This window comes from Gorilla gorilla, chromosome 4 (assembly GCF_029281585.2).
Source record: "Gorilla gorilla gorilla isolate KB3781 chromosome 4, NHGRI_mGorGor1-v2.1_pri, whole genome shotgun sequence".
NCBI classification, from domain to species: Eukaryota; Metazoa; Chordata; class Mammalia; order Primates; family Hominidae; genus Gorilla; species Gorilla gorilla.
Window position 1 is genome coordinate 135,853,157 of NC_073228.2, and position 142,891 is coordinate 135,996,047.

A 142,891-nucleotide genomic window follows, 5' to 3' on the forward strand; every position below is an offset into this window, starting at 1 on the left:
CTATACTGAATTACATTCACTGATGTGTCATCAAGTAATTCCCATAGGTTTGTGGGAATTCATGTATCAGGTTTCAAACCAGAAATAAACTTTGATATGATTTCTTTAGCCAAAAGGGTCCTTAGAGATGATCTAGATGCCCCCTCATTTTGCCACTGAGGAAACCAGAGTGTAGGGAAGCTATTTAAAACAGATGATTGGCATAGGGAACATGGTTCTCCTGGCATCTGACTGCTGCACTTGTCATACTCCCATTCTTCCTAACACATGGCTGGGAGAAAAGTAGGGGGAGCAAAGAGAGGAGCTTGAATTCCTTGGTAGCAAGGGGAAGTGAAGGAACTAGAGACAGACTTGGTCTCTTTGATACTTCACCTGGAGTCAACCTATAAAGGAGGAAAGAAACGTGTCTCCTAAAAAGGATGAGACAGGGCAGAGATATCTCAAATTCAGTCATCTATCTCCCCCTACTCCACTTCCAAATCTGCAAACACCAGTGCAAGTGTTCAATCATGAGTGTTCAAACTTCTTCCATTTCCCCATTGCGCTGCTTCCATACCTAGACCCAGAACTCAGTAATCAGCATTTCATTTCAACACATGGTGGATTTGACTAGGCTTGGAACAGTCATGGAGATATTAACTTCCATGGGAAAACAAATGTCAAAGAGATTTCTGAATAAATCTTTTGGGAAAACAGCCAGTTTGTGGGTTTGAGATTCACTGGAGCCCAAAGTAAATCTTTTTGAATGATGTTTTCTTATGGAGTAACCCACTGAGCATCTTTGTGGTGCTATCCGTGAACTACGGGAATCCAACCGCAAACCAGTTTATTTTTGCTCGGATGACAAGAATGGAATAAATTACAGTGAGAGAGGAAATATACCTTCAGGTATTGCAGTCTTAATGCTATGCAACATAAGAAAAAGGACCAAGGGGATTTTCCTTAATAGGCATTTCTTTAGCATCTGCTATCAGCCAGAGCCGCACTGGGCATAAAACTTCAAGCAACTCAGTCTACGTGGGGGTGGGGCAAAAGGACCATCAACCAATCAACCACGTGGGAAGCTTCTCAGAGAAAAGGATGCTGGAATCTGAGTTTTAAAAGATGAGTGGTTGGAGTTAGGGGAATTAGAGGAAAGGGCATTCTAGGAGAAAGGGACTATATGTGTAAAGGCATGTAGGCACAAGAAAGTATGATGCTTTTAGGGAACTACAAAAGTAAGGATTGGAGCCGAGGCTCCATGGAGGAGGGAGTAGAAGAAATGCTAGTCCCTGTGTGCTGAACCAGCGAGTTTGAAGTTTATCCTGGAAACTATGGGAAGTCACTGAAGGACTATTAAGCAGGAAAGTGGCATTTTCAATCTACATTTTCAATTTAGAAAGATTGCCCTGGCTGAAATGTGGATGGCAAAATTTGAGGATGCTGGAATGGAAACATGAAGGCTAGTTAAGAAAGCACTGTAATATTCCAGACAAGAGATAAGGGTGGCACAAACTACACTAATAGCTGTGACAATAGGAAGGAATGGATGATAGCAAACATATGGAGAAGGCAGAATCTGCATATCTTGGACACAGCAGAATTCATTATTTTAAGAAATTGTATCCATTATTCTGAATATGAGTAAAAGACATGGAAATGATATTTTAAAGGCCACCATCATGGAAAATTTGAAGACAGTTATTTGTTATGTATTCATAAAAATGATTTAAATCCAGGAGATATCTGACAATAGCAAAAATTCCAACAGAGGCTTGGGCAAAGGAGCTTTTCTCTGGATGGACCATAATTCCTTGGAGTTTGTGGAACTTTAACAGAGGACGTAGAGTACGGATGTAAAGTATACTTATTGGTAATGCAGCTTGATACTATGTTTATCACAAGCAGTAACTGTGATTGATAATTACCAAATATACTCACATGAGGGTATTATATTATGCAAATATATAAAATAGTAATTATAAGCAACTTTGATAAATGAAAAATCTTTTATTTTTTACAAAAATTTTCATAAATGCATTTTATATTTAATATGCATGCTCTTATAACAAAGCAACTGAAAATGTAATTACAGTTAAGATACTTTTATGCATATTTAAAAAGTAATATTTTAATCCCCTCGATTTTTAAAAATTGAAAGTGGAATAAGCAATTCTTCAAAAAATATCCATTCTCCCCCATGCAACTGTTGTAATGATTTAACAAGGAAAATTAGAATAATCAGTCAAATGAATGTTTAAAAGCCACTGTCACCTCATGAAACCCTTTCCATTTGGTACCAAGTTTAGAAATGCTCACATTTCAAATATTTATCTACTGCCTCTGTGTTACAACCATTAATGTGTTCTAACTGAAGAGTTTCTCATTTGGGGTATTGACCTTACTTGAATGCTAACCCACTTCTTATTGCGGTTAATTGTAAATTCATAGCAAGTATTTTACTTGAGAGGAAATTCAGACTACTAGGATCCTTTTTTCTTTTCATGTAAATGCTTCCTTAAAATTAAAACCGGCAAGGAAATACAGCCAATTTATAGTTTACCAATTTTATATACGGTTATTCATTCTTTTTTTCCTGAGATATTAAGCACATTTGTAAGTAGTCTGTTTTCATGCAAAAATATATTTTCCCATTCTTCACATTCATTTTAAAGTATTTTATATTTTAAATAACTATATCGCATTTGTGCTTCATACATTTGGAAAATAAAGGATATTTCATTTTCTTTACTGCAGAAAAAGGAAAGGTTATTGGTTCTTTGATAGGTAATACAATCAAATTAAGTGCTGATTTCAAGTTGCTAAAACATTACCTGATTGGAAAAAAATCCAATGGAAAGTTCTATTTTTTCTCATACTTGTAGTTTTAACTACATGTAGAATGAAAGCATAACTTGCATAAATGAAGGAGACATAAAATGTTTAATCCTTGGATTTCTGAGTTTATGAGTTCCTAATACATGGGGCTAGGCCTACACACTATACCTGACCAGAGTCTCGTCTCCCATTTGCAAGGGAAGTCTCAATATTATATAAAGACATCTTCCACAGCAAAAGGAAAAACAGATTTGGTATATATTTTATAATATACACAAAAGGATCTGTTTGCAAAATATGAGAATTACTAATACATTTGAATAACAGATAAAAAGGCCAAACATTTAAGAACATATTTACACTTAAGGAAGTGATTATCTGTTATACTTCTAGGCTTAAATAGATCCAATGCCCAATATGAATGTGACCATCATAAGTACATCACCTTTTTCTATCTCTGTTAATGAGAAATACAGATTTTTTTCTCCTCCAGAATAAAGTTGGGAAATCTGAAGCAAGAAGGATTTTTCCACCAATACATAGGGTTTCATTTCTCATTTCTTACAAAATTAAGTGGCATTAAACAGAGAAATGGATAAATGTACATGCAAGATATTTAGGGTACACTATTTACTTTTCTCAGCACATCTGAACTAACCCGTTTATTGGCCCAAGTGTGATGATTTCCACATAGACCTGGAAATCTAGAAATATAAGATCTTTTAAGTGGCAAAAAGAAGAAACCTTGTTTGTTGCTTTTTTTTTTTTTCTTTTTTTTTGAGACGGAGTCTCGTTCTGTTGCCCAGGCTGGAGTACAGTGGCAGGATCTCGGCTCACTGCAAGCTCCGCCTCCCAGGTTCATGCCATTCTCCTGCCTCAGCCTCCCGAGACGCTGGGACTACAGGCGCCCGCCACAACGCCCGGCTAATTTTTTGTATTTTTTTAGTAGAGACAGGGTTTCACTGTGTTAGCCAGGATGGTCTCGATCTCCTGACCTTGTGATCTGCCCGCCTCGGCCTCTCAAAGTGCTGGGATTACAGGCATGAGCCACCGCGCCCAGCCAAAAAGAAGAAATATTAAGTTGTCCATAATCTGTTATATCTAACTATTATAAAGTATAAATAAAACAAAATAAGTTTTACATTACTTGTTTATGTCACATTGTTCAAAATTCTTTTGGGCTTAAAGCCAACTATGAATTTTAGTTGAGTAGGAGGACAATGGGAAACAGATTCTTTTTTTGTTGTTATTGAAATGTAAGCAACTTGCCCTTAAAATAGTATGAATATCCAGTTCAGGTAACAATTTTCACTTTTAATTCGTCAAATATATATTAAATATAAAAATCTAATGCTGTACAGATGTGACTTTGGACATTTTAAGTATTAGTTTTTTCATAAACGCCTTTAAAAATCAGTGTGTATAGAACTAGCTCATTTCTTAACTGTCAAATTTAGAAGTGCAACAGTGGGTCTTCAGAGAGAATATGCCCAAGAAAAACTGGATAAAAAGACTGGGTAAATACATCAAATGAAACAGTGATTCACTTTTGACAAGACTGAAATATAAGTATATAATCACTGATGCATATTTATTCAGTAGGCCCATGTGATTATGTGGTTTTTAACTAACAGCATTTATTTTTGCAAACTGCTTGGCATTCCTCCAAGGGAAAGGAGCTTCTAGACTACAAACACTGAGCACATACATTTTAAATTGACACACGAATTGCATATGGATTGTTGATATGCTTTTAGAGTCTTGTCTCTACAGAAGAAAAACACCTTCCTGGGGTCCATGCCTTTTTCAGAGGCACAATCTATAGCTTGGAACTTAATTGCTGTCCATGGTATCTGGACTTTAATTATAAGAAATTGTTGACACCCCAATACAGGGTGCATCTAAATACATAATGCAAGAAAGGAGGTTTTAGTGGTTAAACTTCGGCACACTTAAAGATTTTAGGAATGGAATTATGCCATTAGGCAGTATTTCTTTGTCTATGGACTTAAAAAGTTTTCTTGGGGCATTTTAAAGAGGTTTATCAAAGTTATATTGTTGAAAAACTATTTTCCCTAGAAATAATGTCCCCTCCTTCCCACCTTCTGCCTTGATATTCTTACTGGAAAAAAAGTGAAATTGTTCAGAATTACAACCATATAGGGTTTCCAGGCATAGCATGGGCACATTGGGAATGGAAGACTAGAAGACCCCAGCAAGGAATGTAGGTACATTAATAGCTGCCTACCCTGAGAAATAACTCTGAGTTTCTTCTCCCAAGTCTTCCTCAAGGATCCATTCATTGTAGAGTCAACAGATGTCTTTTAGAATTCATTATAATAAGAAGTCCATGAACATACACACACTATCCTTGAATAGTTTTACATTATATTTTTTCTAGGTAGTTCCTGAATACTTTAATGAGCTTAATAAATGATAAAATGTATTGAAAGGTCTTTGTAAGTTACTATATAAATATGACATGTGTTTTAATAATGTCTGAATTTGGCTGGGAACAATGGCTCATGCCTGTAATCCTAGCACTTAGGGAGGCCAAGGCGGGAGGATCCCTTGAGCTCAGGAGTTTGAGACCAGCCTGAGCAAAATCTCTAAAAAAAAAAATTTCTATTAGCCAGGTGTGGTGGCATGTGCCTGTAGTCTCAGCTACTTGGGAGGTGAGACAGGAGGATCACTCGAGCCCAGGAAATGGAGACTGCAATGAGCCATGATTGAGCCACTGCACTCCAGCCTAGGTGACAGAGCAGACCCTGTCTCAAAACAAAAAGGAAAAAAAGAATTTCTGAATTTTCATTTTTCATGAATGAAAGTAAAAATCAGAGAGAAAATTTTCACATGTGACAATATGGATTGTCATGTTTAAAGACTCTGAAGTTACGTAGACTATGAGTTATCATGTTTTGTTTTAGCATGATTTTATACACCTAGCTTTAATTTTTGAAGTCTGATTTAATTGTGATTTTGACAATCAGTTACTGAATGAGGTAGTCCACATTGCCTAGATATTTGCTGCATCTGGTTACTGATTCACAAATAATTAAGTAGAATATATCACTTATGTTTTTCCTTTATGTTTAATAGTTCTGTGAACATTGACAATATATTACTTTTAGTGGTACACAGTTCTTGAGAAAATGTCTTGATTTTTACATTGCCATTTGTGATATTTTTAGCAGCCCACCACAATATCATTTTAATAATAAAAATAAAGTATACTCATTGATGATAGAGAAAATATTGTTAAAGACCTCTTGGGACAGGAAAAGGCTCAGTCATAAAATCAGATGCTTATTCATTTTCAGCTGTGTCATTTTGACTCATTACTTTCAAGAATAACTATAATATTGCTACACAGTTCATTACACTGAGAAGAACTTTCCTTGAACTTCACATGGAGATTGAGTAAAGCTCTTCTATTTGTTTTTTGAAGTACTCTCTCAGCTCAGGTCTCTTAGCTTTTAGTGTTGGTGTCAGCAAGCCATTTTGAACTGAGAACATGTCAGAATGGATGTGAATGGCTTTAACCTAAAAACCAAATGCAGAATACATCTTTAACAGGAATAGAACACAGTATTTATAGTATACATGGTAAAAAGCAAACAGGCACATGAGAGTAGATATATTGACATACAGACATTATGCTAAGTCAAAATTATGTTGAGAACATTTCAGCCTATTTTACGTATCTAAAAGCCAACTTTTTTCCTTCCTATTCATTCATTTAGCCAGTCAACAGAAATGAATTAGTTGCTTACTCTATGCCAGGCACTGAGGATACAAAGGAATCATGAACGCCTCTGCCCTTAGGGAGCACACATTCATGTCCAGTAGTGGAGACAGAGAAACACGGGGCAATTATCAGTATGGTATGCATGAGATAAAGGGCACCCATCTCAGGCATAGGAGGGCAGAGGGAGAGACAGTCAGGGAAGACTTCCCAAATCAGACGGATGTTAAACAATGGGTTATAGTTAACCAGCAAACGGGGAAAAGTGGGTGGAGAAGGGCATTATAGGCAGAGGCAACACCAAAACAAAGCCATGGGAGTGAGAAATGTCAGAGTGTGAAAAGGGAACTCTAAGTGGTTTCTTGTTACATAAAGTAAGAGGCAAAGAGTGTGAGGGATGAAGCTAAAGTGGTAGATGAGCCAGTTTATGGAGGAGCTCAAATTTTATTCCAAATACAATAGTAAGATACTGAAGGTTTTTAGTTAGGGCAATGGCATGGCTGAATACACATTTTGGAAAAATCTCTCCAAGAGAAATGGGAAGATTGTTTTTGAGGGGATTTCTAGGATATCCAATTTAAATAGCTAGAAATCTTGCCTAAAGATGGGCATCATCTTTATGGTATCATCTATGGCTAAAGATAGGTATCATCTTAAATAGCTGGAAATTTTGGCTAAAGATGTGTATGATCAAGTGTTTCAAAATCAGATATGGTTATTGTAAAAAGGGTTTTGTTTGAAAACTCTCTCAGTATGCTTGACATTCAAAGAAGCACAGATTCAATAAGGAATAGGGCTGCTGTTCTTTGTACCCTATAGAATATACATTTTTCCTAATTTGTTGTTACAAAACATAAACCATCCTAGGAGACCCAATATTTATTGGAAACAGGTCCCAAGGGAGACGTTTTTAAACCATAGTGCACTGAGAACTAGGTGATCTGCAGAGGCCACTGCTGGGGATGGTATAGAAGTGGGCTTTAGATAGGTAAGGGTAGAAAGGAAATGGAGAAGGGTGGGAAGATGAGGTGAGGTGCTTAGGAGGAAAAGTGTGTGTGTAGAAGCTCTGGCTCAAGCCCTAAACCAACCTGAGTAGCACTGCTCTTATGTTTTGTGCATGCTCAATTTTTATATAAGATGTCATCTAAGTTCTACTTAAATAAGTTTGGAAATCACCATTTGATGACAAAATTAATTAGCTTAAAGAAAACATTAACACAATCAAAATAAAATTTAATCTTAGTTACAGGGATTTAATGCAGTAGTAACTAACCTTTACTGTCAAAATGAAAAACTAAAAAATTGACAGTACTAATATCCTTAACTTTTCAAAAAAAAATTCTTTCTGTAGAAGCACTATCACATGAAGACTTCTGGTAAGTGCAAACCATCTATCCACTTTCTTTTGTTATTAAAATTAATAATATGCTTTTAAAAAGGAGATACAAATGCCAAGATATAATTTCTCAGTGTTGTAGCCTGGGTTTCGGCTTGTCTGCATTCCTAACAGCATGTGGAGAACATTGTATAATTGGGACAAGAGTCTATGTTCAGTATGGGAACTTGGGGTGAGTATCTTTGAAAAGCCAGCAGTGACAAGCAGAAACTACTAAAAAATACAGTACTGGAAATATAGATTTCATAAGGAGAGGTATATAATGTCATTTATATGGTTAAGTAGAAATGTAAAAGAAAACATTATGATCTTAGGAAGAAAGAACAGCATCAACAGGTAGATTTGGAATATTGCCAATCCAGCTACCTCCCCAAACCTAAATGGCTGAGTGGGACATCTGCAGCTCTATGTGGCTGTCTACAAAATAGTTCTGCCTGAGAAGAGGCTATATCATTAAATGCAGCCTTGCAGAAGCCCAAGCAATATGACAGCCTGCTCTGGGCTCACCTTTCAGTCCCTCAGTGAGCAGGTTGGAGCGGCACTGCTGCTAGGCTGCCAGTCCCTGGTCTGGTCTGACCTACGGCCCTTGGACTATTTAAATCCTTCTATGAAAATACCTATACAACCTGCTTGAGTGACTAAAAATTATAGGCAGTAAGTGGAAAAAAATGAGTCAGCCAGTTGTTTAACTGACACTGACTTTAACTATGGGCCGCAAACCTATAGTATTTTTTAGAAGTGAATCAATGATAAAAGCACATGTTCATTTTTTATAATAATTATTTTCTCCTAAAGCCAAACTGTCCAATTGTGAACTTTTTTAAAAAGGGTATGAGAGTCCTTATTCTCTCTTTATGCCACACACTTCATGAAACTGGAATTTCCATTTTTTAATTAGCAAAGTTTTTGTTGGGAAAAGAAAAAGGGAGATGCCTAATGTTAGCTTCCCTTCCTGAAACCATACTCTTTTCACTGAAAAGAGATGCTATAGGATTTTTAAAAATAATTCAGAAATACTATAACATTTAAATATGGCCTTGGAATAAAATTCCTCAACATTGTCCATTTATGCCAACTCATAAAAGCACAAACTTCATAATTTTAGAGACATAGTATTTTAAGTTTTTCAGTAGTCTTAATGAAATCCTTTAACACAATATTGCTTGTAGATAATAAACACAGAGTGAATAATTTAGAACAGGAGAGATAAAGTAAAAAAAAAAACAATTACATGAGTTAGGGAAATGCTCATTTTCTTATTTAAAGGCAAATTGGTTAGGTAAGTATTCATTTCAATGACAGGAAATACAATAAAATATTTTTAGTAAGTGCTTAATTAGTCAGAAATTGAAAAATCTATCAAGTGTCAAAGTTCACATTGTATTGCCTATGCAAATTAATAAGGCATATAAATGTCAAACAAATGGTTAAATCATGGTTAAGTATGCTCAAATACTGCCCAGCCATCTACTCATTAAAATATATCTTCCAAAGATCTCCATAAATTAATAATGGTTGGCCTAGTTCTAGGAATTGTCTGTTCTTGGAAATTAAATTACATCATTTGTTTTTCTAATTCAAGGTTTAATTCAGATCAACCAAGTCCAGTAAGTCTGAACTCCTAAAGCTTTTGTTGAATGACTTAAACTTTGGATATTGAACTTGAATTCGTTATTTGTGTGTGTATGTGTGTGTTTAATTAGAGTTATGCCTTAATTGGCCATTATTTTTGAGGAAGAGGGAAAAGGACAAGCTGACAATGGATTATGGATTAACTGAAATAATTTATGTTGAGCTTTGGATCACAACTGAGAGCACACCTTCCTCAGGCATGAGGCCTGGTTTTTGCTTTCCTGTGGTCAGCTGAGGGCACACACTGGCTATGGTAGGGAGGATGTCATAGACCAACAAAGAGGAGCATCAGAACAGAGAAAATCAAAAGGCGACAGCCTTGGCAATAAAACTAAAGGCCTCTGAGATCCCACATGACTTCTCTGTATTTGAGGTTACCATGGTGAGGGCAGATTATTAGAGCAGAAACTCTGCGAAAGGCATGTGGAAAGTCAAGAACTCGTCTCCTCTCAGTGAAAGCTCTAACCAGAGCAATGGTTAACACTGGAAACTTAACTAAAGGTCTCTTTTAAGCATAATCTTAAGAGTTGGTATTTTTTTCCATGAAGAGGAATCTGGGTGTCATGATACTCTGTGTGCCCTGGTACAGGTCCCGCATCCAAACACCAGCAGGGGGCGTGAAGGCCTTGTGAATGCACCAGGATGTCTGCGGGAACTGCAGCTTAGGCTGCAGCCAGCCCTTCAAATCCACGTAGGCCCAGACCAGCCAGGCCTACGACCACTCATTTGTGGTCTCTGGTCTACATGATCACAGAGGATCCCATCACACAACTCCCCACTGAGGAAGGGCAATGAAGTCAGTTCATATGCCAAAATTGACCTTTTTCTTTTAGAAAGATAAATGTAACTTGCCTGAATGCCTCAGATTCCATACTTTTAAAAAATATTTATTTACCCAGGCCTAAATTGCCCTAAAACATACTGACAGTTGAGGGTAAAGCAGTGTTTCTCAAAATGGATTAATGTAAAGATCTATTTTTAAAGAAAAACAGTATTTTTAGACCCTGAAACTATGCTTAGATTTCCATAGTTTGAAACTAAAAAATAAAAATTTTAATCCATGAAAATGTTTTTTTAATTGCAAATTAAAGCACTATAAGAGTTTTATATTTTAAACTGGTTTTAAATGTTTTTAGGTTATTAAGCGAACATACAAAATTTAAAGATTCTTGTCAAACTTGAAGACCTCTGTCACTAAATTTGGGGTAACAAACTTGTATGAAAAACAATTATTTTAATGAAATGTTTATCTTATGAAAAACAATTATTTTAAATATAAGGAAATTTTAAAAATCAGTATATTAATATTTTTCCATTTGAAGCATTTTTCTCTTTGAATTTTTGACAAAAGAGGATGTATAAATGGTATATATAAGTCAGAGTAAGTATGCTTATGAGCTCAATTACAGTAAGAACCCAACCTTGCAGAAAAAAAAAAAGTCTTGGAGGACTGCTGTGTCCTCTCCCAAAGCATTCTGTTTCCTCCTCTTTACAGAGGGCATGCTGGGCTGACAGATCACTGGCCCGAGGAGACCAATCTTTCCAGTGTCCTCCTAACAAGTAAACTTGTCTGCTGAAGCGAAGAAGACAGTCCCCACAAAAATAAAAATAAGATAGGACTGTCGTCTTCAGTAATGCAGGAAGCTTGGAAGACAGATCATGTACACATGATTTACTAGTGACAGCTAGGGTATTATTTCAGCCTTATGACAGTTTGTAATTATAAGGATGGGCGCAATCTCTTTTGACATGTGACCTATTCTGGTTCAGGAGGCAGCTTGGAACAGGCCTTCAGGGGTCCATTGGTACACAGCCTGCTGGCGGGCCACACCATGAAAAGTCAGGAATCTAGGTCAGGGTCACCATGGGTTAATTTAATTTTCATCACTGCCTAAAGGGTTGTAACGAGTATGGGGAAGGTAACAGTTACCTGCTCAAAAGAATGGAGTCCACTTTCTTTTCCTAACCTCACCATATCTTCCAAAATGGCTTTCTTCAGATCCTGAATCAAACCATATGAGAAAAATTACAAGACAAGAACACATTTCAAAATGGAGGTGGAGGAAACAACACTTTTGGGTAAAGTGCAACTGATGATTGTGCCAACATGTGCTAACCCACAGCCCGCAACTGAGGCTGATACTCCCTGGCAACACTCCAATTACCACCTCTCATCTGGCAAGTAAGTACCTGAAATGGCCAAAGGAGTGACCATGAATGGGCTAAGGGACCACTCAATTTTTTTTTTAAAGCAGGCTTTTGGTCAGCCTGGTGAGTCTTGCTACCCCTAGATGAGCCCAGGGCCCAGGGTCCAGTAGGAGAGGGAGGGTCTATGGCTACTACTAAGAAATGGACCATGTGACTCAAGGGGCTACACTGAGTCACAGCACGGCGACCTCCTCCACAGAGTTCTAGATGTGCCATTAGAAAGTTTCAGGAAGGTGTGAGTAGCTAATGCTCTAAGCAGGAAGAATTGTGCTACTTTTTCTATTCCATGACTAGCTGTCTACACCCAGCAGATACAAAATCCACCTTACATCTGAAGGAGCATGGCAGGTGAGTCAGAAAGCCTATGCTCACATCTGACTCTGCTGCTAACCAGCTATGTGACCTTGGGCAAGTTACCACCCTCCCTGGACTCTCCTCTAAGCCACAAAGCAACAGGGCTGGATAAGCTTTCTGTGATGTCTCCTGGCTTAAAATCCAAACGTTTGTCAATCTTTCTAAGAATAAATATGAGTTTCTTCAGTAACAAAAAGACAAATCTCTGGTTTAGAATCCCTACTATATATAAAGTAATGTTAGAAATTTCGTACGAGCTCGAATTTCACTGGTCTACAACTTTTCTGTCTTCTCATTATGTGGTATCATAAAACATTCAGTAACCTTTCAGGAGACAGCCCTAAGATACCAACCTTATTTGTGCAGAGATCTGCATATGTTCCTTCAATTCCTCTCTTCTGGGCCCAGGAGGGCATAACTTCAGGGTCAGGCACAACAATGCCTACCAAAAAGGCCTGTAGTGCTCACCAAAGGAGAACACAGTCATGACAAATGCATTTAAAGTGGTTATTTGTGGTCCAGCATTAAAATTCTCAGACTCCACCTTTTTCAAAAACTAAGTATATGTTTATAAAACATTTGTTGATGTCATGAAATCTTTCTGCCAATATATCATACCATTCATTTTCTGATATATTCCCCTAGTTTTATATGAAAAAATAAGGACACTAAGACTCAGTAAAGTTAGACTGATATGCACCTTTGATTCTCATGCCAATCTCAAATCAGCACATTTTTAGGAGGCTGAGCAAACAACTCTCTGATCCAAATTCTCTGAACCAAAATGTTTCCCAGGATTACCAAACCACGTTGAAATGGTTTCATTAATACGATCTTCATTCATGAAAGACTTCTTCATTTTGTTTATTTTTTTCTTTTGAGACAAGGTTTCACTCTGTTGCCTAGGCAGGAGTTCAGAGGCTCACTGCAGCCTCGACCTCCTGAGCCCAAGTGATCGTCCCATCTCAACCTCCCGAGTAGCTGGGACTACAGGTGCATGCCACCACATGTAGCTAATTTTTGTATTTTTTGTAGAGATAGGGTTTTACCATGTTTCCCAGGCTGGTCTTGAACTTCCGGGCTCAAGTGATCCTCCTGCCTCGGTCTCCCAAAGTGTTGGGATTACAGGCGTGAACCACCATGCCAGGCGTATTTTGATTTTTAAAGCATTTCTTCAAAAATAATTTCATAATATTTATAGAAATGCAATGATAGTACAGAATATATTTGATATCAGGCAGGGCATGGTGGCTTATGCCTGTAATCCCAGCACTTTGGGAGGCTGAGGCGGGCACAACACTTGAGGTCAGGAATTCAAGACCAGCCTGGCCAATGTGGTGAAACCCTGTCTCTACTAAAAATAAAAAAAAAAAAATTATCCAGGCGTGGTGGTGGGCGCCTGTAGTCCCAGCTACTCGGGAGTCTGAGGCAAGGGAATCACTTGAACCCTGGGGGTCGAGGCTGCAGTGAGCCGAGATTGTGCCACTGCACTCCAGCCTGGGTGACAGAGTGAATATATTTGATATCTTAGATATCATAGAATATACTCATGATCTTTCTGACTTTAAATCTAAATAATATTGAAAGGAAAATAAGTATAAAAATCCTCCAAATAACTGAATCCTAGTAACCTATATTAGTATTAGTACCATTAGTACATTTTTTTGCAGTACTCATTAATTTGTAAAGTTCATTTGCATATTAAAAAAATCAAAACAGGCCAGGTGTGATGGCTCATGCCTCTAATCCCAGCACTCTGGGAGGCTGAGGCAGGAGGAGAATCACTCGAACTCAGGAGTTCGAGACTAGCCTGGGCAACATAGTAAGACCTTGTCTCTACTAAAAATTAAAAAAAAAAAATAGCTGGGCATGGTGGTGTGCACCTGTAGTCCCAGCTATTGGGGATGGGGAGGGAGGGGGAAGGGGATGAGGTGGGAAGATGGCTAGAGCCCAGGAGGGAGATTGAGGCTGCAGTGAGCCATGATTGTGCCACTGTACTCCAGCCTGGGTGAAAGAGCGAGACCCTGTCTCAATAATAATAATACTAATAATAATTTTTAAAATAAAAATAAAAACAGTAGAAACCCTGAATCTTGCTCTAGTATTTTATCTCAAAAATCCTTGGAAGTAAGTAGAGCATAAGTGAAAAGGAATGGGCATGTTCATTAGTACTACTTCAGACAATTTACTTGACCTAATTACATTTTAACAAACTATAAGTAAGATTTCTCCTTTAAAAAGGAGTTTTCTCTCATGTTTTAAAATGCAGAGGAGAATCCTGGTGTCTGATTGGAGGTTAATGTTTAATCTGGGTTTTTCAGCATGCCCAGGATATGTGGGAGGGCTGAAGCCTAGGGGCCTCACCTTTAAGCTGTCCCCATGGACATAGATTTGCGCCACAGGTTGGCTCCGGATGTAGATGTTCTCAATCTTCTCGGGTGCAACATATTCTCCCTGAGCAAGTTTAAATATATGCTTTTTCCGATCAATAATTTTAAGAGTTCCTGCCTGTAGAGTTGGACAAACAGCTTTATAAGAACACGGCACTCTCAAGCCTGAACCTTTGCTCCTCAGTGCCGTAAATCCCTGCCCTACCCCACCCTGCAGACCCCACCCCGATTTCTTTTCCATCTGTTGTGTCTGCTCTTAGGGAGCTGCAGGGCTCCTGGAGAGAACCACTGTACACCGCAGGTTGATGGCATCCAAGTTCTGCTGGGCCGTGAGCATCCACTGTCCTTTCCCCTCAGCAGTTAGCCCCCCACACAGTCCTCCCACCACTGCCACCCTCATGCCTAGCAGCAGGTATCCTCACCTCCTCCTTCTTGGAGGCCCACCGCCCTTCCATCAGGGCACCCCTCTTGCACACACCCTTGTTCCAGCTGCCCTTTTTCTCACCAGCATCTTTGGTTCACTCCCTTAGACCACACTCAAGTCTCTTGCCCAGCTACTGTCTCCACCCCTAAAGAGCAGCCTCTGCATCCCCTGGCATATAGCACAGACCTGACAGAGCCCCTGTGACTCCTACCTGACATGCCAGATGGCACTAGGAGCCCAGGCCCCTGTAGGACTTCTGCAGCAGGCAGGTCACCTCCTTGGACAGGGAGTGCTGATGCCACTGGCCTCCAGGACCCGTCCTCACCTCCCTGACTCTCCTCGACCTTTCTGAGCTTCCAAGGTGATTACGTGGGCCTCTTTCCCCTCACCGCCACTGACAATGTACCTTGGAGTAACCACCGTTTTCTCTTCATTGGTCACTCCCAAGTCAGTTCAAGCTTCCAGCTCTTCACTGAGCTCCAGATCCAGAACCCAAATACCCTTGGAATGCTTGAAAAACTAGGCTGTTTGTCTCAGAGGATGTAACATGCTCCTATATGAAACTCACGACCAAGCTTCTCAAGCCTGCCCCAGCCTCCAAACCCCAGACCTGGAGATGACCTTGTTGTTTGCCTCTCCTGGGATCTCCAGTGGTCAGGCTCACCTGTCCTTGCTCACAAATCCATCTCATATCCACCACCTCCTCCCAGCAAAACCACTTTCTGACTGGACTTCTGCACACACTCTGTCTCCACTCCATCTGCTTGATCTGCCAGTGCCAGAGAAATCTCTCCAAAAGAGAAAAATGAGCAGACTCTGTTTTGCTCAAAACCCAGGCTAGACATCAGGCACTTTCCCTACCCCAGCTTATTTTGTCCTCATGGTCCATTAGCTGGGTGTTGTCACCTCTGTTTCACAGATGAGGAAAATGAGGATCAGAAAGCTTAGTTAACTCCTCCAAAGCCACACAGCTAGAAGTTGGGGAACCAGGATTTGAATCCCGATCCTTCTGGACCAGAAGACTATGCTTATTCCTTGATCTCTTTAACATGATTTCAAAATAACGTTTTTAAAAGCACAAATGTCTTTATAGATGATTTCTACCTAAATTTCAAGAATGAATCATTCAAAGCTTGAACATACTCTTCCAAAAAAATGGGGAAAAAACCCACTTACCAACTCATTCAATAAGCTGACAACAAAACCATAATAGGGTTGTATATAAAAGGAAAATTACAGATCAATCTCATTTGTGAATATAAATGGAAAGGTCAAACACAATTTTTAGGAAAAATATTATTTAAAAAGTCACATCATGATTAAGTTGAATTATGTCAAGAATGCATGATTTGCTTTACATGAGAAATATAGAAAAATAAGTATCTCAATAGCTGCAATAAATTTTAATTAAATTTCAAAAATCATTTAAAAATAATAATTTAAAAAATGGACTCTCACAGACTACCTGCCTGCAACTTTAGGCCCTGTGCTCAAGCACAACACTAAGTGCTTTACATGAATTCATTTATTTGCTTCATATTAACCCCTAAATGGTGAATGGTTTCATTCAAGTTACAGGGCATCAGCAGCAGATCCAGGGATTTGTGAGACTTCAAGCTTTTACAATATTGAGGGCCCTTTTTAAGAAAAACCAGGTAAAATGAAGTGCAGGGCCTTGGAAGGGGCTGATGCAAGTGAGGGGGCTTGAAGCCTAAGCTCCCTGAGCCGACAGGACAATCCACCTTCTGCAGATGTTCAGGACCTGCTGACCTCTCTAGCCTCTCTCTCCCACACCTATAGGTCTTCAGTTGGAATTAGTCGCTTCCCATGCTAGTGCCTCTACTCAGCATATATTACTATCACGCCCTGATTGTCCTTCCCACTCCCTCCTCTTGGAACATGACTCATATCCTAAGACTTGGATGCAGTAGGTGCCTGTCCTCCTCTGCCTCTCCCGAGGTGAGTGTGCCCCCAGTGTGCCCCCAGCTCATGCCCATCACATTGGGTTGGGAACTGTCTAATCATGCATATCTTCCCTAAGCAGAGTCCCTGGGCCAGGGCACTCACTGGAGATACATCTTTGTCTGGGGCAGGCATGAGGGTTTCTCAAAGGGAAGTACACAGGCCCAAGCAGGGGCAGATCCATTTACCAGCCCACTCAGCCCGCCTTGGGCTCAACATCATTCACGTGCCTCATTAACTCAACACCTCAAAATGTCCACCCAAACCTTAGCACTTCCCAAAGACACAGGAGAGTTTCCTGGGGTGGGTTGCTCCAGGCAAGAGTGCTCAGTGTCAGTGACAGCCGTTTTCTGGTCAAAGCATTCATCTAAGCATCTCCTATATGCCCGGTACTGTGCTAAGTGCTTTGCAGGCATAATCTCATTTGTTCCTCACAAAAATAACTTTATTTTTCTTTCTTTTATTAAAACATTTTTAAAGGATAAAATCCAGGCTGAGTGCAGTGGCTCATGCCTGTAATCCCAGCACTTTGGGAAGCCGAGATGGGCAGATCAGTTGAGGTCAGGGGTTTGAGATCAGCCTGGCCAACGTGTTGAAACCCTGTTTCTATTAAAAATACAAAAAAGTTAGCCAGATGGGATGGCGGGCACCTGTAGTCCCAGCTGCTGGGGAGGCTGAGGCAGGAGAATCGCTTGAACCTGGGAGGTGGAGGTTGCAGTGAGCCAAGATCTCGTCACTGCACTCCAGTCTGGGTGACAGAATGAGACTCCATTTCATAAATAAGTAATAAAGGATAAAGTCCAGATCTTGCACAACACAACAATAACTTCAGAGGTAAGCAACGTTATGATCCCTATTTTAAAAATGAGAGAATGAGGCAAAGTGGTTTTGGCTAAAAGCTGGGGGCCATGGGCAAGGAATGCTATGAAGGCTTGTTCTCGTGTTCTGTAAGTGAGTCAAGGTGAAGCCACAGACGGGGATGAGGCTCTGCTCAAGGTTACATGAGCAACTGCTGGCAAAGCCACAGGAACTAAGGCATTCTCCCGCCTGTCTCCAAGCTTTCCCCTTCACTCAGTGCCACCTTTTGGCTGTGGGCCAGCATTGGAGGGCTTGCAGGCCTTGCCCTTCTCAGACGTCCTAGAGACATGTACCCCCTGTTCCTCCTACTTCACATCAGATTCCAAACACTGTCAGATGTCTTTCTGGAAACCATTAAGGATAGGAATTCAGTCTCCAAGACCTCAGCCACACCCACCTGCACAGGTCCCTCATCACCTTCATGAGACGGAGTGAGAAGAGGAAGACGCTCTGGGGCTTAGGGAAGGAAGAGCCTCCCCCCAGGCCCCAGAGGTGCTCCTGAATGACTCATTGTCAGGGGGGATTTGGAGAAGACTCCTGCCTCAGTGACCCGGACCACACACCCTCCCACTGCCAAAATGTTTGGAGCTCCGTGGTTCCAAACGTACACACCGGCAGCCATTTTCCGATGTCTCCAGTGTGAAGCCAGCCATTGCTGTCCAGGGCCTCCTTCGTCCTGTCTGGATCTTTCAAGTAGCCTTTGAACACATTTGGTCCCCTCACACATATCTATGGGACAAAAACCATGGCTTCTCTCAGCCACATCATGAGGAATCAGGAGATGGGAAGCTGTCACCAGGCATATGGAGATAAGGTGCACTATCCATCAGGAAAGCCGCTGTGGATATGGCAGGGATGGAAACAGAGGACAAGGAACAGCCAGCAGCCATCTGAACTGTCTCCTGCCTTCTGTCAAGCAACATCCTCCCCATCTTTCCCCCCTGCCCTGGCCACCCTAGGCCTTTGTCATCTCTTCTCCCTCAGGAGCCCTCTGGCCTTGGCCACATGCTGCTCTGTGACACTTGATGGGGACTCATCACAGATATTGATGGCTGGCTGATTCTAACAGGGATGCTTCAGCCCCCTGCTCCATTAGCAGGCAATCATTCCCACTTACTCCCATGGAATGAACAAGTACAGGCCAGCTCTATCTACTCCATCTGGCCTATTTGTAAAGGATCATGTTTCTGCTGGGACAGATCACACAGCAGCAGGCCATGACACAGTTAGGGGAAAAAATGAATTTTTACAAAATTTCGGGCTGGGCATGATGGCTAGCACCTGTAATCCCAGTGCTTTGGGAAGCCGAGGCAGGAAGGATTGCTTGAGGCCAGGAGTTTAAGATCAGCCTGGGCAACACAGCAAGACCCAATCTCTAAAAAAAAAATAAAAAGTTATCTTGGCAAGGTGACACATGCCTGTGGTCCTAGCTACTTGAGAGGCTGAAGCAGGAGAATTGCTTGAGCCCAGGAGTTCGAGGCTATGGTCTCGAGTTCAGTGGACTATAATCACACCACTGCACTCCAGCCTGGGTGGCAGAGCAAGGCCTTGACTCTATTAAAAATTTAATTAATTAAGGGCCAGGCACAGTGGCTCACGCCTGTAATCCCAGCACTTTGGGAGGCTGAGGTGGGCGGATCACGAGGTCAGGAGATCGAGACCATCCTGTCTAACACAGTGAAACCCCGTCTCTACTAAAAATACAAAAAAAATTAGCCAGGTGTGGTGGCGGGCAACTGTAGTCCCAGCTACTTGGGAGGCTGAGGCAGGAGAATGGTGTGAACCTGGGAGGCGGAGGTTGCAGTGAGCAGAGATCACACTACTGTACTCCAGCCTGGGCGACAGAGTGAGACTCTGTCTCAAATAATAATAATAATAATAATAAATTAATTTAAAAATCTGGGAATTCCAAATCTTTATTTAGACCAGCTCAGTCCCAGCACTAGCTCTTGGTTGCCTCATAAACAGGAGAGGAGATGCTGAGTTGAGCTGAGTTAAATTAATCAGTAGTTTAAAATGACTTTATACACAAGGCAAAAGAAAAATCATTCCATCCCTACTGTTCTTGTTTTTACTCACTACATGTAGCAGCCACGGGCATGAATGGCTAAATCCTTGTTTACCTCTCCCTCTCCTTTGCAGGCCCAGTAGTTCAGTTCCTCAACATCAACGAGCTTGATATGATTGCAGGGAAGTGGCGCCCCTACGTGCCCTGGAACACCGGAGCAAGATGGCATTTGTTAGTGTTCAGATCTGTTTTAGCACTGAAGATGTTCCAAGCCCCTTAAAATCTCTGAGTGGCCAAAGTGGGGAATTATGGACGGAAAGTAACACGTCTTTAAAGGGGCATTTGTTACTGCAAGTGTTGGTAATAAAACAAAGTGCTGGAGAAAGCAAAGGCCAACCTCTGCCTGGGCATTTGTTTTACATCTGATTCTTAATAAGCAGGACAGGCACACCTGGCCCAGCACCAACGTGCACAGGGTCCTGGGTAGGGTAGGATGGGGGCCATCAAACACAGGGTCAAGATTTTTGAAAATGGTGCCCACATTAAATCATTTTCCCCATTGTCAGATCACATGTCTTGGTTTGGGGATCATAAAATATAGCAATCATTGCTTTTCCTCTAGCCACCAGACTGTTGATTACTATGCTGGAAATCTAGAAATCATAAGCTGTGGATTCTGATTCAGTGGGTTTGGAATGGGGCCTGAGATTCGACATTTCTTACAGGCACCAAGGCGATGCTGCTGCTGGTCCCACACCACACGTTGAATAACAAAGGAATGGAAAGCTGGGATGAAGAAACTTGCCCCATGAAAATAAGACTCCAAATTCTCTTGGTCAAATTTACCACAAAATTACATCTAAGTCATTTTTCTAGTGATTGTGGTTGTTAGATAATTCACTGGCAAGTTGGAGGGGTTTTAAGCAGATGCTAGCCAAGGTCCTGAAAGAAAATTGAGCCGCGTATATGAAAAATGAGGCTTACCACCTTGGTTTCTCTTTTAAAAGAGAGGCTGTCAGATCTTTGACAATACTATTCAAAGATATCTATCCTTATACACAAAAGCCTTTTCAAGTTTTATGCTAAGAGTGAACTGAAAAAGGGAAAAACCTCAGCAGTGTTTACATAGGAAAATGTAAAGGATGACTTGAGAGGGAAGAGATACATGTCCAAAAGGAAGGGATACATGAGGGTAGATACTGGAAGAATCTGCTCTACATCTGATGGGTAATCCATGGGCTGCCTACTACAGACCTGTTTCCCCTTTTGCTGAAAACCACTCATCAAAAGAATCCTTCAGGATACTGACTTCCTTTCCAAGCCTGGGGCCACTCTTTGTACTTAAGTTTGCTCAACTACAAACTGGAAAATTTTAGGATGATGTGCATGTGAAAGAAATATGCTGTTTAATGCAATATTATTTTCAGAGTACCTTGAGATAGTCAGCAGAAACGGGATAGGTGGATTTTAAACTGAAATCATATTTGGCCAAGCTAAGTATAGAAGCATTTTTTCCTTAGCCCTGTCTTTTAAAATTATAGTTGAATAAAACCTATTTTGTAAATAAGTTATTTAATCAATTTGCTGCTGGCAGATCTCCCACAGGAACCACCTTTGGAGATTATTGTGTTTTTTTTTTGTCACAGGTTTCAGTATTTTCCTATTTCTTTTATAGCTAAATAGAAGTTATGCACAAAAGAAGTAATAGATCACAAGATACAACTCCAGATGGAAAAATGTTTATAATATCAGTATATTGGATTTTTATAGATTCTAGATACTACATGGCCTTGCTTATAGTATTTTAGAATGAAGGAAGCAGGCTATGAATTGGACCTGACGTGTAAAGGAGAGGCAGGTTCATAGTGGCCAGGGTACTGTTTCTTAAAGGGCCATTTTAGAGGCCCTTTGAGAACTACGTTCTCCTGTGATATCAATGTCTCAAAGGCAGTGGCAACCTCAAAAAGGAACAGCTCTCATCCACACCCTCATTCTGAGGAGATTCATCCTTCAGGGCCAAGGGAAAGCAGAGCTGTAGTGGGTAGCCCATGGATTACTCACCAAATTTAGACCAGATTCTTCCAGTATGCTAAGGATGAATAAAAAAGGGAAAAACCTCAACAGTGTTTACAGATTCACAATGCCACAACCCAGACATAACCACCATTAATGTTTTTTTCTATCTCTTTTGCTTTATTCCTAAGTACCCATGCAAATTTACTTTCCATGAGGGAGTTTTAGAGCTGGCTGCTTTTACTCCACAGTGCCTCACGAGCCAGTCCCATATCTCTAGCCCATCCTACCTGAGGTCCAGTCACCAGGCGTGGTGAAGGTACATCCAGCTGTGCACTCAGTTTGGCCATAACCTTCATAAACCTTCAAACAAAACACAGAAGCCACACTATGGGCACACACCCTCCAAGAGCTAACTGGCCACCCCTTCCAGACAGCTAACCTCCCACTGAGCGTGTCTGACTGCTTCATGATCAGGGCGATGGAGGGAGGGAGGTGCTCTGGAGGTAGATAACTCCATGTGAAACTGAACACAGACAACAAGCATGGCCACATTTGCTTGGAAGAAGTGCTATTTTTTTTTTTTTTTTTTTTTTGAGACAGAGTATCACTCTGTCGCCCAGGCTGGAGTGCAATGGTGTGATCTCCGCTCACTGCAAGCTCCACCTCCTGGGTTCACGCCATTCTCCCGCCTCAGCCTCCCGAGTAGCTGGGACTACAGACATGTGCCACCACGCCTGGCTAATTTTTTGTATTATTAGTAGAGATGGGGTTTCATCGTGTTAGCCAGGATGGTCTTGATCTCCTAACCTCGTGATCCACCCACCTGGGCCTCCCAAAGTGCTGGGATTACAGGCGTGAGAAGTGCTATTTTTATCACAGATACTTAGATAAGGTTATGTAGTTTAGGGTAAAGATTTCTGACCTATTTTCAACCACTGAATCTACTTTTCATCTGTATAATAATGAATTAAAGGTAAACATTTTAAAATCTACTCTGTGTTTTATTTTGGCTCCATAAGCTATTCCCCTCCAGAGCCCCACCTGTTTGCATGAATACACCATGCGGGAGTGTCTGCCTTTAGAAGTGGTTAGGCCATGCTGATGTGGAATAGGAGTACAGTGAATAAAGATCAAGGCTTCTAAAGCAGAAAAATTTAAGCACGCACAATTATGAAAAAGATGGGTTTACTTTACTTCAAATCTGTCAGCCACAACCACGTTATGATACCCTTCATATGCAGAAACTTAATAAATATGAGCTGAATGGAAAATGAAGAAATAAACTTTTAGAGATGACAAAACATAATAGATCAAATAACGCATAAATGGGCTTTCTCCCTTGTTCTCCTTTTCTGGGTTGCAAGATATTTTGCAGGCTGAAGAAGGTAGAGATGCAGTATAGGTGTGGTACAGATTCTACAGCACATTGATGATCTGTCTATGGTTTGTCTGATCCCTTTGCCCTTTGTGAAAAACTTCCAAAGGTCCAGATAAAAGAATTTCCCAGAGTGGATAAACCTGGGCTTTCCAGAATGTGGCAATGCCATCCTGGCTTTCACTGGCTCTGAGTTTTTTCCTCCTCAGAGGAGGGAGCTTTTGTCTCACAAAAATCTTGTCCCCCGGTTCTTTCTCTGAGCAGTAGAAGGTATAGTAGTTTTCCTGCCCTAATGAACTTCCTGCTGTTCCCAAGGGAGGACACACAATGACAATACCTGGCACCCTAGAGCTGCCCGGAGAAATCCCAGAACTGTTGGTGATGCTGGGGCTGCTCCAGTAACAATCATCCTCACACACCCACCAAGACTGGCCTGTGGGAAGAAAGAAGAGCTGCCGAATTTTGTGATGTCTGAGATGGTGTCCAGCCCATCTGGGTTTCATCCAAGGTCAACATCCAACAACTGGGTCCTACCTGGATGCTAGGGCTGGGATCAGAAAGAAGGCCTGAGGTTGTACAACACACGAGCTGAGGAAATTCCTTCCCCTTCCTAATGATAAACACAATCAGCTCTGCAGCTCAATCCACCATATGACCAATTCTTTTATGCCTTTTGAGATAAGTACCATCAGTCTGGGTGGCATTCTATAATATTGGTTCTTCTCCCTTCCTTAAAATACACAGCTATTCCCTCATTCTCCCATCATTGACAAGAATCCAAAACAATTACTTAGAACAATTTCTTCCAATTTCCATTTTAATGGCATTGCCTTTTTTTCATGTATAAATCAATACCATGCTTTATTTACTATGTACTGCTGAGGACGAAGAATGCTTGAAACACTTTATGTAAGTTGAGCCAAGATATTTTAAATATTAATTTTCATAACTAAAAATAGAGTAGCAAGAAAAAAATGAATAATGCTACTAATTGACTACAGATTCCTTGGATAATGCAGAGTTTAAAACTTTTGAGGAGGTACAGAAATGAGTAATTCAAGATTGGCCTGGTGTGGGAGATATTAAAGGGACAGAACACAGAAAAGAAAAACAAGATTTTGAACCATTTGGCTAGAACCATGCTGCTGGAAAGCCACCATGGCCAGGATTACAGGGAGGGGCAAGAGAACTTCAGGGCCCAGGAGCTTCTCAGTGGAGCACTGACCTGACTACCCAAGGGCAAAGCCACACTGTTGCCTGTGGAGATCAAGGGACCTACTATCCATAGTAGGTTTTCTTCTTGCTCATCTCAAATGTAACGTATCTCCAAAAATCAAAAATGTCTAAGTTTAAAATTTCAATCATAGCTTAAGCTTTGATTTCATGAGCAAATGAGTTACTATTTCACATGATTACAGGGCACTGGGATGAATTTCTCCAGTTCTCCTGCAAGGTCACCCGTTGGATACTTAGGTGTCACTCTATAATCACTTGTTCATTTTCTTACCTGAATCTTATTAAAGAAGAGTTCATCCCAGATACTATCATTCCTGATGATTCCACTCCGGACCTCGGCTTGCTTACGCTTTGCTGCAAACTCCAGGAGCCAGCGCTTTAATGGTGTGTTTGCCTGGCTGAAGATCTGAGGAACATAAGTTGGAAGCAGCTGTCAGAGCCTGAATGTCTCACTTCTAGATATATCCCCCAGGAATAAGGCCCAGACTGGCCAGCAGAGAAGCCATGTTCCATTTTGCCCCTGCAGGAGGTCACTGAATGTGTGACATTGAGCTGAAGGTTAACACTGGCAGGGTCCAGGCATGCTGTGAAGATGGAAGTTCCTGAAAAAAAATCTCTCCCGCAGGGGTTTTTGGAGAATAGGAAGAAAACAGGAGAAGGAAGAATGAGAAAGAGTCAGGAACTACAAGACAGGAGGCAAGTTCCAGGACTTAGCAGTGGAGGCACTGAAAGCCTGCCTGGGGCTCCAGACCCTGTCCAAACAAGCAAATATGCAGCCCCTCAGCCTGGCTGAAGACTCCCTGCAGAACTTACCTTGTCGTACATCCGGTTCAGCAGTCGTGGGACCACAGGGAAGATGGTGGGGCATAGAGCCTTCATGTCATCTGAGAGAAGGCGGATGTCTCCCTGGAAGAAGCCAACACGCCCTCCGTGGCAATAGACGACAGACTGGAAAGACAGGACAGGAAGGGAGGAGTCCTTTAGGGTGGTCACTACTGGCGATAGTCCAAAGCTGTCCAAAGTGCTGCCCTACATGGAGGGCACCCATGACCCCCTGACCCAGCTCTGGCTGCTGCCATGAGACACTGATGAATGCCATCTGAGGTGACCCCCACCCCCTCACCTTCCAACTAAGTCCCACTCAGGCACAGGGAGATGAAGCAGAAGATGGAGTGGAATCCTGAGCCTCTGGGAGATGCCAAAGCAGCCATTCTCACTAGCGTGTGCCCCCCTCACCTACTCCCAAACCCTGGACATGGGCCTCCCTGGGGATTCAGGCCTTTGAGATGTACTACAGCCTACTAATGGGTCTGCTCCAGGTCTTAGAGTCGTTGGATTTCCCCAGGGAATTCTGGGAAGGTGAAGGTGTGTAGGCCCCATGAGTACTGGAGATGCTGCTGAAGTTGGCTGTGGGTGCTGTTTAGTGCGAGGCCAAGGGGGAGCCCCTGGCTGGTTCCTAATGGGACTAGGAGTACACCAGGGGCCTTATATATGCTCCTTTCTTTAATGCTCATAGCAACCCTGTAAGGGAAGTGGCATTTCTACAGGTGAGGAACACAAAGCTCAGAGAGGTTACATGACTTGCGCAGGGTCACAAAACTAATTTACAGTAATTGCTGGCATTGAATCCAGGTCTGGAAAGCTGAAAAGCATGCTCTCCAGATGCCACAGCCTTACCTGCACTATTACATAAGACCTCCCCCAAGGCAAAATGGGAAAGGCCTAGAAGACACAGTTTTTTCATACGCTGGTCCCTTGAGTGACACATATATGGAGAATTCCTTGTCTCCATAATCACTTATGGATTCCTCCTCCCACTCCCTCTGTACTTCCACAAGGCCTGTCTCAGGGCCAGCCTCAGGCCAGTCCCCATCTGCAGCCTGAAGAGCCATGCCAGTTTCATTCCCCAACTTTACTCTTTTGTTTTCTCTTTTAGGAGTTTGTGAATTGTAAAAGTTATGGAACATAAGTGTTTTGGTCATAAACGGAGCTGTACTGCACAGAGCTTGAATGGTAAAGCACTTCTGCAAAGCTGCAATGCTCTCTGAGAAGATGCTATCAGCTGGGGTCTCTCTCAGCTGAGTGTGTCCATGGGTAAGACAGGGCAGGCCTGGGGGCTTCCCTGGAACAATGCTCCCAGGAGGGACAAGTGGGGTGGCTAAAGTCCTCTGAGCCCTCTGACCCCTATGGTACCTTCTGAGGACAGGGCAGTTTGGTCCTACTTCATGCCACCAGTGACAAGTGACACCCGCTAGGGTTATGGGTTCTAGGCACAGAGTGTGCCTCCCTGATGCCAGGGCCTTACCTGCACCATTCGCTCAAACATGTGTGCTAAAGGCAAATAGGAAATGTGCACATCCGCACAAGTGGGAGCCCACTGACTCTGTAAGAAAAAAGAAGGAGCCCAGGCAAGGCCCGGTCAGTCAGGTGGGCGTCTTACCTGGATTACTCTCTCAAACATGTGAGCCAGAGGCAGGAAGGAGATGAGCACATCGTCCTGTCTCGGAAAGATCACTTTCTGCAGGCGACGGGCATGGGAGACAGAAAGGAAAGAAACACTGACAGGAAGACGACAAGAGAATCATAAAACAATAAAGAGAAAATGGTCCTGGAGGGCAAACAGGAAGAGGGGGAGGGGAATGGGAGTGGTGAGGACAGAGAGAGAGGTGAGATGAAAGAGAGAAGAAATGAGAGAGAGACGGAGAGAGAGAGGGAGGGGGAAGGTGCAGAAAGAAGAGACAGAGAGACAGGGCAGCATAGGAAGCGGAGTGTTAGGTCGCAGCGTCAGTGGGTCTAGGTTATCTGCAGAAGCAAAGAGCCAAATGAAGCACACAGAAACCAGCAGAGTGGGCTCCACAGTGAAGTCTCCTCTCTGAGGGCCTGCCCCTCACTTGCAGTCAGTCGGCTCTAGCCCGGCTCTCTCCCCTTCCTCCCCACACCTGCAGGACCTGCCACACACCCCATTTCTCCAGGATCCCTGGGCTACCTGGGCAGGGATTCAGAAGGTCTTGGCTAGTCAGCACTTTCTAGTCCTTGCAGAGAAAGGGGCCCAGAGACTCCTAAGTCTATGCAACTGTGGCTGGGGTACGAGCCCCAGCCAGAGGAGGAGACAAGGCCAAACCCCAAACACTGGCTGAGCCTGGCCTCACAAGCCATCCCTGGAACCAGGGCCTTAAAGTGGAACGCTGACAGGGAGCCCTGCTGTGCCCCGCCAGCAAAGGGAGGGCCCAGGACACATCTCACAGATGGGACTGACCCTAGGGACAGGGGCTACTCCAGCCAGGGGAGCCCTGCACAAGGCTTGGGATCCGGGTGGGCTGTGCCTCCAGGTGCTCTCCTCTGCTGGACTTCCCTGCTCTCCACCCCTTTGCAGAGGCCTTCACTCTCCTGTGCTGGCTTTTGGGCCAGCTTGGACAAACCTTGGCTCCTGACCCGGGCTTAGCCACCACTGTCTCTCACAGTTTTCTACTAAAATAAACTGTCTCTCACAGTTTTCTACTAAGTGTTTGGGGCACACACTCCATAATGTCATCTACCATGAACGTGGAGAGTGACTTTCTCCACAGTGAAGAAAAAGCCAAACTTTTTTGAAAAGATACACTCCTTTATGCTGAAGGAAACTGCAGGACATACTCACCACTTGTGGGAAAAGTCCTCCTTTGTTAGCCAGTTATAAAATGCTAACATGCTTTGGTCAGGCCAAGACATCAAAGCTTTTTTGATTTTAGATTTACCTTTAAGTACAGCCTTATAAATTAGCAGTTGCCGTTGTTTCTCAGACTCTAGTAGTCCTTAAACACAAAATGACTGAATTAAACCCTGACCTTAGAAAAACAAGTTATTAAGGATTACTTTCTAAATAAAGGTACACATAAAACCATAGGTATATCAGTTTTTGAAGTTATTTGAAGTTAGAAAGAAAAAATAGGTTTGCATGCTTTTCTTTCTGGGATCTTAGTACTCCCAGAAATCAACTGAATATTTGTCACGTATGGATCATTTCAGTATCTGGAGTGAAAAGTGATGGTAAAAGTGGGGATGCTCTAATAACAGAAACTCCTGCCTGTGAATGGCAGCCCAGATTATATCAGGAAAAAAAAAAAGAAAAAGAAAACAAACAAATAAAACAAATCCTCTGAGGCTTGAGGTTGTCCTCAAGAGACACCTGCAACAGTAATTCTACTTTATTCACCTCTGTCACTTTCAGAAAGCCTGAGAAATCAGCCACCACGTTCCCATGGGTGAGCATCGCACCTTTTGGGTTCCCTATAAAAAGAAAGCAAGAAGTCAAATTAGTTGGAAACTCAAGGGCCACTTCTTGAGAGCAGTGCCCAAGTTGGCAGTCCCAGACACCCAGGCTGTCCACCCAAGCCTCTGGCCTTTGTCTTCAGCCACCTTTAGACTTACAGGCAGATGAATGCTGCTTCAGGGAATGCTATCCTATAGACATAGCCTACCATTAGGCTCCCAGCAGCATGGGACCAGGAGGCAGGTGATATGGCTGCACAGGAGGGGTGCCTCAAGGCCTGAAGGGTCAACTGCTTGTGGTCTGTGCCTTATCCTCTCCCATCTTCCTTCAGGAGCAGAGGCTCTCAGCCCCCAGTCCCCTTACGTATAGCAAGGGCTCTGTACTACTCCCTGGGCCTGAGTGGGCCTGGTCTCCTGAGTCCAGCAGCCAACTCTGATGGCAAAGGACTTCTCTGCTGCATTTGGCACCTGGAAAGGCCCCAGGCTCAGGCCAGGCTGGAGATCCAAGAGGGCTGGGCAGCCCTTCCTGCCTGCTCCTTGGCAGAAATGGGACACAAATATTCTTGCTTTGTTTTGATATGACCTTTCACTACTGCTCGTGAGGCCTAGTTCTCTGGGCCCTTGAGGAAGTCAGGGGCTGCTAGGATGACTCAGAGGGTAGAGATGGCTAGGGATCCCAGGCACAGCAAGCTGGGAAGGGAGGACAACTTGGCCACCATTTCCTGTCAGGGTAGATACAATTCCAAAGTTCCTGCCGGACAGATCTGACAGGGCTCAAATCCTAGCCTTGCCACTCACTGCCTGCATAACACTGGCAAGCCATTGTTCCTCTCTGTTTCCTTACCTGTAAGATGGGGGGAGTAATGCCCACCTCACAGGCTTCTATAAGATCTAAAGATATAATCTAAGTACGAAAGATGTTAAATTAGTTTCCACTGAGGCAGCCAGAGATGTTAAATCAGACGTTTCCACTGAGGCAGCAGATACAATAGCTGCAAAACGCAAAAGTGAGGGGCCAGACTACATGCAGAATTTACCCAGGAAACATCAAATAAGCCAACATGTTAACTTTGCAACCCTCACCCTGAATGAGGCAATAAAAGGGCTGAGAGAGACTAAGAGAGTGTTGTACTCAATGCTCCTGAATTGCTCACTTTAAAATGGAGTTGATTTTATGCTATGTGAAATTTGCCCCAGTGAGGGGGTGGGGAGAGAAAGACAGAGAGAGAGAGAGAGAGAATTTTTTTTCATCTTTGGAGACAGCTATGTCACTGAGCTATGACACTGAGTCATAGCCCATCAAAAGGGGAGGAATGAAGGGTCCTCTCTCCCAATCTCAACCTAACACCCGAGCTAACTCAGCCCCTAATGGGATCACTTGAAGTGCCTGATTGTGCTCCCTGCAGCTGGGAGGCCCAATGAGAAAGATGAAGAAGACTGTGGTTGTAAAACGAAAAGAAACCAAATTAATCCCAGGGAATCTGTATATGGAGTCTACAGAAGGAACATCAGTCTTAGAGAGCAGTGGTGGGAATGGTGGGGTGCAAGAAATCTTATCCACGAGACCAGTTTGCCAGGGCAAAATGACAATCGCCCATGAGGGGAGACAATCAAGAGTACACCAGAGACAGAAGCTGAAGTGGAGCAGGCAGCAGGCAACCCAAGGAAGGGCACCACCTAAATCAAGAGTGCTCATGAAGGCAGCCATCAAGCAGAGGGAGTTCTAGACGTTTGCCCAAAACCATCTTTCAACTTTCATAGTCCACTTATTTATTCTCCTACCCCACTTCAAACCTGGTAGGAGAGGGCAGAAACCTCTGTTAGCAAGCTGGGGGAGAAGGAAAAACATCAGAGAGGAACAGAGGAGAGGAGGACCGTGCCCTCCTTACCAAGCCTGCAGCCAGCCCTCGCTCGGGAAAGGAAGGAGTCTCAGTGAAGTGTACTGATTCCTATTTTGGACTGACACTTGTAATTCTGAATTAAGACTGTGTTTGTGACTTGCAATGTCCATAGGACTTTTTATTAACTGAGAGTGACCAGAAAAGGCACAAGATGCCTGAGTTTTTGCCCAGGAGCAGAAAAAGAACTACCCCCGCGGCACAAATTTAAAGGCACGAATGGAGATAAAAATAAAGTTGCTCTCATAATTATATCCCAGGAGGCCTACTTGTTCAACTTACTGGCGACCCATTTGTCAGAGATAAGAGCATCAGGCATGGCCCAATCTTTGAATTCAAGAGACAAGACACATCTGTTTGACTGAAATATATTGTGGATGGGATTTTAACCTGCACTCTGGCACTTCCACTCATATTGCAAATCACAGAGGTGATTCTGGGGACACAGAAGATTATGACACGATTTTAAAAGTTACATTTCTCTAATAAATAGCTGTCAAAATATCTTCCTTTTGAAAAGAAAAAATGCCATGGGGTCTAATTTTATCTCTGCCTATCCTTCTTTCTTCCTAACATCTTTCCTCAAACCCAGGCTCAGATTAAGAAATATCCAAGTTGTCTCATATACAAATCCCACAGAGTACCTGGGCCCACAGAGTATTCCAAGTGTCACCTAGCAATTTCTTCCCACTGACTCTTAGGATCTGGAAGTTTCTAAGGAATATCTCCCAAACACTAGGTATGAAATCAGAAGTGTCATGAAATAGAGTCCCGTGTTACAGAGCTTTGGATTTGCAAAGTTGGCTGACTTGTTCATGCTTGAGAGAACTCAGGGTGAATGGTGTAAGAATCTCAAGGGAAAACTGTCTTCATTGATAAAAAAAAATTCTAAAGCCGCCATTCAGTTCAAGCCAAAACACGTACAACAGCAGTAGTTATTCAATTCCACTTGGTTAGATAAGCCCTTTTCTTTTCCAACATGATGAGAAAAGTTCATGTCCTTTAGTTTTCTTGTGGATATGAATGCCATTTTATACATGTCTAATGGCATATGGAATTTTAAAACATTCCCAGACATGCCCAAATTATTTCTTTAAGTTGTCTCTACATGTGGTCCCAAAGGATGAAGAAGAAGTGAATGTTGGCAACAAATTGTGGGGGGAAGACTAAAAGGTTGCAGAATCAAATTGCAGAATTTTCCCTGGTTTTCTCCTTTTCTGGTGCAATGTCAGTAAGAGATGCTGGCTACCCAGGCCGCCAATGTCTCAGCGGTATGAGACCCACTGTCTATTTCCCACCATCCACTCATAAGCTGACCATTCTTGTATTTGATTTTCTCTCTAGCCACTGAAGAAAAACTCTCCAAGTGTTAGATTCTGCCAATGACATTTTGGCTTTGGTCAGTGTTCCTGGGCAGGCCTCCCATGGCTATTATGTAGAAAGGCATTTTGCTGGGTGACGATCTGCCCTGGTTGGATGTTGGCTCCAGGTGACAGCAGCTGCGGATGGACTTGAGCTCAAGGTTTCTCCTGCAGGGGTGGAAGTGGGTTTGGGGACAGTTCTGGGCCACCCAGCTGGAGGATTCTGGCTGCTTGTTTCTGCTTTTAAATAGTCAAAGTTGGGTTAGAATAGTTACTGGTGACTGACATTCTCTGGAAGTTTCATAATGCAGCTAGAGTGTTCGTCTTCCTGCTAAAGGCTCTCAAATCTTTAGGTCTGAGTCTTACTTTTATCAATCCCATATCCACCAATTTTTAAAAAATCAGACTTGAGGGCTAGTAAGAATAGAAATAATAACTATAATAGTAGCCAAGTATTCAACACCCACTAATGTTGGCACTGTGCTGGGCACTTCATACATGGTAACTCAGTTATTTCTTGAAACAGCCCTATGCAGTAAGTTAAATGTATTCATCTAATACCCAAGAAAACAAGCTTAAGAGAGATTAAGTAATTCTAAAGCTGTACAGCAGGAGTGCTGAGATTTAATTTTATGTCTACATTCATTCAGGTCTTGAACCAAATAGCACAAAACGAATAGGTCATGGTGAACATTTTCCCCAGAAAGCCCACCTCTGAGTAGCCACAGTTCTGGGGATGATGGGCACTTACATGCTCAGCTAAATGACTGTATATGCCTGGGCTTTCACGGGCATCCTCAGTTAGAACAGAAGGGATGCCCTTATTTGAATTGTCTCCACCCCCTCAGCCTCCCAGCCCCACAGCCAGTGCTTAGAATTGATCTCTCATGTTTTGAGACGCTTTCATATGACTCCAGACCTGTGGCCCTTCCCCTCCTATCTTCTTTCTCATCCCTCCCTCCCTCCCATGCTGACTCCTGTGTCCCTCCCTTCAGTCACTCTCCTGTCAAGTGCTTCAGCTCTTGGGCCTCCCCAAGGATCCCATTCTGAAAACCCCACCAAGCCAATCCAGTTGCCAACCTTCCTGCTCCCTCCACAGCGCGGCCCCCGAGGCTCACAGTCTCTGTCCCAGAGGGGCTCTCTTCCCAGAAACTGTCAACACATGCCCCCTTTAGACTCCTCTCATCCTCAGCCAGGACTCTGACTCCCACTCCACAAAGGAGGCAGAAGCCATCAGAGGACTCCCCGCATCTTCCTGGCCTCCCAGACTCTTCTCTTACCCCTTCCTTCCTAGCACGGCCATCTCCTCCCTGGTACTTGGAGGCCTCCTTTCTCCCCCACCCACACCAAAGCTTTGGGGGCTTTGGTGCTTGAGCATCCTCTTCCTTTCTTCTGTCTCCAGTGGCCCCTTCTCAGCTATAAGAAACACTTTCAGGATCTCCAGAAGAGCAACAAACCTCCCCCAAAGCCCTTGGCTCCACCAGCGGCCAATTTTGCTCCCTGCCATACCTTCATAGTCAACTATTAAAAAAAAAAAACACACCAAACCAAAAAAACACAACTTTCTCCTCAAGTATAACACACACATGGAAAAGTGCCCAAATAAGTGTAAAGCTCAATGGAGTTTTCCAAAGTGAACTTGGCTGTACAACCAGCACCCAGATCAAGACATAGAACATCACCAGCATCCCAGAGGCTCCCTTATCACCCTTCCAGGGTGCCATTATCCCAGAAGACACCCTCTACCCTGATTTGTAAAACCACAGGGTAATTAATCACGTTTTATAATTTTATATGAAAGAAATCATACAATCTTTTGTGCCTGGTGTCTTTTGCTCAACATTGTGGCATAATGTTCTACTGTAAGCAAATAAGTATTTGAATTATTTCCAGATTTTGACTATTAGAAACAGTGTTGCTATGAACATGATGGAGCATGCCTTTTGATGGCATGGCCAAGCTTCGTGAAAGAAGTGCACACATGCTTGTACTGAATCAATATCTTTACTTCCCATTTGCTCCTCAGTCCACAGCAACCAGCTCCTCCACCCCATGCCCCAGGACCAGCCTTTTTTTTTTTTTTTTTTTTTTTTTTTGTGATGGAGTCTCACTCTGTTGCCCAGACTGGAGTGAAGTGGCACAATTTCGGCTCACTGCAACCTCTGCCTCCCAGGTTCAAGCGATTCTCCTGCCTCCGCTCCCAAGTAGCTGGGACTACAGGCATGCGCCACCACACTCAGCTAATTGTTTGTATTTTTAGTACAGACAGGGTTTCACCATATTAGCCAGGATGGGCTCGATCTCCTGACCTTGTGATCTACCCACCTCGGACTCCCAAAGTGCTGGGAGGACCAGTCTTTGTCAAGAGCACCAGCAGGTCATTTCATGGTGACATCCTCCAGTTACAACTTACCAGTTACAACTTAACCACGGACGACGCTGACAGATCCTGTTCTCCTCTAGCCTCTCCAGCCCCTCTCTTTTCCTCTCAAAACTCCCTCAAAGCAGCGTGTTCTGTGCTACCATCAGGCCTCCGCATATGCTCTTTCTCCTGCAGGGAATGCCTTTCCCTGGCTTCTGCCGCTACCGATCTTTCAGGACTCTGCTTAGACTGACTTCCTCTGGGAATCCTTTCTGTCCTGCTGTACTGATCTCTCAGTGGCCGGGTAACCCATGCACCAGGGATGCAGACCTCAAGGCAGTGACCGCATCATACTGTGACTGCCTGATGACACAAGCTGGGAGCTCACGGGTGCAGACCTATGTCTTCTCCATCCCTATGCCCTCAGCACCTAATGCTAGGTCTGATGCATAGTGGGTACTCACAAAAATGAGCTGAATGAATGAATATAGATGAATTAGAAAAAGAGTGCTAAAAACACATAGACTGGAAGTTATGTTTTTTAAAAGCACTGTATTTTCTTTGCTGGGAAGACAAGGTATATGAACTCACAAGGATAAAACATCCTAACTATCATTCAAGAGACCCAATTTCCCAAACTGGGCTGTGTTACACCCACATATTATCTTTTTTTCAGAGGTGGGAATGGGTTCAGATTCCAGTCCAGCTAACTGTTATTTTGAAATGAACAGCAAACCACATGCCCACCCCTCAGCCATCACTGGGTACAGACAGACCACAAGCTCTCACCACCTCCCAGGCCTTCTTGGCCTGAATAGGGACTTCAAAGTACTGACTTATTCTAGGAATCTCCACAGATTTTTTCCACCACATGCTAAGAATGAAATCTTCCTGGAATGATTCCACCAGAATCATGGGCCAAATATCAGGTTCAGATCATATTTTCCATCTTTCCCCATGAAAAGAACAATGTGGCCCTTGATGAGGCTGGGAGCCAGGACATTTAGCTTACATTTAAGGGAAGCTGTATCTGGGCTGTGACGCTGAGGACACACAAGGCTGATGTGCCCGACAAGAGGATGAGTACAAGAGGCACAGCATGGGCTTAGCCTAAAGCCAAGGAAATCCAAGTGCACAGCCAGATGGGGTGATATCAGGCCAGAGCCCTGCTCACTCCCCCAGCTCTGCCCAGGCAACAGCCATAGCTTTGGAGTGGGAGGTCTGGGATAGTAAAGCACAGCCTATGTTTCAAGCCCTATACATTCTGCTTCCACCACACAGAGCTTGAGCAGGATGGCTCAGCTTCCTAGAGTCTGGAAAAGCACTGGACATGATGTCTGCCCTCCCCAGCCAGGCAATAGCACATTTCTGCATCATGAAGTTTTTCTCCAGATCCAAGGGCAATGTCTGTGACCAAGTGACCTGTTAAAAGGCTGAAGGCGCACTTTGAAGGCAGGTCCAAAGGTAAGGCCATAGCAGTGACCTGCTCCCCAAAACCATGTCACCAAAAATTCACATTGTAAAACTCAAGACAAAAAGACATTGGAAAATGCTCTTTAAAAAGCAACATAGGCCGGGCGCGGTGGCTCATGCCTGTAATCCCAGCACTTTGGGAGGCCGAGACGGGTGGATCACGAGGTCAGGAGATCGAGACTATCCTGGCTAACACGGTGAAACCCCGTCTCTACTAAAAATACAAAAAATTAGCCGGGCATGGTGGCACGCGCCTGTAGTCCCAGCTACGCGGGAGGCTGAGGCAGGAGAATGGCGTGAACCCGGGAGGCAGAGCTTGCAGTGAGTCGAGATCGCACCACTGCACTCCAGCCTGGGCGACAGAGCGAAACTCCGTCTCAAAAAAAAAAAAAAAAAAAAAAAAAGCAACATAAACCTGAAGGGCATTTTTGAATTCTGGGTTGGCTCTGGATGTCAGCTCCTGGAGAGGAAGGGCTGTGTTGTTATTTTTCTGACAAAGTTTAGTAGAATATGGTGGAAATCCTTGAACCCATGTGAGTTAATGGTAAAAATCTATCTATATTCAATAAAGCATGTTTATCATGATCCACTGACATGAATAATCCTGGTTGTAGGGCTGGTCACAGGTCTGTCAAATGCCTTAGAGGCTGCATCTGCAGAAGGCATGCAGAGCCCCAGTTCACTGCCCACTGAGAGCTGTCATCAAGATGGGCCAATCCTCAGTTTGGAAAAAGAAGGCTGGAGACTTCCTGCCCATTCAGGGCAAGACAAGTGACATCCACGTCATCAGATGAGATGGAAAGGCAGCACTGGGAAAGGCTCTGGCCTGGGAATTATGACAGCAGGGCACAGGTCCTGGTGCTTCTACTTGCTGATGGTGTCCCTTTGGAGCAAGCAGGCTTGGTGACAATCCTGCTCACCTCACAGGCTGTGCTGAGGCCCCAGTGGTGCAGAGAGAGGGTGGACAGCATGCTATAGAAATGCAGAGGGTTGTGTCTGTGCTGTGTCCTCTTGTGCTTTCTGCCTCCCCCAGGAAGCCTTCCTTGATTATTCCTGCCACTGTTGATGTGTGTGCTCCTCTGTCAGCTCCAAGCACAGAGGATATCATTTCTGCTTGTGTGCTTTGCCTGACAGCCTTGCTCATGGCACACCAGCCCCAGCCTGCAGAGCATCTGCATTGCCCTTTCACACACTGTCCCATCTCCCACTTGGCACCTTTAGCCACCCTCATGGCAGATGAGAAATTGGGGACACTGGTGGCAGAGAAGTTAGATGACTGGCTCACAGTCCCCCAGCAAGCAGTGGAGGTAGGACTCAAACCAAGGCTCTCAGACGCCAAACCTCACACTCTTTCCCCAGTCCCCAACACAAAGGCCAGGCAGAGGCAGAAAGCAGGGGAGTGAGAGCTGTTCACCAGAGAGAAATGATGCCAGTGAGAAAGGACCTTCCCTCAGCACATGATCCAGCTGCCCATGACTCTGCTGACTCAGCTCTGGGAGGTGCCAAGCCCTCACACTGGACCTCCCAATGCACACTGTCCATCTGCATCTGGCCACTCTTATGCCGGGCACTGGGAGGTGCAGGAGGGACCCAGTGTCTGGAGCCAGGCACAAGACAAGGCTCAGCCCATTTCAAACAGGGTATCAAAGACTCCAGCAGTCACCTGCTAGGCCACCAGGGAAGGGTGCAGGTAGCCGTGGCTTGGGATCTGCGTGCCTCTGCTTACCTGTCGTGCCGCTTGTGAAACACACAATGGAGAGGTCATCAGGCTGCGGGGGCTGCAGGGGTGAGAAGAGGAGTGTGTTAGGGAGACCCAGTGTGGCCAGCCAGGGCCCAAGATGCCTGGGCTCCCCCACCAGCCAGGCCCATATGTATGCTGTATGTGGGTGTGAGCATGTGTTGGGCACGCCTGCATGCTCCTGTGTGCTGCGCTCAGAAAGGTGGGCAGATGAGCGCTCAGGAAAAAGAAAAAGAAGCTGAGGAAACCTAACTGGGGTGTGAACACTAATCTGTCCCACCAACCTCACATCTGGTCCCACTGCCTCCCCTACTTGAGCCTGGGCTGAATTATCCTAGGTGGGATTGGGCTGCAGTGGCCACATCTCAGTCTCTATCAAAGCTCTGACCTTTCTAGTGGATGTGACCCAGTTCCCTCCCTCCTTCCCATGTTCTCCCAAGTATCTGAGGTTAAGCTTGGGAGCACGTGTGGCTTGGGCACTGAGCTGCCCACTGTGTCACCAAGGCTGCTCTGCATCAGCCCTTGCCCTGGCACTGGGCACATAGTCTGGGGTCACCAGAAAGAGCCCACCAAGTCTGCTTGCATGTAGAGGATGGCTTCCCAGAGGAGGTGACAGTTGCGTTGAGATGGAAGCGCAAGCAAGATTTCTCCCGATGAAGTGTGGGTGGGTGTTTTGGGGAGAGGAACCAGCCTGGGCACAGGCACAGAGGCAGAAGAGAGAAAGGGTGCTGAGGGATGGGAGAGTGGTTCTCTAAAACTGAGCCCTGATGTGTAGGAGATGGGCAAACACCAGGAGCTACCCATGCAGTGCCCTCGGAAGCCAGGGGTGACCTGCTCAGGCCTGTGTGAAGGGAGAGGGAAGGACTGAGCTGGAGGGAGGCCTGGAGGCCATATGCCTTTTAGAAAGTTGAAAACCCCCACATGGCCCATCCCGGGGGCAGCTGTCCTCACTGTGGCTCAACCCCAGGAAGTATCACATGGGGATGACGCACAGAACGGTTCACAAAGCAAAGATGAACAAAGACAGCAGATGCCACAAGGCCATTTGGCACAAGAGTCCATTTCTGGTTCTGCTGCTGCTTCTGTCTACTGCATCTTCTGGAGAGTTCGCCATATTCATAGTGAGAAAATAGGACTTCCCAAAGAAGTTACTTGAAGAACCAAGGGTGGCCAGGATCGGCAGCTCTTTTTTCTCCCTCCCAAATACCTGACTCCTGTTCCAGGTCCTTCCCTGGGCCCTCAGCCCACAGAAGTCCTGGACACTCAAGTGGGCATTTCCTGGCTTGCACACAGGAGTTGCTTATTAACACAGAGGTGCTGTTCTGCACACAGTGAGGGACTCTGTGAGGACAGGCCCTGCACGCCATCTCGCTCAATAAAGACCTGCAGGTGAATTCGCTTACCACAGGAGCCTGGTGATTCTCTTGGCCACAGTCCTGAAAGAAGAAAATGCTGTTTTTAAATGCTCAAAAGTTCTCTCTCTCTCTCTCTTTCTGTCCCTCTGTCTCTGTCTCTTTCTCTCACACACGCACATACAAACACACACACACACATACCCACACACTCACACACACACACCACACACAAAATCAGAATAAACAGCTCAGTAGGCCTTACTCCTGCACCAATCCCAGAGTTTAAGATTCCAAAGAGGCCACTGAGATGGTCATGGCAGACATGACCTCAGTGGCCTCTTCTCAGACAGACATCTAAGCCTGAGGCTCCTGGGAGACAGGGAGGGTGACTAGAGGTTCTAGGCCACCCCACACATTACAGACAGGGAGTCTGAGCCCCAGGGAGAGGCTAAGCAAAGTGCACATGCCACCTGTATGATGGCAATCCGAGTGTGAGCATGTTGGGCTTAAAGTGCTCTTGGCACGGCTGGGCACATGCTCAGGATGCAGCAGCTGGGTGGACTAGGCTTCTGGATGAGCAGTCAGTGCTAGTGGGGCAGGTGGGGGCTGCCAGTGTAGGTCAGCTGCCAGTGCCAGGGAGGGGTACAATGCATAGGCATTACCAGTAGAGTGGGGAGCACACAGGGAGGCAGGAGAAGGAGGGCCTGGGGCCTAGATCCAGTAGGGCATAGTGGGGGGTCAGCTGCTACTGGGCAGGGCCTGAGGCCTTGGAGGCCAGGATGTCCTGTGTCACCCCAGCAGACCACCAACTGCCACCAACCTGATGTCTCTGGGGAGGCCAGGCACAGAAACATCCGTTCTGCTGGCCGCTGGGGGTCTGGATCACATTTGCAAGAACCTCTCCCGGACTCCTGGACCTATGTCTGTAGTCCTCAGACACAGACAGGCTGAGGCTAGCTGGAAATGAGGAAGCTCCAGAGGCTGTGTGAGTACCTCTGAGGTAAGCTGGCACCACGGTCCACCAGTCAGGACCTAGTGCCAGGCTGGATTAACTGATCCAGCCACGGAGCCTATCTCCTAGAGGATGCCTGTGGGCACCAACCTCACCACCCACCACCAGCCCTTGCAAAGCCTGCCCTGTCTGGACACTGATATACCCTGCGGGCCCAAAACAGCCACCTCAGGGCATGAGAGGGACAGATAACCAGAAGTTCTGACTTGGTGACCAGCCAGTAGTAGCCCAGCAAACAGCCCAGAAGCAGACCCTCACCTCCACGGCCTGTATGGACTTAATGACCACCCCGCACTTCTGCCCTCTCTCTTTCAGGGCTTCTTCGAATGGGTCCATGAGGATGATCAGCTTGAGGCCTGGAGTCTCCTTCCTCTCCACATGCTCTAGCAGAAGCACAGCCTTCTGAGGTTTGTCCACAATCACGGTGCTGATGTCCGCTGCAGGGGGCCATCAAGGACAGTCAGGCCATGTGGGCCCAGGTCATGAGTGCAGGCAGCATGTGCCAGGCAGCACTTTCATGGTCTGTGTGCCCATAGCTTATGTGTAAATAAATACATAAGACAGGCCTCGTGTACAGAGGAATTTGCCTTGGGTCCTGGGCGGAACCAAGGGCAGAAGGCCAGGGAACCTCCTCAAGCAGAGTCCAAGCTCCCCTTTGTTCCAGGCTCTGCCCCTATCATCCCAGGTCTGTTTGAGATATTTACCACCCCCCTGCATCTGTGCCAAGCTGTCATGAACTTCAGAGGGTTGTACCCTGTGTGGAGGCTGTTGCAGAGGCTCCTTCTTGGCAGCTGAGCCCTGTGGAAGGAACCTTCATGTGAAGTCTGACCAGGGACAGCTTGACTCAGGAAGCCAACTCAGGAGCCACAGGGTAAGCCCCTAGTATTTTCTAAGAACAAAGTGCCTTTTACGAGTGTCAGACAATCAGCATAACCTGAGAAGCTGGAGGCTGGAGGCTGGGGGCCAGTTGCCAGTGGCAGGGTGGGGTGGCAGTGGGCTTACCTGTATTGATGATGTAGTGGATAGCCCCAGGGCCCAGGGTGTCATAGAGTGGGACCACCACCATGGAATATGTGTAGCAGGCCAGCTCCGCAATGATCCACTGTGGAGACACACAAGGCAGGGGGTGGGGAAGAAGGGGAGATTAGAGGGCTGTCCTGCCCTTAGGCCCAAGTAACCAGCGTCCCTGCTCTAAGCCCTATGCCTGTGGCAAGGAATCCATGAGGTTAATGGGCTGTGTCTGCTCACCCACAGCCTTCTGGACCAGGCCTGTCCCAGAGAATTCTGTAACTCCTGGATTTCATGTCTAAACTGCCCCAAGGACAGTTCCATGGCCCGCATGAGCCTGTTCCTCAGGTCTTTCCTCCCCATTGGCTCAAGGGGCAGATGTTTGTAGAGCTGGGTGGGGTGTGGATGGAGCGTGGCTGGGGTGGCCAGTGCTGATGAGGGGCAGAGCCAGGGTGGGAAGAGGAGTGGTGGCATAGCCCAAGGGTCTCTGTTTTTTCTTTTGTCCTGGGCCCTACAAACAGTGAAAGCAGGACTATTCCATGGCAGCCAACCCCTACCCCACGAATCCCTCTAAAACCAGTCAAGGTAGATGCTCACCTCTGGCCGATTTTGTGCAAAAACACCAATAAACTGATCGGTGCATGCTTTACAATTGTGCTGGAGAAGTCCGGACCCCAGAAATTCAGCCCTGTCGGCCACCTGCACGCAGATGTGGGGAAGTGATGGGAAAACAAGGACTCTTCAACAGGGGAAGGAGATCCCCAGGAGGAATTCTTTTTTTTTTTTTTTTGAGATGGAGTCTTGATCTATCACCCAGGCTGGAGTGCAATGGCACAATCTCTGCTCACTGCAACCTCCGCCTCCCAGGTTCAAGCAATTCTCCTGTCAGCCTCCCAAGTAGCTGGGATTACAGGTGCATGCCACCACACCTGGCTAATTTTTTGTACTTTAGTAGAGATGGAGTTTCACTGCGTTGCCCAGGCTGGTCTCAAACTCCTGTGCTCAGGCAATCCACCCGCCTTGGCCTCCCAAAGTGCTGGGATTACAGGCATGAGCCACCACGCCCGGCCGGGATTCTTATAGATCTGAGGGACCTCCCTGACTTCCAACCCGGGTATGCTGGAAGCCCTTCAAGGCTGTTGCCGGGAGTTTGGCAGACAGGCCAGGGAAATAAATGACTCTCCGAGACCCAGCAGGTGCCCACATCCCTCCCTACCTGCCCTGAGTGCCAGATCTGTATGGGTGGCCAGGGTGGGGCCTGTCCTGTATCACTCACCTCCTGGTAGGACAGCCACTGGTAAGGCTGCTTAGGCTTCCTGAAACCAAGACAGGGCCCATTCCCTGTAGAGAGATAAGAAAGCCTTGTGTCAGGGAGGGGTCACAGTGGGTGTGCCACCTGCATCCGCCCATCAGAAACCTGGATGGACATCCCATACTGTAGTGTGTCCATGGGCCAAGTGAACTGCCCTCCTGCACTGCCAGCTACCTGTCTAATCTGCTGAAGCCCAAGAGGGCCTAAAGCACATAAGTATGGCATCATCCCAGGGATCAGGGAGGTCTGGAAATGGGGAATGATGCAGCGCCTAGTCCCCACCATAATTTGTGTGGTGATCCCTATTACAGACCCAAAGGATACAGACACCTGGGGACCACTGGGAGGAGGTGGTAGGCTGCCTCTCTTTGCCTCTTACCCTGAGAGCACCCAGACATCTCAGAGGTTCAGGTTCAGAACCATGCCAGCCAGTGGCCTGGCAGTTCAAGGCTTCCCAAGAGTATAGAGTGTGGGCCAAGTGATGGCCTAAGGTCAAGCTGCCCCAAGGGCTGGAACAAAGCTGAGGTCAGCCCTTTAGCCATATAATGCAGCTGCTTCTCTGACTGGTGGGAGGAAGGCCAGGAGTAGCTTCTCTCCACTGAACCTGGGGATAGCTCACCTGCCATGGCCCTGGTATCATGCTTGCATACCCACCCTTGCACCCACTCCACCCCTGCCACACAGCCCCTCCACACCCCCACAACCCTTCTCACCTGAGATGCTAAGCCCACGGCGGAACACCTGGTACATGGTCCGGGCATCATCATAGTAGTGGGTAAGTAGCTGAGGGCCAGACCCAATCACAGATCGCCGTGCCCCGCCACTGTCCTACAAGCCAAGCACCGGCCAGAGAAGTTGGCTGAGGCAGGTAGGGGTGCCAGGAGAGGGCCGCAGCATGCACAAGGCTGTACACAGCTCGGATGTACAACCCGTGCGTGCAGTTAGCACTGCGGCATCTGTGTGCCCGCGTACGCATGGACTACACACACCTGGACTGTATACACTCAACCTGCATGTAGCCACACTCCGACATAGTTGGCTCATGCATAAAGGCCGGGTATACCAGTGTCCCCACATACAAACTCCACACACACATACAGCATTCACACAGCAGGTCAGCATATACAGAATGTCCAGAGTTTTCAGTTAATGTTCGTACACACCCATGTCTCATTCATACAACACAGTGGGGAGTATTGGCTGGATTCAAGAACAACCTGCCAAGGTATCTCCCATCCCGTCATCTACTGCTATGCCCCTGAGTTAAGGATCAGTTGGGTGTGGTGTTAGCTAAGAAGGCTGCCACCCATGATTCACATAATGATGTGAGTTAGAGGACTGTGCTGAAGGTTCTGTCCCAGGCACAGAAGCCTAGGAGGCTAGGGAGGGAGGACGGGCTGAATTATGTTCATGTGCAATGGGGGAGGAGAGGCAGGCAGCAAGTTCCTGGGCCCAAAGTGGCACGAGTGCAGAGTGGGAAGGTGGCAAACCCCCTCTGTGCTGGTGAGTAGGGCGAGGAGCCAGCCTTCTCCTGCCTCCTCCCCTTCTACCCTGTCACCCTTCCCCAGGGTGCCCAAACCAAACTCTCCAGTATCACAGCTCCACCTCTTCTTCAAGCACTATTTGAGCTACCCTGGGCTGGGCCAGAGCCTGCCACCTCTTGGAACAGCAGGTCTAAGGAAAAAAACATCTGTGAGAACCAGAAAGCAAACAGCCGAACTCAAAACCACAGGCAGCTCCCGACTGTTTTGGAGTGGAAAGTTCTGATTGGCCAGTGCTTTCAAGGACCAAGCCCACCTAAGACCTGCAAGAGAAGCTGGGACACATCCAGTCAGACCCAGTTGTACTTGGGCAACAGATATGGTACAAGGAGAGACTGTATGCCAGGGACAGAAGAGGCTCCACACTGGGCATGTGTGTTATCAATCAGCTGCCAAGCTGGGCTTCGAAGGATGCATGGGGGTTGCCGGACAGAGTGAGGAGGAGGGAATAGCAACCCTGCATAGGCAGCACCACATGCAAATGCACCGGTAGGAGGCACAGGTGCATTTGGGGAACTGTAGGCAATTCATGGAGCTCCAGATGGCAATGGTGGGGGAGGAGGCCAGAGAGGCTACAGATCGAGGCAGAATCTGGACTTGAGGTTGAGGGTAATGGGGAGCCAGGAAAGGGTTTTAGGCCAGGGGGAGTGACAAGATCTGAATTATTTCTCACCACACAGCAGGCACAGTCAATGCTGCCAGGCTCTGTCTGATCTGGGCCCCTCTTGCCTCTCCCATCTCATTTCCTACCACTGTCTCCTTTGCCTACTCCGGTGCAGCCACTCTGGCTTTCTGGGCTCCTGGGGGATGAGGCAAGGGAGGATGCAGTCATTCCAGGAAGGGAGGCATTAGCTTTATCCCATGTCCTGTCTTCGAGACCCACAAGGTGACTCACTCAGTGGCCCCTACACACGAGCCAGGGTCATCCCTCTCACCATTCTGACACCATCCAGACCACTGTCACCTCCAACCCAGATGCCTGCAGCTGCTTTCTTATGCTTGCCCCTGTCACACCCACCTTTCTACGGCACAAACTGGCCATGTCTCTCCCTACTGAAAACCTCAAATAGCTCCACGCTGTTCCCTCTGCTGGTCCCTGCACAGTTCACAGGGCTCTGTCCTTGCTGACCTCTCCCGATGTGATATAGTCACAAGCTTAACCAAAAACAGCTGTCCTTAGTGGCTTCTCTGGGTCATCACACCCAATCTTTACCACACCTTAGAAAGCAGGTGCTCTTTTTATTACACACTTTACAACTGAGAGCCCTGAGGCTCAGAGAGTTAAGAAACTGCCCAGGGCCATACAACTCAGAGGCACAGCCAGGCTTCAAACCCAGGACTTCCAGTCACCAAAGGCCATTCTCAACAGCACTTGGCCAGCCCATCTCTGGCCCCTCTCCACTACCTAGCATCCCACGCAAAGCCCCCATGTGCTTCAGCACACACCTGCACCTTTGCACATACCATTCTTCCGCTGGAAAAATGCCCTGAAGATCCCAGCCCCTACCTTAACCTGCACCCTCCCCTACAAGGCAAAACATGCTTATGATCGCCAAGGTGCACTGTCAAGAGCAAAAGGCAAGGTGCACAACAGGGTATGTGGTGGATATGAGTTAAAGCGTGGTGAGTGTCTCTACACATCTGCTCACGGCCAGGACAGAGCATTAGCAGGTTGCCTCAGGGGAAGAGAACTGGGAGAGCAAGGAAGAAGACAGAAGCTTTTCAGTACATTCCATTTGTTTGTTCTGGACTATATGGATACATTATCTATTCCAAATGAACAGAATTCAAGAGGAGAAAAAGCAAATTTTTAAAAGGCAAAAATAAATTCCATAAGCTTAATAATGAAACACGCCTCACCAGTCCTTCCAGGCTTAGCCTAGAACACCCTTGTCCACTGGCCCTTGTATCATCTTCCCCTTGGTGGCACCATGTGTGAGTCCATGTACTCAGGGAGAGCAGGGCCGGGGGTGGGCTGAATCCTGGGTCCCAGCACCAGACCAGGAGAGTTTGGGAGGGAATCTACCAGGAAGCTCCTCAAGAACCTGCTTAGGCTTCCTACTGCAATACCAACGAGCCAAGGCCCTCCTACCCGAGAAGCAGGCAAACCAGAGGCCCAGTGCAAGGCCCAGGTCAGGCTCTACCCAGAGGCAGTTCCTGGGAGAGGCAGAAGGAGTGCCTGGTAGGAGACCCTGCCCAAGGCTGCTGCAGAGCTAAGTGGCTGACTGCCAGGGGAGACACCTTCTCTGGGCCATGTGAGGTCAAATAAGCCACAAGTCTGGCTTCTACTTCCAAGATGCCTGTCCTCCGCCCCCTACTTTCTGCAGTGGAACGTCTCCTACCCTGCTCACCTCTACTTCTTCTGACTGCATCAGGAGGTTGCATGGCGGCTGCAAGGCCTTTGGCCGGTGAGTGAACCAGTAGGCAAGGATGGCAGCCAGGGCACCCATACTCACGAGGGTGGTGGCCGAGAGGCTGCGGAAAAACTGTCCCAAGTCACCTAGCTCAGGCAGTCGCAGTATCCTCAGGATCTCCTGTGTCTGCATCTTCTCCAGAAGTGAGAGGACAAACTCTGTTGAAAACAAGAGTCAGATAAGGCAAGAGACCTGACGGGCAGGTTAGGGAGGGGTCCTGGGTCACAGGACCTGATATCTGGTCTGAAACACCACAGGGCAGGCCCTGGGGGAGTTGGGATGTACAGAGTGCACCCCAGAAGCTGGCTACCTAGAAGGGCTTTTCCCAGGAAGAGGCCAGAACCTTCTGCCATCACACCTGACAGTCAGATGTCCTGCCCACTTTTCCTGAGAATCATACACTCAGGCCCTGGGCCATGGCTGACAGCTGCTTCCATATTTTCCAGGGCCACTGCTCTGGCAGCTCTGGGAATGATGCTTCCTGGACCTCAAGGCCTGGGTGCTCTGTTCTCCCGTGTGACTGCTGTCATAGCATTTTACTTATCTTTGCTCCTGGGGTGTGGAGAAGAGGGAAGGGCAGCAGAAGTGCTCAGCACAGTGCCCAGGGGTGAAGGAATGCAGGCTCCTCCCCCTCTACCTCTAATCTCCCAACTCCAGGCCCTGACCCTGAGCGAGAGCGAAGTGGGGGCAGGGCAAAGACCACAGATCAGCCCTGACAGATACTCCAGCCCTCAAGATGTGAAGGTGAAGACCTATCTGACTGTATGAGTACTATGGCTCTGCACTGTCCCTGACCGACTACCAAGAGGATAACTGGCCCCACCATAACTGGGCTCTGTGCTGTCCTCCCTGATCCCTTCAGCAAGTGTTCAGAGGCAAGGCAGGTGGCAGAGGAAAGCAGGTGTTAACCTGGTAGGAAGAGAAACCACGACTCAGAGAGAAATGGCTCAGCGGAGTGCTGTCCGCGCTCCCTGGGGAACCAACATCTCCTGCCATGTCACAGATGGCAGCCAGGGAGCCACCCTCACCCACTACAGCCCAAGTGGGTACAGTGGGCCCATCAGGGAGACATGGGAGATGCCCTGGGGTAGACAGAGGGAAGGTCTCTGTGAGAAGCACTGGAGAATGGCTGAAAGAGAAGCAGGCCCCAGGGGCCTGCGGCATCCTCCTCTCGGCCACTAAGTGAGGCAGTGTTGGCACAGCAAATACACAGCCAGCTTGGCTCAAGGATTCTGTACCTTGCTTGGAACTGAGGAAAGTATCAAGGGTGGGCCAGGTGATGGGTGCTGGCATCCCCAATGGGACCCCCTCATGTCACTGCCTAGTAGGACCTGAGGCTAGAGGCACCTACAGGTCTGCCAGCCCAGTGATGGCAGAGTGGGCTCAAGGCTGCCCTGTACCACCCAGAGGCACCCTCCTCACAGGCCCTCAGCCTTTGGAAGCATGGCTGTGCTTCCAAGAAGGGAAACAAGGAGAATGCAATAGTGGCTACTCTGCAGCCATGGGATATGAGCCAAAAAATTGCTTGACCCCTGAGAGAGGGGAGATCTGCTGAAATCCCAATAAATGGCATTTGTGTTAAACCATAATATCATGACACCGGAGATGAAGTCAGTGATGTGCAAAGTCATTGCAGAGACACACAAAAAACCCTTCAGTTGTAATTCCTTCTCTTTCTCTTATGAGCAATGCAAGGTTGAGCCTATCCTTCTTCTCTGAACCTCCACTTCCCCATCTTTAAAATGAGGGCAGTACCATTTAGACATATAGAGCCCCTTGCACTGCATCTGGCATATTCAGAGGACTAAAGAGATGGCTAAAGAATATGCTTGTCAAACCAAGAGGACTGCTCAGCCCAGGACACATGAAAAGGGGTCAGGAGCAGGCCTGGTACAAGCACTGGGCAGAGGTGATTTGGCCTGCACACTGTGGCCCCACAGAAGGAGTTTATGCCCTGCAGATGGCACAGCAGGCTGAGTCCTGGGAACACTCATCAGCCACCCACAGGCTCTGGGTGAGCCTCTAGCCAAGTGTGGTATTTTCACTGAGCTCCTGAGCTGGAAATCCAGTTTTAACAGAAGCTTCCTTGAGCTGGGTCAGTTATGAGACCATCCTGGAGGAACAACCCACTCCTAGCATATCCATCCAATTCAGCTTCTGCATAATAAAGCAGAGGCCAAGTTATAGACCACAGTAGATTCACCAGGGAAAATCACTCTGGAGAAGACTCTGGGTAGGTGACTAGCTGGCCTCTTGGGACATTTACTTCCCTAAGCTATAGATGGGAAGATAAAATCAGAGCCAGGCCTATCAGATAAATGACTCACTACTTAGTAGAAAATCCAGACATGCTCACCAACTCGTAGGGTGGGTTCTGAGCTGATGGACATTTTTCTTGAAGGAGCTGAACTGACTTAATGATATGAGAAGCCAAGGACCAAGAAACTCATGCCTAGCACGAGGGCTCAGCTGTATACCCCAAAAGTTTTAAAGGGAACCCTGGAAGGATACCTCATTACCACCAGTCCCTGGTCCCTGGCAGATGCTCACAGACTCTGAGCTTTGTGTATTGTGGCATTCGGTGCAATGCTAGAGTTTTTACAGAGCACAGCCCAGATTAGCCAAGTCATCCATCTGTCTTTCCACCCATCTGGCAGACCCTCACACAGTCCCTCTTCTCATCTAGCTCAGAGTTGGGCCTGCCCTCGGTCCCCTGGGAAGGACACATGAGGAAATGGGCAGTGTTATGATCAGACATGGGGAGCCAGAAAAGCTGCCTGACTCGGGTACGAGGGAGTCAGGGCAGGCTTCTGGCAGGAAGTGATATTGATCCTGAGAATGAAAGATAAAGATGAAAGGGTGGCCCGGCAGAGGAAAGTAAACATACAAAGGCTGGAGTTGAAAGAGCACATGGGACACTTAGGGAACAGAATATTCTGTGCAGAAAATAAAGCACTGAGCCCACAAAATCTCATACAAAGATCAGTGCTACAAGTCTGTGAGGCTGGCCTCTTGGATATGCTGAGCTTTCAGCAGTCACCATATTACCATGGTCCTCAGTGGGAGGAAGACGGGGACTTGGCCTAAAATTCCTGAATTCCTGATGCCTGGGCAGCCTTTTCCTACACACTGTACTGTTTGACCCTCACAACAGCTGCAGGTACTCCCTCTAAGGTGGGAGAACAGAGACTCCACTGGAGAAGCCACCTTGTTCAGCAAGCGAGGCACACAGTAAACAAGTAGTAGAGCATAGACTCAAGCCCAAGACTGCAGTCTCAATGCCAGCCCCTCGTGTGGTATGGCCACCCCAACCCCTGCCAACACTGGGCCCACTCCCACAATCCATCCTTTCCTTCGCATTGGCACTGAACCCACAGACAACCAGCTCCAGCTGCTTGGAAGAGCCCAGGCCCAGGTTCAGGGGCTGGGGGAAGTGCAGGGCCACCAGAGCCTGTATGAGGGGACCAGCCAGTTGGGCCAGTCATTTGCTATTTTTCGCCATGGACATGGGTGGGCTTCTTCCTGGCCTTACATCAAGAACTCACCATCTTCTCCTGGCTGAGTCCTTCTCCTCCTACCTGGGGTGATGGAAGGCAGTGCGCAAAGGGCTTGGCTGCCCACTCCTCCTTACAACTTCTACTTAGGTGCTCACCCTGAAGGAGGTATTTGCAGCAGTGGCAGCTCCTCTGGCCTTGAGGCTGGGCCTGTACCTCACCTTGGCTGGGCAGCAACCAGAGGGTCTCGTTCTTTCAGGCTTATCGACCTTCTCAGACAGTCAGAACTGCTTGCGTTTACACTGAGGTTCCCTTCAGACCTGGGAGCCACTGCAAGGCAGAGCTGCGAGTCCAGGTCCCCTGAGGACATGGGCCTCAGAGCCAGCCCAAGCCACCAAGCCTTTGACATGGGGAGGGCAGAGCCTAGGCCTTGGAGTCTGGTCTCATCTCATTATTTCACAGGGCCTTGGCCTCCTCTGACCTCCACACCTCTCTTTTGACCTGGGGTAGGGCTTGGTGGTCTCTAGGGTCCCAGCCATACTGCCTCCTTCCATACCCCAAGAGACTCTCTTGGCTGCAGCAGAGATGTGCATTGTGTGTGTGTCGGGGGCAAGAGGAGTGTGGACAGCACTCAAGGGAATCAGTGGTGCTGGTGTTGCCAGGTGAGTGACTGTGTTTGTAAATATTCACCTGGCAGGAGGACTCAGGCATGAACAAGCCACCTAACATGAACTAGCCACCTCCTCCTCTCTTCCTGGAATATCCGACATCTTTTTCTCCAGCACAGACCAGTTCAGAATACCAAGTGGTAGCTAAGGCTAAGGAAACTGGAACTTCCTCCCACCTCAGCATGCCCTCTGCTGATTTAGGGCAATCCAGCATGGGAGAGAACAGGAAGAAAGGGGCCCTGGTGGGAAATATGTTGGCTCCAATGTGGTGGGGTGGCAGAAGCAAAGCCCCAGAGCACAGTCACTGTGGAACTGGCCCTGGGGACCCTGACATGGCTCCAAGAACTCTCTGCTGGTCCAGCCTCCTAACCTCAATACTCTAGGCTTCATTGTCTAGCTGGATACCCGACCACTCCTCTCTACCCCAACAGCCCTAGGCCTGACAGCCACCACCAACCACAGCCCAGACTCCCATACCACCCTCTCCATAGGTCTCCTTGCTCTAACAGGTGCTTGCCCTGTTACCAAAGTTATTTCCTGATATGTAGATAGGATCATGTCATGCCACTGCTCAAAAACCTTATCTGGCTTCCTATTGCCTTAGGACCAGAGTCCAAACTAATGCTCACACTGAGGCTCTCCATGATCCTCGGATTCTTCCCTCCCCTTTGAATCACTCCAGCTTCCTCTGTATTAGCCTCTCTAATAGGGGTTCATATGATGGAGTTCTGGGCCTCTGCAAACTTCTGAGGTCTTCAAAACGGGTGGGGAAGCTCAAGCCCAGCCACCAAATCATCAAAGAATCTCCTCAACTCCAAGTGAAGAGCTCTAAAAAGAAAACTACAACCTCTCCCAGGGCCCAGGGACCCTAGCAAATGAGCTTGGGAGAGGACCCAAAGTGGGTATTCTGGGTATTCCGGTGCTGAACTGACCTGGGTCCAAATCGTGACTCAGTCTCTTGATAGCTGTGTGGCCTTGGGCAGGTCACTTTGCCCCTCTGGGCCTCATCTCAAACAAGCTCATGGACAGAGAGTGCAGTGCCAGGCATGTAGTAAGGGAAACACTTAGTAGATAGTAAGTAGCTGAAGCAGTTACTCCATCTCTTTGCAAGCCAAAGGGGCTCAAAGACAACTTGCACAAGTAGATGCATTCACACCCTACCTTTCTAGCAGGCTCCTGGCACTGAGGAGGCGGCTGAGCTCGTCCCACTAGAACCAGCCTCCCTTTATAGGGCCTGTGGGGCCCAGGGAAAGAAGTTACCACATCTTGATCAAAGCACAAAAGTGGCGAAGGCCCTGCCCCGAGTCTGCCCTCCTGGGGACAGTCGATGGCAACAGCCGCCTGCTCTGAGAAGCCGGGTGGTGGTAGAGCCGTTAGCAGTGGTAGCGCAGGCTCCCTGGTGGCTGTGGGAGCAGGTCTGGCAGGGAACAGGGCACAGAGCAGTTCTGTAACGAGTTGCTGGCCCCTCAAGGCCCCCGCCAGCCCCACCTCCATCTGCATGCAGGGCGGTGCTGGCTCAGATCAGCTCAGAGCCAAGCAACCCAGCCTTAACTCTCACCCTGCCAGCATGCCAGAGCCTCAGCTTACACCCTCCTGCTTTTCCCCTCACCCCACCCTGTTTGCCGTTCTGAAAGGGAGTTTGCCAAGTGGGTTTCTTAAGAACAAAGCCTCCTTACACATCCATTTGAGACAATGATTAGGGCCAGGCCTTTGCTGTGGGCTTGGGACTGCAGTGAGCATGAGTTTATGTGTGCAGGGGGTGGGGAGTGACAGGAAGTAGTGGGGAGTAGCGGATGGGGATGCTAGCTCTCTGGCACTGAGGGCGACTGTACCATCTACCCGGGAGATTCTGCCCCCAGCCTCTCCCAGGGGCTGCCTCTGCTCCCCACCCCCACAAGGTCCAGCCAATCTACTTGGGAAGAGGAAAGAAATGGCACAGTTCCAGATAAAACATCTGCTTAGGGATGCTCTGGGGAGTGAGGACACTCTGGACCAAGGATCAGAGCCAGCAGGTGGAAGATAGTGACTGATCTCCACCACAAGACCCCAGGGCAGCACACCAGCCCTGCTCTCATGCCTGCACTAAGAGATACTGTTGCCTAGCTTGCATGGGAATGGTCACCCTGGAGCCAGAACCCACACCTTTGCCTATTAGGACCGAAGCTGAGCTCTGAAGTCCTGCAGCACCTCTGCCAGACTGAGAGACTGAGGTCCCAGGGGCTCTCGGGGGTCTCACTACTGCAAGATCTGTGAGGCTTAGGGGTGTGGGTGGCTACTTCCATAGCATTTTCACTACTATTTCCATGGCTAACATGTGGCTGAGCACACAAGTATGGTCACTGCGTATTTTGAATTGGACACTCATTCTGATCATAAGGTAGACAGCTAGACTCATGGTGGCACCTGCTAATAAGTAAAAGACAAGTCTAGGCCACAGGACCCAGCTTACTACCACCCCCAGGCCCTACCCACATCAGGTGCTTCTGGGCAATTATGAGTCTGCCTGCACTGGGCCACTGTCCACCCAAATTTAACCCTGCTCCCTTGCTGCAAGAATGTCCCAGGACAGGACCCAGTGCTCTGAGCTCCCTCTTGAAAGCTGTTTGCCCTATTGCCTGGCAAGTCTAGAGCCCACAGGCTTGCAACACCTTCCCTGGAGCAGATAACGGCTTCCACCACTCACCCTACCATCTGGGTGAGCCATGAGAAGAGCGTCCTGCCTCAGCGACCCTCATCTGGAACTTGGCCCTAGCTTCCCCCAACCCACCCCGATTAAAATGAACAAATATCTGAGCACCCCCCATCAGCCCACAAAGTCACTTCCCCTTTCTTCTAGGCAGGACCCTTACTTTTCTCCAAATATCTTCAGAGATGTTTTTAATATGAAAGCTTCCTTTAATGCTTCTCAAGGCAGCCTCTGGGGCAGGAAATCCAGTGGTCGGTGGGAAATCCCACAGAGTGCCAGAGGCATAGAGCTGAGGGAGTAGTTTCACCCCAAGCAGTATGCAGCCCAGTTGCCAGGTTAAGAAATGCACAGCCTTCACCGTCACACATGTGCAACCCTGACCTGCAGAGGTGCAAACACAGCAGCGCACACTTGCCCAACACCTGCCCTCTCCACACAGGGATTCAAGCTTCTGTCTGCTGTGAGAGAAGGGTTTGCTCTCCATTTTCCTCTTGGGTTTTAATTAGATTCACAGAACCACATAAGACCAGGGCAGAAATGGAGCAAAGAGCCTCCCTGACTTGGGAATTGCCGGGTCAGACCCACTGTACATCCCCCATGAGATAGAGGCCCAGGATACGATACGGGGTTGCCAGGTTACATGGTGGCTCACCTGCCAAGCTTCCCCAAGGAGCCTGATCATAGCTCTGATGGTTCAATTAAGCCCCTTGAATGTAGAAAGGCCCAGCTAAGGCTGGCTGTGACTGAGTACTTTACAGAGCCACCTGTTGCAACTAGCCCAAGCTCACTGTGAGCATGCCTCCCTTTAGCGGCCTCCACTGCCCGCTGGCCTCCCCATCCTCATGACAGTACCTCTCAAAAATCTCACTCACCCTAAGCCCTGCTCAGGGAATGTGGGTCCACATTCCTGATGCTAGCACCAGGAAGCCAGGCACAAACAATGCTTTCAGGAACTTTAAAATATGAATAGCCTTGAGAACAGAGGAGCAAACAGATACACAGTATCTTTCACACGCTCTGAGATAAAGGTTGCCCTCACCATGAATCAGGCAGGACAAAGTTCTCAGAACAAAGAGGGACAGCAGGGGCTAAAAAAAACAGCAGTAGTCCCTTTGGAAATATTTACAGGGTATGATAACCAGGACTGATGGTGTGGACGAGTTCAGATCCTTCCACGCCAAGCCCTGGGACAGCAGGCAGGACCCTAGGAATACTGACCAGGGCCACCATCACCTCACAGGCACAGGGACACTCCCTGGCCAGGCCCTCCTGTGCAGGAAGCCAAATCCTGTGGCTGTAACACGATCCTTTGCCTTTCCGGCCATGTCCACGTTAGGACTGCTGGTGTCCTGGCCGCAGGAGCAATGATTCATTTCTGCCACTGGCTCAAACTTAGGACACACTGCAAACTAAGCTTGAACCAGTAAAGGGCATATGGGCTGTTCATGGCGAGGCCATGCACTCAGAGCTCAACTGCAGGTGGCTGGGGTACAAGCAGGATGGGATGCGACCTCCTCCAGCTAGAGGGAAGCTCGTTGAAGTAGGGAGGGTCCTGCCAATATATGGTAGGGGGTCACTGAGGTGGGGGGAGCAGCAGAGGGATTTGCTTGCCTGCTTGTTCACTTAGGAGCCCTGCTGGTCTCCTGGGGACGCGTGCTAGGGGAGAAATGCACAAAAGACAGAACCTGAGACATCCTTAGCCAGGGAGGGAGAACAAGGAGAGGATCCGAGCTGGGTGGGAAAGGGTAGAGAACAGGGCTATCGAAGAGGGACAGAAGTGGGTTGTTAAGTCAGAGGAAGAGTCTGTAAGATGTTGGGGCCCCTGGCAGGAGCCCTCACACAGTGGCGGGAAGGAGGCAGAGGCCTGCCTGCACTGAGGACTGGGGCAGGAAGCTGAGGCTGGCAGGATGGCACTTAGCTATGGGAGAAAGGAAAAAGATGGTGATGGGTACTGTATGTCTGCCTCATGCCTTCAGAGTCACAGCCCGCAAGCTAATGGCATTCAGCCCTGGGGATTCAAAAGTGCCCCAGGCAAGCTGTGCTCCTCCATCCTTGGCAAAGGGATTGCTGCTGCAGCCAGGATCCGGCATGGCTCCTTCACCTACCATTCCAGAGTCATTGAATTTTTTTGTAGACTAGAAAGTGAGCAAGACAAAAAGAGTTTTGCCTTTGGTTAAGGGCACATTTTCTGGCAAATTTGGTAAATAGCTGAATATTCTGGCATCCCCATAGTCTGACAAAATTCCTCTTCTGAATGCCTCAAGAAGAAACAAATCTGAATTTCCTCCAGTTTAGCAAAAGGCTGTGCTGGTCAACGGGAATCTGCCACCTCCTGAATCCCCCCTCTGGAGGTCAGGCGGCACAGCAGCTGCAGCCTTAAGCTGCTCTCCCTCCGGCAGCAAGCGGTCAAGTTCTGCTGTTGGCCTGTGAGAGCCTACAGTGTCCACAGAGTTAACACTAGACTGGAGCGGCCCAGCCCTCAGCAGGCAGGAGCACTGGGAACTCAGGCCTCCTTTTCAAGGCCAGGATGAATGGGAAATATGCAAATGGCTGCCTCCCAGGAGCGGCAGGGGAGGGCCTGCTGCTGGCAGGAGGGCATCACTCCACTTGGGTCTGTCACATGAAAGGGTTTGCATTCCTGCCGCTGGCCGGCTCCTGGCCAGGCTGGGGCTGTTCTCACCAGAAAACAAAAATGTCTTTCAGACCAAAGCAAAACGAGGCCCCAGCTGGCCCAGGCAGGCCATCGGGCGTTGTTCACACTGACCCACTATGAACACCAATCACTGGGGCTCTCACTTTGCACCCACTGGAAGGAACCCACCATCTTTGGAGAGGGAACTGGAGGCCTCGGTGGCTGCTGAGGAAAGTACTACGTAAGGTCGGGGGGATGGAGGTGGGATCCAGAAAGAGGGTCAGCCCCCTCTGAGGCTCTGTTGGTTTTGTGCTTTTCAAAAACAGTAGTGGCGGAAAATCTGGAGTAGCACCCTTTTCTTGTATAAGGAAACTTCAGTCATTCTCACAGTGTTGATGGTAAACATGGAGAAAGAAATGGGAAGAAAAAAGTGCTGGTACACAAGAAGACCCTGCAGTGCACAGAGAGGACTTTCAATAATGGAGGCCACGTGTGTCCTCTGCCTGGTGCCCACACTCCTGCTGCCACAAGTGCCCTCGAGTGGGAGGTGGGGATAAGGGCAGCCCAGAGCCCCATGTGCGGGATCACTAGCTTCCAGGGCTTGGGCTCCTTCTTCAACCAAGGCTCCATGCCAAGGTCAGGCTTCTATCCTTTTTTTTTTGGCTGACTTTCAGCAGCCAGAACACTGCTTCTCTGACACCCCATGGTCACCAGGAGCTGCCTATTAACCACAGCACAGACCTTGTGCCCTGTGGAGCATGGATGCCACTCAGACTCCCACTACCAGGAGAAATAGCACAGCAAGATCTCAAGCACACATGTGGCCGTTGAGCCTGAGAGGACATCTAGGACAAAACCACTTTGGAATTGATTTTGAACCAACAGGTGGGTTGGTGGATGCTCCACAGATCTCCTGAAACCCAAGGGAGATATGTCTTGTCAGCCTCTGGGGCTAAAGGAAACTAGTATTCGTTTGGGCCACACAGTATCTTCATGAAGCCAAGGTGCCAGGCATGTCTCTGTGAGAGGTCATGGAACTGTCCAGGGAGCAGAAGCAGGAGGCAGAGGAGACAGGACACTTCAGAACGACCTGGAAAAGTTGACTCCACAGGTCATAGCCTTCCATATCTGGTCTGTGGCAAGGAGATCGGGGACACATGCACCCAAATCCCCTACCAGCCTACTGGATGGGGGAAGGCCCAACCTCCATTTCTCTCTAAACCCTCCCTGCCACCACAGACAGACCTAGGCTTAGGGGAGTTGGCCTGTAGAATATGCATGAGTTGGCTGGGCATGGTGGCTCACACCTGTAATCCCAGCACTTTGGGAGGCTGAGATGGGTGGATCACCTGGATCACCTGAGGTCAGGAGTTTGAGAACAGCCTGGCCAATGTGGTGAAACCCCGTCTCTACCAAAAATACAAAAAAAATAGCCAGGTGTGGTGGCAGGCACCTGTAATCCCAGCTACATGGGAGGCTGAGGCAGGAGAACCACTTGAACCCAGGGGGCAGAGGTTGCAGTGAGCCGAGATCACGCCATTGTACTCCAGCCTGGGTAACAACAACAAAGCTCTGTCTCAAAAAAAAAGAAAAAAGAAAAAAAATGCGTGAGTTGAAGGTGTCCTCAGAGAATCACATCCAGCCCATCTGCTGGAAAGCACAGTCACCATGAACACTGAAGTTCTCCAGCCACTAAGCAGGGTCCTGGGGTCTATGTGGCTTCATGCAGCATCAGCTCTAGTGGCAGGGCAGAGTGGCCAGAGCTTCCCTTCCAAAGCAGAGGGGTCACTGCAGGCCTGGATGGGTCTCCACTGAGTCCACTTTCTCCATACTGACAGTTGTCTTCCTCTCACTGGCCTAAAGGCCTTACTCCAGCCAACCTCCCTTTCCAGTCTCACTGGCCGGCTCACATGCCACCTTGCTGCTCTCTGTCCCAGCTCTAACTGTCCTTGCTGTGTAGCCTCTAGCTGCCCTTTCTATCCAATATCTAGTTGACCTCACTGTCTTTCCCAGTGACATTTCTGCCTATTTATGAGGCAGGATCTGCAGTCAGTATCTAGAATGGTCTGCAGCAAAGCTAAGGCTGGGACAGGGGTGCGTGGGCAGGAGGAGTCCCACAGGGGAGTCTCAGCCCCTACAACAGTCCATGAGTTGGAGGCAAAAGCAGAGCTTTGTAGCAGAGCTGAGTCTTGATCAGTCCCTTGGAATCCACATCCTGCACTGGTGGGCCAGGCTGTGCTGAGAGTGAGGCGGGGTCCCAGGCACTGGTCAATAGGGTCTGTCCCAGAGCTGCCCAGTCAACCTGGGCCTGCCTACTCACTCATTTCTCCAATAGCTATCAATTACTAAGTCTGTTCCTGGCCCTAACAGGTGCCAGTCCACATTTGCTTATACCAGGGGCTGAGCACTAAGATGCTGATTGTTCCCTCACTGGCCTGGCTTCCTGCTCTAAATTCCCAGGAGACAGTGATCTCGGAACACAAGCTTAAATGGGCAGATGGCAAATCAGAAGCCATTCCCAACTCCCCCAGACGCCCCTACTACATGCCTGGATTAGGTGCAGGGAGAGGAAGGGTATCTCTGGGAAGAGCTGGCAAATAGGGTCAGGTGAGACTTCTTGGGATTTGAAATCCTTCTGGCTCTGAGAGTATTGGTTGGGTCTCAGAATAGATAGCTCAGCTTGGCTTGAAATTTCTGTTCCAATCCACTTCCCATCTTCCCATTTCTGCCTGTCCCAGGCCCCAAGATTCACATGAATTAGGAGCTACACAAAGGAAGTAGGCCCAGGAATAACCACACCTACCACGGATCTCCCGAGGCAGCCGAGCAAATGATGAGGAACCACCCTGGGGAATCCTGAAGGACAACCCCAAGGGCTCAAAGCAGCATCTCATCCACAGCACTCCCCTAGCCCCACCAATCTGCGGACCCAGTGGATGGTTAGTGGGAACTCTGGCGAGGCCAATGCAAGGAATGGGAGCATCACACCAGACCATCCAGTGAGGTGAGGACCTTGACTGGGAATTCCTCTCATCTATGCTTGGCAGAGTGGCCCAAGCTCCCAATCTGTCAGGAGACTGGAACCTTGGAGCTCTAAGGAAGCAGCAGCCCTCAGAGAAGACTCTCTTCCACAAAACCAGTCACCCAGAAGCTGTGGGTTCACTAGTTCATTCACTCATTCAGCAAACACTTCTGGAGCCCCTCCTTCTATTCCAGGCTGCACTGGTTCTTAGCACTCAGGGTTCTCCAGTGAAGGGTAACCTGGCCCTGCCTGCAAGGAGTTTACACCTGCTTTTCCCTACTGCTTCTAACATATTGGCATCATCCCCCACCTGGGCACAGCGCCTGGCATCCTAGCAGGAGCACACTCAAAATCTGTTGTTTACTGATTGACTTGTGGTAAGGAAACAGCTTATAAAACACATTATTAAAATAAATTATTCTCAGGGAATTCTTTAGTTTATGCAATAAACACTTATGTACCCTGTGTGCCCAACTCTGGGTTGGGGACATAGACATGAGACACCTGGCCCTGCCCTCAAGGAGACCATGGACTTATGGAGGAGGCTTCTGGAGCACAGGAATAGTGTCACCTTGGTCATCCACATGCCCAGTTCTACCCACACCTCCTTGACACAACCACTGCACAGAATAAAGCCAATGCTGCTTGGCCTGTTATCCTAGGCCTGCAGAGCCCACCTCTGGCAACCTCACTGGCCCAGCAGAATTGGTCCTTCAACTTCATTCAGTCCTATTGCCAATCTTCCCTCACACAGGTCCCTTGGCCTGGAATGCCTTTTCTTTTCCTACTCCCTTTCTGCATGTCAGAATCCTGGATCCCCTTTAAGGAAAGCCTAACACAAGTTACTATAATTTTAGCTAACATGGCTGGCTGATCATGCCTGGTGGTCCCTTCCTGGACTGAAAGTCTGAGAATGTGGCCTGACTCACAGCTCTTACAAGTTGCTTCACCACTGAACCTCGCTGACTCTCAGGGCCTCACCTAGGCAATGGGGAGAACACAACACAGTGTTGTGGGAGGATGGAAGGAAAGTTTGGAGAATCATAGACAGGGTGCTTGACACATGGTAGGTGCTCAGTGAAACAACAGCCAAGTCAGCCTGTTTGCAATAGTTAATCCCATAAAAACACCCCTCCACACACACCTAGTACTTAATGAGTATTTGAGTGCCTACTATGTGCCCAGTGCTGGCTGGATACATAGTGTAGCTTCTGTTATACAAAAGCCTGTAATTTTGCCCATTTTTATAAACAAGCCAGAGCCTCATGATCACTCACCCCACATATGGGACAGTCCTGAGTCCCATCTGGGGCTGTAGCTGAGCCAAATTCAGCCTTCTGAAGGTCAACCTATGAATCCTTATAACCACAAGGGACAGAACAATAGCTGGAGAGCATAACGACTGGGTTCTGCTGCCCCCTGGTGTCAGTATGTTCCTACCATATAGGCTGGAGAGCTGCGAGAAGGTGCAAAATCCTGCTCCATGCTGGTGCACCTTGTACAAATTGAGGCTTTCTTTGTGAGGCATGTCCCCAGCTGGCCACAGAGCCACCTGTTCTGCCTGGAGCTCTACCATCTGTCCCAATTCATAACTGCCATCTCCAAACCCCTGGGGTGTCCCTAGACCTCAAGTCAGTTCTCTGCCCTAACGGGAGCCCAGAGTGGGGTAAGGGGAGGATCTCACAGGCCTGAACTAAGCCAAAGTGTGCAAGTTTATGCTTGCCCTAGGCATCTATAGCCAGGAGCATGCCAAACCATTCTTTAGACGGGCAACCTTGTCTCGCCCCACCAGGGCCAGCCCCACTTCTCCTAAGGCAGAGGCCAGGGGTGGGGGCTTATCTCTTCTTCTTACTGGAGCCCAGCCATGACTCAAGCCATCCTTGGACCACATCTATTCTTATCCATAACATCATAACGACCCCCTACTACCCTCCTGGACTCCACTCTCTTCCTCTTGACTCAGCAGCTAAATGGAGGGCTCCTCTACCACCCAAATAAAACCTTCTCCAGAATCCTCCCCCACAACCCACATTGCTCAGGCACAAGACCCTGAAGACTCATCCCCCATTGCAGTTCTTCCACAAACTCTGCTAGTCTGGCTTCCTCCACTTGGATCTTGGCCTCCCTATCTCTGACAAATTCCCCTGAATGCTGCAGAAGCCCACTTATATGTCACTGATGGTTGGGTATATGATTGAACAGATTAGACCCTGCGGCATGGGGCTGCCTTAGCCTAGAGGAAGCTGTGCCCTTTTAGAAAGTTATCCACCAAGAGTGAGACTTCTTCCTACTTTGCACAAAGGTGCTGTATAGGCAGGCAGAAGCTCTGATCCTCTGCTCCCATTGTCCTCTAGGTGTTTATGGCACTGAGGGCATGCTTCCCCAAACCAGACCTAGCATCTGACTCATGCTGGACTTACTTTACTTGTCTCCTTGTTTAGTATTCAACACACAGGTGAGATCTGGGCTGGCCCAGGACTCATTGCTGGCCTCTCCAGCAGGCAACAGGACAGACACAGCCCAGAACAGATGGCTACCTCTCCCAAACAACAGTCAGCTCCTCCTCCTGGTGCATTGCCACACCCCCATCCCCGACTTTATGTCATCTCTCCCTGAGGGCCCTTGAGGGAAACCCTTGCCTGGCCCTACCTTGTCTCCCTAGGGCCAGGTTAGGTGGCAAAAAGCACATAACTCTACTAAAGAGAGACATTGCCTCCTGTTACTGGCTGAGTGGAAGGGATCTGGCAGCTGCCGTGGGACCATGGGACCCTGGAGATGACAAGGCAGAGCATGTTCTCAGGTGTGCTCACAGAACTACAGCTCTTAACTCAGGAGTCTCTTCTGCCACCAGAGAAAGGCTGGGGGCCAGGTGGAGTCTCAAGGAGGGTGGATACATAACTTAAAATGCCCCAGCATTTGTCTGGGGTATTCTATCCAATAAGCACCATAGACCAGCCTCAGCCTCTTGCTTTTTGCATTGGGAAGCTCAGCCTCTATGGAAGCAGCCACTACCTGCCCCAAGAATCACTCCTGCTTGAGGGTTCTGAGGCCCTGTATAGTCTCTCAGCGAGGCAGATCCCCCAGTTTCCCATTAGAGGAGGCAGCTGACCACTTTAGGAAATGCTCCACAAGGAAACAGGACTCCACTCTGAGTCAGTGCCAGCTAACCCTTCTCACAGACAAGGACCCCACAGGGTGAGGGACTTTTTCTCACAGGCTGCTGATGACCCTGGTCACAAGTGGTCTTGCAGCCCCTTGACACCTCCCTGCAGCCACAGAAGACCAAGTCTTCAGAGAGCTGACCTTGGACCCATGGCTGGGTGGGGCCTCCTGAGGGTAGGGCAAAGGGGTCCTGGCAGTGGGGAGAGGCTCTGAGACCATCCATCACTCAGGCATTAAATGGTGGCTGTTACGACCACCATCACCATTATTTTAATTATCCTTGCCCTTTACCTCCAACCCCAGCTCTAGCCCTGACCTTATCTGCTGGATGTGCCTCAGGACCAGAGTGCCCCTGCACAGCCGGTCACAGACACTGGCACACAGAAGGAGCTTAGGGAGCTGAGGGGATTAGGGAGGCTTCACTCACTCTCCCAGCTCAGGGGAAGTGTCCCTGTGGCCTAACTTAAGGAAATGGTGGGGGTGAAGGAAGTGATTACTCGGCCCACCAACCCTCCAGGTTCAGGCCTGATCCAGCCAAGCACTTAGCATTGGTTGATCAATTAAAACCTCGAATGGAATCCCAGTCTGCCCGATATCCATGTGACACTAGGCAAGTCAACTGACCTCTGAACTCAGTAAAAAAAGGGATGGTGCCACCGACCTCCTAGGGTTTTCCATGAAAATTAAATAACACATACAAAGCCTCAGGTAAGGATTTCAAAAGGGTCAACTTCCTCCCCTTCCTTGGCTCAGAAAAAGCTTTATTACCACTTCTGATGGTGCTGTTTGAATGTGAGATAATAATAAACACTAACATTCATAGAGCATTTGCTGTGGCCTAGGACAGGTTTAAGGCCAATTTAAGGATCAAGCACTGCACACAAATTATCAGGCTGAATCTGCACATGGGGGTTGGGGTGGAGGTGGAGATCCTTTAGTGGTATTATATTCTGGAGGACCCCAGGCTCAGAGAGGGGAAGTAGCCGGTGCGGGTAGTAGAACTGGCAGATAAAAGGGCCTGTGGTGAGACTCCAGGTGTGGGTGTATGGGGGGTTGAGGGAGGTAAGCGCGGAGGCGGGATGGAGCAGGGGTCCTTGTAGCCGCCTAAGAAGTGCAGTGGTGAAGCTGACTCCTGTGAGGTGGAGGGGAGGGGTCTGGAAACAGCGGAGACACAGCAGCCTGGGCAGAGCAGAGGAGCCAGGTGAACCCTACCTTACAGAAAGCTTGTACTCTGGCTGAAGGACGGGCAGGGAGGGGTCGTGATGAAGCCCCTCGCCGGGATCAGGAAGCCCAGGTCAGTCCGGGTTACATAGCTGACCTGCTGTGGGACCTCGGGGACCAACACCCTCGGTTTCTGGTCCCAGGAGATGGACAAGGACGCAATGTCTGTTCCTGGCCTTGGCTCAGGGCCTAATCTGATCCGCGGATGGTCCTTGCCATCAGGCAAGGGGGACGCAAGAAGTCGGCGGGGGGTTGTGGTGGGGTCGCAGAGAGCAAGCCCCCTATCTCCCTCCGCAGACCCAGGTGCTCCCCAAACCCGGCCCGGAGCCTGCGAGAACTGGGGGCGGAGGGTGTACTTAGGCGGCCCTGGGGACCTTGACGGGACAGCTCAGCAGCAGGGGATGGGGGCTCGGCAGCCGCGGAGATTTAACACCTCCACCTCGGGCGAAGACCTCATAGCCTGCGGGAGATGGGAGTCCGGGACGCGGACAGGACGGGCACTTACCTACGAATAGCCAGAGGGAGCCCCCCGACACGAGAAAGAAGGTCAGCATGGCGGTCAGCGGGGCCCGGCCCGGCCCGGCCCGGCCCGGCCTCCCCGGCCCGCAGCCCCGCAGCCCAGCAGCCCCAGCAGTAGCCGCGCCGCCGCCGCCGCTGCCGGGTATTTTTAGCCCCCGCCCTCCGGCCCCGCAGCTCCCGCCTCCCCGCGCCGCTGCGGAGACGGCTCAAGGGGGAGGGCGCGGCGCGCACTCGCAACCGAGCCTTACTCCCTGCCCTGCAGCCTGGCCGGGTCTGGGGCTTGCCCCGCACTGACCGCGGTGTCGGAACCGCCAAGCTCCCCGGCGGGGGAGGGGCCCGGCCGCAGAGCGAACCAGCCCTCTCCAGCCCTGCTCCCCAACGTCAGTACCTGGCATTCTGCGGAAACCGGCTGGAAGGGGGAGCACGGGCGACGAGCGCCAGAGCGTGACATTGAGCCCACCCCGCCGCCACCCACCCCATCAACACGCGACCCTGCCCCCCGCGCGACTCGCAGCCTGGGTTTTATGGCTGGGCAGGCTCGAATGGCAGCCGGGTCGCGGTTACCTGTCCTAGGAGGTGCATACTCCTGTGGGCTCGTGCCCGCTGACACCAACGCCCCCTAGGACCCGAGTTTGCAGACATGGGGAGCCTCCGGGTGCCACCTCTGCAAACCAGTGAGGGGAGGGAGTGGCAAGTGTTCACCTAGGCTCTGACAAATCGGGCAGCTAGACCAGATAGTGCCCAGATCATCTGGGGACGCACGAGTTCAGGTCTGAGGCTACGCAAGGTCACAGGAGACTCAGTGTGATCACAGGCTGCCATATGTGTTCACCAGTAGTAACATGGTCACAGGCAGCCACATGGAATCACAGGTGTCTCATGAGGAAATCATGATCTTCGTACACAACTGTATGTGGCACACGAGGTCTCAAGAAGCCCCTCATAGCCACAATGAATGGCCATATAGCCACACACAGCCACAGATGCCCACACTGCTGGGCTGAGGGCTTGGACACCTGTTGCAGTGTCTGCCATTGAAAGGAGGAAGCCCAGTTGCACATTTTCTGAAATAATAAGGGTAGGCATCCTGGTGGGCACCCCAGGAACATCTGCACCTCCAAGCAAGATCACCTCCTCCCAATGCCCTTGCTTGTTTTCCTCAAGCATGCAGAGCCCACCAGGACTCCAGCACCGAGGACAGCGCTCAGGCAGCCGAGCCTTCTCTACACGCAGCCCTCCCAGGCCAGGAGCTGGCTGAGCCACAGCCCAGAAAGAAGAGGATAGAAAACCAGAGAGCAGAAGTCATGAGGCAGAGAGTGGAAGAGCACGAGATCTCTTCAGACCCACCAGAGACCATCAGCCATGAGTGCATGTGCGCTCACAGCTCAGCAGCTGGGTGTGTGTGGGGGGGCCTGTATCTGTAGTATGAGTACATGGCATGTATGTGCCCAGGCCTGTGTGCACCTTGTAGTAGTGTAAGTGTGCAGATGTGTGCCTCTGAGTCATTTCCAATCTTTACAATAGGATCCTACACCTTCTCCATCATAGGATCTGGACTCCTGGGAGAGCTGCTCCAGCTTGAACTCAGCCACAGCCTGGCAGGGACTTTGCTGGGATCTCAAGCTTGGCAGGGCTCCTCCAAGAGGGTATGACAGAGGCTGTGTGGCAGGACTCCTCCCAGCAAGTAACATGGCTTTCAGAATCCCCCCACCCCACCCATACACTCCCACTGGCAGCAGAGTAACTGGAGATCTGCTGGTACTGAAGAGGAGACCCAGGGGAACCAGAAGGCTGGGCAGAAAGAACATATCTCCCCAGACCAGATTGGTCTAGGGAGGTGGTCAGGTAATTTCCCCATAGGCCAGTGGGCCAACAGAGCATTTCTTCACAGAGCAGGGGGCCAGGAGCCAGGCTGCAAGCCTCAGGCCTCTGCGGCACTCAGCTGCAGGAGCACTCCGGGCCCTATGCGGCTCTGGCAGCCTCCTCTTCAGAGTGATGTCATGGGACACATTTAGCTTGGCCTCCAGCAGGATGTCGCATCCCGTTACTCTCCCTACAGATGTCTCTGCTACTTGTGAATATTTTAATTCAAAAACCAGTACTGGAGCTGTGACTGATTCTAGCTTAGCCAAGTATTTTTCTGTTTTCCTCTGAGCATGGCTTGGCTTCCCCTGAGAGATGGGGACAGAAAGGCCCTAGCCTGGTTGTGGGATCATGGCCAGGTCTCTCTCCTCTCTAGGCCTGTTCCTTCCACTGAGTAATGGGCCTTGTTCTTTCCTGTCTTGAGTTCCCAAGGTCTTCTTCCTTCTCTGTGAGTCTCAATCTGTGGACCATCTGCAGGCATGGGTAGATGCTGTGACTCAGGCCCTAGACTGCATGGGTGTGGCATCCATGGAACCCAGGGCCCAGAAATGCCCAGGCCAGGCTGGGGAGCCCTTGGATATCCCTCTTGGTCCTTAGCCAGCAAATCCAGCCACCATAGCGGCCAGCCATGTTCACACATATCTCCTCCCAGACTAGCATCTCTGAGTGGGTTGGCAAGCAGGAGCCTAATCATCTATTTGCAGCCCTGGCATGGGGTCTGGCCCAAAGAATGCAGAGGATATTATCCCATTTGACAGAGCAGAAGACTGACGTTGGGAAAGGCGAACAACTGTCTTAGGTCACACAGCAGTTCTGGGCTCCTGACTCCCATTTATTCATTTTTCATTCATTCTCTCCTACATTTTGATAGTTTCCCAAGTTGCAAGTGTCTCCGTTAGAATCCAGAAAACTCACTTTTCCTGCTTCCTTTGCAGCTAGGAGTGGATTAGTGACTTAGACTGTACCAATGAAACACACTCTCATAAGCCTTCGATAAAACAGCCAGAAATGAGTGAAAGAAAGTCATGCACGTGGCATCTACGTTGCTGGCACAAGGGTGGTAACAGAAGCCATGGATGGTGGATGATTCTGGGAGTCATTTCAGAAACTGAAATTTGAGCCTGTTTCTTGAACTGCCCCAAAAGTTGAGCCTTTTAGAAGTGAACATGTTCTTTAATGTACTCTTTTTCTGATTAAAAGTCAGTCCAGACTTTGTTTAGTCAGTTTGGAGCCAAGAACTCAAACTGATCCACTCACCATCCCACTGCTGAAGGTCTTTCCTGCCCTCCAGAGGGTGTGGATATGGGGCTGGCACACAGCATGATGCATCCTCTGTCCCCATTACTGCATATCCTAGTGGAAGCTCTGACTGATGGGGCTGGGTGGGCTGAGCCAGGTCTTTGCTTCTCTGTATTCTGACAACCACATATTCGGAGACCTGAACCAAAAACTTGAAACTCAACAAAGAATCCACTAAGGATAACTACCCAATCTGGAGCAAAGGCTTTTAACACATGATATAATGGTTGGGGAGCTGCAAACAATATTCAACCATGTCTTTTACTGAGTAGTGGTGTTTTTTCCCCTTAAATTAGTAAAATTGTTCAACATAGAAATTTTGGAAAATATAGAAAAGTATAAGATAAAATCACTTGTAATTTCATCCCCCAATGAGAATGCAATAATAACTAATGCAGTTCTGTATATTTTCTAACAACAATAATAATATCCAACATTTACACAGGGCTTAGTATGAGCCAGACATTATTTCTAAGCACTTTACGTATGTGTTATGGACCGAATTGTGTCCCCCACATCCCAATTCATATATGGAAGCTCTAACCTTCAATGTGACTGTATTTAGAGACAGGGTCTTTAAGGTAAGTAAGGATAAATGAGGTCATAAGGGTGGAGCACTAATCCAATAGGACTAGTGTCCTTATAAGAAGAGTAACATCAGGAAAAAAGGCCTGAACTTTATTGCGAGAACGTTTATTGTGATAACTTTATTGCAGAGAGAAGGCAGTCATCTGTAAGACAAGGAGAGGTCTTGCAGACCAGACACCAACTCTACCATCACCTTGACCTTGGATTTCCAGCCTCCAGAATCATAAGTAAATAAAATTCTGTTGTTTAAGCTACCAAGTTTGTGGTATTTTTGTTATGGCAGCTCCAGCAGCCTAATACAATATGCTAACTTGTTTAATCTTTACATCAACCCTGTCTTTTCCCCATGTGTAGTGCAGTTCAAGAAATACTTGTTGAATGAATAAATGAATGATGGATATTGTTTATTCAGTATCTTATGTTGCCCTTTTTTTTTTTTTTTTTTTTTGGAGAGTGCAGTGGCATGATCTCGGCTCACTGCGACCTCTGAACCTCTGCCTCCCGGGTTCAAGCGATTTTCCTGCCTCAGCCTCCCGAGTAGCTGGGATTACAGGCGCCCGCCTCCACCCCCAGCTAATATTTGTATTTTTAGTAGAGACGGGGTTTTGCCAAGTTGGCCAGACTGGTCTCAAACTCCTGACCTCAGGTGATCTGCCCACCTCGGCCTCCCGAAGTACTGGGATTACAGGCATGAGCCACCATGCCTGGCCCTTATGCTGCTTTTTAAAAACCTAACATGAGTTTTTTTCCCATGTTATTACCTCTTTGCATTTTAAACAATGAATACATGAGAGCCATTCACGCATTCATTCATCTAACAAGTATATGCTGAGTCCCCACTATGTGCAAGGCATTGTTCTAGGTCCTGAGGATGTAGCAGTAAACAAACAAAAGGTCCCTGCCTGCATGGAGAGCACTTGCCCTGTGGAAATGCCATTGTCCATCTGTCAGGCATGAATTAACCCCGCTTATTTGGGAGGGTTTCTTCTAATTGAAAATTCTCTGTTGATCCAACCAGACAGACAAAACCAATGAGATTCGTTTTAAAAAAAAATGCCAATTAAATAACTGAAGGGCTTCTGGGATTTCCCCAGAGCTATGGAAAGGCAAAGATAGAGCTCTTAGAAGTTGTCCTGAGTCCACTGGGCTGGAAGTTAGCAATCGTCAACTGGCTGGGAGTTAGCACTGGCACCTCCAGGTTCCTGAGGGGACGCCTGTGCATATGTCTCCCACTCACACGAGGTCAGAATTGAATGGGAAACAAACTACATTTTAAAGACTGAAGATGAATCCAACTTGAAGAAAATATAGATTAATGTTTACACCATCTGGGGATGGGGAAGGTCTTTTTATGCACAACAGAGAAGGCAGAAACCACAAAGGAAAAGACTGGTAGATTTGAAGGTCTGACTACATGCAAATTTTAAATGTTTAGATGTTAAAAAACACCATTACAAAAATCTAAAGAATCAATAGATAACTTGCAAAAACATTTATGCCACAGGTAACAGAGGGTATGACATGTAATCCAAATCAATAAGAAAAAGATAAAAGAGCAAAAGCCATAGACAGGCAATTCAAGAAAGAAATGCTGTCCTTCTCAGCTGAACTGCCCACCCAGGCGAAATGTGAAGCTGTTGCCCGTATGTTTTATCTCCCTCCTCCAGAGACTATGGTGGCATCGCAGGGTGCTGATCCCTGTGATAGGAGAGATGATCAGCATTCCATAAGCCCCATCTCATCCATCTGGAACCCCCTCACCCACCCCAATCACTTTTCTCTTCACTAAGAATCCAGACCCTTTTCCCCAGTGGCCACCTAAGCAACTCAAGCCCACCAACCAGGCCAGATGATTTTAAACAATAAAAGCAGGATAGAGATGTTAAGAAACTGTGTATCTGAGGGTCTGACATCCTGAGAGCCCTTTCCGGGGGGGGGGGGGGTGTTTGGTAAGGAGTAATATAAACCTCAAAAAATTCTTACCTTTGGACTATCAATGGTGGGTTGCTCAGGAATTAATACAAAGTGTGTGTATGTGGTGAGGGGTGTGGGAATCAGGAATTATTTGTCCAAAAGGATTGTCATTGCAATATTATTTACAGTAGTGCCAAGCTGGAAGCTACCCTAATGCCCAATCACAAGGTTGGAAACATTTTTGGATATCTATAGGATGGCATATGCTTTGCTACCCACAAAAACGATGATGCAGAAGACTGCACAATGACACAGAGAGATGTTCATGGCATGCGGCCAATTGAAAAATGCAGGTTATAAAACAGTATAGTCAGCATTATTCAAATGATGTTTAGAAGCAGTTATATATTCACAGAAAAAATAGAAGAAAGGTTAATAGTAGTTATCAGTGAGTGATGGGATAATAAGGCTTTTTTGTTCTTTAAATTTATCTGTATTTTCCAAATTTTCTACAATGAATAAACATTTTTGTAACAAGGAAAAATCTATTATAAGAAGAAGCCATTTCCGGTGTCTCTTGGTTCAGTGAGGGCTGGGGTGCTGGAGAAGGGGAAGCAGGTCATGGGAAGATAATTAGGGAAATCAGAGTGACGCCCCCTCCCACATTGCCTGACAGCAGGGTATGAGTAGAGAGTTCCTCCTCCCGGGACCTGTCACCTTCTGACCCTGCAGTCTTTTGGCACCTGCCCCAGGTCCCCCTTTCTCTTGCGGCTGTTAGAAAACCACAGTGAGCTGGGGCTGGAGAGAGAGAACAGGGCTGGAGGTGGCCATGAGGACTTTCAGGGTAGCTCCTTTAAGCCTGGGAAGATGGTACAGAGGGAGAGAAGGGGGAAGAGTCAGAGGCTTTTAGAGGTGGTGGAAGGAGGAACTCCAGGAGGCGGCCAGGTGCCAGGAAGTCAAAAAAGAGAATTTCCAGAAGAGGATGGTGCATTCTCTGGAGGCAGGCAGAATGTGTCCTGCTCACAGAGCTTATTACAGGGAACCAAGACTTCAACACCTAAGACACTGGACCCTGCCCATTTGCACCCAGACCCATGGAAAACAAAACCTGTCCTTTGGGAGGACACCCTCAGGGCCAGGAGAGTAACAGAAAGGTGGAGAAAAAAGTCACTAGAAATCTGCTAGAGGGCGCCAGAAAGGTGCAGAAGGGGCCTGACGATAGAAACAACCCCAAGAACCAGTGGCAGACCACCCAGAAAGGCCAGCAGGGCGGGGGTCTGAGAAGCCATTGGAGCCAGCTGTCCTGTCCTCCCTAATTCCACAGAGGCCCAAGGTGGGGCAGGAAACTGCCCCAGGCCACACAGAAAATTAAGACTAAGACCAGACCAAATCATGGATTTCTAACTCCCTCCCCAATGCACCATTCATTATTCCCTAGGGAGAATGTTTAAAATGTTGAAAACTTAAATAATTCCTGCAAATAAATTATTTAAAACTGTATAAAAACATTATTTGTCATCCAGTTCAATTTATGAGGTAAATATAGACACAATTCCAAGACTTGATGTGACATCAAATTTTTTGAACTAAAATAGACCAATATTGAATATAAATACAGGCACCATAATCCTAAATGAAATTTTAACAGATGGATTAACTATATAAATAGAAATTCCATGAAAATAAAATAGCATCTCTCTCCAAGGTGCCAGGTTGATATGGAACAAGCAGCCACGGGCAGAACCCACAGACTTGTTGAGCATCATCCAAGCGCAACTGCATGATGAACTCACTTTCTACCCCTAGCCATGCTAAAATATAAGGATGCTAGGATTATCTCTGCAGCAGCTTCTTTAGAGAATGCCTGCTGTCACTATGCCCTTCATTCCATCCATAAATTTATGATAGCAGCTGCCATGGTCACAGAAGTGTGACCCTGTTCACTGGTCACCTATGAAACGTCCAGGTGACCAATAACTAATTGGTCCAATAACTAGCTGGACTCATCATAGTTCTTCCCTGGGAACTCTGAATTGGGACTTTAGTCCTTTTCTGCAGAGAATATTTATCTGCAGAAAACATTACAAGTGAAGCAAATATGCCCAGAGAAGCAGAGATGAAAAACAGAGGAATGCATTGCTAGATTCTCTATAGGGCAGACGACACATGGAGAAATCAGTGCAAAAAATCAGACTAGAAGAGGGCTCAAAACCAACTATGCTGCATCTCAAAGCCCAGGTAGAGGTTTTCAGCCAGTCCTGAATGGAGTCTGACCTTTCAGTGGCCCTCATTTCCCACTGTGCCTGCAACTCTGATTCTAGTCAGCCCTGGAAGCCCAGCTGCGCTCCTGCATTTGGAACATGTGAGATACTTCTGGTGACTGACTAATCAATCTCAATTCCCTTTTAGCTGGCTTGAGTAGGTTACAGTGCTTGTGGTCACTTGCACTGACTAACACCTCATTTTACAGATGAGGAAAATGAGGCTTAGAGAGCTGACATAGCTTGCCCAAGGTCTCACAGCTGGCCTGAGATTTGAACCCAAAGCCATCCAAATTCCAAGCCTGTGTTCTTTCCATTATACCTATTAACAGGAAAACTGGCAAAGATCATACAAAGAGGAATTCACAACAATTCAACATCTTTTCTCAATAAAATCTATTAAAATTAGAAATAGAGAATTTCTTATGTGGAAAAGGAAACGCAAGAATTAATTTCTTGGGAAGAGGCAAACTGAATTCAGGAGGCACTCTGTTTCATAACAGGAAAACATAGCAAGTGTAACCCCAGAAACCTTAGTAACTGGAGCCTTTGCTCTCATCACTGAAGCTACTACAGCCTTGCTGTGGTTGTGTAGGGGCAAACCCCAGAGGGAAAGAAACAGAAGATCCCTGCTTTTGTAGAAATACCAGAACCAACCATGAGCTCTCAGTGATGACACAACAGCAGGGAATCCACCCAAAATACCAGCACATCCTACACTCCAACCTCTCTCAAAATAATTTCCAAAAAGAAAAGGTGAAATCTGTACAATGAAAACTCCCAAACAAGGAAAACGTAATGGCATGTAAGACACTCAGGACAGACACACTGAGCCAAGTGTGCAATGAAGAAAGGACAGTTTCACAAAGTGAATTCCCCGAAACTGTGAGGTGAGGAGTAAGGGAGGTGACTTGGCCACAAACACCTGTGAAAAGTCAGATCGAAACCCACAGGGCCACCCTTTCCTGACACTACGTCATCTCCTACACTCAGCATGCACATGGTATCTCGCTCAGCCTTCTGGCAATCCAGAGACACTCAATAAAGGCATTCACTAAAATTTTGTGCTATCGAATTTCAGAATGAAAGAGAAGTCCTTGAGCAGGTGTAAACACCAGTAGGGCCTGTTCTGGTGGAGAGTCAGAAAATAATTCACCCTGGGGCAGTACTTTTTGTGCCAGAGTCAGCATGTGCATTTTGTGCCCTTGGTTTCCTCAGCAGGGCAGGGGCAGACAGTGGCTCTTGAAGGAAGAGGAGCATTGGCAGACAGGTCCCTACTCACCCTGCACCTCCCTCCAGGCACCTCTGTCCCTGCCAGCCCCCTTCTATGCAGATTCAGCCCCTCTTCCTCCATGGGCCATTCTTCTATTCCCATCACCATGCTCCTCAAGGGTGGGTCCTCCCTGCCCAAGCATAAAGTCCAGGTCCTCCAGCCAGCCCAAGCATCCAAGGCCTGGTCCTGCTGAACTTCCTGCCATATTAACCACTACTCCCTCCATGTGCTTTCTGCTTCCTCTAACTGATTTGCTCCTACCAGGGGACCTATTTCCACAGTTCCCTGGCTGGGTATCCCTCCTGACTCAACCTGGACAAGTCTATGCCTCCATACAAGACTCCTCTTTCCAAGATAAGCATCAATGAGCTCACTGGGGGAAGATCGCACTCCTCTGAGGACAGCAGCCCACACTGCTTTGTACTTCTGCTTTGGATTACTCAAATTTAGCTCTGCATCTATATGTGGATGGAAGAGAGAAAGAGAAAAGACCTAAAGTGAGTGCCTGGAGGGCAGAAACTTCAACGGAAGCAATTAAAAAGCTTTGTACATAAGAGGAGTATTTATGAGGTGGTTGAATATTTATTGCATATGAAAAGAAACAGAAAAATAACAGGAAAAATGTTTCATTCAAAAAGCAACAAAAAATAGAAAATAACTGGGAATACACTTAAGATGTGTGCAGGACCTAGATGAAGAGCAATATAAAACTTTATAGAAGGACACAAATGCACGAAGAGGTAAACTATTTTCTTGGATTAAAATACTAAATGTTATGAAGACGTTAATTCTTCCCAAACTTATGTTTATATTTAATGTAATCTCATTTTTAAACTTAACTATGTGAATCTAAATATCATTTGAAAATTGTACATGTACAATGCTTGCCAAGAAACATTTGTGAAAGGAGAATAATACTAAGCATTAAAATACCATATTAAATAAGTACAATGAATAGCACAAAAATAAAATCTGTGATACAAGTACGAAAATGGATAGATCAATTGATTAGAAAGCCCAAATATTAAATAAAAATACCATATAAAATTTAAAAAATTTCAACTCAAAAATATGTATTATATAAGGAGCTCTTTATAAATCAGTTAGGAAAAACACACCCCAAAAGAAGCTGACTAAGCAATTCAGAAAACAAAAAATACAAATCACTAGTAAATATTTGTCAATCCCAAAAATACAAATCACTAGTAAATATTTGTCAATCAAAGAAAAAGCCAAGAAAAATAAAAATAATGTACATCTTTCCTGTCAGTTATCAGAGTTTAAAGCATGATAATAGATTCTATTGGAAAGGGTTAAGGACAGGGGTTTAAATCACCCTTTTGGGGAGGGAAGGCAATTTGGCAAAATACATAGAAAATTTTAGTAAACATGGTAAACCCAGCAAGTCCCCCTCTAGGAATTTATCTTAAGGAAATATGTACAAAAAATAGCTATATATGAAGATGTTCACCACGATGTTACTGATAATATAACACGTTTGAAGCAACTTTAATATCTAACAATGGTGGATTAGAGAAATAAATTATTGCATACACATAGGACAAATACTATGTAGCCAGTAAAAATAATGGCATATGAGAATGGGAAATAATGCCAGAAGATGGCTGCACTGCATTAAATTAAAATGGGTTACGAAATCCATTCTTCCAACAAATATTTATTGAGTACCTACTATGTACTAGGAAACAGCAGTGAACAAAGAAGATAAAACCCCTGTTCTCATGGAGCCTACATTCCATTATGAAATTTATAAACTGGAATGGAAGGTATGGCTCCAATTAACAAAAAGAAGATGTGATTGGAAGGGAGTCAGGAAAGACACAGACTGATGTGTCAGAAGTAAATAATGACCTCTGAGCTGGATCGAGGGTGGTTTTTGTACTCTTTTTGGTGCTTTTCTGAGTTCTCCAAACTTTCTATAATGAACATATATCACATTTGTAGTCAGAAAGAAAAATGAAGTTATATTTTTAAAAAGGAATGCAAATTAAGACATACGTAATAATCAGGTTTTCAAAATCACAGGGTTTGTTTTTCTCTCAATGCATTTCCCACCGCTGCAGAGAAGACAGGCTGGATGGGGCTCAGGAGTTGGCTGCTCTGGGAATGGAGATGAGGGGGCTCTGGGGAAGGTACATCTCAGCAGCAGAGGTGGGTGTGGGATCCAGATAACACAGGATGAGAGGTGGGAGGAAAGAAAGTTCAGGCAAAGGAACATCTTGCAGGTCTTTCTCAAACAACCTCCCCCACAAAATCATATTGATCCTGATTACAGCGTCTTTCCCATGAGTCAGTGTCATCTCATCCCCAGGCATGGCTGAGGCCCAGGCTTCCCCTGAGCAGCTGGGACAGAGAGGTTGCCCACTGGCTTGACTCAGTCCTTCCTAACCTAGCCTTTTTGATTGTTTTTTTTTCTGAGTCTCTGCTGACTTTTTGGAAATTAGCCTTCAGAATTGGTCAGTAATTATTTGACCGCTTGTTTTCTTTTTATTCATCAAATGTGTCACTTTGGTTCCTTCTAGTACCCAGGTAATGGGTGGCCAAGATTTTTTTCCCACATCCTGAGATACTGTAGACCCACCACACCCATGACAATCCACCCAGCCCAGTCCAAGCCCTTTCCGAGATGCCTGAGGTCCCATTTTCTGACCTCTGCTCACCCTCAGGGGTATCCTGTAAACCCCTGGCAATAGTCTCACCCCTGTAATCTCCACTCCTCAGGTCATTGGCCCCTCACCCCATTCCCCTTCAGCAACCTCCATCCCAGCCTCTGCTCCCATATGGCCTTCCTGTGTCCTCTGGACTCCAGAGCAGGAAAATCCCGAATGTCCTGGAAGTCTTCACAGACCCTCCCTTCACCTCCTGCCCTGATCTGGCCCAGGATGCTGCTCCTGGAAGTCCTCGGTAGGGGTTGTTTCTTCTCATGGACCACACTAAGGTGGGTTTGACAGATGGGCAGGACAGCAGCAGTCACAGATCATCTACTTACTCCCTGTGCTCCAGCTCCTTGTTTGACCCCCAGTCCAGCCCTGCTCTATCTTCTAGAGCTGGTTATGGTGATCCTGCCTAAAACGGAGTGCTGATAGTCTTTGGGGTTTCATGTGGCTCCTAAGTCAGCCATGGATAGATCTTGCCCTGATCTGTGCAGCTAATCATGTGGCTTCTTTCCCAGGTGTGGATGGGACACTGGGCCAGAGTTCGGTGGCATGAGTGAAGAAATGACACAGCTCAGAAGGAGATGAATGCTTCCAAACTTTATCATGACACATGTAATGACTTGGCACCAGCTTATGGGGCTTCTCCCAGCCCAGGCACCATCAGCCTCCAAGGATGGCCCAGAACTTTAGGATCCTGTTCCTGCTCTCTTCTTCCAGGCCATCACCTCTGTGTCCCAGCTCTCCCCTTCCATAACTTTTACCCACACACATCCCATACAACACAGCCTCAGGATGGTCCAGCACTCGTGCCACTCTCCCTGCCATGCTGGCCATTGGGCCTCTACTCTCCCTCATCCTTTTATTTCCATTCCTGTCCAGCTCCAACTCTCTGATGCCCATGCCCCCAACTCCCTATTAATCACTTTTGTCAGTGCCCTGGGTTTTCTGCCTGTGCTGATGCCCCCGTGAAAGGGGCTTAATCTTCCACTCCATTGTCCCCAGCCCGGGACCAGCCTGGGCTGCTGAGAAGAGGTGGGCATGGGTAGTTACAGCAGGGTGGGCTGTGTGCTCTGACAGAAAGACTCCAAGGGGTTCGGAGGCATAGGGCACAGGGGCTCCTAGCCCAGGGCCGCTCTGAGTCCAAGTTCAACCCAGAACAGAGAAGAAAATGACTGTCCTGTGGCCTGGATGTTCCTTTTGGACCACAGCTGTGAAGCACATGGGCACTAGCTCCAGCCATGATAAACTCTTACTTGAGTCCATTTTTACCGCCAAATATCGCACCTTTTCTCTTCCATTCACAGCAAAATTCCCTGATGGAGCCGTCTACACTCACTATTCCTACTTCTCCACCTCATGGCCTGTCCTCCAAGGCGTGACTTGTCAAGGTCACTAACACCATCATGTTGCCAAATCCAGGGTCCACGTCTTTGTTCTCATCTTGCTTTTTTGCCAGGCAGCCTTCCACTCAGCTGCAGGGAAACAGCTTCCTGAGTGTTTTCTTCTCTTGCTTCCATGACAGCACACACCCCAGGCTTTCCTGCCACCTCTCCAGATGCTCCTTTGTTCTCTCCTTTGCTGCTTCTCCTCAGGAGCTGTCCTGCCTCTAAGTGCTGGAATGCTCTGGGGCTGAGTCCTCAGAGCACAATTTACACATGCTTCTCGGTCCCCTCTCCCAGTCTCACAGGTGCAAGTACTGTCTACCTGCCAATGACAACTAAATTCTTATTTCCCACCCTGATCTCTCTCTGGAGCTTCAGACTCCTACATCCACCTTTCCTCTTGGTAACTCCCACCGGATATCAAGTGGCCTCTCCAGTGAACTACGGCCCTATGGACATCGGTGCAGATGCGCTTTCCTGGCATCCTTCCCACCCTTCCTGCTCTGGTACGCAGATATTCCTAGTGTGAAAGCAACTGGTAGAACCCTGCACCATTGCCATCGTGATTGGTCATCTAAATTAAACAAAAGTTCAGGACTTTTGCTTAATGGTTTGACAGCAGAAACTTCTGCTGGTGGATGTCAGGACTGGAACCAGTACAGCCATTTTGCCTTATTGAGGGATGCCAGACTGAGGACAAACCAACTGATGGAGAAGCGCTGACCCAGCCATGCCAGAACCTATACCACCTCTGGGCTTTTCAGTCACTGGAGTCTATGCAGTCCAACTGCAATCCTCCAGTTCACCCTTGCCTCTATCTTCTCATACCTCACATCCCTCCCACCTGTCAGCAGCTCCTTCCAGCTCTGTTTTAACGACAAATGCAGAGTCCATGGGTGACTGGCTGCTCTGCAGCTGCCCCCAGCTCCCTGCCCTGCCATGGCAGGTGCATCACTGGTCACCCCACTCCTACTCTTGTCTCCCTGCTTCCCACTCCGCCACAGCAGCCAGGCTCATCTTTGAAAAACCTAAATGAGATCATGTCACTAGCCTGCCTGAAACTCTCCAACTTGGAAGAGAATCCAGAGTACTTATCAGGTCCACAAAGCCACGAGTGATCCAGCCCTGTCTACCTTTCTGGCTTATCCTCTCCATGGCCCCCACCCACTCATACTGGCCTCCTCTTCCTCGGAAACTCCCTGGTCACTCCCACCGCAGGCTCTGTCCCTGTTCCACTGCACCCACGTTCTTCCTATGCCATTCAGGTCTGAGTTCAGATGTCCTCTCCTCAGGGAGGCCTGGCCTGTGGCCCAATCTCATGGCGCCCACCCAAACTCTGTCGCAGTCCCTTGTTGGATGAATACCACATATCACTATGGGACATTACCTTGTGTGTGCATGTGTTCACTTTTTAATTGTCTCTCTCCCTCCCTTGGGAACTCCTTGTTGGCAGGCCCAGCCCTGTTCCTTACTGTGTCCTAGGTCCTAGCATTGCATTTGGACAGAACGTGAATTCCAGCAATGTTCGTGGCCATCATAGAAGCAGAAGGTGGTTGTGGCCTCGCTGGTGTGGGACTTTCTGCCCCACTGCACTGGAAGCCAGAGTTTTCCTCCAGGCCTCTGGGCAGAATAGAGGTGCAGATGCAGATGCAGAGGGTTCAGGGGAGAATCTGTGAGGCTTTCAGAGACTGTGGCTCCAGAGAGTAGTTCACACCAGTTCCCAGATGTTCTATGGAAAAAGCATCAGAGAAAAGGGGCCTGAGAAACCTCTGTGGCTGCAGTCATGGGAAGCCCCAACTCACAGAGGCCCTGGAGCAGGGTGTGTGTGGGGAGATCTCAAGTCATCCTGAGGCCTTTGGTCATACATTCCACATCTGCTGGGGTCTGGAGTTCCTGATGCCATAGTGACCACCCTGACCACTATGGGGTGGGTGATACCATCTGGGACAAAGTGGGCCATGGCAGGCCTCAGGTCAGACCTGGGACTCTGCTGGACCAAGGCTACTCAGGTCTGGGCTGGGGGCGGTGGGGCTGCTGTACACATTTCCTGGCACACGCTTCCTTTCTCCCATTTGATGAGCAAATGTTGTCACTGGGGCCTTGGCCACAGTTTCCTGCCTTCTTCTGAGATCAGAAGCCATAGTCACAGTCTCAGTGACTGCCCCACAAGGCTGGTCTTGGCTGAGAGTCAGCCAGACTACTTTAGAGACAGGGCCAGGCATGTGACGTCAGCCCACGCTCCCCCACCCCCACCCCAGCCCTTCCCAAGGTGGGCACTCTGTGATTCAGGGGACACATTCAGTGGCAGCCAGTTGGATGTCTTAGGGAGGGTCAGCTGTGGCCCTGGATGGACAGGATAGCTCTGGGTAGACCTGCACTCACCACAGGTATGATGAGCACCCTTCGGGCTCTGGGGAACCCCACTGAACCCCTGGCCAAGGGTACAGATGTAGGTACTGGGGGCCATCTGTGGACCAACATCCCTGGACTGTGATCTTCACCCAAGCTCTCCACGACCCAGGCTGGACATGCCTCATGCACACAGCCCTGCCTTCCTGAAGCCATGATTGGCCTGTGGCTTTCTGTGGAGCCACTCTCTCTTTCACTTTTCATGCTGCTTCCTCTGCCTGAATACCTTTCCCCACTGTCTTCACTCATGGGACACTCCTCCTGGAAGCCCTCCATAAACTCCCTGCCATCAGGGAGGGCACCCCTCTATGCTCTCAAAGGCCCTGGACAGTGTAGTTCTCTCTCTTTCTTTTCTTTTTTTTTTGAAATAGGGTCTCACTCTGTTGCCCAGGCTGGAGTGCAGTGGTGCAATCTCGGCTGTCTGCAACCTCCCCCTCCCGGGTCCAAGCAATTCTCCAGCCTCAGCCTCCCGAGTAGCTGGGACCACAGGCGTGTGCCACTACACCCGGCTAATTTTTGTATTTTTTGTAGAGACAGGGTTTCGCCATGTTGCCCAGGCTGATCTTGAACTCCTCAGCTCAAAGTGATCCGCCCGCCTCGGCCTCCCAAAGTGCTGGGACTACAGGCATGAGTTGCCATGCCTGGCCAACAGTGTAGTTCCCAATGAGGCTGCAAATGATCTCCCCAAGTGCTGCCTTGACTACTTTATTTAACATTGCTATCCCTCCTTCTTCTTCTTTCAAGTATCCTTGATTCCCTTATTCTGCTCTACTTTTTTCCAAAGCATTTATCAGCTTCTAACATCCCATACATTTTCTTACTAAAATCACATGTGGTATTAGTATTGTCTCTCTTTCTCCTTGCTGAACTTTACAAGGACAGGGATCTTTGGCTGTTTTCTTTACTTATACATCTTAAGCACTTAGAACAGTGTCTGGCAACTAGGAGGCGGTCAATAAATATTAGTGGAATTAATGAACCATAGCTGTCTCTTTACTTGTTGTTAAGCTTCAAGGGTAGGGCCTAAAGATGAGCCACCTCTGTGTACTCAGCACTCAGTGCAGGATTGTGGGCAGAGCAGGCATCTGTAAACTAAAGCCCTTGGCCTGCCATTCAAGGCTCCTATCATCTACAACCAAGCTTTCTTTCTAGCCTCATTCAGCAGAGTACAGCGGGAAGAAGTTCTGGCTAAACAGTTGGCCAGCTGCTTTGCCCTGTTCACTGTGGCTCACTCCAGGCTGCCCACTCTGCCAACGCCTGCATCACTACATGAATGTGACAGGCTCTGCTAAAATCTCCTGCCAATGATCAGTGGTCACTTGTACCTGGGAGTGAATAATTCTTTTTTTTTTTTTTGAGACGGAGTCTGGCTCTGTCGCCCAGGCTGGAGTGCAGTGGCGCAATCTCAGCTCGCTGCAAGCTCCGCCTCCCGGATTCACGCCATTCTCCTGCCTCAGCCTCCCGAGTAGCTGGGACTACAGGCGCCCGCCACCACGCCCGGCTAATTTTTTGTATTTTTAGTAGAGACGGGGTTTCACCATGTTAGCCAGGATGGTCTTGATCTCCTGACCTCGTGATCCGCCCGCCTCGGCCTCCCAAAGTGCTGGGATTACAGGCGTGAGCCACCGCGCCCGGCCCGGGAGTGAATAATTCTAACATCTGAGTATGAGTGGGCATCAGTATGAGTTGTGTGTGACCACGGATACTGCTCTGGGGACACTCAGAAATAATTGAGGGATGGTGGAGAGGCATGGACGTGTGTGGGTCAGAGCAATTCCTGTAATGTTCCAATTGCTATAATTACATTTGAAGAGGGGTGAGTTACAGAATACAAATCAATGGGGGAAAGGATCAATTCTTCACTAATAGTGATGGGGAAAATGGCTTTTTAGGAACAAAACAAAACAAAAGCTGGTTGAGATCCCTGCCTCATGCTTAATCACAACAAAATTAATTCCAGCTGGATTAAAAGCTAAATATAAAAAAAAAAGCCCAACAACTAGAAGAAAAGTTTAAATACTTATCCTCTCATTGAATGGTAGAAGAGTTTCTAAATAAAAATCAATGAAAGAATTTATCCAGGAGAAATCAAAGTATGTGTCCATATAACGAATGCCTGTTCATGAATGATTGCAGCTTTAGGTGTAGCGGCCCTAAATTGGAAACATCCCAAATTTCCACCAACAGATAAATGGATAAACAAATTGAGGTATAGCCATACAATGAAATACTACTCAGCAACAAGAAAGAATGAACTTTACTCTTTTTTTTTTTTTTTTTTCTGAGATGGAGTTTCATTCTGCCACCCAGGCTGGAGTGCAGAGGCATGATCTCGACTCATTGCAACCTCTGCCTCCTGGGTTTAAGTGATTCTCCTGCCTCAGTTTCCTGAGTAGCTGGGACTACAGGCATACACCACAACACCTGGCTAATTTTTTATATTTTTTTGTAGAGACAGGGTTTCACTATGTTGCCCAGGCTGGTCTTGAACTCCTGGGCTCAAATAAGTCACCCACCTTGGCCTCCCAAAGGGCTAGGATTACAGGTGTTAGCCACTGCACCTGGCCTAGGTATGTCTTATATATAATAATATAGATAGATACGTGTACAACTCAGTGAATTTTTGCATATGCGTACATACTTGTGTAAGCAACACTCAGTCAGGATCTAGAACATTTTCTGTACCCCAGAGGTTTCCCTCATACTCCCTCTTACTCAATATCCTCCCAAAAGAAACCAGAGAAAGGCCAAAAGGCTAGTAGATGTGCTCATATAAATTTCACTTTTATGTGTGAAAATCATCATGAATTATATTAACAAGTAAGTATCAGGCTGGAGAAAATATTTTCCACAAATATGACAAAACATTTCTCACCTTAATATGTGAGAAGCTCTTCTAAGAAAAACTCTTGAGGCCTCAATGGAAAAATGGGCAAAGCAAAGGAAAAGGGAAAAGGAAAGGAAAAGGAAAAAGGGAAAGGAAAGGAAAGGAAAAGAAGGAAAAAAGGGAGAGAGGGAGGGAAGAAGAGAAAGAAAAAGGAAGGAAGAAAAGAAGATATTCAATCACTTTCGGTCAACTAGCATTTATGATGGGACTACTGTCTAGGCATTGACTAGATGCTGGGATTATAAGAGGAAATAAGGCACAGTGCTCACAGTGTCATGAGAAAGATAAGCAAATGACAATTAAACGAGAAGGATAAAGTCTACAATCCACTTGGTAAGCACAGGTGCTATCTGAGCCCAGAGCAGTTATCTGACCCAGACATGGAGGTTTCCTGGAGGGAGCAGTGTCTGAGCTATGGTTTGAAGAGAAAGAGGTGGTACGAGGGCAGGAGAGGAGGAGGCCAGCATTCCAGAGTGAAAGAAAAACTTGTGTAAAGGCCTGGGAGGGAGAGAAAGGAGCATGAGTTGTTCAGGCCAGGTGAACCCAGGGTTCAGGGGCACAGGAGTGATGGGAGATAAGGCTGGAGGAAAAAGGGGCCATGACCTTGGACGCAAGGCCATAGAGAAACTGAAGAATTTTGAGAAGCAGAGGAGTGAGATGCCTGGAGTTAAATTTAAGAAGACCACATCTGGCTCTGGGTGGGAGAGAGATTGACAGAGCAGGACTGGAGGGCAGGATTCTAGTGAGAAGCCTGTAGTAGACAATGAGTAAGAAGCCATGGGGTTGGGGGCAGGGGACAGAGCCAGGAAGAGTCTTCCCAACAGGACAGAGAGAGTGCTTGGAGGTAGAGGTGAGGTGAGCAGGTGATGTGAGGGTGAGGCGCAGGGGAGGTGAGGATGACCATGTGGCTTGAGTTTCTGGGTGGATGATGGTGGTAGTCACTGGGTGAGAAATGCTTTGGGAAGAGGGGGCTCAACTAGAGAAAGATGATCAAGCTTAGAATGTGGTAAGCTGGAGGTCGGGCACAACCCAGGGGAGACACTGGCCTAGAGGTGTCATGGAGCTGTGGAATGCTGGCTGTCCTGGTCTAAGTGGTAGGGTTCCAAGACTGTTTTGGAGTCAGACAGAGGCAGAGGAATAAGTTACAAAGTCTAGAAGGAGCTGTCAGGAGGATAACCAGAAAAACCAATAAGGCTGCTGCTGCAACAGGTTAAGGATTCTGAAACCATTTAGTGAAATCCCTGGAGTAGATACTCACTGAAATTGAACCCTCATGTGCTTCAACTATAGCAAGGACCTTAAGCAGTGCTCCTTTCAAAGCAGCCTCCTTGGGTATTGGGCTCACAGCCCACACTGGAGGAGTGAAAAAAGGAAATATGAGAGTAGGAGAGAACAGGATTTCTACCCAAACTCCTATCCCCCTCATTGTTGCTTGTGGTCCCTGGGCTCTGCTCCTTATAACTTTCCTTAGTTCCCAAGAAGTCAAGGAAAAATCGTAAGATGACAATTACATTAAAGGAAAATGTTAGGGGATATTACCCAGTTGTAATTTCCTGGTAAATTGTTATCCACAAGGCTTCCCCAATTCCCATGGAATGTGATGTATCTGAGACTTCCAGGGAGGGGTCAGAAACAGAAAAAACAAAACAAAACAAAACAAAAAAAAACTTTTGAGTTTCAAAAGCCCAAACTCTTAAGGAATTTGGGACACAGGGAATGAATGCAAAATGATTTTGAGCTAGGCCTCTAGCCCAACTAGAAAAAGGTTCCCTAGACTGGTAGGAGGGAGTATTTGGGGCGATGCCAGCCAGAGGGAAAGCGAAGGTCCCTAGGAAAAGTCCTGTCCCTCCCCCTTCTTGGCCAGAAGGATTTAAAGGATCTCGGTGTGGAAGGGTACCCTTTTCTCAGGTGGAGCTAGAGGTGGGTGAGACCACACAGTGGCCAATCTAGGTTGCTGGGCCAGAGACTCTCACAGAGATTACTGTGAACCTCCAGCTTGGCCCAGGAGCAACAGGATGGCTAGGGGCAACAGAGCCATCCAACCTCTTCTCCTCATGGAGGGGTGTCTGTGACCTGAGAGAGGGTCAGATGGAAGAAGCCTGGGTGAGGAATGAGGGAAGACTTTGCAATGACATATGAAAACCAACATCTGAAGGCCCTCATTGATTCATGATTACATGGTTTGTTGTTGTCCATGCCTCTCTCTTCTCTGATGGCTCCAAAATACCCAGAATGTAAATACAACCCAGGAAATGGGAGAAGACCCAGATGAATTTATCAAGTATCACAGAGGCTTGCAATGGAGAATGCATTTAGTCACAAAAATAAACTAAAAGGCTTCATTTACAGTTATATACTGGTCTAGGTTATTTGAATTGAAAAAAGGCATGAATTACTTGATAAGATAGTCAAGAAGGACCAGAGTACAAACTAGGGGTAGAGTAAAAACTGAAGGGGAGAAAAAAGGGAAAACAAAATTCTGAAGCCACTTCTGCTCAGAGTATTTACCAGTCCTGCAAATCTTGACTTCAGTTCTGATGGTCTTACAGAGTGAGGAGTCAGAAGTCAAAGTGCAAGCCTGCCTGAGGTAGGGAGTCTAATAGGGCACACTTTCCTCGCTAGCCTGTGGCCCTAGAGGCCTGCACTTTCAGAAAAAGAATGAAACAGAAATAAATCTGGCAGGAGCTATTGCAGTCACCTTCATCTTAGACCTCAATTATCACCATAAATAATTTTTCAAGGACTTTGAAACATGCACAGTAAAAATTAACCAGGAATATGAGAAAACAAAGCACTGTGAATGAGCACCAGAAGAAACAGAACCACAAAGACTTTAGATATTTCAATTATCAGACGTAGATTATAAAACAACTATGTTTGTTAAGATTCAAAGAAACAGAAGAGAAGCTTGAAAATATCTGAAGGAAATAGGAAACTATAAAAAGTAATCTAGCAGTTTTGAATTAAAAAATAAAGTAGAACTTGTAGCATTTAAAAAAAACAACACAAATAAAAAACTCAATGGAAAGGTTTATAGCATACTAGATTCAGCTGAAGAGAGACTTAGTAAACTGTAAAACAGGTAAGAGGGCATTATCCAGATTATAGCACAGAGAGAAGAAAGAAAGACAGAAAAAAGAGAAAAAGAAGAAAGAAAGAAGAAAGAAAAAGAAAGGAAAGAAAGAAAGAAAGAGAGAGAAGGAGGGAGGGAGGGAGGGAAGAAGGAAGGAAGGAAGGAAAAAATGGAAATTAGGATATATGAGGGATCACATAAAAAGAACTAACCTATATTTAATCAGGATTCCAGATGAAGCAGAAAGAATGAAACAGAGGAAATATTTAGAGACAAAACAGATTTTATTTTTCCAAAACTGATGTAAAGGCATCAATTGTCACACTTAAGAAACTTATTGAAACCCAAAAAGAGTAAATAATAATAAATCTACATTAAGACATATTATAGGTATACTGTAGATCATAAATGACAAATAGGCAATCTTAAAAAGAAGTCAGAAAAGGAATATATTGACTTGAAAGGAGCAGGAATTAGATTGACAGCTGACTTTTCAATAGCAATAATAAAGCCAGGAGGCAGGGGAATCGTTTATGGAATGTGCCAAAGGAAATAACTGCCTGCCTAGAATTTTATATTCAAGAAATAAAAACTGAGAGATTTCGTAACCATTTAGTTCTGACTAAAGGAAATTCTAAAAGATACACTCAAGGCATTAGGAAAGTAATTCCACATAGAATGTTTGAGATGAAAGAAGAGCAGAGAAAGTATAATCATGGAGGGGGGGATAGAACTAAGCAAACACAAACTGCATAAAACAGAAATAATAATCTCTTATGGAGTTAAAATATAGCAGGAAAATACACAAAAATGAAAACATATCAGTTGGGAAATAGGTAAATGATATTAAAATGTTCCAAACTATTTCTCAAGAGGAAAATAATAATCAACTTTAGACCTTGATAAGTTAAGAATGTTATAATTTCTAGGGTAATCACTAAAAGAATTGAAACACAGTGTATAACTTCCAGTCTAGTAGAGGGGTAAAAAAGATTTAAAAAAGAAACTAATCCAAAAGAGCAAAACCAAACCAAAACAAACAAAACAAACAAAAAAAACAAAAAAACAAAGAAAAAGAGCAGGAAAGACAAATGAAAATCACTGTATAAGATGATAAATTTATCCAAAATATAACAATAATTACATTAGATTGAAAAACAAACATTTTGGGTAAAAGATAGCAATTGGGTTAAAAAGCAAAACTCAATTATATGTTGCTTACAAGAGACACACTTGAAACATGAGAAAAGTTGAGGTAAGACTAGAGGAAGATAGATATACCATGCAAGCACTTACCAAAAGAAAGTAAGCAGAGCCATAGAAATATAAGACAAAATAGACTTTAAGGCAAACAGCTTTTCTAGAAGCAAAAAACTCAATGACCAGGAATTGTTCAATTCAAGAAGATACAATAATTTACGATTTGTATGTATAACCTCAAAATATATAAAGAAAACTTGACAGAACTACAAGGATAATTAGGCACATTTACAATCATAGTGGAAGATTTTTACATGCTACTCTGTGACTGACAGAATATACATATCAAAAATCCAGTAAGGACACCAAACTTTAAAAACAGTGAGAAAACCTGACCAAATAAACATGGATAAAATGCTGTATCCAATAACTAAAGAATACAGATTCTTCTCAACTATACATGGGGCATTTATAAAAATTGACATTATACTAGACAATAAAGTAAATCTTAATAAATTTCAAACCATGACATCATCTGTAGATCCACTGTCCAATACAGTAGCCACTAGGCACAGGCTGAACACTTGAAATGTCGCTAGTCCTAATTAAGATGTATCAACACTGTATTTAAAGACATTGTCAAAAAAGAAATGTAAAATATCAGTAATTTTTTTATATTCATTGCATGCTAAAATGATATAGTATTTGGATATACTATATTGTGTCAAATAAAATATATTATTACAATTAATTTCCACCTGCTTCTTTTTACTTTCCCACTATAGCTACCAGAAAATTTAAAATTACGTATGAGGCTTGCATTATATTTCTTTTAAATAGCACTGATATAGAGTATATTCTCTGACCATAATGCAACTAAATAGAAATCAGTGGCAAAACAGACAAATGAAAAAAAAAAGAAAAAAAAAACAAGAAAACTAGAAATGTCTAAATACTTAGGCATTAAGAAACATTTCAAAAATAACTCGTGTGTCAAAGAAGAAATCAAAATTGAAATTATAAAACATTTAAACTGAATAAAAAAGTATAACATCAAGGTCTGTGGCATGTTGCTAAAGCAATACACTGAGCAAAGTTTAGAACAAAATGTGGCAAAATCCAGCCCACAACCCGATTTTATGAATAAACTTTTATTGAGACAAAGTTACTTCTATTTGCTTATTTACTGCCTTTGCTGCTTTTGCCCTACAACAGCAGAATTGAGTAGTTCAGACAGAGACCTGCCGAGACAAATATATTTACTATCTGACCCTTTACAGAAAAAATGTTTGGTTTAGTACATACATTAGAAAAAAATACAGCATGAAAAGTAAAAAATTAAGGATCTATGTCAAGAAATATGGCAAAGAACAGCAAAATAAACCCAAATAAAATGTATGAAAGAAGGCTGGGTGCAGTGGCTCATGCCTGTAATCCCAGGACTTTGGGAGGCTGAGGCTGGCGGATCACTTGAGGTCAGGAGTTTTGAGACCAGCCTGGCCAACATGGTGAAACCCCATTTCCACTGAAAGTACAAAAATTAGGTGGGTGTGGTGGCACATGCCCGTAGTCCAGCTACTTGGGAGGCTGAGGCAGGAGAATAGCTTGAACCTAGGAGGCAGAGGTTGAAGGAACTGAGATTGCGCCACTGCACACCAGCCTGGGTGGCAGACTGAGACTCTATCTCAAAAAAAAAAAAAAAAGGATGAAAGAAAGTAATAAATAGTAAAGAGTAATGAAATAGAAAATTATCATTTAATAGAGAGGATCGACAAAGCTCAAAGCTGGTGTTTTGAAAAGACTAAAACAATTAACAAACTTCTAATGAAATAATAAAGTAGAGAGAACTAATAACCAATACCAGAACCTTTAATGTTGCAGACATTAAGAAGATGAGCACATATTTTGAAAAACCCTATGCTAACACAATTTAGAAAAAATTGACAAATTACTACAAAATTATAACCTCAAAGTTGACTAAAAAATAGAAAACAGTAATAACTCTATAACCTATAAAATAATGGATTCAGTAAGGAAACTTTGACCCCCAAATGGCTTCAACAGTGAATTCTACCAAACATTCAAGAAAAATAACTGTTCCAATCTTATACAAACTGTTCTCGGAAATATAGAATGAGAAAACATTGCTGTGATACCAAAACTGGACAAAGATAATATGAGAATATAATATCACAGGCCATTCTTACTAGCGTGACCATATACTTTATCATCCAAACCCAGGCACTTTAAGAGTGTAAATGCTATCAATAATGATGCAGAAAAACAAGTGTAAACTGGAGTTGTTCCAGGTAAATTGGGCCATGTGGTCCCCTAAATCTCACTCATAAACATAGATACAAAAATCCTTCAAAGGTATAACACATAACTAGTAATACCAAAAAAATGGTAATAACATATGATGACCATGTTGGGTCTACCTGGAATATGAATTATTTTAACATTAGAAAATAACTTAATGGGATTCACCATATTAAAAGATTGAAGAAGAAAACACATATGATCATCTCAATATCTGTGGAAAAAACAATTGATAAAATCAACATCCATTCATGATGAAAGCTCTTAGCAAACCTAGGAATAGAAGGGAACTTCCTTAGTCTGATAAAGAATATCTGCAATACACTTAGAGGAAACATCATGCTTAATGGTAAAATGATGAAATCTTTCCCTTTGAGATCTATAACAAGGATGCCTGATGTTATTACTTCTATTCAGCATTCTACAAGATATCCCAGTCTGTGTAGTAAGGAAAGAAAAATAAATAAAAGATAGAAAACTAAGAAAAATAGAAGAAAATCTGTCACTACTCATAGGTGATGCATTTGTATATGCAGAAAATTCAAAAGGATCTATAGATAAGGTTTTAGTATTGATAAGAGAGTTTAGCAAGTTTGCTGGATACAAAATCAATCCATAAAAATCAATTGCATTTCTTTATACCAGAAAAAGACATTTATTAACATGATATTTTAAAAGAAGTTGCCATTTTTTAATATAATGCCAAAATACCAAGTTCCTAGGAATAAATATAACAAAAGTTCTCTATTAAGAAAATTTTAAACTTTATTGGGAGACACACACACACACACACACAAACACACAAAGTGAAAATACTGTGTTTATTAACTAGAAGTCTCAATATTGTAAAGATGTCATTCTACTGAAGTTGATTTATAGAATCAGTGCAATCTCAAAGTCCCAGCATTTTGGGGTGTGGTGGGAAAAGTTGACAAGCTAGTTTAAAATGAATATGGATAAAGAATAGCCAAGACATTCTTAAAGAAAAAGAACAAGGTGGGAGAACTTGCTCTTGTAGATACCAAGATGTATTATAAAGTTAGAATATTTAAGACAATGTGATATTAGTTTAAGGAGAGACAAATAGAGCAATGGAACATAATAGAAAACCCAGAGAAAGACCCACACCCACGTATCTATGAACCCTTGAAATACAAGAGTCAGCAATGCAAATCAGCAGGAAAAGAAGTCTTTGCAAAAAATGTGCTGGAACAAATGAGTATTAATATGGAAACAGCTAAACCAAAGCCCTGCCTCATGCAATTCCAGGTCAATTAAAGACATAGATGTGAAAGAAAAGACTATACAGTTTTTAAGATACAAGAAAATATCATCATCTCAAGGTAGAGAAGGAATTCCTAAACAAAACAAAATCAGTACCTATTTTTTTAACTTTCATTTTAAATTCTGGGATACAAGTGCAGGTTTGTTACATGGGTAAACTTGTGTCATGGGGGTTTGTTGTACAGATTATGTCATCACCCAGGTATTAAGCCTAGTATTCATTAGTGCTTTTTGCTGATCCTCTCCCTCCTTTCACCCTCCACTCTCCGAAAGGCTGCAATGTGTGTTGTTCCCCTCTTTGTGTCCATGTGTTATCATTTAGCTTCCACTTCTAAATAAGACCACGTGATATTTGGTTTTCTGTTCCTGTGTTAGCTTGCTAAGGATAATGGCCTCCAGCTCTAGCCATGTCCCTGCAAAAGACATGATCTTGTTCTTTTTTATGGCTGCATAGTATCCAATGGTGTATATGTACCACATATTCTTTATCCAGTCTCTCATTGATGGACATTTATGTTGATTCCGTGTCTTTGCTATTGTGAAAAATGCTGCAATGAACATACGCATGCGTCTTTATAATATGATTTATATTCCTTTGGGTATATATCCAGTAACGGGATTGCTGGGTCGAATGGTATTTCTGTCTTTAGGTCTTTGAGCAATTGCCACACTGTCTTCCACAATGGCTGAACTAATTTACACTCCCACCTATAATGTATAACATTCCTTTTTCTCCACAACCTCACCAGCATCTGTGATTTTTTGACTTTCTAATAGTAGTCATTCTGACTGTTGTTAGATGGTATCTCATTGTGGTTTTTATTTGATTTGCATTTCTCTAATGATCAGTGATGCTGAGCTTTTTTTCATATGATTATAGGCTGCATGTATGCCTTCTTTTGAAAAGTTCATGTCCTTTGCCCATTTTTTATGGGGTTTTTTTTCTTGTAAATTTGTTAAGTTCCTTATAAATGCTGGATATGAGACCTTTGTTGGCAAAAATTTTCTCCCATTCTGTAGGTTGTCTGCTTACTCTGCTGATAGTTTCTTTTGCTGTGCTGAAGCTAAGTTTAATTAGATCCCATTTGTCCATTTTTGCTTTTGTTGCAATTGCTTTTGGCATCTTCATCATGAAATCTTTGTCTGTGCCTATGTCCTGAATGGTATGGCCTACATTGTCTCCCCGGGTTTTTATAGTTTGGGATTTTACGTTTAAGTCTTTAATCCATCTTGAGTTAATTTTTGTATATGGTGTAAGAAAGGGGTCCAGTTTCAATCTTCTGCATGTGGCTAGCCACTTATCCCATCACCATACATTGAATAGCGAATCCTTTCCCCATTGCTTGTTTTTGTTGACTTTGTCAAAGATCAGATGGTTGTAGGCATGTGGTCTTATTTCTGGGTTCTTGATTCTGTTCCATTGGTCTACATATCTGTCCTAGTACCAGTGCCATACCATTTTGGTTACCATAGCCCTGGAGTATAGTTTGGAGTCAGGTAGTGTGATACCTCCAGCTTTGTTCTTTTTGCTTAGAATTGCCTTGGTTATTCAGACTCTTTTTTTTTGTTCCATATAAATTTTAAATTTTTTTTTCTAGTTCTGTGAAGAATGTCAACAGTAGTTTAATGGAAATAGTATTGAATCTATAGATTGCTTTAGGCAGTATGACCATTTTAATAGAATTGATTCTTCCTATTCATGAGTATGGAATTTTTTTTCATTTGTTTGTGTCATCTCTGATTTTTCAGCAGTGGTTTGTAGTTCTTGTCAAGATCTTTTACCTCCCTAGTTAGCTGTGTTCCTAGGTAGTTTATTCTTTTTGTGGGAATTGTGAATGGGAGTTTGCTCATAATTTGGCTCTTGGCTTGAACGTTGTTGGTGAATAAAAATGCTAGTGATTTTTGCACATTGATTTTGTATCTTGAGACTTTGCTGAAGTTGCTTATCAGCTTAAGAAGCTTTGGGGCTGAGATGATGGGATTTTCTAGGTATAGGATCATGTCACCTCCAAACAGCAATAGTTTGACTTCCTCTCTTCCTATTTCAATGCACTTTATTTCTTTCTATTGCCTGATTGTCTTGGCCAGAACTTCCAATACTATGTTGAATAGGAGTGGTGAGAGAGGGCATCCTTGTCTTGTGCCAGTTTTCAAGGGGAATGCTTCCAGATTTTGCCCATTCAGTATGATTTGGCTGTGGGTTTGCCATAGATGGCTCTTATTATTTTGAGGTATGTTCCTTCAATACCTAGTTTATTGAGAGTTTTTAACATGAATGGATGTTGAATTTTATAGAAAGCATTTTCTGCATCTATTGAGACGATCATGTGGTTTTTATCTTTAGTTCTGTTTATGTGATGCATCAAATTTATTGATTTGTATATGCTGAACCAAACTTGCATCCCACGGATAAAGCCTACTTGATCATGGTGGACTAGCTTTTTGATGTGCTGCTGGATTCTGTTTACCAGTATTTTTTTGAGGATTTTTGTATTGATGTTCATCAAGGATACTGGCCTGAAATTTTCTTTTGTTTTATTGTGTCTCTGCCAGGTTTTGGTAGCTGGATGATGCTGGCCTCATAGAATGAGTTAGCGGGGAGTCTCCATTTTGATTTTTTGGAATAGTTTCAGTAGGAACAGTACCATATATTCTTTGTACATCTGGTAGAATTTAACTGTGAATCTATCTGGTCCTGGGCTTTTTTTTGGTTGATAGGCTATTTATTACTGCCTCAATTTCAGAACTTGTATTGATCTGTTCAGGGATTCAATTTCTTCCTTGTTCAGTCTTGGGAGGGTGCATGTGTCCAGGAATTTATCCATTTCTTCTAGATTTTCTAGCTTATGTGCATAGAGGTGTTCATAATATTGTCGGATAGTTGTCTATATTTCTGTGGAGTCAGTGGTGATATCCTCTTTATCATTTCTGATTGTGTTTATTTGAATCTTCTCCATTTTCTTCCCTATTAGTCTATCTAGCAGTTTATCTATTTTATTAATTTTTTCCAAAAGCCAGCTCCTGGGTTTGTTGATCTTTTGAATGTTTTTTTCATGTCTCTATCTCCTTCAGCTCAGCTCTGATTTGGGTTATTTCTTGTCTTCTGCTAGCTTTCAGATTTGTTTGCTCTTGGTTCTCTAATTCTTTTAATTGTGATGTTAGGTTATTAACTTTAGATCCTTCTAACTTTTTGATGAGGACATTTTTTCCTCTTAACAGTGCTTTAGCTGTGTCCCAGAGATTCTGGTATGTGTCTTTGTTTCAAAGAACTTCTTGATTTCTGCCTTAATTTCATTATTTATCCAAAAGTCATTCAGGAGCAGGTTATTCCATTTCCATGTAATTGTATGGTTTTGAGTGAATTTCTTAGTCTTGGTTTCTAATTTGATCGTGCTGTTGTCTGAGAGTCTGTTTGTTATTATTTCAGTTCTTTTGCATTTGCTGAGGAGTGTTTTACTTCCAATTATGTGATTGATTTTAGAGTAAGTGCCATGTGATAATGAGAAGAATGTATGTTCTACTGTTTTGGGGTGGAGAGTTGTGTAGATATCTATGATGTCCACTTGATTCAGTCCCAAGTTCAGGTCCTAAATATCTTTGTTAATTTTCTGTCTTGAATGATCTGTCCAATATTGTCAGTGGGGTGTTAAAATCTCCCACTATTATTATGTGGGAGTCTATATTTCTTTGAAGATCTCTAAGAACTTGCTTTATGAATCTGAGTGCTCTTGCACTGGGTGCATATATGTACTTAGGTTAGTTATATCTTCCTGTTGAATCAAACCCTTTACCATTATGTAATGCCTTTCTTTATCCTCTTTGATCTTTGTTGGTTTAAAGTCTGTTTTGTCAGAAACTAGGACTGCAACCCCTGCTTTTTTCTGTTTTCCATTTGCTTGATAGATTTTCCTCCATCCCTTTATTTTGAGCCTATGTGTGTCACTGCATGTGAGATGGGTCTCTTGAAGATGGTATACCAATGAGTCTTGGTTCTTTATCCAGCTTGCCACTCTGTGTCTTTTAATTAGGGAACTTAGCCCATTTACATTTAAGGTTGTATTGATATGTGTGGATTTGATATTGTCATCATGGTATTAGCTGGTTATTTTGCAGACTTGTTTATGTGGTTGCTTTATAGGGCCAGTGATCTGTGTACTTCAGTGTGTTTTTGTAGTGGCTGGCAGTGGTCTTTACTTTCCATATTTAGTGCTTCCTTCAGGGGCTCTTGTAAAGCACGTCTGATAGTAATGACTTCCCTTGCTTGTCTGTAAAGTATTTTATTTCTCCTTCACTTATGAAGCTTAGTTTGGCTGGATATGAAATTCTGGGTTGGAAATTCTTTTCATTAAGAATGTTGAATATTGTCCCCCCAATCTCTTCTGGCTTGTAGGGTTTGTGCTGAGAGTTCTATTAGTCTGATGGGCTTTCCTTTGTGGGTGACCTGGCCTTTCTCTCTAGCTACCCTTAACATTTTTTCTTTCATTTCGATCTTGAAGAATCTGACGGTTACGTATCTGGGGGATTATCTTCTAGTGGGATATCTTATTGGGGTTCTTTGCATTTCCTGAATTTGATTGTTGGCCTGTCCAGCTAGGCTGGGGAAGTTCTCATGGATGATATCCTGAAATATGTTTTCCAGATTGGTTCCAGTCTCCTCATCTCTTTCAGGTACACCAGTCAGTCATAAATTCAGTCTCTTTACATAATCCCATATTTCTCAAAGGTTTTCTTCATTCTTTTTCATGCTTTCTTCTCTTTTCTTGTCTGTCTTATTTTACAACAGTAGTCTTCAAGCTCTGAGATTCTTTCCTCTGCTTGGTCTACTCTGCTATAAACACTTCTGATTGCATTATGAAATTCTTGTGTGTTTTTCAGCTCTATCAGATTAGTTCCATTCTTCTCTATACTGGTTATTTTGTCTGTCAGCTCCAGCAATGTTTTATCATGATTTTTAGCTTCCTTGCATGGGGTTACAACATACTCCTGTAGCTTACTGAAGTTCGTTCCTATTCATATTCTGAATTCTACTTCTGTCATTTCAGCCATCTCAGCCTCAGACTTGTTCCAAACCCTTACTGAAGAGGTGATGCAGTCATTTGGAGGAAAGAGGGCACTCTGGCTTTTTGAGTTTTCAGCATTATTGTTCAGATTCTTTGTCATCTTTGTGGGCTTATCTATCTTCAATCTCTGAGATTGCTGACTTTTGGATTTTTTTTTTTTAACAGACTGACCACTTTGCTGTAGTTTGCTTGGAGTCCACTCCAGTCCCTAGTCACCTCAGATTTTCCAGTACCTGGAGGTATCACCAGTGAAGCCTGCAAAACAGTAAAGATGACAGCCTGCCCCTTCCTCTGGGAGCTCCTCCTTGGGAGATATGGACCTATTGCTGGCCCAATTGCACCTGTAGGAGGTGGCTGGAGACCCCAGTTGGGAGGTCTCACCCAGGAGGATCGGGATTGAAGACCCACTTAAGAAAGCAGTCTGGCCATGCTTTCATAGAGTAGGTGTGCTGTGCCAGGGTACCACTTTCACCCCCCATTGTCTTCAGCTCTCCAAAGCCTGGAAGCTGGAATGGCAAAGTCACCAAACAGCAAAGATGGCAGCCTGCCCCTCCCTCTGGGGGCTCTGTCCCAGGAAGTTTTCAAATCTCTGTTAGCCAGAGAACACTGGTGGTGGTGGCTGGAGGCTCTGGTTGGGAGGTCCCGCCCAGTGAGGGGGAACAGATTTGGGACCTACTTAAAGAAGTCTGGCCACATTTTGGTACAGTAGCTGTGCTGTGCTGGGTTATCCCTTCTGCCCCCAGTCAGTTTGAACTCCCCAAAGTCTGCAGGCTAGAATGGCTAAGTCACCCAAACAGGAAAGATGGCAGCCTGTCCCCCTAACTCTGTCCCCGGGAGAATTCAAATTTCTGTCAGTAGGAGAACACTGGACGAGGTGGCTGGAGGCCCGGTTGGGAGGTTCTGCCCAGTGAGGAGGAATGGGATTGGGGACTTGCTTAGAGAAGCAGTCTGACCATGCTTTCATAGAGCAGCTATGCTGTGCTGGGGTACTACTTCTGCCCCAGTCAGTTTGGGCTCTCCAAAGCCAGAATTGGAGGCTTTGTTGCCCTGAGTTGGGCTGAGCTGCCCAAATAGCAAAGATGGTGGCCTGCCCTTCCCCTGGGGAACTTGCCCCAGGGAGAATTCAAATCTCTGTTGGCCAGAGAACACCAGTGGGGGTGGGCTGGAGGCCCCAGTTGGGAGGTCCTGCCCAATGAGGAGGAACAGATCAGCGACCTGCTTAAAGAAGCAGCCTGGCCAAATTTTGGTAGAGCAACAGTTCTGTGCTGGAGACTCCCTTCTGCCCCCAGTTGGTTTTGACTCCCCACAGTCCAAAGGCTGGAATGACTGAGTCGCCCAAACAGCAAAGATGGCAGCCCTCCCTTCCCCATAGGAACTCTGTTCCAGGTAGGTGCAACACTGTTGCCAGTGGCTGGCTGAAATTCCAAGACAGTGGGCCTTATCCTGTGGGGTGCCCTAGAAGTGGGGTCTACAGACTGTCAGTTCTTGGGCCCCTGGATTCAGCCTCCTTCCTAGGGGTGTGTATGGGGGTCTAACCTCCCACTTTGCTGGAGTTGCAGTTACTTTTGCCAGGAAGCCTGGAGCCCGAGTATGTAAAACTCCTGAGTGTCCACACATGCCTGAGCGGCTGCTCTGTGTGTCACACTGAAGGCCCCGATGGAGTGGATTCACGAAGGGATCTCCTGACCCAAGGGTTGCAAAGATCCGTGGGAGAAGTGTGGTTTCCCCACTTCTTCCCCATTCACTCACCACTTCCTTGTCTGGGAGAGGTTCCCTCGGCTCCGTGTTGCTCCTGGGTGGGCCGTCATTTTGCCTTGCTTTTCTCCATCCTGTGTGTGTCAGGTTGTTTCCTTGATTACTCCCAAAGAGAGTACCTGGATGTTTCTGTTGAAGGTGCTGTATTTACTTGCCTCTTTCATTCCTGTGAGAGCCGTGCACCCTAGCTGTTTCTAGTTGGCCATGTTGGCCACACTCCAGTATCTACAATGAAAATATTTGACTACACTAAAATTTAGAACTTTGGTTCCTCAAAAGATACTGTGGAATGAAAAGATACAAAATAGTGGGAGAAGATATTTGCAACATATATAATCCACAGAGCATTAGTATCCAGAATGTTAAAAAAAAAAAAATCAATAAATAAGAAAATTAGCCAGGACATGGTGGTGCACACCTGTAGTCCCAGCTCTTTGGGAGGCCAAGGTGCAGGAATCACTTGAAGCCAGGAGTTTGAGGCTGTAGTGAGCTACGATCACACCAACTGCACTCCAGCCTGGGCGACAGCAAGACCTTGTCTCTATAAAAAAAAAAATAGTGCAGACAATCCTATAGAAAGCCAGACAAAGGTTGAAGAGGCACTTTATAATACAGGAAATCCAAATAATCAATAAAAGGTTCTCAACCTCACTCATAATCAGATCAAGGAAAATTTAAACCATAATAAGAGAAAGAATTCAAATTTCTGTTGGGGGTGACTAGAGGCCCCAGCTGGGAGGTCCCACATAGTGAAGGGGAATGGATCAGGGACCTACTTAAAGAAGTTGTCTGGCTACATTTTGGTAGAGCAACTGTGCTGTGCTGGGGACATTTGTGCATATCAGATTGGTATAAATGAAAACATTTTGGGCTGGGCATGGTGGCTCATGCCTGTAATCCCAGCACTTTGGGAGGCCAAGGTGGGCCGATCGCTTGAGGTCAGGAGTTTGAGACCAGCCTGGCCAACATGGTGAAACCCCGTCTCTATCAAAAAATACGAAAATTAGCCAGGCGTGGTGGCACACGCCTATAGTCCCAGCTACTTGGGAGGCTGAGGCAGGAGAATCGCTTGAGCCAGGAGGCAGAGGTTGCAGTGAGCTGAGATCCTGCCACTGCACTCCAGCGTGGGCAACAGAGTGAGACCTTTTCTCAAAAAAAAAAAAAAAAAAAAAAATTGGCAATTTCAGACAATTTAATGTATTGGCAAAGATGTGGAGCAAAAGGAATTCTCAAATACTGCTAATGGAAGTATAAATTGTATGTTTGTGAAATTGTTTAACATTATCTAGGAAAGTGAATATATCCCATGATTAATTCAGCAATTTCAGTCCTATGTGTATGTGTGCATGTGCACATATACACACGCATAATCACAAATTTAGTGGCTAAATAATGCACATTTATTATCTTACAGTTCTAGAGCTAAGAAATCCTAAAATCAATGTATTGGTAGGGCTGCATTCCTTTTGGAAGAATCTGTTTCTTTGACTTTTCCAGCTTCTAGAGGCCTCCTGAATTTCCTGCTTCATGACCCCTCCCTCCATCTTTAAGCCCAGCAGTGTAGTGTTTAAAAATTTCTCTCTCTCCTTTGCTTCCATTGTCATGTCTCCTTCTCTAGATCTGACCCTCCTAATTCCCTCTTACAAGGATTCTTGTGATTCCATTGGGCCTACCTGGATAATTCAGAATAATCTTCCCATCTCAAAACCCTTAACTTAATCATATCTGCAAAAGCTCCTTTTGCATGTAAAATAACATATCACAGGTTCCAGAGATTAGGACATGAACATTTTTGGGGGTGGGGAGTGTGATGTATTATTCTGTTTAATAAATACATGTTAATGTATTCATATATACGTGCACCAAGATAATGTTCACAGCAGATTTGTTTGCATTATGTACCGAAAACAACCCCAATCTATTTATTTAAAGTTTAAAAACAGGCAAAACAAAACTGTATTGTTTAGGAATGTGTAAGTAAGTGACAAAGCTACAGAGAAAACCAAGGAAGAAAAAAATTGCCAGAGATCCAAGTTAAAAAAAAAAAAAAAGAAAGAAAAAGAAAAGAAAACCAAGGAAGCAATCATCATAAAAGACAGGTGAGTGGGTTACCTCTAAGGGTGAGCGGTCACGATTAGAGGACAAATATGGGGAGAGTTTTGGAGCGTTGGCAATTTTTTTTTGACTTAAGCATGGTTAAATGGGTGATTGCTTATAATTACTTGTTAAATTAGGTTAATTAGGTTTTATTTACATGTTTTATGCTCTTTTCTGCATGCATTTGTGCTCTATATTTTTAAATTAAAAAATAAAATAAAGTAAAACTATGTTTCTTGCACTTAAAATACTGGAAAACCAAAGAGAATTTGAAAAACTTTTAGAATGAAGAGAGTTTGGCAAGATGGCAAGAACCCTTGCTTTTTCCACTGGGCCTTTCTTCCTCCCACCCTGAGGGTGCTCCATGGAAAATGCAAATCTAGTTAACTGACATTCGCAAATGTCAAATGTATAGAGTATGAATTTCAAAGGGAGCCTGGGGCTGTGCCATATCCTGCTGTGAGCTACAGTTTTCCAGCCTCTAGAGCCATCTTAACATGGTGCCTGCCTGGTGTCTACTATCCCAGTATGTGCTCCAACCCCTGCCCAGGCCTCCTAGTGCTAGAGAGGATATAGACATGGCCTCTCCATGGAAACCTCCAGGGCTGCTATGACACCTTAACAAACAAAAAGGGAGGATTGCTGGTACAGCGGGGACCCGCAGGAGGATAGGTGTTGCCTTCTAGGTGGTAGGGAGGCTGAGAGGGCCATCCAGAGTAGGGACCACGAACTGGGGTCTCAACATGAAGAGTCGTTCATCAGATCTCAAGGGGGCAAGGCCCCCAGGCTAAGGAGGACTAGGGGTCAGGGTGGGGAGGATGCTGGGATTGGCTGGGTGCTGTCTCTGTGGGAAACCTTGGAAAGAGTCTCAGGGTCTATTGAGAAAACATCCAGACTAGACTTTTTTCATGTGATAAAATATACATAACATAACCATTTTTAAGTGTACAATTCAGTGGCATGAAGTACATTCACATTGTTGTGCAACCATCACCACCATCTACCTCCAGAATGGTTTCATCTTCCCAAACTGAAACTCTGTACCCATTAAATATTAACTCTTCATCCCCCAGCCCCCAGCCCCTGGTAACAACTACTCTACTTTCTAGCTCTGTGAATTTAAATACTTTAGGTATTTCATATAAGTGGAAGCAGGCTGAGCGTGGTGGCTCACATCTGTAATCCCAGCACTTCGGGAGGCTGAGGCAGGCAGATCACTTGAAGTCAAGAGTTTGAGACCAGCCTGGCCAACATGCTGAAACTCTGTCTCTACTAAAAATACAAAAATTAGCCGGGCATGGTGACTCATGCCTGTAGTCCCATCTACTCAGGAGGAGGCTGCAGCATGAAAATTGCTTGAGACTGAAAGGTGGAAGTTGCAGTGAGCCAAGATCACGCCACCGCACTCTAGCCTGGGCAACAGAGTGAGAACTCTGTCTCAAATAACTAACTAACTAACTAAATAAATAGACGCATATAATATTTGTCATTTTGTATTGACTGGTTTCATTTAGCACAATGTCTTCAAAGTTCATCCATATTGTCACATGTCAGAATTTCCTTTCGTTTTAAGGTTGAGTAATATTCCACTTATATACACACCACATTTTGTTTATCCATTTATCTACTGATGGACATTTGGGTTGTTTCTACCTTTTGGCTATTGTGAATAATGCTGCAGCTACAGACTGAATATCTATGCCTCAATATTCTTATGTTGAAACCTAAGCCCTAATGTGTTGGTATTTGTAGGTGAGGACTTTAGGAGGTGATCAGGTCATGAGAGCAGAGCCCTCATGAATAAGCTTAGGCCTTTATAATAGACACCTCAGAAAACTCCATTACCCCTTCTTCGATGTGAGGTTATAGGAAGAAGATGGCTGTCTATGAACCAGAAAGTGGGTCCTCAGCGGACACCAAATCTTCTGGTTCCTTGATCTTGAGCTTCCAGCCTCCAGAACTGTGAGAAATAAATTTCTGTTCTTGAATAGCCACTCAGTATGGTATTTTATTATAGCAGCCCTAACGGGATAAGACAGCCACTATAAACATTGGTGTGTGAATACAGCCTAGATGTTTCAAAGTGAAAAACTAAGGCAATTTCAGTTAAGAAAACAACCGTTGGAGAGGCCAGTACAGTTACAATTACCAAGACTAGAGAGAGACCCAGGAACTCCAAATCCATCTCCTACCTGCTGTCAGTGACCTCTTGGCCCTGTTGGCACAGGCATCTCTGCAGAAATGAAGTGTGGTCATTCCAGGCCATGGGCTTTTCAATAGCAGCTAAAACCTCATCCCAGCCTCATGGAATACTGTACATGTTCAGTAGAGTGACAAGAATGTGACTCAGTGGATAAATCAGAAAGTTTTCAGAGTTGAAAAAGTCCATCGCAAACCTGCGAGATCCAGTATGCAAGAAAATGCTTGGAAAACGTTAGTGCTCAATAGTAAAGTAAATGTTTCAAACTAAACTCCTACAAATGAAGCCAAATGTAAGGTTCTATGTATAGAAGAGAGACTCACCAATCAGGTACAGCATAGAGATCCTCACTACGGTGAGGTTTGCCTGGACCCATCCTGGTTTTTTAAAGCTAAAAGTCCTTTGTACTGGGAGCCCCCTCAGGCCAGGGCAAATCTCTTGTGCTCTTGGGCTTCACAGGGCCTTCAGCAAAGATGTCTCTGCCCTACTTGCCTCTGGGTGCCTGCAGGGGAAATACACACAGTGAGCAGGGAGTTCATAATCACCATAATTGCAGCCACGTGTAGGAAAATAGCCTGTTGCATGGCAAGAGTGACGCCATCTTGAAGCAAAACCACCATTGTGACCGACGTTTGACTCCTGCATACCAAGGTGTTCGACAGCAAGGTCAAGAAACAATGCGTGTAGTATAGATAAACCCTTGTAAAGATGCTTATCTAACTCCCCCAGAGGTTAGGAGTTTCACAAGAGTGTCTAAGATATGAAGAGTTGCACATGCATTTATCCTAAAAGCTTGCCGTATTAAGAGTACTTTCTGGAGGACAAGTGTGGGGATCCACTGTCTTGGCTGCCAGAGACATCACTTCTGTTCCTAAGTCCCTATTAAATGCTTCTTTCTGGGAAACTGGACTTGTCAGACTTTTACTTCAGCCTCTTATTACTTCAGCCTCTCAGCTCCCTTGGCCTTCAGGGGTGGGTGTGCGTTAGACCTGCTCACCGCAGAAGCTACGTAAATTAAAGGATGGCAACAGCAACGAGCCAAGCAAAGCCAATCTCCGCTAGCATGCATGAGGTGCCTTTGCATGGGTGAGAATTCGCCCTCTAAGTGGGCGAATTACAGAAAGACACTTTTCCTCCTGAATGATACACTCTTGCGCTCAGCCCATGTCGAGGTCTGGCTTATGACCCTCTTACCGCTAAAGCTCAAAGCCCTTTTGGAAAACTCAATGTGCGTGATTATCTGGGAAGAGCACTCTGGAGAGCTCTGAGTAAGAGGCAAGTGAGCTTGTCCTGGAGCTCATGTGAAACACAGAGCCCTGCAGCCCCCACTCCCTGCATCAGGAGTAAGGTTTAGAAGGGCCCCGAGGTATTCTCATGGGCCTGCTCCTTTACCCCAGAAGTGGACACTGTCAGAAGGAGCAAAGTCTGTAGAATACAGAGCTTAAATGAAGAGGTGCAGTGAAACCCGTCCTGTGTGGTCCAGGCCTGTGTCATGGAACACTGTCCTCCAGACTTCTGGGTCACTCTCCCCTTAATGCCCAATTACATACAACCCGAGCCCCAGCCTGCTGGGACCACACAGCACTCCCATGATCCGGGGCCCTGTGGCTTCCTCTTTCTCTGACCACTACTCAGGGCTCTTGGCACTTATGCTCCAGGCTGCTTGTCACACTTCCCTTGCTGCTGTAACTCGGAGCTACCCACTGTATGGACTGGAAACCAAGCAGTAGGGGGTGGGCATCACCCCTGCGCCCACAATTCCTGAGCCAGGTCTCCAGGCCTGAGATAGGGGGCCCTACCTGGGGATTTGAGAAAGTGGATCCAGGCTCTGCAAAGAAGACCTCTGGCATCTTCTTGAGCTGAGTCCTGATGAAAGAGCAGGCCTGGGAGGAGGGCTTTCTCTGAGAAAAGAGGGTGATGGTCCAGGGGCTGAAGGATTTTAGATCCCCAAAGAAGTGCCCTGGAGGAAGATGTGTGTGCGTCAGAGCAGTGAACATTTGTCCAAACTCTCCTCTCTCAGTCTCAGGGACTTCCACTTTAGCAGGAATGGAAGGTTATCCACACCCGACAGGTCTCCTTGGGGAAAGGTTAGTCAGGCATCTGAATGGGGAGGCAGGTGCATGGGAATAGCTGGCTTTGAGTGAAGGGCATGGGGGAGCTGCGGCAGGGCCGTGGGCAGCTGGTTTAGGTGCTCTACACCTGCATGTGGCTGTGGCATGCCTGGAACCTGGGGGGCACACACAGAACACTTTGTTTTTTCCAATCACCAGCCACAACTGTGTCCCTTCCTGCCACTCACTCCTGACCCTGGTCAACTTCTAGGGCAGATTCCCAATTCTGGAGTCACTTGCAGCATTAAAAAAAAATCCAGCACAGCTTAGAGCCTCAATCTCTTTTCCAATGTGACGCCCGTCTCTTCCCCTCCCCCGGGCTGACCAGCACTGGCCACAGACAGCTGAAATGGGGGTGCAGGAGAGGGCATGGTCTGGCCTTTCTGTTCTCTCCTCCCTCTTTAGGACCTTTTCTTCCATGGTGTACTGGGGCAGGGAAGAAGAGGGTGGAAAGAGACCTGTCTCTTACATGACAGACACTATCGTCCTCCTCTGATCTGTTGCTGCTGTTCGGACTGGCTGTGTCTGGCTGTGAGGCTGTCTGACAGGTGGGTCCCCATGGGGCATGTGTATGCATCCTACAGGACTTTCCGTAAGAACAAGCAGAGACCTCCCTCCTCACAGTTCCCCATCAAGGGAAAACCCATGGTGTGGCCTCTTCTGAGCCCCCCTGCTCTGGACCCTGTGGTTGTCCTGCAACCTCTGCCTGATGGGTCCCCTTGCCTGGAAGGCAACCCTCTTAATCAGAGGTTTAAGCCCTCTAACTTTTAGGCGTCCACTTAGGGGACGGGAAACCCTATGTCCTTTCTCCTCCACACAGTGGGAGGGTAGAAGGCTCTAGGGTCCTCTGTCTGAACAGTTTCTTCCTGGCTCAGAGGCACGTGGTTGGGTGCCGCTTGTCTTTTCCAGGGCAGTTGGTAAAATCCTACCTAGCATCCTGTTAAACTGTTACCCAACACTGAGGGGGCAGTTTAGAACAGGCAGATGCCTCTAGTGGACAGTTAACTAGTAAGAAGGCAACACTGCAGTTGCCTGGTGTCTGTAGTTGGCGTCCTTTAGGTGGAGACTGATGGCAGGGTTTTAGAGTATAGAAACTGGGGCAAGGAGCAGTGGCTCACACCTATAATCCCAGCGCTTTGGGAGGTCGAGGCGGGTGGATCACTTCAGGTCAGGAGTTTGAGATCAGCCTGGCCAACATGGTGAAACCCCATCTCTACTAAAAATGCAAAAATTAGCCGGGTGTGGTGGCACGCACCTGTAGTCCCAGCTACTCGGGAGGCTGAGGCACAAAAATCGCTTGAACCCAGGAGGCAGAGGTTGCAGTGAGCCGAGATTGTGCAACTGGACTCCAGCCTGGGCAACAAGAGTGAGACTCCGTCTCAAAACAAAAAAAAAAGAAAAGAAAAAAGAAAAAAGAAAGTGGGGGCACGTTTCATCTCACATGGTACGGGTCGCATGCTTCTTATCCAGTAGACCCACGGGGATAGTTCCAAGGAGGTGGAGGAGGGCAGGAGGGGAAAGAGAGAATCAAAGTCTTAAATAGGGGTGAGGGAGTTTTGGCAGGGCAGGGATCCCAAAATAAAAAAGACCCATTGTTCCCTGGACTGGAAGGAGCCCTAGGAATCCTCAGTGGGGATTTCCACAGGAAGAAAACTGGCTTGTTCGTCTCCTGGGTCCTGGTCCCAGGGAACCAACCGTAAATCAGTGGAGGGCCAACAGCAGAGGTGACGTGAGCAGAGAGGTGTCCAGAAAGGCTGCTCTGACAACTGGGAGACATGCAGTGGCAGAACCCAGGCCTGAGAGCTGTGGTGAGAACCAAGGCGGCCAGGCCTGGACCAGGATGGGGGAGTCCATGGCAGCGATGAGAAGCAGACGGCACAGAGAGGCCTTCAGAGGCTCGTGTGGGCAGTGGGGAGAGGAGCGAGTAGGTGGAGCGGGAGTGATGGGGGTGACTGAGCCAGGGAGAACGAGCAGGGTCTGGGTGGGCCCACTCCGGGCATAAGCTAGGGAAATACCAGGAAAATCCCCAAAGACAGAGTCCTGAGAGGAATCCAAGCTGTGGCATGAAAGAAATTAACTGTGGAGTGTGGAAATTGCAACCCAGACCCAAGTCAAATGGAGAAGCCTTCTAGAAATGCAGCACTGCTGACAAAGGGACCCTCTACAAAGTGCTCACTTTCCCAGAGGAGAAGAAACTTTCTGAAATCTGAGAGAGAAATGTAGATGCTCTCGTACCCGCTCTGAGCTCTGCTCAGAGGCTCCTAAGAGGGCTCCCTTATTAAAATAAAATAATTTCACAACAAAGTGAATAACCGTTAAGTAATCTGCAACATAAATACACATGATTGTCAGTATCCCCAAGAGGAAAACTGAGTGGCTCATTTCCAGAGCTAAACTTTCAACTGCCAACATCTGTAACAAGGAGTGGAGTATTCCTGGGATATCGAGAAGGAATATTGGTGACCCAGGACCTGAGCCCAGCTCTCAGGCCTGGGAGTTCAAGAGCCTGAACAAAGGCATGAGAAATTTGGTTGGTAGCAAGAGCCCAACATCACCCAGGGTTTTCGGGAAGCTATTCAACAAATTATTAAAATTGCTTTCTTCGATGTGCAGCCGCTGTTTTTCCCTTGAAGAAACCAGAACATTGGGTCAGGTGTAGAGAAGGTGGAAGGGTCGTGGCAGGTACCTTGCTCAGCCTGGGGCAGTGGGCATCCCAGCCCAGGTGGCAGCTTCCCTGGGGTGTGGGTGTGAAGATGGGCAAGGTGTTCAGGAGTTCCTGTGGGCCAGAGACAAAAGAGGCCAGTCAGCTTCTGGAAGCCAAATAGACCAGGAGGGCCTTTTGAAAAGACTGAGAAGGTCCTGGCTGGTGGCCCTGGCCCAGCCCTGGAGGGGCTGCTGGCAGTGGAGAGGGGAAGAACCTGGAGGGCGAAGGTGGAGTGGAAATGCTGCTCCTGTTTGGGAAACGGCAGGACAAGGGCAGGCACTCTGACCCGGAACGGGCTCTTCTGGGAACACAGAGACTCCAGTGACAGAGGGACGCTCCCCAGCCTCACACACCTCAAACATCTTTGGATTGTTCCACATGGATAAAGTAGATGAGGTTTAAAGAGCTTTGAGGTGTTCAGTAAGGCAGCCAGGTTAGGCTTCAGAAAGGTGGTGTCCTACAGGGGCCAAGTGTGTGTGGTACGGCCAGGAAGGGCTGTCCTTGTGGCCTTGTTTGCCATTCCCCTGCCTCCTTTCTGGGGTGGCCTTCACTAGTTCCCCCATCACCTCCCCCAGCTCTGTCCTGCCCAGGCCCCAGGAGGAACCCAGCTGCTTTAGGAGCACAGCAGCCAAGCGGGTCACAGCACAGTCTGACACAGGCCGGCAGGGCAGGGACCATCATGCCTCCTGGCTCCAGATGCACTGGGCAAGGGCCTGGGGTATACGGGCACTTTCTGAACCAGCTTCCAGGATGCAAAAAGAAGGAAGCCAGCTGTGCCAATGTGAATATTACAACTCCCACACTTGGCGAAGAACATCTACCACGCACATCCTCCATGAGGCAAAGAATAGGCTGGTGGATGCATCTGCAGTGAAGATGCCAGATAAAGGTTGACTCCGGTGTGACACTGCAGGTGCGCCTCACCCAAATGTGCCCAAGCCCAGAGCAGTGACCAGCAATACAATGGCAGTGACGACTGGTAGGGAGGGCAGTGGGACTTCGGGGCTGTGTGCTCACCTCAGGATCCATTGCTCCTGGATCTCACCTTTCTGCAGGGGAAGAGCAAGAACCCATGAGTGCCTGGCCTAGGGCCGAGCGGAGCTGTTCCTACCCTGTGCCCATCTGGCACCAGCTACTCATAGAGGGCGTGCTCAGGTGCCACTGGATTTCAAGGATGATGTTCAAGAAGTTGTCTTTAGTCTAGATTCTAATGGCCATTGTGGGTAGGGGCTTTTGGAGGCTGAGGGGAAGAAGGATGAGGAGGAGGGGGAGGCAAAACGGTCTCCACATATCTGTACTGCTTGGAGGTACTGTGGTCTTCCCTAACCTGTGTGGATCTGAAGTGGCCTGGCCCACATCCTCTGTTAAGGCCCAGCACGGGGGAGGGCGGTGCAGGAGATTCAGGGGGTGTGGGGGTTGGGGGGAGAAGCCCCAGTGGACTGATACTCTTTTCTGATATGGAACCTCCACGACAAACACATCAACTTATTCATCATTTTCTGTAAAGAAAAGATCAGTAAGGCTGGAAACAATGTAAAAGGTTTCTCCTCACTTCACCAAGGAAGATAAGACAGAGCAGGCACGGCTGAGAGGCAGCCTGGCTCTGAGCTCACCTGGGTCTGTCTGTGCCCCTGCCTAGCTAGCATCTGGTCCTGCCCTTCCCTGGACAGCTCTGACCTGCAGCTGCCCACCCAGGCTGGCCCTTCCCCTCTCTCCCTGGGAGGCAGACAAGACTTCGCATGGCAACATCATCTACACAACTAACACTCCATGTGAAGTCTCCCCCACTTAAGAGAGCATTTCCTGAGGGCCTGGACTGCCAGGTTCTTAGCATTTATGCCCCAACCTTGTCACCTCACAGTTTGGGGGCAGCTTCTTTGAGAACGGGGAGCTCTTGGTTTTGTCTGCGATAGATATGATAAATGCAATAGGAATGCATCTTCCAAAGCTTTGTATTTCAGGTGGGTAACAAGAGAGTGACAGACACTGAAAGCCCATAACTTATTAATAACAATAGGAGCAATATGGCCACCCCAGGTATCCAGATATTGGAGCCCTGGATTGAGGCCAACAGATGGAGCACCTGCAGCCCCAAACCCAGCACTCCCTAGGGAACACTTCTTCTGTGGCATGCCTGGCTCCAGATCATCCTTTAGGTCATAGCTGTCCTTTCCTCCTGTCTTCTCTGATGGTGCAGGCTGGATGAGGCTGCCTCATTTCTGGGCTTCCGCCTCCCACAGGCATATCATTCTAAACGGGGATTCTCCAACTGTCTTCTCTATTAGACTGGGCCTGGGATGGAGGGTCTGCTCTGCACCGACTGGGCCCCAAGGAAGCCATGACCCTGCAGCAGGGGATAGAAAGGCGAGGGTGCACAGGTGGAGGCTGTGTAGGTCTTGGGGATGGAGTGCAGAGCCAGGTTGGGACAGGAGGCCAGGGCTCTCCAGCTGGGCCCGCTCGGTGGCTTTTTCCTGAGCTCTCTGCTCAGGTGAGCAGGGGACATCTGATTGCACTGCTTGGCTGGCCAAGAACCCTGAGCTGCCTTCTGTGGTGACAAAACCAGGCGATGTCATCAGGGCCACCAGCGGAAATACAACTGAGGTCATGGGCAGATTAAATCTGACACTTGTGATGCCATGGAAAGGGTGGCGGAGGAGCTCGTCACAGTGACTGAGGCCCAGGTTCTTGCCTGTGGTGGGTACCCCAGAAAATTCCACTAGGCCTTTGGGCTGAGTGATGGGAAGAAGGAGGCACGTACCTCTAGTTGGACTGGATCCTGAGGGCCAGGACTTCCAACACTGTGGCCCACTCCATAGGGATGGGGTCAGGCCCACAGGGATCCATTAGACAGGGGTCCAGAGACCCCTCCTGAAACCTCCAGGGCTTTGGCAGACCCCGGGCTGCAGTCTTGGGCTGGCTCTCCTGTCCAGACCCTGGCACAGCCTCCCTCATGCCTGCCCCAGGGGTGGGCATGTGTGCTCATTTCCCTTCTTGATAGCAATCAGCCCAGCCCACAAAGGAGGTTTCCCCTAAGCCGGGCTGGGTTGACGCAAAGGCCTGGGGTGGAATCACCATCTTACAGGGGACCGGGTCTCTCCTCAAGGGCTGGCAGGACTGTTGCCTCTGGAGGAGGGAAGTGGTGCCTATGATTTTGCATGAAGCTCCTATAGAGTCAAGGCGAACCTTGAAGGAGACCCCCAGGATGACCCAGGCTATGCCTCGGTCCAAGGGCTCACGGAAGCGCTGTGGTGGCCAACTACCCAGATATCCTTGGCAGCCCCTTCGGAATGAGGTTTGCTTTTAGGAACATGTCCCTCCATTCCTCCCTGGTTCATTGAACAGCAGCAGGTATTGGGCTGCAGTCACTGGGCCTCTCCGGGGTCCGGGGCTGCACCACCTCCTGCCTCCTTTGCTCTGCCTGGCTGGCCTCCCTGCCCATCCCAGCCTCCTCCCATGGCCCCACACCCTGCCTCTGGGGCCTTCCATTCCATATTCTTGCCTACCAAGGCCCTGGGTCCTCCCAACCTCCTCGCCCTCTGACCCCAGGCTGCCAGCCCCTCAAGGTCACCTCCAGGTAGTCACAGCTCAAGCCACCAAACCTCACCACCCTTATTGCTTCTAGCCCCACCTCAGGGGCTGACTTGACCTCTATTTCACAGAGAACACAGAAGCCATTGTCCCCTCCCACCACAAACCTGTGGACCAACCGGGCCCACCCCACTGCACCTACCCCACCCAGATGGACTGGGCCACCCAGGCAGGCCTTCCCTGAGCTCTCTGCTAGGAGCCCGTGACAGCTGATGGTGGGGCTCTGCCTGTGCTGGCCAGCCAGCCATCTCACCCACTCCCGGCTCACCTCCTTCAGAGAGGAAGGAGCTCATACTTCTGTGTGGAAGGTGCGTCTCTGACCCTGTGACTCCTCTGGCTGCCCCATCCCCCTCTTTCCTTCAAAATAAAACTTCAAAGAATCTTCTACCCTCCGTCTCACCGTCACTCGCTTCTCAGCCCACTGCCAGAGGCTTTGCCCCACCATACACTGAAACTACTCCGCCAGAGGCCTCAGGGATCTCCCCGTCAGTAATCGGAGTGGTTACATCTCATCCTCACCTGCTGTCCCCTCCTGCCACGTGGCATCATCCCTTAAGGCCGTCATTGTCCGATGTTGCCCAGGGGGTGCTCAGCCTCCGGGTTGGACTGTTCTGCTTATCTCAGTCCCAGTGATGTCACTTCCTAGCTACATCAGCTCAGCTTCTCTGAGACTCAGTTTCTTCATCTGGAAAATGGGGCTAATAACAGCACCTGCCTCACAGTTCATCATGAGGATTAACAAGTTCAGCCATGAAAAGAACTTAGTTCTCCACGCTTCACAAGTGCCACTCAATAGAAGTCAGCTGTGAGAGCGCTTCCCTTCACCCAGTCCTCTCTGCCCCGTAAGAACCTACCTAGTCCAGCTTCCCACCACCTGTCTTCCAGAGGACTCCCAATATCCCCTCACTGGCCACCCTGCTGCCTTGACCTTTCTCATCCATTCCCCCACAGCAGGTGCACCTGAGCTTCACCACGCCTGCCCTGGTTGAAAACCCTGCAAGTCCTCCAGTGCTCCTAGCATGAAGCCTCAACCTCTTTCGCCTTTAATAAACTATGTGTATATATATAAGTTTTTTGGAGAGATGGTCTCACTCCAACGCCCAGGCTGGAGTGCAGTGGCACAATCACAGCTCACTGCAGCCTCGACCTCCCAGGCTCAGGTGGTCCTCCCACATCAGCCTCCCAAGTAGCTGGGACCACAGGTGTGCACCACCACGCCTGGCTAATTTTTTGTATTTTTTGTAGAGATGAGGTTTCGCCAAATTGCTCAGGCTGGTATATATTCATTTTTAAAATGAGAAAAACACTACAAATGTCAAGATTTACAATACCACTATTCAGGATTTTGTGTGCATGTGTGGTTACAACACAAAGTCTCGACTTTTAAAGAAACAAAAAAAATACAGGAATGTTTTGTCTCCACAGCTTTAAATTCATTGAACTTTAAAATTCCCTAGAAAAGCCCACTTACATTAAAAAAAATATAGCTTTTCTCTATAAGGAATCACATTATTTGTGCACAAGTCCCCAAAACGTTTACATAGACAGTAACACCAAGGTACAGTTGAGTATGCAAGGAACAAACTCTGGGTCCGTGGGGCAATACGGGACCCTACCGGAGCTAAGATTGCTGAGGTAGTTAGATCAGAGCCCCTCAAATGCACTGAATCACCGAGGATCTTATCAAAATGCAATTTTTGATTCAGAAAGTCTGGGCTGGGGCCTGAGGGTTGGCACCGCTAACAAGCTCCCAGGCAGTGCTGACCTGCAGGTCTGGGACCACAGGAAGGGTAGCAAGACTTGAAATCTGTCTCCCCACAAGACTGAGCTGCTAGTGGAGGTTACCATGTCTGTTTTATTCACAGCAAGTGCTTTGTAGACGTCTGTTGAATGAATTGTGCCTACGGAGTACGCATGCTGGTGCTAAGGCTCCCCTCTGTTGTGTTGAGTTGTGCCTGTCAGACTCCACTCCGGGTCCAGAACCTAGGGCTCCTCCTGGTCCAGGGCCCAGCCTGGGGCTGAGCCAGGAGCGCATATCAGCTACAGAAATTATCCTCACAGCACGGCCTTGAGTCACAGCCTCTTCACCTGCCTCCCCACAGCCACATCCTGGTCCTTGTCTTCACCTGATCTGCTTATGCTCAGAAGCCCAAAGCACCCAAATTCCGCTGCCTCAGCATAACCTCCTATCCCGCATCCCCCACACTGATCACAACACACCGCACCATGACCCAGACCCTGGCCTTTCCTTACTGCTCTCCTCTCCCTCCCACCCGGGGCCAGTCATCTTGAAGAAGTCTTCCACACGCCCCTGTCACACTCATCCCTTTACCAAAAGCCCCTACCCCATGGGGTGGGTCAGGCAGGCCCCAAGACAGGCCCGTATCAGGAGGACCCCTCTTCTCTCAGGGGCTGCCCTCTGGGATAACCACCCCCGCCCTTCTGGGTTTCCTGCTTCCTATCTGGCTGCAGTTTCTCAGGTCCCTTGTGGATTTCCCCATGGTCTGTCCCCACTCACATCCCCTCTCTGCAAACCTTGCCTACTGGGCCTGCACCTGGCAAATCCATGCTCAGCACAGATGGGGATCAAGACCTCTCAATACAACTGTCTCCTGCCAATCCCTGCCCCAGCAGCCTGAGGCCCAGTCTGAAACCAGGGAGTTGCTCTCCTTTCTCCTCTCCTCCCTTGACCTCACCCCTCAGACCATGCCAATTCTACCTCCTAAACCTCCCAGGCCAGCCCCTCCCCCAGCTCCCAGTGACAGTGTCCTCAAGAGCTCCTGTCCTCAGGTACCTGAGCTCAGCTCTCGGTGCTACCAGAGGGACTGCCAGGGGCTGCAGCCAAGCCTCCTGCAGGGGCTGAGTCCCACAACGCAGGGAACAGCCATGCCACTGCTAGCAGACCAGTAAGAGAATGGCCACCTGGGGCCTGAGCGCCCTCGGCCACCCACCAGAAACAAAGTGTCAAGGAGAAGCTGTCCGAAGCCCATGGGACAAACCACTGGGGACTGGAACACCAGTAATTCTGTATTGGGAAGCGGCACCAAGAGATGTGCTTCTCAGAGCCTGAGGCTGAACGTGGATGTTTAGCAGCGTGACCGGCTACCAGACAAACTCGTCTGTTCCAGTGGCCTCCTGGCCACCCACCAGGACCAAGCAGGGCGGGCAGCAGAGGGCCAGGGTAGTCCAGGTGATGGCAGATGAGATCCCACTGGGCAGGAGGCCTCAGTGAGCTGAGTCAGGCTTCCCCTTCCTGCCACAGGGGTCCTCTCACCTGCTACCATGCTTCCCATCTCTCATCCTCCTTGACAAGATGAAGTGATACCCTTTAAGTAATCTTTTTTCTTGTTTCACTGATCTTGAGTACTAGAAAGTCATGGATGAATAATTACATCTGTGGTTTTCTATGGAGGTTCCATGTCAGATAAAGATCCTTCCGACGCCTGCCCCACACCACCACCTCCCCCCCGCCTTGCCCGGGGTTGTGGGCACCGTGCTGCTGCACATATAAGGCGGGAGGCTGTTGCCAACTCTTCAGAGCCCCACGAAGGACCAGAACAAGACAGAGTGCCTCCTGCCGATCCAAACATGAGCCGCCTGCCCGTCCTGCTCCTGCTCCAACTCCTGGTCCGCCCCGGACTCCAAGCTCCCATGACCCAGACGACGTCCTTGAAGACAAGCTGGGTTAACTGCTCTAACATGATCGATGAAATTATAACACACTTAAAGCAGCCACCTTTGCCTTTGCTGGTGAGTAGCTGGGATAAGACTGGCCTGCAGCAGTGAGGGGTGGTGGCTGCCTACGGCCAAAAGGCCTCATGGGCCTTTCTCTCCCTTCACCCCCACAGGACTTCAACAACCTCAATGGGGAAGACCAAGACATTCTGATGGTAAGAGCTCAGCCCGTGGATCCCGATCCACTTCCTGCCTGGGTGACTTCAGCCATGTCATTCCATCTTACCTAGCCTTGCTTTCTTCATCTGTAAAATAGGGTTAATAGCACCTATCTCAGTGGGATTGTTATGACAATCAAATGGCACAATGTGCATGTTCTGGCCCAGCATCTGGCACTTAAGAGTTCAATACATGGCCACAGCCATGGCTATAATAATGAAAATGACTTTTAAATTAGAAAATGAAAAGGCAGTTCTAGGTGAGGAATACCAAGGGCCTTAAGGTCAGTGTTTGGTAGGGCAGACTCTGGACTGACAGACAGAAATTTCCCCCTCAGATGTGCCAGCTTCTTTTTCCCTTAAAAAATTGAGTCTGCGTTTTCCACCCTCATTGGCTGTGGCATTATCATTTACAGTTATTTTTCATGGTTCCAGTTGGTTGCAGTGGTTCTGTCCCACCTTTGCATGACATTTCTTGGGTCAAACAAGAAGTGGAAGCCTTTGCTGAGTTCCTGGGCCATCTGTGTTTGGGGCACTCACAGCTCACATGCTGCACCCATTTCCATGCTGGGGTCTCTGTGATTTTCTTCTTGATTTCTAGGAGACTTTAATTCAGTCAGGGCATGAACACTGTTATCAGCCTCTGAGCTACAAATACTTCCCTTGGAAAACCCCCTGTCTTTTGTAGAGCTTCTTTTTGGAGATATCTTTTCCCCCAAGTGCAGAAAGATCCACCTAGGTACCCCCTCCCCACACTTTTTTTTTTTTTTTTTTTTTGAGACAGAGTCTCACTCTGTTGCCCAGGCTGGAGTGCAGTGGCACGATCTCAGCTCACTGCTACCTCTGCCTCCTGAGTTCAAGCGATTCTCCTGTCTCAGCCTCCCAAGTAGCTAGGATTACAGGCATGCACCACCACTCCCATTTTTGTATTTTTAGTAGAGACGGGGTTTCACCATATTGGTCAGGCTGGTCTTGAACTCGACCTCAGGTTATCTGCCTGCCTCGGCCTCCCAAAGTGCTGGGATTACAGGCTTGAGCCACTGCGCCCAGCCCACCTAGGCCCTTTATGTAGCTCACATGGAGCCAGAGACTGGGGGCTTGAGGAAACCAGGTCCTGCCTGCCACTCACTTCTAGGCCTGTGCCCTTGGGCAGGGACCCACCTGAGGCAACAACGGGACTAGGAGGGAACCCGAGGATATCCCCAACAGTGGGCTTGGGAAACTGTGGCGGTGACTTCCACCTGCTTGTGGGAGGGATACTCTGTAACCTTTCCCCCTTAAGTGTATTCTCTGCCCCGTTAGGAAAATAACCTTCGAAGGCCAAACCTGGAGGCATTCAACAGGGCTGTCAAGAGTTTACAGAACGCATCAGCAATCGAGAGCATTCTTAAGGTATGTGAAGCTGTTGAGGGTTTGGGATCCCTGTGTTGGACCTGCCCTGCCTCTGGGGAGGACAGCAGGGCCCACTCCCTTTCCAAGGGAATCTCTGACCATCTGCTTTGGTCTCTTTCCACAGAATCTCCTGCCATGTCTGCCCCTGGCCACGGCCGCACCCACGGTAAGCTGTCCCCCAAGATGCCCCTGTCATGGCTTGCTCCTCAGCTGGTCATCACCATTACAGCCTGGACTCACCTAATGCCACCTTCTTGGTTTCTTTATAGCGACATCCAATCCGTATCAAGGACGGTGACTGGAATGAATTCCGGAGGAAACTGACGTTCTATCTGAAAACCCTTGAGAATGCGCAGGCTCAACAGACGACTTTGAGCCTCGCGATCTCTTGAGTCCAACGTCCAGCTCGTTCTCTGGGCCTTCTCACCACAGAGCCTCGGGACATCAAAAACAGCAGAACTTCTGAAACCTCTGGGTCATCTCTCACACAGTCCAGGACCAGAAGCATTTCACCTTTTCCTGCGGCATCAGATGAATTGTTAATTATCTAATTTCTGAAATGTGCAGCTCCCATTTGGCCTTGTGCGGTTGTGTTCTCATTTTTATCCCATTGAGACTATTTATTTATGTATTTATTTATTTATTTATTGCCTCCTGGAGTGTGAAGTGTATTTATTTTAGCAGAGGAGCCATGTCCTGCTGCTTCTGCAAAAAACTCAGAGTGGGGTGGGGAGCATGTTCATTTGTACCTCGAGTTTTAAACTGGTTCCTAGGGATGTGTGAGAATAAACTAGACTCTGAACAACTGCTTTGTTACCAGTGTCTCAATTTGACTTGGGACTTAGTGACCATTTTAAGGGAGACTGGTGTGCCACAAATCCTGGGTGGCTTGATCCTGCCACGTGGATGCTGTCTGGGTGAGCTTGTTCTCACACTGCCCTCCTGCCACCCCCATTTCCAGAAAGGTGATGATAACCCTAGCAATCTTGAATATCCACAGAACTGCTACCAGGTACCAGGAGCCGTTCTGAGCATTTTACCTGTGCTATCTAACTTATTCCTCACCCCAACCAAGAGTATGTTTTCTCCGTTTCATGGGAAACTGAAGTTCGGCGTGGTTGAGCAACTGCCTAAGCTGATAGTGGCCCAGCTGGGGCTTGAATTCAGGTCCCTGGGGTCTGGAGCACGCTAATCCTGTGGCATGTCTCCCCCTAGTGGTCCTTCCAGAAACTGCAGCCGCCGCCCCTGCTCCTCCCAGGGCCAACGTCAGGGATCAACATCCCCTGACCCCCTCAAGGCAGCACGTTCTGCTGACACAAGCCACCCAATTCTTGATTCCATTCCTTTAAAACCCTCCAAGCCTGGAGTCTCCACCCCCGCCTAAGCCCCCAGCCTCTCCTGCCTGATGATTTAGCAGCCACCCTGTAGGCCTCCCGGCCAGCCCTGGAACCTACACCCTGACCATCTGTGCTCTACTGGGAAGCCAGATGGAGTTTTAGAAAATGCAAATCTGACCATGTAGATCTATACTGAATCCCCCAGTCCTCGGGGTCTTCTGGACCTTGTCCATATCCTTAGGACAACGTATAAGGCTCGCCTCCATCTGTTGCTTCTGTTTCCCCCATGGCTACCACCCTAATCAATGCTCCAGCCAACAGGAGTGCTGGGACTTCCTAGACAGGCTTCCATGAAGCCTCTCTTCATGCCCCGGAGCTTCTATCCACATTGTCACCTCAGTCTGGCATGCCCTTACTTGGCTTGATGAGTTCCTATTCCATGGACCAACTCAAACTCTGCCCACCTCTGGACTGTCCACACCGTCCCAGGATGGGGCCCTCCTCCGAAATAGGTGGGTACACAGGGACCCACTGGAGGGACAGCCACTGTGGCACGGAGGTGGTGCAGACCAGCCTGGAGGCAGAAGGCAGGAGGCTGGGACATCCCGAGTGTGGCTTCAGTCTACCACCTGGCCCTTTAGCCCTGAGTGACCCCCTCTAACTCCCCTGCACACCACCCTGTGGCCCTACTCAGTCTGCCAGTGGAAGGAGGGGCAGAGGGGCCTTCCTCTGTCACCACGTAAGCAGCCATAGCATCCTCTCTGATTCCTCTCAAGTCCCAGAAAAGCGTCAGAGGCTGACACCAGGTGCAGGGGTCCTGTCCCCCTTTTTCCTCTTTTCCACCTTGATCCATCCCTCCCTTGAGGTTATGAATAAGGAACAGCCCGGCTGCTTGAATGGGACTGGAGATGATGGAAGATTTATCTGCTACAGGCTCAGAACTCCATTTCCCTAAATTCTTCCCCCTAAAAAATCGTTATGTTCCCACAGAAGAACTCTCTTCTCCCCCTGCCCCCACCTCTCCCCAGCCTGGCTCACTGAGGGCATTGCGCGGGGGCCAGGGGATGTCTGTTGTTGGACTTAGCCTGGGAGGAGATACAGAGGATGCTGCTGCAGTTTCTGGATTGACCACTAGGGGGAGGTGTGTGCCACTGGTCTCAGGGCACTTCGGGGGTCCGGGAGGAGCCAGGCCTGAGAGGGTAGGGTGAGAGGTCTGACTCTGGACTGGGTTTCCCAAGTCTCCTGCACACCCAGCCCCCCCAGCCCTCACTCTCCCTCCCTCTCGCACGTGACAGCTGGTCCTGTTTTCATCCTGGGCTGAGGCAGCATTTGTGCCCCAGCCCCATGTTCCCAGATGAGTCGCTGCTTGCCACCTCCTCTTCACACCCTGGAGAGTGGGTCAGCAGCCGTCTCCTCTGCTAGTCCTCTGTTAGTGACTGATGCCTGCAAGAGGCACGGTTAGTGGTTGGATCAGACACAGACCTGGTGCACGAGGCCAGTCGTCAGGACCTGTCGCTGGCAGAGGGTGGCAGGTGGAGGTGACATGCTGGAGAGGGCAGTGGGCGGACCTTTTCAGATGCGCTGGGGGCTCCTCGCTGACCTTCTGGAATAGTATAGACTGCAGCTTAAAGCCAGACTGGGGCCAGAACCAAGTGGCAGTCAGTTCCTGGACAGGCTGGAGGAATTTCTACATGCTTTAGACAGAAGGTTTATGTTCCCTCCAAATTTGTATGTTAAAATTGAATCCCCACTGTGATGGTATTAGGATGTGGAGCCTGTCCTTTGGGCCAGGTCTGTGTGTCCAGATGGCGCCAGGGGGCAGCATCGCCCCATTATAAATCCCAGAACCACCAGAGAAGGCCCAAGTTCCCGCCTTCCCACATCCCAGGTGTCTGCTCAGGGGGAAGGTGGATTACAGCTCTCAGCCAGGAATTTTATTTTTCACTTAAAAACTATTGTTGGAGCGAGACTCCATCTCAAAAAAAAAAAAAAAGCTATTGTTTCTCATTGGAGGAGAAGATGGGAAAGCGTATATACTCTTTACTGAAAAACTTGGAAATGCAGAAAAATACAACAAAGGGAAAATTGACAGAAAGGCAAGTCCCTAAGGAGGGCAGAACTCAGAAGGCACAGCAAGCCTCACCCCTTGACAGGAATCCTCCCACTCCAGGAAGGGGCTCTGTTCCTCCTGCCCTGGACTCAAGCCCCCATTTGACTCAGTGGAGCAACTGCTCTGAGGACCCTCCACGGCTCCCCTAGGCTGGGGCGGGCATAGGTGAGACACTGGGCCAGGCCTTTCAGGCCTCCTGGCCTTGTGCAGTTGGCCCAACACAGTGCGGTGGGGGTCATTACAGACAGCACAGGACCGATGGATGGGCGTGGACCTCATCGGAGGCACTGCCCATGGGTGGCACAGAAGGGGCCTGAGAGAGAAGTTCATCCAGCAGAGAAGGGTGGGAAAGGCACAGGGAAGGAAGGAGGCAGATGCCCTGGGGGAGGAGGGCATGGAGGTCGAGAAGACAAGGTAAGCGGAGGCACAGGAGAGACTAAGCAGTGGAGAGGCCAGAGTGTGGCTGGGTGCCAAGTGTCCAAGGTGAAGGCTGTGCCCTGGGTCACTGCTTTTGCCCCTGGAGCCCAGCCAGCCTGGGCCCCAGGCACCTCCGGGTCTTAGCTAGTCTCTTCTCCCCATTCCTCCCTCTCTGATCCCAGGCCAGCCCAGCCCAGACTGGCCGCTGTGGAGACGGTAAGACTGGACGACCGTGGCCTGAGGAGGGGTGGGTGGAGGGAGGCGGAAGGACAGGACGGAGCCATGGCAGACACCGTGTGTTTAACACCAACAAGAAGGAGCAAGGGCAGAGGGAGAGAGGTGCTGGAGGAAATAGGGGCTGGTCCAGCAGAGGGGAATCCCTGGGCCCAGGAAGATGGGGGACCCATGGTGGGAGAGAGGGAGAGGAGGCAGAGGTGGTGTGGACCAGGGGTGGGGGCTAGGGGCCCAACTTTCCCCCTTGAAAGCCTCAGGTCAAGCTCAAAGAGGTGGATCAGCAAAGTTGCTGCTGCCCTCCTGGACTGACAAGGGACTCGAAGAATCCCCACAATGACCCAGGCACCCAGGCTGTGATTATCCGCATTACACAGACAGAGACTGAGGCAGAAAAATGAAGGTTATTTGAGTCCAGAGCCTCTGAATCCTTAAGCAACAGTGGTTCACTAATGCCCACTGAGGCCCAGGAATTCTTTTAAGTCTGACCCTGGATGTGCCTGGGGTCTCCCCTTGACTGGATCCAAGCCTCCCGTGTTAACTTCTGCCCTACAACCTCCTGGTTCCAGGCCCACAGTGAGCAGCGCAGCCTTAGCGCCTCAGCTCCATGCTTCTCACCTGACCGCTCTCATATTGCCCAGTAAATGCCTCTACACGCCCATCTGTCCTGTCCTCCTACCTGGCACCCCCTCCCCACAACCAACACACACATTGGGGGCTTAGATCCAGGGAGGTGGTCCTCTGTGCTCCTCTTTGTCTCTGTCCCCATGTCTTAAGGAACTTCCGAGAGAGACCCTGGCTCCCAGCTGTCCCCTGCCATGGCTGGTTGTCAAGGCCTCCTCCAGCTCCCACTCAGGCTCCCCAAAGACCCCAAGCTCAACTCCACCTCCAGCCATGGCTCATGAGTGACCCCTTCCCTTTCCCTTCCATGAGCCCTCCCTGCCCTGTGGGGTCCATGGAATCCTTCTGGTGTGAGGCCTCCTTCCCTCCTCCTCAGACTCATGAGCCCTTGACCCAGGGTGCTCCCGGGACCTGCTTTGGCAGAGACTTGCCTGGGGCCTGCACTTGGAGACTCAGCCCTCTCCTGGAGGGAAAGTGGGCTGTGCTGGAGATCAGCGGGCAGCAAGGACAGCAGGCTGTGGGGATGGCATGTGTGCCCTGAGGGGCCAAGTCAGGGTGTCAGGGAGGGAGGACAGCTGCGGGGAGGCAACGGAGGGCAGCGGGCGCCGGAGCGAAGGCCGAGCAGCAGAGCAGGGGTCTCCTTCCCTGCCTCCCTTCGTGAGCACCAGCTGCGCACCTGCTCTGTGTCCTGATCCCATGGGCTGGGCCGAGGCCCTCCTGAGCATAAGGAATAAAAACACTGGGCAGCCGCCACTACCATTCAGAGAGCCTTGAATCAGGGAGGATGCCCCCATGCAGTGGGTCTGTGATCAACATGACTCCCCTGCTCTCCCAGGCTGATGGCCAGACTCAAGAGCTGCCCCTGGCAGCCTTGGACCACCTCCTCCCCACCAGGACAAGTGGAAAGACTGAGGAGGATGGTCCCCTGTCCTGGTGTTCCAAGCTGGCTCTTTCTGGAAAATCTGTATGGCTCAGCCACTTTGCCATCAGTCAGGCTCGAGCAGCAGGATGCAGGTGGCGTTTGCCTCCTGGGGCTGGGGTGGGGAGGCTTTAGGGCCCCGGGGAGGGGTCTACACAGGCCCACTTCCCATGAGGGAAACCTAAATTTACACTCACCTCCAGGGCATGAGAAGGCTGGGAGGCTGGTCCGGACCCTGGTAACCATTCCCCTCTCTTTGATGGACAGCGAGACTGAGGCTAGATGGAGGCACCTAGCAAGCCAAAACAGAAAACCAAAACAGAAACACCTTCCCGTGCAGATATCCAGTGCATCTCCCAACAGCCTGCAAAAGTAGTGCTGCATGCCCTGTGGGGTGAGCCAGCCGGGGCTCAGAAGGGGCAGGCCACAGGCCAAGGACATGCAGCGAGCTGTGCCTGCCCAAACAGGGCCTCAGGGAAAGTCTGAGGGACCCATGAGGGATCCAGAACAGTCTTGGAGGAGGCTCATTCCAGAACCACTCGTCCTGCTGAGAGCAGAAAGCCCACATCTGCCACCTCAATTCTGACCCATCAGTTCCAGGGGGATGCAGGTGCGTGAGCCGGGCAAGGGCCTGGGACTTCCACCCGGCATCTTGACCCAGACTCTAGCTCCAGACATAGAGGGCAGGAACGGATGCCTGCAGGACTTCAGAAATTATACAGGCTTCTGGTCTCATGATTTCTCCTGCTTTTGATTTTTAATGCACCTCCCGATGGCTCTTCCCAAGAGGGCACACATAGGCTGTGGCCCCTCTGGGTGCCTGATGATCCTCCCAGCCAGAAATGAGGCTCAGAGCAAAGACTCAGGAGCAGGGGATGCATTTCTGGCCCTAGAGGGAGTACACCGGGTGAGTAGTAGACACAGGTCGGGGAGGGCACTGTGGTGGGAAGGCCTGGCACACCCATGGGGCGTTTGTGTCCACAAGGACTCCTCTGCCTGAGTGATGTGCATGGTGGAGTTGCCAGATCCTGAGGGAAAAAAAGGAAGCCCCAAGAACAAAGAAGCAAACAAGGAGGTCTCATTGTCCTTGGCCATCCTCAAAAGTTGACACCCCGCCACTACTTTCTGCCTGGCTCACTCTCCACAGCCCCTCTGGTGTTGGGAGCCTCCTCTTTACCAGTGACTTCCAAATGCCCTGACTTCTGGACCCACATGGCCACAACTGACTGAGTCTTCCTGGAGGTCCCCTGGCCTCTCAAACTTGCCATTCCAGTGCAACATGGGCTGACTTCTCAAACCTCTCTGTGACCTTGTATCTCCCCCATCACAGCAAATGGTCTCCATGTCTCTGCCTATGAGTGTGGGCCTTGTGCTCCCTGTCCCCCACCCCATGGGACCACCAGAAGTGAGCTCTCTGAGTGCAACGGGCCTGTGAGGTGCGTACTCCGCAGCAAACCCTCCCGGAAGCTTGGCTGAATAGATGCGGAGACCACATGTGGTTGAGGGTTAACCACCCTCAGATCCTCCCAGGCCAGTCAAGACTCCCCAGTGCCAGGAACCTGGGAATACCAAGAGGCCAAACTGGAATTGGAGCTTGGCGAGGGCAGCTTCCCTTTTTGAGGTGTACATTTGGGGACCGAGACAGAGGGGATGCAGGTGGGGACAGAATGGGGCTGAAACCGCAGAAGCCAGAGATGTTGCTTCATATGTCTGGTGTGGCCTGGAGTGACAAGGGAAGGACAAACCACTCATGGTGCCATGCGGTACCAGGATCTCCTGTTGGTGATGCAGGACCCGCAAGTCCTGACTCGGGTGGAGGCCAGACTCCCTACCTCACCACGTGTGTCCAGAAAGTTGCCCTCTGCGGCTAGGGCTGGGCAAGGGGCAGCTGTCCCTGGAAACTCCAGCAGGCCTCGCTCCTCTGCCCAGTTTGGGCTTCAGAAATCTCCCCTAGCACTGGGCAAAGGAGAAACTGAAGGATTGTCTCTTCCCTGGGAGGATCTCCCACAAAGTTTCCTGGGGCAGGCAACAGTTTCCTCGGTGAGGCAGTGGCCATTAACCCATTGTACAGATGCAGGGGTTGAGGCTCAGGGAGGAGGGACTTTCCTATGCTTCAGGGATCGGTGGTGGCTGGGTAAGGGCAAGAGCCCAAGCCTGGGGCATAGAGATGCCTGGATGGCAGGATCTGTTGGAGAAACTCTGCCTTCAGCCCAGACTTCCCTGGGACAGTCACAGGCCACTCCAGCCTACCTGCCAACACCTGGCAGGCATCTCTCTTTATAGCTGCCTTGAGGGGACAAGCACGCTGGGTCCACCCCTTGCTGGTCCATCCAGGTGACCAGCATTTCCCAACTTCCTGACCCCAAGACAATGGAAAACGCTAGGATAGCAGGAACAGATATGGGTTCAAATTCTGGTTCTGCAGTCACTGATTGTGTGGACTGGGCTGACCACTGGTCTCCCAGATCTCAGGTCCCCAGAGATAACAAGAACCCACACCAAGGGTTGGACAGGTCAAAGAAGGATCAGATCAGCCCCAAAGCCTGTGCGGGGGTGCCATGGTACCGAAGGGACTTTGAGGCCCATTTCCTTCCCCTTGTGATAATGTCGCTCGTGATAAGGATCCTGGAGTGACTCAAGCCCCTGTTTCCTACAGAGCCTGTGGGGTGGACACGCATAGGAAACTCCTTCCAGAGGGTTTTCTCCCATCTCTGTAGGAAGGGGGGCCCCAGAGGGGTCATACCACCCATCGTGGTCCCCGCCTCTGCCCTGCCACAGCCCCATCGGAGCCCCTGAGTCAGCATGGCTGGCTATCGGTTGACACTGTTTAAAATACAGTGCAATCTAGGAATGCCTGCCTGTGTCACGGTCTCAGCCCTGATGTCATCTTTCCATGAGAAAGATGTGTGGCTGCCCACAAACCTCATCACCAAACCCATGGATTTCTGTCCTGTTTGTGCTGACTTGGGCACCTGCAGGCCACCACTGCCGAAATGGATTTCTCATTATGACTCTTGCTTTCCTCCTTTCCTTCCCTCCTAGGCCCTTGGCCACTGGCCTGTTACTTGCCCATCTGTTATGTCCCAGCCCTTAAACACAGCTTTGCTGGCCCTCAGCTCTTCTTCCTGAATAACTTCCATGGCCCCAGCTACCACACAGACATGTACCGCTGCCAGATCTGTCTCCTGTACATGCAGATTCTAAAACTCCAAAACTTCCCGTGGGCCTCGAGCTCTGAAGATCTGCTCCTTTGTCCCCTGGGTCCTCACCTTAGCCATGTGGACAGTGATTCTAACTCCTCTTACTCACATTCAAAGCACACTTTGGTGGGGGGGGGAGGGGGGTGAGTAGACTAATCTTGCTCCTCCATGGATGGGGTTAAAAAGTCCTTGGAGGCGGGACCCTGACCATTTTTGTCATCCTTATGTCCCTTTTCCCTGCTGGGAACCTAGTAGATGCTCAAAAAATAATGAATGACTGAGTGACTTCACTATAGCACCAAGTCCTGTTGAGATCCTACCTCCTCAATCTCTCTGGAGTCTGCCTGCTGTTCCTTATACCCGTTCCTAAAACCCCAGGGCTCCCTGTGCCCAGAACATTCTCCCCTGTCCTCTCCTGCCCCTCTCCTTCCAACACAACGTACCCACCTGACTTCTAGTCTTTCAGCCTGGGCTTGCAGGTAGGATCTCTAGTGAAGCTCTCTGGTCCCCTTGGATCCCCAAGCTAGAGAAGGTGGCCCTCTGGGATCCCTCAGCTCTGGACTTCCCCCTGCCGAGTCAAGGTCACACCATGGGAGGGTCCATTGCAGTCTGTTTCCTACCAGACTGGGAGCCTCAAGGGCCAAATGTGAGGGCCAGTGGGAAGGTCCCGTTCACCTTCTCCCCAGAACAGGTCCTGGTGTGGATTGGAAAGACTTGTTGACTGACTGTCTGAGCTATGACAACTCATTTCCAGGAGGAAAGTGACCTTCTCTCCCAGATGGGTCATACAGGCTCTCTGCCTCCCTGGCCATCAGCTGAACCACTATCTATGGCTCCCTTCCCTGCCCTCCAGCCTCCAGGGTGCTATCCAACACACATGATATCTATATGTAGTATCCATGTCCTCATCTCTCCCCTGAGAGCTCCCTGGAAAGAGCTGAGCCAAGGCCTTGCAAAAAAGGTGGAGAAAGGGCCAGGGCCTGGACATTTCATGTTCCCACCCCAGCCTGGCCACCTAGGAGTGTTCTACGCAGGCTCAGATGGATGGGGGCTGGCCTCACAGTGGGGTCTGGAGGACTAAGGTTTGGCTTCTCTATGCAAGGTCAGAAAAACTCCCACAGTACAGGGAAACTGGCCAGGGCTGCAGACTCAGACCACAGTGCTAAAGCCATGAACTCCACCTGCTCTCTGAAGGCTCGCCAACCTGAGTCCAGCAGAATGTTCTCGCTTGTGTCCAACCCCACTGGTTTAGGCTGAATCAGCCTCTAGGGCCCAGAGGCACTGCACCTGGGGTAGGGAGCTTCTCCAGTATCAGAGTCACCTTCAGAGTCACCTGGAGCCTTTCATAAAGCAGGTAAGAGGACTCAATAGATGCATCTGCATGGAAAACATCCTCCCCTCTACCAGGCACCTATATGTACAACCAATCACAGCAGCACACATACACCCAGAAATGGGCACGTGTGGGCCCACACCCCTTTAGCTATGAAACCCAGGCACGGGGCAGCTTGAGCCAGATACCTTGTGCAAACACAAACTCGTGCTGTCTTCTCTGAACTCCATTGTGAAAATCAAACACTTGTCAGCCCCTCAAGAGCCTTTAGATTTCCTACTTCCACACTTCCACAGAAAGGCCTCTGGAGTTGGGGGATGCTGGGGTTATGTAGGAAATTAAGCCTGGAGGGCCTTGCTGGGGAAGCCATTGTCCCTGTACCTGAGATGGATGCAGCCACAGCCCTGGAGCCAGCCTGAAGCTCCTGGTGTCTTCTGGGGGCTACATATAGGAGTGTAGGCCCCACCTCAGAGGGGCAAACCTGCTCTGCAGAGGGAATCAAGGTTCACATAACCAGAGAGGGGAGTCACTCAGCAAGGTGGCTCCAGAGCCAAGAGTCAGACTCTGGGTCCCGACTTGACCCAGCCCCACCCCCTCTGAAGCTTGCTGAGAGTGGCTGCAGTCTCGCTGCTGGATGTGCACATGGTGGTCATTCCCTCTGCTCACAGGGGCAGGGGTCCCCCCTTACTGGACTGAGATTGCCCCCTGCTCCAGGTCCTGGGTGGGAGCCCATGTGAACCGTCAGTGGGGCAGGTCTGTGAGAGCTCCCCTCACACTCAAGTCTCTCACAGTGGCCAGAGAAGAGGAACGCTGGAGTCAGAATGAGGCACCAGGGCAGGCATAGCCTGCCCAAAGGCCCCTGGGATTACAGGCAGGATGGGGAGCCCTATCTAAGTGTCTCCCACGCCCCACCCCAGCCATTCCAAGCCAGGAAGTCCAAACTGTGCCCCTCAGAGGGAGGGGGCAGCCTCAGTCCCATTCAGACTGCCCAGGGAGGGCTGGAGAGCCCTCAGGAAGGCGGGCGGGTGGGCTGTCGGTTCTTGGAAAGGTTCATTAATGAAAACCCCCAAGCCTGACCACCTAGGGAAAAGGCTCACCGTTCCCATGTGTGGCTGATAAGGGCCAGGAGATTCCACAGTTCAGGTAGTTCCCCCGCCTCCCTGGCGTTTTGTGGTCACCATTAATCATTTCCTCTGTGTATTTAAGAGCTCTTTTGCCAGTGAGCCCAGTACACAGAGAGAAAGGCTAAAGTTCTCTGGAGGATGTGGCTGCAGAGCCTGCTGCTCTTGGGCACTGTGGCCTGCAGCATCTCTGCACCCGCCCGCTCGCCCAGCCCCAGCACGCAGCCCTGGGAGCATGTGAATGCCATCCAGGAGGCCCGGCGTCTCCTGAACCTGAGTAGAGACACTGCTGCTGAGATGGTACGTGAGAGAATGTGGGCCCGTGCCTAGGCCACCCAGCCGGCCCCTGACTGGCCACGCCTGTCAGCTTGATAACATGACATTTTCCTTTTCTACAGAATGAAACAGTAGAAGTCATCTCAGAAATGTTTGACCTCCAGGTAAGATGCTTCTCTCTGACATAGCTTTCCAGAAGCCCCTGCCCTGGGGTGGAGGTGGGGACTCCATTTTAGATGGCACCACACAGGGTTGTCCACTTTCTCTCCAGTCAGCTGGCTACAGGAGGAGGGGGTAGCAACTGGGTGCTCAAGAGGCTGCTGGCCGTGCCCCTATGGCAGTCACATGAGCTCCTTTATCAGCTGAGCGGCCATGGGCAGACCTAGCATTCAATGGCCAGGAGTCACCAGGGGACAGGTGGTAAAATGGGGGTCACTTCATGAGACAGGAGCTGTGGGTTTGGGGCGCTCACTGTGCCCTGAGACCAAGTCCTGTAGAGACAGTGCTGACTACAGAGAGGCACAGAGGGGTTTCAGGAACAACCCTTGCCCACCCAGCAGGTCCAGGTGAGGCCCCACCCCCCTCTCCCTGAATGATGGGGTGAGAGTCACCTCCTTCCCTAAGGCTGGGCTCCTCTCCAGGTGCCACTGAGGGTGGCCTGGGCTGGGCAGTGAGAAGGGCAGGTTCGTGCCTGCCATGGACAGGGCAGGGTCTATGACTGGACCCAGCCTGTGCCCCTCCCAAGCCCTACTCCTGGGGGCTGGGGACAGCAGCAAAAAGGAGTGGTGGAGAGTTCCTGTACCACTGTGGGCACTTGGCCACTGCTCACCGACGAACGACATTTTCCACAGGAGCCGACCTGCCTACAGACCCGCCTGGAGCTGTACAAGCAGGGCCTGCAGGGCAGCCTCACCAAGCTCAAGGGCCCCTTGACCATGATGGCCAGCCACTACAAGCAGCACTGCCCTCCAACCCCGGTGAGTGCCTACGGCAGGGCCTCCAGCAGGAATGTCTTAATCTAGAGGGTGGGGTCGACATGGGGAGAGATCTATGGCTGTGGCTGTTCAGGACCCCAGGGGGTTTCTGTGCCAACAGTTATGTAATGATTAGCCCTCCAGAGAGGAGGCAGACGGCCCATTTCATCCCAAGGAGTCAGAGCCATGGAGCGCTGAAGCCCACAGTGCTCCCCAGCAGGAGCTGCTCCTATCCTGGTCATTATTGTCATTATGGTTAATGAGGTCAGAGGTGAGGCAAACCCAAGGAAACTTGGGGCCTGCCCAAGGCCCAGAGGAAGTGCCCAGGCCCAAGTGCCACCTTCTGGCAGGACTTTCCTCTGGCCCCACATGGGGTGCTTGAATTGCAGAGGATCAAGGAAGGGAGGCTACTTGGAATGGACAAGGACCTCAGGCACTCCTTCCTGCGGGAAGGGAGCAAAGTTTGTGGCCTTGACTCCACTCCTTCTGGGTGCCCAGAGACGACCTCAGCCCAGCTGCCTTGCTCTGCCCTGGGACCAAAAAGGCAGGCGTTTGACTGCCCAGAAGGCCAACCTCAGGCTGGCACTTAAGTCAGGCCCTTGACTCTGGCTGCCACTGGCAGAGCTATGCACTCCTTGGGGAACACGTGGGTGGCAGCAGCGTCACCTGACCCAGGTCAGTGGGTGTGTCCTGGAGTGGGCCTCCTGGCCTCTGAGTTCTAAGAGGCAGTAGAGAAACATGCTGGTGCTTCCTCCCCCCACGTTACCCACTTGCCTGGACTCAAGTGTTTTTTATTTTTCTTTTTTTAAAGGAAACTTCCTGTGCAACCCAGATTATCACCTTTGAAAGTTTCAAAGAGAACCTGAAGGACTTTCTGCTTGTCATCCCCTTTGACTGCTGGGAGCCAGTCCAGGAGTGAGACTGGCCGGATGAGGCTGGCCAAGCCGGGGAGCTGCTCTCTCATGAAACAAGAGCTAGAAACTCAGGATGGTCATCTTGGAGGGACCAAGGGGTGGGCCACAGCCATGGTGGGAGTGGCCTGGACCTGCCCTGGGCCACACTGACCCTGATACAGGCATGGCAGAAGAATGGGAATATTTTATATTGACAGAAATCAGTAATATTTATATATTTATATTTTTAAAATATTTATTTATTTATTTAAGTTCATATTCCATATTTATTCAAGATGTTTTACCGTAATAATTATTATTAAAAATATGCTTCTACTTGTCCAGTGTTCTAGTTTGTTTTTAACCATGAGCAAATGCCAGTGGTGCCTGCCTTCCCATGAGGCAGGGAAGGGAGGAAACGGGGAGGTGGAGAGGGGGCGGGGGCCTGCCAGGGGTTGGGCACTATCCGAGGGCCAACACTGTCAGAGCAGAGGGGAGGTGAGAGCCGGGCATAGGTGCGGAATTCTGCACACCTGGACGGGCTTCCCGGGATGCTCCAGGGCTCCCACCCCAGAGAATGGCTCTCAAGTTCACCTGGAAGTCCAAGTGACCAGCCCAGGGAACTCTTATCCCAGAGAAGGGCATCACCCTTCCTGGGGAGGCCTGGGGGTTGGCTGGTCACTGGCTGAACAGGCCCACTCTGGCATCAGGCAAAACACCTGCCCTGTAGAGGCCTTGGCCCCTGTGCCCCACGCCCTGCCCCTCACACTCTGAGATTCAACCATTCCGAAAGTAAACAGCAAATAGACTAACTGTTCAGGGGAAAAGAAACCAAACCACAGGGGTCACAGTGCAACGTATTTACCAAACTTGCCCCAAAATGGGTGATCTTAATCTCTGAGAGTCAGAATGTAAGGTCATAATTTGTTGGTACATGGCTGTAGTGCCGCATGTTTCTGAATTGGTTTTTATTTTTACACGAAATTTTGAATCTAATCAGGCACTTTCCCCTAAAACTCACGGTCTGCAGGCTAAAAACAAAGTAGGCCTCCTCCTTCTCCTTACTTTGACAGCTGGGCTCAAGGCCTTGTTCCTGAACCTGTTCCCTCGTCTCCCTCCAGGACTATGAGGAAGTGGATGTGCCCCAAGTCTTAGGTGGGCAGCAGGGCCAGCTTCTCCTTGACAGGTGGGCCTGGGGAAGCTGGCTTGTGGCAGCTTTAGCCCCTGCCTGGCACTGTCTGCAGTCATGCGCCCACCACCTCTTGCTTTCTCTGCTTCAGTCAGCATCTGCAGACAGCGCCAGGCCTGGCCAGAGACCCACTCCATGATCATGCAGAAAGACCGTGACTTCAGGTGTGATTACAAATAAGAAGTCAGGGTGAACGCTCAGGATGAAGCCTGAGTGTCAGCACAGGCAAGAATCCATGAAGTGTGCTGTGGTTGTTGAAAATGCATGAAAATCACATCTTGCCCAGCGATAAGGTCCTCTCTGTCTTCTGCGTAAGCCAGTGATGACTGATAAGAGGTTTAGCATTTCCTTAGCCTCACATATATAGGTACCCCTCTCCACAGAAATGCTGCCAAGCCCAGGGCTCGGACCAGCTTGGAGTCACCTTCAAGTAATACCATGCACCTGTACGTGCTCCTGGCTCATGTGCTCTGGGGGTCAGAAAGCCATTCTTCCCAATGAAAGTAGCCACGACATCTCCCCACGAAAATCACACAGCAATCTGTGCTGAGATTCAGAAAGAACTCTCGGCTGACAATAACACACACAAGATAAGTCTGGGTCTCCATCAAACGTTATTTTGCTCTTAATGCCCCTTTGTGCTCTTGACCAATTTCTCTGGCTTCCAGGGTCCCTTCAATAGGCCCCAGAAAACCAGTGAGGTAAGAAACAGCTACCCCGGGACCTTTCACACCACATTTGAACAGGGAGAGAGAGATCTCACCAGTCAGTGCCCAGGGAAGAGATAACAACAAGGGATAGTGGAGTGAGAAATCTGGGAGAAAGCTCAGAGTGTGGGGATGGAACCTCCAGCTCAGTCAGCAGGTGAGCCTCCCAACCAAGTGCAGCCCTGAGCCCAGGGAGAGACCAGATGCCCATTGCCTCCACTGCTTGGCCTGCAAGACCCACAGGTCTCCTTGTGGGAGAATCAGGGTAGGGCCTGAGCTTGTGTCCAGGGCTCCTTCCGGCCAGGTTGACCAGGGATGGATGAGGCTGGGTCATCTGGTGCCCTGCTGTGCACCAGAGCCCTGAACCTGTTTCAGGAGCTCTGCTATGAGGAGTTTACAAAGAACTTTACCTTCACCCTGAAGAGTCTCATTAACAAATATGACAAACAGGACCATCACATAACGAAGGTTTACATGGACATGGAAGAACTCATCAAAATCTGCCCAAAGCTGAAAGTACATTGCTGTTTGCTCTTAGCGGAACCTGAGACATCATTTCCCTGCACCACAGCCAGGGGCCCAGTGAGGCAAATGGCTTTTATACACCCTGCCTGCCACATGCAAGGTCTCTGGTGCTACTCCTAGGCCACAGGTGGCTATCCTCTGGAATTGTCTCCAATCTAAAAGAAGTCTACTCACTGAAACAGGGTGGAGGGTGGGGAGTGCAGGGCTGGGTGTGAGGAAGTGGGGATTCAGAGATTCTCAAGGTTTCTGTCTGTGCTCTCTGCCAAGCCCCCATGCACAGGGATCAGCATGGGATAGGTCTGAGACAGGTCAGAGCAGGACTGGTCATGGACTCAGGCTGAGGTCATGGACTTGAACTGAGAGCCAGTGCAAGCTTGCTCCAGTTTGCCCTGTCCTTGGGGCCTCTTTTGGATGATGAAGCCCACTGAGAACCCATGATGGGGGGATGAGCAGCAGTTTGCAGGGGCATGCCTGGAGAAGTGACTGAGCTGCCTCCCCCTCTTTTCCCACTGCTCAGACAGTCCTGGGTACTCCTCCCAGCCTGCTTGTCCTTATGTCCCTGTTCTGGACAGCCACAGGACCTGCCTATCCTGCGGGCTCCCTCTCCAACACTATGGATAGTCCTCAGACTCTGGACTCTTCCATCACCACACAGCCCCTGTGCCCTCCCTCAAACAGTTGGGGAGGGCTGCCAGTTACCTCCTAGAGGATGGTTGGAAGGACAAGTGTTTGCTTTTATTTATTCATTGTTTTTCCTACTAAGAAGATGACTGAAATGTGTATTTCTCGTTTAGCCAACAGACTCACCCAAGAATGGTACTATTGAGTAAAGTCATTTCTCCAAGTTCAAGGAAGCCTTATAGAGTGTTATCATATCCATAGAAGGATGGAAATCTTCTAAGAGGATCAAGGGCAGCCTCTGGGCTCCTGCCCTCTCCCAAGGTTAGCACTGCAGGAAATTGATGGGAAAAGCATCAGGAACAACTTACTGCTGGGTTGGGGTGTGAGTTTGCTGGCCCTGGGCCGGCAGACAAGGGTGTGGGTGGGTATTGGGGGGGGTGGTGCCTGGGGACACATTTCTGTAACTGACACCTGCTGCTTCAATAAAGCCCAGGATGTGGAAATGCTGGGGAGTGAGTCATGATGGAGTCCAGCCTCGTGGGGATGCAGTCCTGTTAGACTGCAAAGGGTGGAGGCGATGGCTCCATTTCTGGGCTCCATACCTGGAGTTCCATGGGTGTCTCAGGAGAAGCATCTGGCCGTGGATGAGGCAAATGGGACCCCACCTCATCTGAACCCCCACTGCATCTCCAGTGCCAGTGGGCACACAGTAGGGGTTCTATCAACTTGTTATGCCCCCCTTCTCCTTGTGTCCATCAGAACTCAAGATTTCAGGTCCTTTCCCAGGCCCGCCTCCCCAGCCTCAGTCAGCACCTGCCCACTCCAGATCCAAGTGCCAGGACTTGAAGATCAAAGCTCTCCGTCCTCTGTTCTGTATCATAGCTCCTGGGGAGCTCTAAATCTAATCCAGCCCTGCCACCCCCTCAAGGCCCAGTGCGGCGCCACAGAAATGTCAGCCCTGGTAAATGGCTCAGGGGAACAGGGCCTTTCAGGTGACTCACAGAGCACTGGGCACAGTGTGGGCCCTGGGGAGGAGGGGGCCTACAGAGGCCAGGGACATCTCCAAACCCCTGGCTTCCTCTGGACCAACAGAGTCATCTGACCTCAAAGTAAAATCTCTTTCTTGGCCTGCAAAGCCCTGGCCAACACTCTCCTGTGTCTCCATGGCATGACAGCCCCTCCATGACTAGTACCACCTCACACCCGCAGAGCACTGGGCCCTGCCTGGGGTGAAATGCCAGTTGCTTGAGTCCTAAAGTGCTGCCAGACTGGGCTACAAAGCTCTGACCCCCTACCCTTAGCTCTAACTTGAATTCTAAACATTTGAGTTTACTGGAGGCAACTGGGATTACTCCACAGTCCACACAGCTTCCTACAATCCAAATCTCTCCAACTGTGAGCTTCTCCACCTGACCAGGACCGATAAAGACCCATTTGTTCTGGAACATAATTGTTAAGTTGCAACCACAACTTAGCCCAGGCCAGACCTGCAGGGAGTTTGCCACATCTGCCCATCGACAAACCTGCCCAGCTGTAAAGCTTCGGACAGCACCTGCAGCCATGCAGGCCAACCACACACCTGCCCACCCCATCCCTTGCCCTAGGATCCCAAGACCCCCACTGCTCATCTCCACCTTGAGGGAACACATCAGTCTGGAGGTCAGCAACTGTGCCTGAGAAAAGTTGCCAAATCATCTAGAACATGGAGGGTAGCCCTGTGATTCAGGATCAGATGTCAGGGGCTAGTGCAGGGCCAGGGTCCAAGGGTGGTTTCAGTCCAGAGAAAGCCCACAATCCAGTCACCAGAGACTGCAAGCTCTTGTCCCTTGGGTGCACCACCTGGGTGCTCAGAGGTCCCAAGGCTCTGGAGTGTATGAGGTGCATAGCTGGATGGCGCTGCTGGGACACTCTGGCAAGGAGACCCTCCACTTCCCTGCCCCAGTCTCCTCTTTCCTGCCCCAGACCTCCTCCAGGCATGAGGTCTCCTGACCTTGAGCTCCTGACAAAGCCTGAGGTACCTGACAGTGGGGGTGGGGAGCATAGACGTATGTCCTTGTCACCTCAGTGCCATGTTCAGGACAGCATGGTACATGTGAGACTGGCCTGCCACTAGCTTGTTGTGTGACCTGGGACAGGTACTTCAGTCTCTCAGCCACAGAGTCTGCAAAGGTGGGGTGAACTCCAGCCCCAGAGGCCAGATGAGAACTCAGGTCCACGGTTTTTATCCAGTGAAAGGACCTCAGGGCATCTGGCTCAACTCTGGGGAAACTGAGGTCAGAAGGGTTGACAGGGAGCTTCTGGTACCTCTTCTGGTAAACAGGGAAGTTGGAAGGGGCACTGGTGGGAAGCTGGCTGTACTAAACCCAGTGACAGCCCTCATCCCCCTGACAGCCTTAACCCTTGGTCAAAGTCACCAAACAGCTACCCATGAAGAGACTGCAGTGACGGCCACCTGAGTTTTCCATGTGCCCTTATTCTACCGTCAGGTAGACTCATATCTGGACAGTGGGGCTGGGGAGCCTGCTGGGGGCTGGAACCAGGTGGGAGGGCCATGTGGGTACTGCACCTGAGACTCAGGCAGGCCTGAGCCCACAGCTCCCCAGAAGCCTGCTGGCATTGCTGCTTCAGGATCTCAAGATGCTGGCCTGCTGGAACCCTGGAGCCCTGGGCTGGATACCTGGGCCCAAGAAGCTTGGTCTTGACTCCCAATTGGCTGGGACTGGCCCTGGGTACTCCCTTTCCCAAGGAGGCCAAGAAATAGGTCCAAACAACATTCTTCCATAGGAGACAACTATAGCAGGCTGGGCCCTGAGGAAATGCTCTAGACTGGGAGGAAGAGCAGGGCTTGGTGGCCTGAGAAGATTCATTCACACATCAAGACCTCTCAAGACAATGGGATAGCCCCTCCTTTCACAGGGGCCTCCCAAGGACCACCTCTACTCTCTACCACCCTCCGTGTCCTGTGTACTCTCTCCCACTACAGAAATCAGTAGCATTGAGGCTGGAACCAGAAATCTAAGAAATACGCTAAGGCAGCAGGGCAGCCCTCTCTCCTATGCTGGGCCTTGAGAACCAGCAGCCCCACAGCAGTCTCTGTCACAGTCATAGTATCGCCACATCCTTTGACTTGGCATTCATACCCAGAGAGACCACACATAAGGAGGGAAGCTTCATCCATGGAAATGGCCAATCCGTCAGTCTGTGAGATGAAATGATGGGCATGAAACTAACAGGGCAACGTGGAAGGGCATCCCTGAAAAGTCCAGTATGGCGCGGCTGCCAGGTTAACCCCATGTGGGCCAAGGACTGGAAGGGAATTGGGATGATGACTTGGGAGGTGGGATGGCAGATAAGCTTTTCCCTATGGCTTGATCTGAAGAGAGGGGCTCAGTGCCCAGGTCAGCGGCCATCACGTGGTCCCCGTGCTTATAGAAAATTTCCATCCTCAGTGTCCCTGGCTAAATGAGATTCTCTGTGGTGTCCTTGTGTCAACTGATTCCACAAGTTGGCTGTTCGGCCAAGATGCTGAACATCTTGATTAGCTTACAATGAGGCAGGTTCCCTCAAAGGCCCACAGCATTCCTGCCTGGGCAAGAGTCAAGGTGCCTCTTTCAGCACAGACAGCAGAAGAGGCCTGTCTGCTCCTCCCGGACAGGCAGAACAGCTCACAGCATGGCCTGAGAGGGTGCAAGTGCTGTCCAGACATCCTCAGTTAACCTCACATGTCAATGCCCTGTGCATGGAGTCACAGATAGGGGGCTACCCATTTGGCCTGCACCACGCCAGCCCCAAATGGACAGGACTGGCCCTGGTAATCAGATGTGCTATGTTCTGGAGACTTTACTCCTGGTTCCTGGCTGCCTGCACATGTATGTGCTTGGTAAGCTGGGTCTGCATAATTGAAGTGGAGGGCAGGGGCTGCAGGCACCACACTGTGCTGTCCCAGGCTTCTGAGCCAGCTGCTGGTTTGTGCTGAAGGCACATGGCTGGTGTCCCTGGACCCAGCGGCTCCTGCCGTGGATCCTCCCACTTTGTTACATGGGCTTCACAAGAAATGTGATGTGTGGGTCCCTCTCTGGCCTGTTTTCTTATCTGTGAAGTAGGGGTGAGGCAGAAATGGAAAGACCCCAGCCCAAGACCAGCTTGCCCTGACACCATTAAGACCAGGCAGATGCAGAGTCGGGAAAACCTGTTGCTGCTGAGAACACCCTGATGCGTGCCCTGTTCTTCAGAGGGGTGGGGAGGCCAGACACTCATGGCATGCAGTCTGCAGAGCAAGTCAAAACAGGGGCAGCCCCCAAGATGGGAGCTAGGGGTGATGAGCAGCCATCTCACCTACTGTCAGTGCTGGAAGCTCCCCAGCCCCAAGGCCCAGAGAGGGCAGGGACTTCCTCAGGACCACACAGGAGGTGAGCTAGACAGAATTGTTGAGCCTGGCCCCACAGAAACCCCCTCTCTGGGTCCTCTAAAGGGCTGCTGGACACAGGCCTCACTCTTGGAAACAGCTGACCAATTTCCCTTCTGTGAGGGGACCCTGCACCATGACTGCCAGGAAAAATGCAACTTCAAAAGTTATTTTTCACTGTGGTTTAAGAAAAGAGCAGCGAAACAGTTTCATGTTGGTGCTGCTGATGTTATCTCTGGCCCAGACCTGCTCTTTCAACCTGAGAGATGATTAATTAAAATCTTTCTCCCTTTTTTTGGTCAACCTCAAGGGAAGATCAGCACGAACTTCCCAGGCCCTTCCCTTAACATACCACCTGGAAGTTCAGCACTTCCTTCAAAAGCCTGCAGTTCTTGTGTAGGTGGAGAAAAACCTTTTAAAAAGTTATTTTCATTTTTATTGCAATATTGTACAAATGAAGTGCACAAATCTTAAGTATATCGTTCAGTGAGTTTTTATATTTATACCTATATAAATAACTAGCACCCAGGGAAACACATACACCATTTTCCACTACCGCCAAAGCCTTCGTTGTACTTCCCTGCTCCTAATTAGTATCCTCCCTCCAAGTATAGCCACTATTCCAACCTCTGCCACCATAAGTTAGTTTTGCCCATTCTTGAACTTCATTTAGAACAGAAGCATGTACTATACCCTTTTATGATTGACTTCTTTCATTCAGCGCTGTGTCTGTGTAATTCTCTAGTTATTGCCCATCATTGTAATGTTATTTTTCACTGCTGTATAATATCCCATTATAAAAATATTCTAAAATTTATTTCCCTATTCTGGCCAGGTGCAGTGTGGCTCATGCCTGTAATCCCAGTATTTTTGGAGGCTGAGGCAGGAGGACGGCCTGAGGCCAGGAGTTTGAGACCAGTTGGTCAACACAGCAAGACCTCATCTCCACAAAAAAATAAAACAATTAGCTGGACATGGTGGCGCAGGCCTGTAGTCCTGGCTACGTGGAAGGCTGAGGCAGGAGGACTGCTTTAGCCTGGCAGTTCAAGGCTAAGGTGAGCTGTGATTATGCCACTGCACTCTAGCCTGAGCAACCGAGTGAGAACCTGTCTCTAAAAAAAATTTTTTTAATTAAAAAAAAATTTCCTATTCTACTGCTGACAGACATTTGGGCTGTTTCCACTTTGGGGCTAATATTAATAAAGCTTCACTGAATATTCCTGCACTCATGTTTTGGTGAGCATATGTTTACCTTTCTTCCGGAAATGCTGGGAATGACATGGAATTGCTAGGTCATAGGACATACATATTTTAGCTTTAACTAAATACTAGCTTTAGCTGCTGGCAAATATTTAATATTTTCCCAAGGAAAAGTCTTTCATTGGCCAGGCACGGTGGCTCATGCCTGTAATCCCAGCACTTTGGGAGGCCGAGGCAGGCGGATCACAAGGTCAGGAGATCGAGACCATCCTGGCTAACACGGTGAAACCCTGTCTCTACTAAAGATAGAAAAAATTAGCCAGGCATGGTGGCACATGCCTGTAGTCCCCAGCTGCTTGGGAGGCTGAGGCAGGAGAATCGCTTGAACCCAGGAGGTGAAGCTTGCAGTGAGCCGAGAAAGCGCCACTGCATTCCAGCCTGGGTGACAGAGCGAGACTCTATCTCAAAAATAAAAAGAAGTCTTTCATAAACAATGTTGCTGTTGGTTTTCCTGCCTTTTGTAGACACTGCTTATCCACCAGACACTGGAACTCTCTTCTTCTTTTACATGATCTGAGCCTGCTTCCCAAATGCTCCTATCATTACCGGAAATTCTTCTCTACGTTGTTTACTCCTGCATCTCCTTTTTGGGAGAGGTAGCTCACAAAGGGCCCAGTCTGATGTGGATGTGGATGGTGTCTTGCCAGCACACTGTGGAGTGCAGCCCTTGTCTACAAGGTCTCAGAGCCTCTGGGAGGCTCCAGGTAAACTGTAATGTTTTGCTATCCTATGTGGAGAAACCAAGTGGAGAGACCTGGGTACTGTCCTGGGTTCCTCTTGAGGTCTCGGTCCCTTAGTCAGTCCCCTGCCATGTCCTGGTACATTCATCTTCCCAGCCCCTTTCCAACCTGCCCACTTCTCTTTGTCTTTATGGCTTTGCCCTGACCCAGTCCACCTCACTAATGCAGACAATCACCCCAAATACCCACAGGCCTTGTCTCTAGACCCTTCCTGCTTCTCTCCCCACAGCAGCCACCCATTAATTCATTACATAAATATGTACTGAGCACCTACAAAGTGTCAGGAACTGTGCCAGGCTCTGAAAGGAAACCAACCCTTGAGGAGCTTACACTTTAGGGGTTAGTCTGGCTGTGTGTCATAAGGGTTACCTGCCAGCTCAGCATGAACTCCAAGCCCTTTGGTCTGACCTAAGACCCTCCCTTACTGCCCTGGCCCCGTCAGCCCCTGCAGATACCTCTAGCCTCATTACTCACCATCCATCTCCTTCATATCAGCCCTGGACCCCAGTAACACGAACCAGCCACAGCACTCCCACCATCACCTGCTACCCCTGCCTGGAATGCACCCCAGCCAAATGGTTGACATCTGTCTCCACAATGGGGTAAGACTAATGTCCAGTGGGAGGTGGAGAGGTCCTGCACTGGGGCTTCCTCTTCCTCAACACCTACTCTGAGGCTTGCCTGCCCACCTCTTACGCCACAGGGGTGGACTGTCATCTGTTCCTCAGGGGACTGTGAGGGTCTCTGCTCTGAACTACTACTTTATCCCCCAGCTCGGAGGAGGGCCCCTCATGGCATCAAGTGCCAGCAGTGACTATGTTCCAGAGTCTGATGAAAGTGAGCCTCTTTTCACCTTTGAATAAAAGAAATGCACACAGCTTTTACAGAAGTCCGGATGGAAAGGCAACATCCAATTTTCCAAAGTTTAGAAAATGTTCTTGGGACCAAGATCAGCAACACGCTATAAGCAAGTACTAAGTACACAGCCAGGGCTGTTGTTTTCATTATTCTTATCAAAAATAGCATCTGTGAGGGAGCCAAGAGGAGGCCCTTGGGGCCATCCAGGAGCCAGGGGAACTGGGAGCCCAACACCAGCACAGCTGCCAGCTCTTTTTCCCACTTAACGGATTCGGGAACCATCTCAAAGGAAGCTGCAGGAGGGAGGGAAGCCCAGCTCTCTGGGAATGTGTCACACTTCCTCCAGTTAGGCCTGGGGCAGCCCCAAGCTCTCCTGATGGAGGCCCTGGCTCCTATCCAGGCCTCTTCCTCTACCAGACTGGATAAGGGTGAGGTCATGTGCTGGGGAAGGGTGGGGAAGGGAGGCCAGGGAAGCAGCAACTGGGTTGGAGCCAGTCAGAAACAACACAATAACAGGATAACTCATAGTCTCCCCTCTCCCCTCACACTCCAGGAAGCTGTCCCTGAGTGAACCCCATACCCCTCAGGTCCCTTCTCCCACTGGGACCTCTCTGGGGCAGATTCTGTGGGTGCCTCTTAGTCCTCAACTGAAATGGAAGCTCTCTCTCTTCTCAGGGCTAGGGGCAGCACTGTGAATCAGACAGACCCTAATGCCTCCTCTCACCAATCCAGTCCTGGACATGCGCAGCAACCAGTGTTAGAACCCAGGTGGAAATAAGAGGAAGCTGCCAGAGCCTCGAGCCATACCCTGGGCCATGGTCACACCAAAGGTTCTTGTGCCTATGGGGCTGAGGGACAGAGATATGCAGCCTTGGGCTCTGAGATCAAACAAAAATGGGTGTGGGCCCGGGTCCCCAAGTTACAATGAACCCCCCTGTTAGGAAGGAGCATCTTACATTAGACTCTGTCAGGCTGAAGGACCAGGAGTCACAAGCAGACAGACAGACACAGCAGGACCATGACAGGGGCAGACAAACAGATAGGCATAGCTCAGGCTCCTGGCAGTGATGAGTAAACGGACAGACACTGACAGACAGTTAGACTCAGTGAGAGCCTGGAAAGGACAGATGGAGAGACAAGAGGGAACGCTGGCAGTGAGACTGACAGACATAGAGGAGATGGCGGACTTGGTAAGAGCCCCTGGCAGGGACAGACAGAGACGCAGTTGCAAGCTGTGGTCAGGTTAAAATGTAGCCATTCTGTCTCTGAGCTCAGCCCCTGACTGCAGATCCCGATTCTCTTGGAGGTTCCTCCTCTTGGCACTGTGATCAGAGACTTTGTGGGACTCTTGGGACCCATTTCTCCAGGACTACAATGCCCTCAACCCCACAAGTCCCAGGAAGGTAGCAGGCTGTGGCCCTCACTGTCCCTGGAGTCAGACTCAAGAATCAATCCATTCTCCTGGTTTTTTCCTCCCCTTCCTGGCCTGTGGGGCAGAGAAAGCCTCCTCGATATCTCTCCTGGGGCCACCTACTCCCAGCATGGTGGCTGTGCTTGTCGTGGAAAAGGTCTTTTTAGGAACCACTATGAGTCCAGACTCTGTGGGCACAGGGGGCGGTGCCCAGCAGAGGCTACAGTCCGGCATTTGCATGACTATCCAAGGATGTTGAGCTCCACCTGGCCGCCTTCTCTTCTCACCACCCCTCATGACCTCCAGGCCCCAGAGGCCTGAGGGCCTAAAAGGTTTTGACCCAGGGGAGCAATTCCAGGCCAGGTGAGGATGGGGTGATTGGTCCCCTTCATAGCTGCGGAGACTGAAGCTGACTTGAACACACTCTGCTCTGAGTCTGTAGGGTCCAAGAACCCCCCTGGGGTGAGCTGAGGTTTTTCGACTTTCAGGGGACCGTTGTGCTGAAAGCATGACGAGGCTGCCTGCCTGAGGTTGGGTTCCCTGGAAAGCAGACTCTGAGACAGAAACTGGCATGCAGGACTGCTCATGGAAGGGAAGGGAAGGAAGCAGGATTGAACAGAGGGAGAAATTGGACAAAATACAGTCACAACAAAAGTCTCAGCTGATCCTAAGGAGACTTCTAGAGCGGGGATGGCCCTTCAGACTCTTCCTATGTTGGGGCAAGGAGGTCAAGCCTTTATGCCTTCATTTTGATCAGCAATTGGATGTAAGCTGCCCCTGGAAGGAAGCATGACCTTAGCCACGGAAATTTTCTTCAGCAGGGGCAATCAGACCTTGACTCCTGAAGGGTGTTCAGGGCAGCATATCATAGCTTCCACCACAGTCCATCCCTTGAGCTTTCTGGATCCACTTCTTCATATAAACACTTGCCACTGGTTCTGGGAGCAGCTCCTCCAGGATTCCAGTGGTGTGCTATCAATAACTGGTTCTCCAAAAAAAAAAAAAAAGAGAAAAAAAAACTGTCATGGTATAAATACTCCCACCATCGGTGCACTACCAACGGTTTAAAAACAGACTGGCAACAACTTTAGCAATGGGATCTCACGAGCAAGTAGCCAGCTCTAGCACACCAATGGTTCCAGCAGGCTTCTACTTCTGGGAGACTTAGAAGAGGAAGGTTCACAATGAACTACAGTCCCTGCTGTTGCAGTTGATCTCAGGGCCACAAATGACACTCATCATCTCCTCCTCTACTATCCATTCCAGATTCCCCCTCACTTTCAGTTAGCACCTTTGCTCATCCTGGTGGCTTACCTGGTAGCGTGACCCAATCCCTCATCTCTAAGAGGTCTGATTCCATCTCAGGCTGGGATTGTTGCACTTGTCCATTTACTGTCAAAATTGGGAAAGGGAGTAATAAAGAGGTATCCAACTGGATCACCGGGGTGCTACATGTATGCCTCCCTGCCTCCACTGTGTAGTCTTACCTCCTCCTGATGATCAGGCTCAGGTACCCCTGCCAAGATGGTACCTCCTTTTCTTTCCTGCTTGTCCCTAGACACAAGAAGGCTGAAATGCCCTGGCAGCAGCCCTTGCTGATAGTCTAATGGGACTTTTGCTGGAAATGTTCCCTCCTGGGGAACCAGGATCTCCAAACCCACAGAGCCCAGATTTGCAGGGATGGGAGGCATATATTTTCCAAGTGGGCCACTGGGAATGATAGTAAAGGGGGCCACTCCTGTTTTTATCTCTTGGTTCTGAAACTATTGTATTATACCTATTGGAACAGAGCTCCATATAAGGTCTTTGATTTATAGTGAGAACTGCATCCTGAAGAATAGTTCATTATCCTGTAAAGTAGCACCCCAAGCCGGTGCTTCAACTATGCCATCAACAGGCTGTTGCCCAACACTCTACCAAACTGACAACACCTGAGTGGTGCAATATGTGATATGACTAGCACATCCTATGGTCATGGACCTGTGCTTCCACTTTCTTTGATATAAAGTAGATCCCTCAGTCTGATATGCTATGTGAGATCCCATACCAGGGGAATAAAAACTCTGAAGGCCCTTGGATAGTGATGTTGGCTGTGGCCCTGCAGCCAGGAAAGGCAACCTCATGCTTAAATTGTGTCTTTATTCTTGTCAAAATGAATCATTGGCCCTTCAGGGGTATAAGAGGGCTAATGTAGTCAACTAGCAGTGGGGTGGTCTCTTGATCTCCCTGAGGCCGAGTATTGTATCTGAACTTATTTGGGAATCAAGTTTGAGCTTTTACATCCTCCATCAGCTAGACACAAGGGATCACCCATGCAGCCATAGATATGAGCTGGGGGAAGGTTTTGGTGTCCTGGAGTTGGATGGTACAGGGTTCTGGGTCACTTGCACCTGCAGCTTACTTGTGTCTTCCAATCCTGCTCATTGGTTAGAGTTGTACCACTTCCATCTTATGATGGATTGCTGTTGAGCCCACCTGACCTTATGGCTTAGTAGGTCTCACAAAAACCAATTCATCATGGTGGTTCTTGCTGCATGGTCACTGAGTCAGGCCCTCCAGGCCTACCAAGGCTCAGAAGCATGGCAGAGCTGTTTTTCAAAAGGTATGTAATTCTCCAGTGCAGATGGTATGGCCTTGTTCCAGAACCCTAGGGACAGTGTATTTTCCCAGTACAGATACCTTTAAAACCACAGTATCTGATGACTCATATGGCCCACATGGCAGGGCTACATGTACTACAGCCAAAGAGCCCTTTCCTGCCTGGGGCCCCACTCAAAGATGGCAGGCTTTTGTGTCACTGCCAGGTATATGGTTCAGAATAATATTCCCAAGTGTGTAATAGGTTTCATCCATATAGGTTGCATCCATAACCCTAAGAGGCCTGCCAAACATTCTGCTTCCTTCTTCATGGTGGGAAGTACAAGACATAGTGATTTGTCCTATACTTTGGTGGGAATTTTCTGCAC

At 48.2% G+C, this 142,891-nt stretch overlaps 3 protein-coding genes across 9 annotated transcripts; 2 read left to right on the plus strand and 1 right to left on the minus strand.

Moving 5' to 3' along the window:
• Positions 1 to 1,969: 1,969 nt before the first annotated feature.
• ACSL6 (acyl-CoA synthetase long chain family member 6) lies at positions 1,970 to 64,091 on the minus strand. Of its 7 annotated transcripts, XM_019028167.4 has the most exons (22): positions 63,534 to 63,728; positions 46,081 to 46,301; positions 42,902 to 43,016; positions 42,153 to 42,217; positions 41,474 to 41,575; positions 40,871 to 40,970; positions 40,127 to 40,305; positions 38,905 to 38,937; positions 37,490 to 37,541; positions 28,614 to 28,687; positions 26,862 to 26,939; positions 26,727 to 26,804; positions 25,235 to 25,369; positions 24,693 to 24,827; positions 23,523 to 23,618; positions 22,098 to 22,170; positions 19,910 to 19,998; positions 18,399 to 18,515; positions 14,517 to 14,660; positions 12,506 to 12,607; positions 11,521 to 11,592; positions 1,970 to 6,360 (listed from the first exon to the last, which is right to left on the minus strand). In XM_019028167.4, exons 1-22 carry the CDS (start codon positions 63,580 to 63,582, stop codon positions 6,223 to 6,225), a joined length of 2,247 nt encoding a protein of 748 aa, XP_018883712.2. In that variant the 5' UTR covers positions 63,583 to 63,728; the 3' UTR covers positions 1,970 to 6,222. The 7 variants fall into 7 exon arrangements, with proteins under 7 accessions (XP_018883712.2, XP_055242538.2, XP_055242537.2 ...); XM_055386563.2 differs by lacking the exons at positions 26,727 to 26,804; positions 63,534 to 63,728 and adding an exon at positions 63,936 to 64,091; XM_055386562.2 differs by lacking the exons at positions 26,862 to 26,939; positions 63,534 to 63,728 and adding an exon at positions 63,936 to 63,971.
• Positions 64,092 to 113,028: 48,937 nt separating this feature from the next.
• IL3 (interleukin 3) lies at positions 113,029 to 115,581 on the plus strand. The gene is made up of 5 exons (XM_004042463.3): positions 113,029 to 113,242; positions 113,341 to 113,382; positions 114,688 to 114,777; positions 114,902 to 114,943; positions 115,047 to 115,581. The coding sequence occupies exons 1-5, from the start codon at positions 113,081 to 113,083 to the stop codon at positions 115,167 to 115,169; spliced, it is 459 nt and encodes a 152-aa protein (XP_004042511.1). The 5' UTR covers positions 113,029 to 113,080; the 3' UTR covers positions 115,170 to 115,581.
• A 10,609-nt stretch (positions 115,582 to 126,190) lies between these two features.
• Positions 126,191 to 128,310, plus strand: CSF2 (colony stimulating factor 2). The gene is made up of 4 exons (XM_004042464.5): positions 126,191 to 126,366; positions 126,465 to 126,506; positions 127,194 to 127,319; positions 128,128 to 128,310. Exons 1-4 carry the CDS (start codon positions 126,208 to 126,210, stop codon positions 128,233 to 128,235), a joined length of 435 nt encoding a protein of 144 aa, XP_004042512.3. The 5' UTR covers positions 126,191 to 126,207; the 3' UTR covers positions 128,236 to 128,310.
• Positions 128,311 to 142,891: the final 14,581 nt, after the last annotated feature.

Coding starts and splice junctions, on each gene's coding strand:
- IL3 (XM_004042463.3), top strand. CDS start 113,081: ATGAGCCGCCTGCCCGTCCTGCTCCTGCTCCAACTCCTGGTCCGCCCC. Junction 113,243..113,340: donor AGCCACCTTTGCCTTTGCTG/GTGAGTAGCTGG, acceptor TCACCCCCACAG/GACTTCAACAACCTCAATGG. Junction 114,778..114,901: donor CAATCGAGAGCATTCTTAAG/GTATGTGAAGCT, acceptor CTCTTTCCACAG/AATCTCCTGCCATGTCTGCC.
- ACSL6 (XM_019028167.4), bottom strand. CDS start 63,582: ATGCTGACCTTCTTTCTCGTGTCGGGGGGCTCCCTCTGGCTATTCGTA. Junction 23,619..24,692: donor TCTTCTTTAATAAGATTCAG/GTAAGAAAATGA, acceptor TTCTTCCCACAG/GCCAGTCTTGGTGGGTGTGT. Junction 22,171..23,522: donor GGGCAGCTCTAGGGTGCCAG/GTATTGTCATTG, acceptor TTTTGTTTGAAG/GTTTATGAAGGTTATGGCCA.
- CSF2 (XM_004042464.5), top strand. CDS start 126,208: ATGTGGCTGCAGAGCCTGCTGCTCTTGGGCACTGTGGCCTGCAGCATC. Junction 126,367..126,464: donor GAGACACTGCTGCTGAGATG/GTACGTGAGAGA, acceptor CCTTTTCTACAG/AATGAAACAGTAGAAGTCAT. Junction 126,507..127,193: donor CAGAAATGTTTGACCTCCAG/GTAAGATGCTTC, acceptor CATTTTCCACAG/GAGCCGACCTGCCTACAGAC.